The 144,179-nt window shown below is 39.4% G+C and overlaps 5 protein-coding genes and 2 long non-coding RNA genes across 17 annotated transcripts in view; 5 read left to right on the top strand and 2 right to left on the bottom strand.

The window, feature by feature from the left end:
- The window catches only part of LOC116171352 (28S ribosomal protein S31, mitochondrial), a 1,479-nt gene extending 760 nt beyond the window's left edge, over positions 1–719 (top strand). The window contains exons 5-7 of the mRNA XM_031488134.1: positions 1–90; positions 137–360; positions 407–719. The exon at positions 1–90 is cut by the window's left edge and continues 75 nt beyond it. Of these exons, the coding sequence (XP_031343994.1) occupies positions 1–90; positions 137–360; positions 407–684 (592 nt within the window). The 3' untranslated portion in view covers positions 685–719. The remainder of the gene's footprint in view (positions 91–136; positions 361–406) is intronic.
- Positions 720–13,127: 12,408 nt separating this feature from the next.
- Positions 13,128–14,306, top strand: LOC116170118 (neurogenic differentiation factor 6-A-like). The gene has a single exon (XM_031486310.1). It carries the CDS (start codon positions 13,540–13,542, stop codon positions 14,032–14,034), a length of 495 nt encoding a protein of 164 aa, XP_031342170.1. The 5' UTR covers positions 13,128–13,539; the 3' UTR covers positions 14,035–14,306.
- A 4,734-nt stretch (positions 14,307–19,040) lies between these two features.
- LOC116170120 lies at positions 19,041–19,432 on the top strand. Its single transcript, XR_004145170.1, has 3 exons — positions 19,041–19,211; positions 19,265–19,317; positions 19,364–19,432. It is a non-coding gene; the product is annotated as an uncharacterized LOC116170120 (long non-coding RNA).
- Positions 19,433–35,403: 15,971 nt separating this feature from the next.
- LOC116170119 (protein lin-32-like) lies at positions 35,404–36,270 on the top strand. Its single transcript, XM_031486311.1, has one exon. It carries the CDS (start codon positions 35,668–35,670, stop codon positions 36,133–36,135), a length of 468 nt encoding a protein of 155 aa, XP_031342171.1. The 5' UTR covers positions 35,404–35,667; the 3' UTR covers positions 36,136–36,270.
- A 4,061-nt stretch (positions 36,271–40,331) lies between these two features.
- Positions 40,332–42,026, bottom strand: LOC116170121. Its single transcript, XR_004145171.1, has 4 exons — positions 41,175–42,026; positions 40,661–41,090; positions 40,491–40,615; positions 40,332–40,438 (listed from the first exon to the last, which is right to left on the bottom strand). It is a non-coding gene; the product is annotated as an uncharacterized LOC116170121 (long non-coding RNA).
- Positions 42,027–46,088: 4,062 nt separating this feature from the next.
- On the bottom strand, positions 46,089–77,556 carry LOC116172086 (serine/threonine-protein kinase MARK2-like). Of its 9 annotated transcripts, XM_031489215.1 has the most exons (15): positions 77,419–77,556; positions 60,507–61,540; positions 60,057–60,317; positions 56,979–57,344; positions 56,668–56,930; positions 56,284–56,464; positions 56,063–56,231; positions 55,259–55,444; positions 55,186–55,200; positions 55,038–55,125; positions 52,948–53,058; positions 52,495–52,674; positions 48,765–48,818; positions 48,283–48,566; positions 46,089–47,472 (listed from the first exon to the last, which is right to left on the bottom strand). In XM_031489215.1, the coding sequence occupies exons 2-15, from the start codon at positions 61,533–61,535 to the stop codon at positions 47,414–47,416; spliced, it is 3,246 nt and encodes a 1,081-aa protein (XP_031345075.1). In that variant the 5' UTR covers positions 61,536–61,540; positions 77,419–77,556; the 3' UTR covers positions 46,089–47,413. The 9 variants fall into 9 exon arrangements, with proteins under 9 accessions (XP_031345075.1, XP_031345070.1, XP_031345078.1 ...); XM_031489210.1 differs by having other exon boundaries at positions 55,038–55,200; XM_031489218.1 differs by lacking the exon at positions 52,948–53,058.
- An 11,702-nt stretch (positions 77,557–89,258) lies between these two features.
- LOC116171686 (rab3 GTPase-activating protein catalytic subunit) lies at positions 89,259–142,017 on the top strand. 3 transcript variants are annotated; one of them, XM_031488653.1, is made up of 2 exons: positions 89,259–89,418; positions 140,577–142,017. In XM_031488653.1, the coding sequence occupies exon 2, from the start codon at positions 140,632–140,634 to the stop codon at positions 141,886–141,888; it is 1,257 nt and encodes a 418-aa protein (XP_031344513.1). In that variant the 5' UTR covers positions 89,259–89,418; positions 140,577–140,631; the 3' UTR covers positions 141,889–142,017. The 3 variants fall into 3 exon arrangements, with proteins under 3 accessions (XP_031344513.1, XP_031344514.1, XP_031344512.1); XM_031488654.1 differs by lacking the exon at positions 89,259–89,418 and adding an exon at positions 129,554–129,665; XM_031488652.1 differs by lacking the exon at positions 89,259–89,418 and adding an exon at positions 140,213–140,466.
- The last annotated feature ends 2,162 nt before the right edge of the window (positions 142,018–144,179 follow it).

Here is a 144,179-nt window from a genome sequence, read left to right as displayed (position 1 = left end):
ACAGCTGCTACAGATGGTCAAACCGCAACCCGCACAAACCCCGCAAACTGCCCCGAGGAGACGACCGCAGGTGTCTAGCAGTGTCGACATGTAACAGTTCGACCCGACTGTGCACGCAGTAATCGACTTATTACAGACCGCAAGAACCTGTCAATTTGCACGTAGAAGAATGCCTGGGAATATTCAACGGGGAGGAGGTTAAAAATTGGGAAGAACCCGAGCTGAACCCAACGTGGCGGGCACTGCATCGGCGCGAGCTCGAGCTCTCCGTGACGCATCCGCCCGAAAACTACTTCCAACAGATGATCCTCTGGACGAAGCAGGGCAAAGTTTGGAAGTTCCCAATCGACAACGAGCAAGGTGATTTGGTAAAGCGGAAGGGCGGTCTCTGAGCGGGTTTTTACAGATTTGGAAACGGAGAAGGACGTTTATTTCACCGAGCACATTTTCCTAGAGAAGCACTTGGAGGGGTGGTGCCCGCCGAGGGGTCCCATTCGACACTTCATGGAGTTGGTCTGCGTGGGTCTGTCGAAGAACGCGTATCAGACGGCGGAAATGAAGAGGGATCACATTTTGTGGTTTAGAGATTACTTCAAGGAGAAGAATCAGCTTCTGGTAGAAGTTGGGGCTTTTCCTCCGGGGTTTGAGATCGGAAAGGGTGGTTTAAAGGTAGAGGCTAAGTAAATGTAATTATACCAAATAAAAGTTAATGAGAAATAGTGGTTGTTTTATGTGTTGCCTATCTTCAGGTGCAAATGTTGCCTATGGTTGGAGGCAGTGGCGGCGGGTTTTAATTTTTTGCATGGGGGCAAGGGTAAATTTTCATGAATATAATTTGCATAGATCCCATTTCCCCCCAAAAGTCACCGCCCCTGGTTGGAAGAATGCCACTTAGAAGAGGACAACACGAAAATGATGAGAGCTATATATAGAATGATATGGGGATGGGGTGAGAAAGTAGCATTGAAGGGTCGAGGAGAAGGATGGAATTTTGATTAAAATTGTTCTTCAAACTTTAAATTTCAATGGTCTTACCAGAAGATGAAGTTAGCTCCTTTTCTTCTTGCCGTTTGTGCCCGCAGCCCTAGCTATGCTTGTGGATTGTCTGTTGATTTGCCCATCCTTACGGTGAAGGTTAGGAGGGGGTGGATTTTTTGCTTTTGGAGCGTATATTCAGTTTTCTTGTAGCACCCTCCTAGGCCACTTCTTTCGCTCCTGTGCTAGAGGTCGGAGTTGTCCATCCTGTGGTAGATTCTTTCGGCCAGCGATCGAATGTGCTCCTGCTCTGTGAGCGTACGTTTATTTGCAACCGCCTGAGGGTAGCGTTAGAGACGAAGTGGGGGGCTCTGGTTATCGTGCCGAGCGCGATTGATTGTACTACTTTCATGACGGAGACGTATGTCAGCGATGGACGAACGTGGCTTTTGAATAAGTGTACCTTTGTTCTTGGCGCCGGCGCTGGGGATGACAGTAGAGGGTTAATATGATTAGAAGCATTGTCGAATGTTCCCGAACTGTTGGTTGCAGTTTCGCCAGCAGTATTCTTTCGAAAATCTCTGGTAGGAGAGATATGGGTCGATAGCTCTGGAGTTCTGCTAGAGCTTCGGTAGCATTATCACAATCGCCTTCCTCCAGCTTGTTTTGTTGGGGAGTGTCCTAACGCCATCGCGGCGTTAAACACCCCTCCCGACCTAGGGGAGGGTTGGACGTGTGATGTTCTGCAGCGCTCTGTAGGTTATGCTGTCGGCTCCGGGCGGTTTTCGAGGGAGTTCTGTCCACGTCGGTAGTCGGAAGATTGAACCGGTCCGAAGACGGTTCCTCGGTTGAAAGCCGATGCAGGTGTTCTGGTCTGAAAGAGGGCTCAGAGACAGGTGCCGTTTGTGGTTTTCGGTTGGCCTTATATTTCGAATGGTCTCTTCCTGATTGGTATGATAAGGGTTGTGGCCTGGTTTGTTCCCTGGCATGAAGTGGATGTCCGTCATCTTCCATTGCGTAAGGGCTGGGTGAGATTTCGTGTAGGATTCGATAAGGTCTATCTCTTTTTGGGGCGAGTTTGGGGCTGAATCCCCTCCTCTGCTCACCTAATGGGCGTAGGCCTGTAGGGTAAGCCACACTAGGGGTCCTGGTTGGTAAGCAGACTTGAATTTCTTCCGAATAACTGAAACCGTCTATATGTGACCGTCCTCGGATCGTTCTTACAGAAGGCGCACCAAGGTCGTCGTTTCATCGCCCATGTGACGATGAGGTTTTGAGTTACTGGGGTTTTACTTCGTCGACTTTGCGGAGGGCGTCCTGGAGTTCGATGAAGTCCATGGTTTGCTTAGCGCGATTTGTATCGGTGTTGGTTACGGTGCCGTTTGTTCTCTTGCTTCGTCTTCTTGTTCCGCTCTAGCTGACAGGTCAGGTTTCGCATGCTACTCCCCTGCTCACGCAAGCTCATATCTCAGGAGAGCGTGTTCGTAGCGTGTACAAGATGATCGGTAGCACGGCGTTCCACGTTTTGAGATCCTTATAGCCTGGTTCCTTCTCTCCATCGGGGTGGTCCAAGGGTGGAATATGGGGGTTGTCCAGTTGTAGCGGCCCAAGTGACACGAACTGCGAACCTTTGTCGGATATGTTTGAGGGAATCCGTGTGGTCCGAAAACTTCTCGCTCCAGCAGATTTACCATGTGCCTCGGGGACGATAAAGGTGGTCCTTCTGCCGCATATTCTTCGGTCGCGCTGGCGGAGGGGTTGCGAGAAAGGTGGTCGAGTTCGCGTACCTGGATCGGTAGCGGTGGACTGTTCGCATCCATTTCTCGCGTTCTTCGCCTTGAGCTGCCGGACGGTACAGATAAAGGGGTTGGCTGATGGCGTTTTTAGACGCTTCGGCGGTGCGGATGGCCTAGACGTGCCCTCGTAACGGTTTGTTGCCGTCTACTTCATTGGTGTGATCAAGGTACTCTGAGTGGATTGTACCCCAAAGCGGCATTTCTCCACGGATAGTCGTAACCGGTGGGGCTGCAATCGCTCTAGCACTAGGTGGGTGGCGGAGATGTTCTCCCAGGTCTGCGAGTACACAATGATCTCGTCTAGGTAGAATCCTGAGAGGATTTTTTGTGTCATTAGCTTTTGAAATGTTGCTGGTGCGTTCTTCAGACCAAAGGGCATCCACTCTGAGTTGGTAAGAGGCTCCGTCGGGTGTCGCGAGGGCGGTTAAGGGCTCGAACGCAATCCTCCAGCGGTACTTGCCAATATTCCGATTGTCCAGGGTGGAGAGATGTTCGCGGTCCCCAGGTCCCGTAAGCTCTCGTGGATAACGGGTAAGTTTGAGATTTCGTCCTTGGTGATGGCGTTCAGCCGTCGGTAGCATACAGAATCGTGGTTTGACGTTCATTTGTAGGCAGTAGCCCGGCGTACTGGGCTCTATGATTCGTGCGGCCAGCATGGTCTCTACCTCTTTCGCCCGGAGAGTCCCTCGTTTGCGGTTTGAATTAATTAGATGGCCGGATGCTCGGTACAACCACCGTTTCTCTGGTTCTGTTGTCGGTTGGCTAGAACGGGACAGTCCCGGTGGAGGTGGTACTGCTGGCAATAGCGGCGTTTAGGTACATTCGGTGGGCGTTGTAGGTTGGTGGTGGTTTCGACGACGGCTGGTCGACTGCGCCTCCTTGCGATGCGGACTTTTCGTTTCACGATTCCGTCCTCTGCTCCTGGGCGAAAAATTCAGCATGAAGGTTACCGCTCGTCGAGGAAGTGGTCCTTCAGCTCGGTGTAGCCGGTGATGAAGAGTTCGACGGTGGTCCACCATTTCGCCGCATCCCCGGTGAGACTTTTTGTAACTGAGCCTGTAGGAGGTTCTCGTCTCCTTGTGCGCTTGCTGCTTCCTGCTGAAGGAACAGCTTCGGGTCGTCCAGGAGGTCTCCACTGTTGCCAGGTCCTTTTGCTCGGGTAGTAGTTGTCGCAGTGCCGTTATGATCGGCGTGATGGCGTCGGCGGCAGTGCTTGGTTTGCTTTCCGGGGTGTCGCGAGCCCTGGTTTCCAACTTGGAAAAGTGATAAGTTTGGGAGACGGCCCTGGCGGTTTCCTCGATTCCAGGGCGCCCGGTGGTGGGAGCGTCGTAGTAGGCGTAGAGGACGTCCTCGTGGCTTTCTTGGAGACAACGAGCAGCCGGCTCTGGGGACTGCGCTTGTAAAGGTACCCCACGTGGACGGTGTACTCCTGCAGGAACTTCCTTTGGTTTTCGCTAGCGGGCCTTTAGTTGTGGAGGCGATCGGATCGATTGGTCTTCTGATTATCCCGGCCACGTTCCACGTGGGTCGATGGGCGAGTGAGGGCAGCTTTCTTCGTCTGCGTCGGCGACTCTCTGAGGAGGAGGGCCCAGCGGGTGAGTTTGCATAGCTGACTATGCGCCGTCGCTGGTCTTTGTCTTTCCGCTATGCCGCATCCGCCGGCGTCAGTTTGGAGCACGGACAGCAACCGGACGTCGGAACGATGGTGTTCGAGTGGCTGGCCGAGGGCTTCTTGCAGACTCTCGAACGTCTTGTTCGCGGCGGTCGTCCACGTGAATCGGTTGGAGTCTGCCGTTATAAGGTGACCCAGATACGCCAAGGATGTCACCCCAAAACGGCACTTGTCTTGTACCAGGCGCAGGTGGTGTTGCTGGAGCCGCAGGTGTTCCTCCCATGAGTTCGAATACACGACGATGTCTTCTGCGTCTTTAGCTTCCGAAAGGTAGCGTTCTTTAGTCCGAACGGCATCACCAGAAACTGGTAGCAGGCGCCGTCGGGAGTCAAAAAGGCGCTGAGCGCGCGAGCCTTGGGTGCGTGAGGAACCTGCTTGAGGTTCAGCGTGGAGAACACCTTCACCGTTCCCAGTTCTCTAAGTGTGCCATGGATAAGTGGTGGGGTGGAACTTTCGTCTCTAGTGCAGCCGTTCAACCTGCGGTAGTCCACGTAGAAGCGAGCGTTGCCGTCCTTCTTTTGGACAATGGAGCTCGGTTCAATGATGCGGTCGGCCAGCATTATTTCGACTTCCTGGACAACAATCGCCTTCTGGACCGTTCCCTTCGACAATGTGGTCCGAAACGTTTGGAGTAGTTCCCAGAACCGAGGAATCAGTGATGGACCTCTTCGATTTTCGGCGTGACGTTTTTGGTTGTTTTGGCGGAGCGGGCCCAGTGGGTGGTGGGACGGCGTTCTTTGGCACAGTGGACACATCGACGACCGTGGTCTGAGACGGCCTCGTTGCGAAGCAACTAGTTCTGACCCAAGATAATGGACGTGGCTAGATCGTTGCCCACCAGGAAGCTTCTCTGTTGTTTGGTCCTCTCTATGAGGAACATTAAGTAAGTGTTTTTTTGGTGGACAACAATTTCTTGTACAATTTCAGACTTGCGCAGTTCACATTTCGATTTTTTTAAAATTGTATAGAGTATAAATAAATAAATAAATAAATCATTGAGGCAAAAAGAGGGTTATTAACCGACGAGCAGCCGAGGCATATTAATATAATTACATAACAAGAACTACACCCAATTGGGTTAAACAGATGAAGTAGTGATCCAAGAGTTAAGTAGGGCAGTGGTGGACCCCCTTTCTTCTCAGTTTTTTGTGCGGTTTTCATGAGCCCTAGTTTAAAATAAAGGAGATCAAGTCGGCTCAAATCGGAAATTAATTGAGTTCAAATATTTATGGAAATTGAGAATCGTTTCGCTTTGTGCGTTTTTAGTAGGGAACAAAAGCGATTGAAATGAAACGCGATACCAAAAATTATTGTAAACTTAATGGCCATTAAAAGTTATTTATGGAAATACAACTGTCAGAAATGCTTTTTAACCGACATTATCCCTTGGCAACCATATGTTGCTCGCCGTTCCCTCAACAACCCCCATTTAAACGTCAACGCTAATTAATAATACCCTACAGCAGATACACACGTCTGCAACTTGTTGACAAAACAAGGTGTTTAGACCTGTTGGAAGAGTTGAGGAGCTTACTGTTAATGTCGCATTGGCGAATTTGTTTATTGCAATATTATTTATCGGGGAGATAACTAAAAACCCCGATCGACTTCTTATTTATGTAAAACGATAGCAAGTTCGGCGACAATCGTCGGTCGGAATATATATTTGGGGTAGGTATCCTCAGGTAACCTGAGGGATGCTTCAGAAAATTGCCAAACAATCTTTGGAGATTCTTCCAGTAATGTTTTTAAAGGGAATTTTTGGAAAATCATAAAAGAATCTTCGAAAAGGCCGGGGACAGACGGACAGAGTATTGCGATGGTAGTGTTTATTTATGACGTTTCTTCAGGACGCGAAGAACGTAATAAAACAATGGCAATGCTTTTAGACATCGCGTGTTAAAAGTTGCCCCTCTCTCTGTTACATAATTGTTTATTTAACCGCCAACAAAACCAACTCCGGCCCGGGGCGAATTAGCTACACCATCGCGAGCAGCGGATCAATGGGGAACCTTTTACATGTAATTTTTAATATCGACGAAGAATAGGAACGAGCGGTACATGCCGCGAGTTAATAATCTTGTAAATATTCGACATCAAATGTAACTGTTCGGGTACAGGTGCGAATTCCACCCTCTCGTTAGAACGAGATCCGACAGATGTTCGCAGTTTCTTATGCCCCCTGACGGGGCGGTGGCAACAAGGGGGGGTGGGGGTCAAATTTGTATTTCAATTAATTTTCACGGATGCCAACCTGTAATTATAGTTTTGGGTGTAATAATGATAATAATAGCGTTACATGCGAGTTAGCAAAACATCTTAATGGTAAAGTGGAATGGACGAGTTGTCAGCGCTAGCATAATACGCCGTCAATTATATTTTTACATTTTTGATAGTGTAATTACAGGTTAGGTGAAGTATTTTCAAACATATTAATTCAATTTTCGGATTTTTTACTCGCCGTATTAATTAATTGTATACCATAAGAGGAGACCATTAGAATCGAGTAGGAATTCAGTTGCAATTAGGCAATTTTTTTTTAATTGCTCACAAAGCGAGCTTGGTACCCATTCTTGCATTGTAATTTTCTAACGTGTCATTACTTTCACGGGCTTCTGTAATTGCGTCAATCGAATTTCCAAAATCCAGCGGGCGGCTTATTTTAATTACGCGGAGTTACTTGCCAAAATCGTTTAAATTGCTACATAATACGCTGAAAGTTGGGAGAAAATTTCTATTGAAGATTGAACGTATCGAGTGGGTGGGAACCACACAGAAATTCTTTTTCAATTTTGAAGGATAAGAACGAGGTTCAAACACCTTTTGAATATTTCAGTTTAGTTCGCTTCGAAATTTTAGATTCGCCACATTATAACGTTTCAAAATGATCGGGAACAGAAAAAGGCCCACATATACCTAAATGTTTACAGCCCTCAGGATCAACGAATCTTGTCTATGAGGTGTCCCTGGAAGGTATTACACACCTCCAGGTACCTACCTACTACGTTCTCGTTCAAAATGGATTAATAATCAGGAGCTTCCATGGTTTTTCCTAAGAAATAATCACGAACACTAAAGACTCTGAATAACTGGAGAATCGTATACATCACCGGGGGGTGTGGGGGTAAGGAATACCCCCCAGACAAATTAAACATTGATGGCTCTTCCTCGAGAATAACGACAACAGGTATTGATGACCGTTACTGTTTGGGGGGGGATGATCACTGGGGAACTATCAAAGTTTCTCTCGCTGGGGAGTATTAGACCCCCCGGTGGTGCGATTCCGTTTGAAAACGTACAGAAACAACAATTATTGTCGTGCTAAGGAGCTTCCATGGTTTTTCCTAAGAAATAATCACGAACACTAAAGACTCTGAATAACTGGAGAATCGTATACATTACTGGGGGGTGTGGGGGTATGGAATACCCCCCAGACAAATTAAACATTGATTGCTCTTCCTCGAGAATAACGACAACAGGTACTGATGACTGTCACTGTTTGAGTGGGGATGATCACCGGGGAACTATTAAAGTTTCTCTCGCTGGGGGGTATTTCATACCCCCCAGACCCCCCGGTGGTGCGATTCCGTTTGAAAACGTACAGAAACAACAATGATTGTCGTGCTCAGGAGCTTCCATGGTTTCTTCTAAGAAATAATCACGAACACTAAAGACTCTGAATAACTGGAGAAGTGTATACATCACCGGGGGGTGTGGGGGTAAGGAATACCCCCCAGACAAATTAAACATTGATGGCTCTTCCTCGAGAATAACGACAACAGGTATTGATGACCGTTATTGTTTGGGTGGGGATGATCACCGGGGAACTATCAAAGTTTCTCTCGCTGGGGGGTATTCCATACCCCCCAGACCCCCCGGTGGTGCGATCCTGTTTGAAAACGTACAGAAACAACAATGTTTGTCGTGCTCAGGAGCTTCCATGGTTTTTCCTAAGAAATAATCACGAACACTAAAGACTCTGAATCAATGGAGAAGTGTATACATCACCGGGGGTGTGAGGGATATGGAATACCCCCCAGGCAAAAGAAACATTGATGACTATTCTTCGAAACGAATGACAACAAGTATTAAGGACCGCCACTGTTTGGGTGGGGATAATCACCGGGGAACTGTCAAAGTCCCTTTCCCTGGGGGGTATTCCATACCCCCAGACCCCCCGGTGGTGCGATCTCGTTTCAAATCGTTCAGAAACAACAATGTTTGTGGTGATCAGGAGTTTCGGTGGTTTTGTCTAAGAAATGATCACATATACTAAGGTCTCTAAATAACTGGAGGAGTGTATACATCACCGGAAGGTCTGGGAGGGTGGGGGGTGGGTATGGAATACCGCCCAAGCAAAAGAAATTTCGCTGGCTCTTCCTCGAGAATGATGATGACAAATATTGAGGACCGTCACTGGGCGAGGATTATCACCGGGGAGCTACCAAAGCTTCCTTTTCTGGTGATGAAGTTTTTGAAGCTTTCAGCACTCAGTCTCAGTCTTTTCCAGCAATTTTTTTGTACAAATTTAAAATTACTAAAAAAACTTTTCACGACTGTAATTACTTAAATTCGTGCGTATACCGGGGACGTTCGGAAAGTTTGAGCAAAAAAGTGTATTAGTAGAGTATGCGCCTTTTTTTTCAGTCGCGAGGTTCTCGTTTGTACCAACGGTTTTATGTCGACACTTTAAATTTATCGACGGTATAAATTCGAATTGCAGCTTTTCCTAGAGAACTTCCGTATGCAAGGAATGCAACGCGACTGGAAGAGTCGGTTTACACATGTAGGTATCTCGTATAGAAAATTATGACATCATTTATTTAAATGCAGTTCGACTTCCACATTAATTTTCAACGGGTATGTTAAAATGTTGGTTTATGCCCGATTAGTGCATCAATTTGTAGCGGTGTTTTCTTTACTTTTATGCACTTCTCTTCTGCAGAACGCGACCGAAACCCGTTTTCGACTTTTTTAAAAACGATAGTGACACATTTTTACGTTTGCCATTTGCATAAAAATGCGCCGTTATCCACTTTCAGTCAGACCTACTTCCATTCAAAAAACGTCCCGTTTAAAGTGTCACCTGTCAAAAATGTCATTAATGATAAAGCGCGTGCTTTATATCCTATTAAAGTCGTACGATGTTTTATTGCATCGTTCAACTGAATCTCATTCAATTGTACTCTTTAATGGGCCTGAACGTTAAAATAAAAAACTCTTAATTGTTCCTTTAGTGGAGAAAACGGCTCGCGCATACAAAAATCCCGATTCCTAACGAAACTGGTGCTAAAAATGAAAGCTGTCTAAATTGTACGATGATCTGGTTTAATTAAGCGAAAAGCAACTGTTGCTAACGATTTGATTGCAGAATGCGAAATAATTACGGGGAAAATTATTTAATTATAACAATTACTTTAACTTTCCTAACGCGAATTATTAATTACCGCTTGAAACATTTTGAATTTCCCGCCGTCAATAAACGTTGGCAAAAATGGTGCCATCGACGTTTAAACCATCTGGTTTAATTGTAATTTAACTAATTAAAGGCATTTTCTGCAATTACGCTTGTACTGAAAAAATGGTGGGAAAGCTATTCGCGCGGTGATCCGCTACTAATTTTATTTGCGAAACGAACAATAGTCGCTAATTGTTATTATTAATCGGTATTTTAAACGGCGTCGCAAATTACTTCACTCTATATCGCTGTTAGATCAATTGTGCGAAAAGAATGCCCGCACCGAATTTTTCTGGAAATTATGCGCGTGTCCGTTAAATTACAGAGGTATTAATTATCGCTAATTAATTTAGCATATCCATTAAGAAAAGTCTCTCAATCGGATTAGTTTCCTCGTAAAAGACGGTTGAGGAACTGCATGCGCATAAACAGTATAACAGTACCCAATTCAATTCGATCATTCGCAATTGATTAATCGTTCTCATTCAAGTCGGAATCGATAAATTTTAATGCCAGAGTGGCATCAGAGCAGCGATTAAATTTAAAATCTATAAAAAGGCCCGTCAATTTCCGTCGTTGCTAATTAAAAATTGGGCTAAGTTTGTGGGGAACATAGCCCAATGGCCTCCCTAGAAAATCCTATGGGTATAGAATACCCCCCATCAAAACAGAATTCAATTACCCTTCTTTGAAAGTGATGACAAGGCTGCTGAACCGTGGAATAATTTTAGAGAGAGTTTTCGACCTCACCCGGTGCCCACTTCGTTTCCAAAATGAACCCTCAGAGCTCTCCTGGCCATTTTCGAGGGTGGATAATCGAATTCATATACACTCCAGACCCACCGCTGCTACGTGTTTCCTCAAAAACTAACACGAGAGTTATGGGGATAAAACGTCGTGGGAGAGAACGTAGCATCGGGAGTCTGGGGGGTATGGAATACCCCCCAGGAAATAAATATTCAACCACCCTCCCTACAATCACCATTATTACCATGAGACCATTCATATAAGTATACAGTCTTCGTATGCCCCCCAGAGCTACGTTACTGTGGTGTTTTACCGAAAACAGTATTAAAAGTACTGAGACAGACGGTTTTGGTGGAAAATGCAACACCGGGGGGTCTGGGGGGTATGGAATACCCCCCAAGAAATAAACATTCAATGACCCTCCCTACAATCACCATTATTACCATGAGACCATTTATATAAGTACAGTCTTCTTATGCTGGGGGGTATTCCATACCCCCTAGCCCCCCCCCCTCCCGGTGCTACGTTCTGTGGTGGTTTACCGAAAACAGTATCCAAGTGCTGAGGCAGACGGTTTTAGTGGAAAATGCAACACCGGGGGGTCTGGGGGGTATGGAATACCCCCCAGGAAACCATGAGACCATTCATATAAGTACAGTATTCGTATGATGGGGGGTATTCCATACTCCCCAGACCCCCCCGGTGCTACGTTACTGTGGTGTTTTACCGAAAACAGTATTAAAAGTACTAAGGCAGATGGTTTTGGTGGAAAATGCAACACCGGGGGGTCTGGGGGGTATGGAATACCCCCAAGAAATAAACATTCAATGACCCTCCCTACAATCACCATGAGACCATTCATATAAGTACAGTATTCGTATGATGGGGGGTATTCCATACTCCCCAGACCCCCCCGGTGCTACGTTACTGTGGTGTTTTACCGAAAACAGTATTAAAAGTACTAAGGCAGATGGTTTTGGTGGAAAATGCAACACCGGGGGGTCTGGGGGGTATGGAATACCCCCAAGAAATAAACATTCAATGACCCTCCCTACAATCACCATGAGACCATTCATATAAGTACAGTATTCGTATGCTGGGGGGTATTCCATCCCCCCCAGACCCCCCGGTGGTACGGTCTGTGGTGGTTTATCGGAAATAGTATCCAAAGTGCTGAGGCAGACGGTCTTGGTGGAAAATGCAATACCCCTCCTCCCCTCCAGTAATAAATACCCCCAGCATATGAAGACTCTATTTATACATGGTCTCAAGATTTAGGGAAGCTCATTGAACGTTTCTTCACTGGGAAAACTAACACAAGAGTTTTGTGAAGAGAACGTTGTATCGGGGGGGGGGGGGGGGGTCTGGAATACCTCAGAAGAAAAAAATTTAATTATCCTTCTTCGATGACGAGCCTTCTGAAGAATTTTAGAGCAAACGTCCAGAACCTGGAGGTCTGAGGCTATTGCTCAGCCAGTGCTCACTTCGCTTCCAAAATAAGCCCTAAGAGCTCTCCTGAGGAAAAGTAATCCGAACTGTTGCTTCATGGGGAGTATTCCCCAACTCCCCCAGAATCCTCGGTGCTGTTTTCTCACAAAATTATTACAGCCTTCAACACTCGCCGCTTGTGAGGAACGCCTTCCGATGAAGGGCCATCGATTCCTCTTTCTAAGGGTGTAATACATACGTAGCATACAAGTTCTGGGGGTATGGCCCTTAGCAAGAACTTGGATTATCTTGTTTCATTTTGAAAGAGAACGCGACCACTTTCAAGGTGGGGTAATCAAATTCCTCTTTCCTCAAGGGCATTCGATACTTAGCACCGGGGACCTATGCGACAGAATTGTTTGCACCTATTTTAAAAAGGAGTTTTTTTCCTGGTTCCAGTAGACAATTGGCTGCTTAATTTCAATAATTGCAGATAAACTTATATACATGGTGTTTCGAATGTATCCTTATAAGGTACATTTTGAGGCATTGTGTATCTATCGTTCTGTTGTAGGTAAATGAACTGTTTAATGGAATTATGTATAAACAAAAGCCAATTTCGACAAAATCCAGCTCGAACGTTTTTCATATGTTATTAATGATTATCTTCTTTTTTTCCCCGATACCATACTCATATTCAATTTAAAAGTAAGTGAACCAAAACCGTAATTTGCATGCTTTTATGATGGATAAATTCCACACGGCTTTGTACGTACAGTAAAAAGCAGTTATATCTTATACGTTCCATCTAAAACTGCCCCTAAGCCATCAACGGTAAAGTCGAGTAAAGGGTACGCGAACAGAAGCTAAGGGCGGCGTTCCGCCTTGCAGTTTAATTAAAGTGCAGTGCCCAGTGAATCACACGGCATCGCCTCGACGGTGGCAAAGAGTCCATCACCCATCATCGAAGGCCACGGCCACTACTTCCACTTCTTTAACAGTAAGCGCAAAACGTGGTCATCTTCAGTATATTACAGGCCGTCAAATCGCGGTGAACGCGTTCGATTTTTTTGACGCGCGCGATACACGCGGAGAAAATTTGAGAGACGCTCGCGCCGTCCTCATTCGCGAGGAAGAAGAAAGTCGACAACTCGTTTCGTAAAATGAAAAATCGCCGCGCGAGTGACGGTAAATATATAAATAAAACCGAAGAGGATGCGTATGAATTATTATTATCATAGAAAATAAAGCCTGCTTTGAACTCGTTTTATATGTAGGTTTATGACCGAATAATACTCAATTAATGACTAAATAAGGTTTTCAAACAAGTTGTCGCAATTTATGTACGTATTCGGAGGAAAATCGCTCGGCGCGAGCCAAATTTCCTGATTGCTCCCGGGGCGGCGATTATGAAGAAGTGGACGGCGAGGCCGTAACGAGAGACGGGTCGCGTGTGACAAAAAATGCCGACTCGTTACACATTTCTCAAACAGATCGATTACTTACCTATGCCGAACGAGGGTTCATCCGACTCCTGCAGCTCACCAAGTCCGGACTACACCCTCACGACCCTCCAGCCGGGAACGTCGCAGACCTACGCGAACGCGGAGTGGGTCCACTACGGCGAAAACAACAACCTATACGCCTACCCTCATCATCAGCCGCCACCCCCAGGCAACATGAACTACGGCCAGGACTGCTACAAGTCCGCCTACGACAACCGCTACAAACGGGACAAGGGCGGCGTCCCCCAGGCCGGCATGGACGTCATGAAGAAGCGACGGCTCGCGGCGAACGCGCGCGAGCGACGCCGCATGAACAGCCTAAACGACGCGTTCGATCGGCTCAGGGACGTCGTCCCGTCGCTCGGCAACGATCGAAAGCTCTCCAAATTCGAAACCCTCCAAATGGCACAAACTTACATCTCCGCCCTACGCGAACTCCTCCAAAGGGACTAGCTCAGCCCCGCGCTCCAAGTGTACCTTCCCTAGTTGAATAAGTGCAATAATGTCGTGCAATATTTTTTTTTTTGTAAAAAGAAGTGATATTTAGTTAGTGATATTGGCTTTGTTTTACGTGGTAAAGGATACAGTATTAAGAGGTTCATCCTTCGTGCAATATTTAAACATAATTATTTATTTTGTTCCTAATGTTGAACACTTCCAGTATCTCTCTTTAGGATTAGAAAATGTTCCTTTTTGTGCATTTTTAAATATTTTTTATACCAAATGTATATCAATATGTGCAATAATTAAATTAATAAAAATTGTTTTTATTAACCATACTTTCGTCATTCCGATTTTGAAATTTTCAAAAAAAAATTTCTTCCGCTTTTGCTGTGCAAAAAACGAGGCGTTCTATGTTTTTCCAAAAAGTTAACAATCACAACACTAATTTACTATAACACAGGGCCATAGAACACTTCTTTTTTCTGGGAGAGTTTGGTATGGAGTGTTCCCTCCGAACATAATCACGATAAATATTGTTGGTTCTACGATTTGAAACGCGCTAGGACTACCGGGAGGTCTGGGGAGTATGGAATACCCCCTAGGAAAAGCAGCTTTTATAGCTTCCCGGTGATGATCCCCACCTAAATACTTACGGTCGTCAATAAAATGTCACTAACATTCTCGAGGAAAAGCTATCGAAGTTTCTTATTCCTGGGGGGGTATTCCATACCCCCCAGTGAAGTATACTCCTCTCGAGATATTCACAGTACTTAATGCGTGTGATCATTTCTTAGGAAAAGCCATCGAAGCTCCTTTTCCTGGAAGAGTTTGGCATGGAAAAAACCCTCGAACGTGATCACGACAAATATTGATGGTTCTGTATGGTTTGAAACGAAAACGTATTACCGGGGGGTGTGGGGGGGTATGGAATACCCCCCAGGAAAATGAGATTTGATAGCCCCCGGGTGATAATCCCCATCAAAACACTTACGGTCGTCAATAAAATGTCACTAACATTCTCGAGGAACAGCTATCGAAGTTTCTTGTGCCTGGGGGGTATTCCATACCCCCCAGAGAAGTATACTCCCATCGAGATATTCACAGTACTTAGTGCGTGTGATCCTTTCTTAGGAAAAGCCATCGAAGCTCCTTTTCCTGGAAAAAACCCTCGAACGTGCTCAAGACAAATACTGATGGTTCTGTATGGTTTGAAACGAAAACGTACTACCAGGGGGTCTGGGGGGTATGGAATACCCCCCAGGAAAATGAGATTTGATAGCCCCCGGGTGATAATCCCCACCAAAACACTTACGGTCGTCAATGAAATGTCACTAACATTCTCGAGGAAAAGCTATCGAAGTTTCTTATGCCTGGGGGGTATTCCATACCCCCCAGACCCCCCGGGAAAGTATACGCCCCTCGAGATATTCTCAGTACTTAGCACGTGTGATCATTTCTTAGGAAAAGCCATCAAAGCTCCTTTTCCTGGGAGAGTTTGGTATGGAAAAAAGCTCTCGAATGTGATCACGACAAATATTGATGGTTCTGTATGGTTTGGAACAAAAACGTACTACCGGGGGTCTGGGGGGTATGGAATACCCCCCATGAAAATGAGATTTGATAGCTCCCAAGTGATAATCCCCACCAAAACACTTACGGTCGTCAATAAAATATCACTAACATTCTCGAGGAAAAACTATCGAAGTTTCTTATGCCTAGGGGGTATTCCATACCCCCCAGACCCCCCGGGAAAGTATACGCCCCTCGAGATATTCTCAGTACTTAGCATGTGTGATCATTTCTTAGGAAAAGCCGTCGAAGCTCCTTTTCCTGGAAGAGTTTGGCATGGAAAAAACCCTCGAACGTGATCACGACAAATATTGATGGTTCTGTATGGTTTGAAACGAAAACGTATTACCGGGGGGTGTGGGGGGGTATGGAATACCCCCCAGGAAAATGAGATTTGATAGCCCCCGGGCGATAATCCCCATCAAAACACTTACGGTCGTCAATAAAATATCACTAACATTCTCGAGGAAAAACTATCGAAGTTTCTTATGCCTAGGGGGTATTCCATACCCCCCAGACCCCCCGGGAAAGTATACGCCCCTCGAGATATTCTCAGTACTTAGCATGTGTGATCATTTCTTAGGAAAAGCCGTCGAAGCTCCTTTTCCTGGAAGAGTTTGGCATGGAAAAAACCCTCGAACGTGATCACGACAAATATTGATGGTTCTGTATGGTTTGAAACGAAAACGTATTACCGGGGGGTGTGGGGGGGTATGGAATACCCCCCAGGAAAATGAGATTTGATAGCCCCCGGGCGATAATCCCCATCAAAACACTTACGGTCGTCAATAAAATGTCACTAACATTCTCGAGGAACAGCTATCGAAGTTTCTTGTGCCTGGGGGGTATTCCATACCCCCCAGAGAAGTATACTCCCATCGAGATATTCACAGTACTTAGTGCGTGTGATCCTTTCTTAGGAAAAGCCATCGAAGCTCCTTTTCCTGGAAAAAACCCTCGAACGTGCTCAAGACAAATACTGATGGTTCTGTATGGTTTGAAACGAAAACGTACTACCAGGGGGTCTGGGGGGTATGGAATACCCCCCAGGAAAATGAGATTTGATAGCCCCCGGGTGATAATCCCCACCAAAACACTTACGGTCGTCAATGAAATGTCACTAACATTCTCGAGGAAAAGCTATCGAAGTTTCTTATGCCTGGGGGGTATTCCATACCCCCCAGACCCCCCGGGAAAGTATACGCCCCTCGAGATATTCTCAGTACTTAGCACGTGTGATCATTTCTTAGGAAAAGCCATCAAAGCTCCTTTTCCTGGGAGAGTTTGGTATGGAAAAAAGCTCTCGAATGTGATCACGACAAATATTGATGGTTCTGTATGGTTTGGAACAAAAACGTACTACCGGGGGTCTGGGGGGTATGGAATACCCCCCATGAAAATGAGATTTGATAGCTCCCAAGTGATAATCCCCACCAAAACACTTACGGTCGTCAATAAAAATACCCCCCATGAAAATGAGATTTGATAGCTCCCAAGTGATAATCCCCACCAAAACACTTACGGTCGTCACACTAACATTCTCGAGGAAAAACTATCGAAGTTTCTTATGCCTGGGGGGTATTCCATACCCCCCAGACCCCCCGGGAAAGTATACGCCCCTCGAGATATACTCAGTACTTAGCACGTGTGATCATTTCTTAGGAAAAGCCATCAAAGCTCCTTTTCCTGGGAGAGTTTGGTATGGAAAAAAGCTCTCGAATGTGATCACGACAAATATTGATGGTTCTGTATGGTTTGAAACGAAAACGTACTACCGGGGGGTCTGGGGGGGTATGGAATACCCCCCGGGAAAATGAGATTTGATAGCTCCCAGGTGATAATCCCCATCAAAACACTTACGGTGGTCAATAAAATGTCACTAACATTCTCGAGGAAAAGCTATCGAAGTTTCTTATGCCTGGGAGGTATTCCATACCCCCCAGACCCCCCGGTGAAGTATACTCCCCTCGAGATATTCACAGTACTTAGTACGTGTGATCATTTTTAGGAAAAACCATCGAAGCTCCTATTCCGGGGGGAATTTAGTATGAAATGCTCCCCCGATATATTGATGGTTATCCGGGAAAGGGAGCGTTGATAGCGGTGATCCTGCTCATTCCAACAGTACTTCCCGGGGGAGAGTCATAAAAGTTTTTGTTGGCGCGGGAAGGGGGAGGGGATTAATGATAATTGCCTAAGGGGTGTCATTGAATACTTCTTTACTTTACTTTAAGAGCTACTGAAGGCTATAGAATACTACCTCTTTTTTAGGTAGAATTCCATGCCCCAACTACAAATCCAATTTTTCTGTTTTAATTCAATTCATAAAACAGCACCTTCGGCTAAAATTTTGAGGATGGGAACGTAGCAATACCCCCCACGAGGAAATGTAACCAATTTTGAACGTACAGACGGACGGTGACCGCATCATACTCTCTTCTAGCGGTTCTCCAAATTACAAAGAACAATCGCTTAATAAAATTGTTTAAGTAACAATTAAACACAATACGGCAATCTCACCTTTTCTTTATCCTCGCATTAAACTCCCCATTGTCGCGCTTCTTTCGGGAGTCCGCTGTGCTGTATGTGGTAGGTAATTCTTACAATTCAAAAGTGTGAAACCGCTAAAAATTTATTGTTGGAAATTGAACAATCGACCGCCCCGCTGGGTACGAAATTGCGATGTTGACAAGAGGCGCCCGATCTTTAAATTAAAATATTCCCCATATACGCTCTAATCGTAATTACGAAATATCTTAATTAAGTTATACCACTGAGATAATTATTAATTTCTTTATAACTTAATTTCGGTGTAGCGAAATTTGTGTGTGTGTGAAAAGGCGCGATTGGAATTAATCTATCGCCAACAGTTACGATTTAATTCTCTTTTTTTTACCAGGTGAAAATCCACTCGCTTTTTTTCGCCTTTTTCTAATTAGAAAAGATCCTGATTGCAGTTGCCGTTAGACGAACAAATGCACTATTCGTTCATTAAACGTCATTACATCTCATTAAACACTTACACAGAAATAAACCGCTTGCTTTAGGTACGAAGAATCCTTTTCACAGATAATTTTATAATTAACCTTTCGTTCTTTGCGTCAAAGAAAAAATTGTAACAATGTAGGTAAATGTTACCTTTTTATACGAGGACGGCGAAAAGGTTTTAATCCCATCTAATCCTTATATAACCTCGTTTGATTAATTATACCTTACCGACTCTTCGAAATTGTCTTCAATCCGTGGCCGTTCCTATTGAAATGTCCGTCCAAATTTCTGTTTCCAACTCTTCCCAAAATGCCTACAGGCACGGGGATGTTTTTCCAACTTTCTTATCGTACTTGCGGATTGGCCTGTTTACTTCCCAGCAACGATTAGGTGACCGATTGCCACACAAACGACAAGATAACTTCAAAACTAAAGCAGTTCACTGGCGAGATTAGAACTAATTGTACACGCTAATTTCAATTATCACTAGGAAGTTCGTTAATCACGCGGAAGGCACCGCATTTTTAAAAACGAACACGAGAGCGGTTAATGGCAAACGTTGTCCAACATGAGGCACCTGTGGATCGTGGTCGTCTTAGTGGTACTTGCAGTTCTTTCCGGATGTTCAGGTAAGTTCGTGATTAATTCACTGGTGAGTTCTGTTCAAAAACTATTCTTTTAGAGGGTCTCAATAAAAACCAGGAGAATGCGTTGCGTGCGGCGAAAAAATATCTGGTAAGTTCACGCTGAAGTTAAAAAATTGCTAATTTGGGCACTTTAGGAGATGAGCCGAAAGAAGTCCATGATGAATTAGCTGCACTTTTTTATGAAGTTTAAATCGGAATGCTACAATTACATATTTGAAACAGTAAAATTGCATTATAACTTTGGAAAATACACAACAGGGGGTCTCGGACAAAAAAACTTCGATGGTTCTTCCTCGAGAATGGTGATGACAATTAATGTGGACCGTGATTGTTTGGGAGGGGATGATCACCTAGAAACTATCAATTCTCCTTTTACTGGAGCGTATTCCATACCCCCTCCCACCCCAGGTACTGCTTTCTCGTTTCAAAACGTAAACGGGTGAACATTCCATACCAAACTCTCACAGGAAAAGGAGCTTCGAAGGTGTTTCCCAAAAAAATGATCACACGTGCTGAATACCGTGAACATCTTTAGGGTAGTATACATCACCTGGGGGTCTGGAATACCCCCTAGGCAAAAGAAACTTCGATGACTCTTCCTCGAGAATGATGACTAGTATTGAGGACCTTAAGTGTTTGAATGGGGACAATCACCGGGGAGTTATCTAAGTTCCATCTCCTGGGGGGTATTCCATACCCCCCAGACCCCCCGGTAGTACGTTCTCGTTTCAAATTATACAGAACCATGAATATTTGCCGTGATCCCTTTCGAGGGACCATTCCATACCAAACTCTCCCAGGAAAAGGAGCTTCGAAGGTGTTTCCCCAAAAAAATGATCACACGTGCTGAATACCATGAACATCTTTAGGGTAGTATACATCACCGGGGGGTCTGGGGGGTATGGAATACCCCCCAGGTAAAAGAAACTTCGATGACTCTTCCTCGAGAATGATAATCACACGTCTTGAGGACCTGAAGTGTTTGAATGGGGACAATCACCGGGGAGTTATCTAAGTTCCATCGCCTGGGGGGTATTCCATACCCCCCACACCCCCCGGTAGTACGTTCTCGTTTCAAATTATACAGAACCATGAATATTTGCCGTGATCCCTTTCGAGGGACCATTCCATACCAAACTCTCCCAGGAAAAGGAGCTTCGAAGGTGTTTCCCCAAAAAAATGATCACACGTGCTGAATACCATGAACATCTTTAGGGTAGTATACATCACCGGGGGGTCTGGGGGGTATGGAATACCCCCCAGGTAAAAGAAACTTCGATGACTCTTCCTCGAGAATGATAATCACACGTCTTGAGGACCTGAAGTGTTTGAATGGGGACAATCACCGGGGAGTTATCTAAGTTCCATCTCCTGGGGGGGTATTCCATACCCCCCAGACCCCCCGGTAGTACGTTCTCGTTTCAAATTATACAGAACCATGAATATTTGCCGTGATCCCTTTCGAGGGACCATTCCATACCAAACTCCCCAGGAAAGGAGCTCCCCAAAAAAATGGATCACAAGGGGTAGCTTCTGATGGAGGTAAAAGTTCGATCCTCCAGATGATAATCACACGTCTTGACCTCAATCACCGGGGAGTGTTCTGATTCCATACCGTACGAACATCCGTGATTTTCGAGGGTTCCATACCAAACTCTCCCAGGAAAAGGAGCTTCGAAGGTGTTTCCCCAAAAAAATGATCACACGTGCTGAATACCATGAACATCTTTAGGGTAGTATACATCACCTGGGGGTCTGGAATACCCCCTAGGCAAAAGAAACTTCGATGACTCTTCCTCGAGAATGATGACTAGTATTGAGGACCTTAAGTGTTTGAATGGGGACAATCACCGGGGAGTTATCTAAGTTCCATCTCCTGGGGGGTATTCCATACCCCCCAGACCCCCCGGTAGTACGTTCTCGTTTCAAATTATACAGAACCATGAATATTTGCCGTGATCCCTTTCGAGGGACCATTCCATACCAAACTCTCCCAGGAAAAGGAGCTTCGAAGGTGTTTCCCCAAAAAAATGATCACACGTGCTGAATACCGTGAACATCTTTAGGGTAGTATACATCACCTGGGGGTCTGGAATACCCCCTAGGCAAAAGAAACTTCGATGACTCTTCCTCGAGAATGATGACTAGTATTGAGGACCTTAAGTGTTTGAATGGGGACAATCACCGGGGAGTTATCTAAGTTCCATCTCCTGGGGGGTATTCCATACCCCCCAGACCCCCCGGTAGTACGTTCTCGTTTCAAATTATACAGAACCATGAATATTTGCCGTGATCCCTTTCGAGGGACCATTCCATACCAAACTCCCCAGGAAAAGGAGCTTCGAAGGTGTTTCCCAAAAAAATGATCACACGTGCTGAATACCGTGAACATCTTTAGGGTAGTATACATCACCTGGGGGTCTGGAATACCCCCTAGGCAAAAGAAACTTCGATGACTCTTCCTCGAGAATGATGACTAGTATTGAGGACCTTAAGTGTTTGTTGGGTCGGGATAATTACTGGGGAGTTATCAAAGGAATCAAAGGAATTTTCCATACCGAAAGGAAAACTCGACTGTCCTACTCCGAAAATTATCATGCAGACTCTAAATGCTTAGTTCGGAAACGTACTACCGGGGGATCTGTGGGGAAAAAGTTAGTTTCGATTTTCGTTTTCCGATGGTTTTGGGCGAGAGGGCAGCACCGAGGGTTCTGGGGAAATTGAGTACCTACCTCTCTACGAAAAAAAATGTTAATGGTCCCACGGTGCTGAGAGTTCTAAGCTTTTGGGAGGAAAACGTGGCTCTCGAGGGAGGACTATCGACAGTTGCCAGTTTGGTCCCCTAGCTATTTTGTGCGGGTTTAGTTTTGAAAACAAACATTTTCGTGACTTCACGATGGACGCCGTCTTCGACGTATATGCAGCTGAATCCTGCAACTTATAACTTAAAGTCAAACGTTAGTGCGACCTTCACTCCACACTTGAAGATGGCAAAAATGCAAGAAGAAAGGAAGGCCGAACGCGTGAAGAAGTGAAAGAAATTCCAAAGTCCAGTTTCTGCCTTTTTTGAAAAGAAGAAGGCCCGTTAGGATTTATCGTGTCGGTTTTAATTGGCATTTAATTTTCGCACCGAAACAAGTTCATCGACGAGTGCCATTCATAAAAAAAGCCGAAAGGGAAAGAGTAAACAATGGCACGACGTTTAAATTGAAAGTATTTACAAGAGGTAATTATTAGCCGGCCGTAAAATTTATACCCTGGTAGGCGTTGGTGTATAAATTAGATACGTAAATACCCCAGTAAAGTTTTACGAAAGCCTTCGAGTTCTAACAGTGCTCGCTGCCCACGCCTCGTGCGTTTGGTATTTCGTAAAAATATCGCTAACGCAAATTAATCAATTAGCGGACCGAACACCCCGATCAAGCGGAGAAAGTAGGCGCGTGTGCGAAAGAGGCCTTCTGGTTTAACCGCGCGAAACGGAGTGCGCGCGTGCAACTGTAGTTTTTCACTTGGAAAAATCCTCCAGCGCCGAAGGCGAAACGTCCTCCAACACCTCAAATGTTAGTTTACTTTTTAAATGTCTGTCATAAAACCATCAATAAAGATGTAATTGTGGTATTTTACAGACTGATTTAGAGTTTCGGATCTGTCGAGATCAGCTAACGCCATAAAGATAATTAAAAGCAAATGTTTACTTTAATTGATTTACAAGTACACGCGCCCGTTTAGACGCCAGCAAATTCCTCCCTAGCAACCAACGAAGACGACGCCCACCGCGAAGGTAAGAATATGTTCTAAAACCCCTGATAAATCCGTTCAAAATAACTTAGAAATCTATAAAATATTGGTATAAGATGCGGGGAGGGGGTCGTAGGTCCTAGACCCTGCGAGACCACATTCTATTTCATACATTTTCCTAGGAGGTGTTCCAGACCCCCCGACGCTACGTTCACTCCTAGAACGTTTTCAATCCTCCGCGGCCCAACGATTCAAGAAAAGACATCAATTCATCCCCTGGATAGGTATGGACTACCACCCAGGAAAAAACGAACAAATTGATGCCTCTTTGTGTGATATTTGGGTATGGCATCCGTTTCTTCATTTACAGCGGGGTTTTGCACACTCACTAGCTTCCAGGTGCGCCTTTCGCCCTCAGAACGTTTAAGCTTTCCTCACAATTGTTTTCTTTCATGAAAAGCCATCAACTGTTTTTTTGGGGTTCTTCCATACCTCACCCCACCCCCACCCCGTCCGCTACGGTACCTGGGGTAAAGTATACCCCCCGGTAGTACGTTCCCCCAGACAAGGTAAGATTGAAGGGTCTGGACCCAGGAATGGGTGCAATTCTTGGAAGATGATTATTAGAACGCGGAGGACTTAACATTCTGATGAGGATGTAGCGCAGGGCGCTATGGGATGTAGGGGAGATCCCCAGGAATGAAGAAAGTTGAGTTGTTGAAAGATTTGATTCCTGGGGGGCATTTGATTCCTAGAGGCATAGACTCTACGGCGCCACATTCTACTTCATACAATTTTCTGGGAGGTGTTCCAGACCCCCCCCCCCCCGTTTACAGTCAACTCACCCCTTCTTAATAGGTATGGAATAACATTCAGGAAAAAAAATGAAGGAGCTAGAAGAAGAATTAGAACGTAGGGGTCTTAAACGTTGTAATTCTATACCATAGACGTTGCGTAGGGCGGGGGGGGGGGGGGGGCAAGAAACATGTATGTCTTTTCTTAAAAAAAACGAGTAGAACCTCGAGTAGAACTTGTATGTTCTGGGGGTGAAGAGCGCACCGGGAGGTTTGTGGGAAATCCAGGAAATGTTCAAGAAACGGTTGCATCTTTTTGAAAGCTAATAATTAGAGATCAAACGCCTTCAACGTTGTGAGGGAACGTAGAACCGGGGGTTTGGAGCGGGAGTGCCCCCTTTAGCGCAGACTCCGTAGCACAGGAGGGTTTGGGGAGTATGGTATACTCATCCCCACCCACACACGCCAAATGAAGAAATTGATGCTGGGAGGTGTGCAAAACTCCCAGAAAAAATTGATGTCTTCTCGTGAAAGAGAAGCGAGAAGAGCTTAAACGTTTTGGAGGTGAGAAACGCACCGGGCGGTCTGGGGGGTATGGAATACCCCCCAGGAAGTGAAGAAACTGATGCCTCTTTTTGAATGCTAATAATTATAACCCAGAGTTCGTAAACGTTGTGAGAGAGAACATAGAACTGGGGGGTCTGGTGGGCGTAGGGGAGTTGAAGGGTATGGAAAACACCTCAGGAATGAGGAAATGAAGAAACCGATGCGCCCTTTTTTTAAGTTAATAATTATAGCCTAGAGTTCTTAAACGTTGTGAGAAAGAACGTAGAACTGGGAGGGTGTGGGGGTGCAGGGTCTGAGGTGTCTGGAAAACGCCCAGAAAAACATTGATTTCTTCTTTTGAAAGAGGTTCATTGGACCGAGGAGAGCTTAAATGGTCTGGAGATGAAAAATCCGCCGGGGGGGTCTGGGGGAATAGCCCCCCAGAAAATGCCTTTTTTGAAAGATAGTAATCAGGGTCAGGATCATTGGACTAAGGAGAGCTTAAAAGTTCTGGGCGTGAACAGCGCACCAGGAGGCCTGGGAGTATCGAATACCTCCCCCCCCCCCTTTCCCGGAAATTGATGCCTCCTTTTGAAAGTTAATAATTATAACCGGGGGGCTTAAACGTTGTGAGAGAGAACGTAGAACCGGTGGGTCTGGTGGGCGCAGGGGGTTTAGGGGGGCACCAGAAAAGGATTGATTATTCCCTTGAAAGAGAATCGAGGAAAGCTTAAACGTCCTGGGGGTGAGAGGCGTACCAGAGGGTTGGGGGTGGGGGGGTATGGAATACCCCTTCAGGAAATAGAGAACTCTTTTTGAAAAAAGAATTAGAGCACGGAGAAGTTAAACGTTTCAAGAGGGAACGTAAACTCCGGGCGCAGGGAGGTGGCAGATATCGAAAACCTCCAGGAAAAAATTGATGTCTTCTCTTGAAAGATGATCATTGGACGTAGGAGAGCTTACACGTTCTGGAGGCGAAAGACACACCGGGGGGTCTGGAATACCCCCCAAAAAATGAATAAACTGACGTCTCCTTCTGAAAGAGTCCGAAGGGCTTAAACGTTGTGAGAGAGAACGTAAACCCGAGGGGTCTAGGAGGCGAAGGGGGGCTGGGAAGTATGGAAAACCCCCAAAAGAAATTGATGTCTTCTCTTGAAAGAGGACCATTGGACCGAGGAGAGTTTAAACGATTTGGAGGTGAAACACTCACCGGGGGGTCTGGGGGGTATGGAATACCCCCCAGGAAGTGAAGAAACTGATGCCTCTTTTTGAAAGTTAATAATTAGAGCCCGGAGGGCTTAAACGTCGTGAAAGAGAACGTAAACCCGGGGGGTCTAGGAGGCGGAGGGGGCCTGCGAAGTATAGGAAACCCCCAAAACAAATGGATGTCTTCTCTTGAAAAAGGATCATTGGACCGAGGAGAGTTTTGGAGGCGAAACACTCACCGGGGGGCCTGGAATACCCCCCAGGAGGTGAAGAAACTGATGCCTCCTTTTGAAAGTTAATAAATATAGCCGGGAGGGCTTAAGCGTTGTGAGAGAGAACGTAGAACCGGGATATCAGGCCCCCGCCGGGGGTTAAGGGGTATGGAAAAGTTCCAGAAAAAACATTGATTCTTCTCCTGAAAGAGAATCATTGAAACGAGGAAACCTTAAACGTCCTGGGGGTGAGAGGCGCACCAGAGGGTCGGGGGGATTATGGAATACCCCTTCAGGAAAAGAAGAAACTGAGGACGCTTTTTGAAAAAATAATTAGAGCCCGGAGAGCTTAAACGTCGTGAGAGAGAACGTAAACCCGGGTGGTCTAGGAGGCGTAGGGGGCAGGGAAGTATGGAAACTCCTAAAAGAAATTGATGTCTTCTCTTGAAAGAGGATCATTGAACCGAGGAGAGTTTAAACGTTCTGGAGGCGAATCACTCACCGGGTGGTCTGGGGGGTATGGAATACCCCCAGGAAGTGAAGAAACTGATGCCTCCTTTTGAAAGTTAATAATCACAGCCGGGAGGGCTTAAGCGTTGTGAGAGAGAACGTAGAACCGGGGTGTCTGGTGGGCGCAGGGGGTTAAGGGGTATGGAAGAGTCCTAGAAAAACATTGATTCTTCTCCTGAAAGAGAATCATGGAACCGAGGAAACCTTAAACGTCCTGGGGGTGGGAAGCGCACCAGGGGGTCGGGGGAGTATGGAATACCCCTTCAGGAAATGAAGAAATTGAGGACTCTTTTTGAAAAAATAATTAGAGCCCGGAGGGCTTAAACGTCGTGAGAGAGAACGTAAACCCGGGGGGTCTAGGAGGCGGAGGGGGCCTGCGAAGTATAGGAAACCCCCAAAACAAATGGATGTCTTCTCTTGAAAGAGGATCATTGAACCGAGGAAACCTTAAACGTCCTGGGGGTGAGAGGCGCACCAGAGGGTCGGGGGGATTATGGAATACCCCTTCAGGAAATGAAGAAATTGAGGACGCTTTTTGAAAAAATAATTAGAGCCCGGAGGGCTTAAACGTCGTGAGAGAGAACGTAAACCCGGGGGGTCTAGGAGGCGGAGGGGGCCTGCGAAGTATAGGAAACCCCCAAAACAGATGGATGTCTTCTCTTGAAAGAGGATCATTGAACCGAGGAGAGTTTAAACGTTTTGGAGGCGAACCACTCACCGGGGGGTCTGGGGAGGTATGGAATACCCCCCAGGAAGTGAAGAAACTGATGCCTCCTTTTGAAAGTTAATAATTATATCCGGGAAGGTGTAAGCGTTGTGAGAGAGAACGTAAAACCGGGGTGTCTGGCGGGTGCAGGGGATTAAGGGGTATGGAAGAGTCCTAGAAAAACATTGATTCTTCTCCTGAAAGAGAATCATTGAACCGAGGAAACCTTAAACGTCCTGGAGGTGAGAGGCGCACCAGGGGGTCAGGGGAATTATGGAATACCCCTTCAGGAAATGAAGAAATTGAGGACGCCTTTTGAAAAAATAATTAAAGGTCGTGAGAGAAAACGTAAACCCGGGGAGTCTAGGAGACGAAGGGGGGCAAGGAAGTATGGAAAACCCCCAAAACAAATTGATGTCTTCTCTTGAAAAAGGATCATTGAACCGAGGAGAGTTTAAACGTTTTGGAGGCGAAACACTCACCGGGGGGTATTCTATACCCCCCAGAAGGTGAAGAAACTGATGCCTCCCTTTGAACGTTAATAAATATAGCCGGGAGGGCTTAAACATTGTGAGAGAGAACGTAGAACCGGAAGGTCTGGCGGGCGCAGGGGGCTAAGGGGTATGAAAAAGTCCCAGAAAAACATTGATTCTTCTCTTGAAAGAGAACTGAGGAAAGCTTAAACGTCCTGGGGGCGAGAGGCGCACCAGGAGGTTGGGAGGGGGGAGGGGAGTACGATATACCCCTTCAGGAAATGGAGAACTCTATTTGGAAAAATAATTAGAGCACGGAGGGCTTAAACGTTTCAAGAGGGAACGTAAACTCCGGGTCGCAGAGGGGAGGGAGATATCGAAAACCTCCAGAAAAAAATTCATGTCTTCTCTTGAAAGAGGATCATTGGACCGAGGAGAATATAAACGTTTAGAAGGCGAAACACTCACCGGGGGGTCTGGGGGGTATGGAATACCCCCCAGGAGATGAAGAAACTGCTGCCTCTTTTTGAAAGCTAATAATTATAGGGAGAACGACGCAACGGGGGTTCTGGAAATACCCTCAAGGAATAGATGAAACTGATGCATTTATTTTAAAAGAGCGCGGTAGGGGCTGTAATGTTCTGCAGAGAAGATGCCAGACAGTAAGGAATACCCTCAGGAAATGAAGAAATTTATAACCACCTTGAAAGATAGCAACCTACTACGGTGATACGTTCTTCTAGGGCTCTAATTATTGACTTTCAAAAAGAGACTTCAGTTGCACCCCCTTTTTGACATCTCTTCTTGAAAGACAATTATTAGAACGTGCAAGACCGTCTGTGGGTGAACGTAGCACCTGAGGGTCATACCGCCCAAGAAATGAAGCAATCGGTTGCTCGTCCCCAAAATAAACACGAGAGCGATTTGGGGGAGGATGTAGCAATGGTGGACTTGACATCTTGCAACACTTGTCCACTTTTGTGGAATAGTAACAATCGGTGATCGATTTATTGTTTTCGATCGTTATAAGGAAGCAGTAAACGATACCCGTTAACAACATTTGGCACTACAATCGGACCTGCAATAACTGGCATATTCCAATTGTCCAAATGTCGTTTATTGAGCGCAGTAACGCGAAAACCTAACAGCACCCGCCGGAGACTTCAACGGGAGGTTCGCCGAGGAACCGCTCCGTAGGTAATTGATTCGGTAACAACAGACACAATATCGATGTCACAACAAAACTAATAACCCGTTAATAAAGCAGTCGATGCATGAAATGCCGAAAACGTGCGCCTCTTTTTAGCCCGTCACCCTCTCGAATCGTTTCGAGTAATCCAATATACCTAATTAGACAAGGATGGTATGGCGTGTGCCACGATCGTTATCAAATACGACATATGGCCGAGCCAGTATTATAATGACCCCATAATAAACGCAAATAAAAAAAAAGACCGAGGTAGGTATTTAAGGAACTCACTTTTTTCGGACGCCGTTTGAATTCGAAACTCGCAGAGTCATCTAAACTGAAACGGTGAATTTGATTGCTTATGATTTGATTAAAATGTAATTATCAGCGGATTGGCGCAACAGAATTGCTAATTGTTTAAATTTTTAAAATTACTTCTTTATATGCGTGAAATAAGTGTTGGCGTTCGCTGAAGAATTACATCAATCTTCGATAATTGTACTTCTGCAATTTAAAAGAGCCGATCCGTTAAGAGCCGAAGCGCAATTAAAGAATAAGGAAGAAGTTTCCAATTGGATGTCAATTGTTAACAACATTTTCACATATTATTATTAATACATCGCTCGCGTACGCATACGACTTTCTCGATTTATAATTACTAATTTTCTAACATTACTTTCCTACTTCGGGTTTCAATATATTTGGTAATTTTAGTAGTTTCAATCAATTGAGAAAGCGTTCGCGTATTGAAGTGCGGCCATGCGTAAAGAAATGTTTTCAGTACCGATTTTAAGCACTCATTTGAAAATAGTTATTTTCCTAACAAGTGCGTGAATTTGGTGATTCCGCCATACGCTCCTGCTTTGGTTTCGGAATCACCTTCGCGCGCATTTTTGCAATAGTTTAAGAATTAATCAAATCGCGTGCGAAAAGTCATCAATTCCCGCACTAGTGCATTTTGTAGGCAAAATTTTCCTTTTCCTGAGATCTCCCAAAATGCGCGTGGCTCTTAGCATCTCATAGTAATTTTTGAGAGAGGAAAGTCGAATTATTATATTTTCCTTGCGGTATTCCAATGGAAGTGGACCCTCCCCCCCCCCTCCAATCTCACAGCAATTGAAATATACGTGATTTTACTCCAAAACTCATCTGGAAGTCCCTCCAGCAATGGAAGTATACATATAGTTTTATCCTACTCAATAATTTTCGCGCGGTAGGACCATCACATTTTCTGTTGACGGGGTTATACCCCCCCCCCCCCCATTACGCACTCCCATAAAATGTTTATAGAACTCATAGCAACTTTCGAGAGAGAGAGAGACATTGAATAATTTTTTCCGGTGGAGTATTCCGCCCCCCGGAAGAATAGAATTGTTTTTGGAAAAAAGGAAATACATTTTGGGGACACTGTAGAACCAGGGGGCATGGCATACCCCCCCAAACGAAAGATGCAATGGTACTCACGCAAAAATGATCTTAGCTGTGAGTGAAAGTTGTAGGATAATTTATGAGTCTGGGGATTTGTAGTCCCCCCCCCCCACCTCACTAAAATGTTTACAACACTGTCATAGTCCTTTGAAGAAAGTGTGTAAAAGAGAGGGGGGGGGGCGGACATAGAATCATTTTCTGTCCCTAGGGGTTATTCTATACCCCCGAGACCTTTCGGCGCTACGTTTCCTCTCAAAAGATTCGTAAGCTCAGTAGCCTCGTCATCACTTTCGGAGAAGAACAATTGAATTCTTCTTTTTCCTGGGGTTGGGGGGATATCTCCCAATAACGGAAAATGAGACAATGACAGAGTTCTAATGGAATGGAATGGAATAAATACCCTCAAAACGGAAGATGCGATGGTCCTCCTGGGATAATGACCATAACTGTGAGTGGGAGCTCTAGGTCTAGGGTCTGGGGGTATGGAGTACAAGTACTCCCCGACACCGTTCAGCAGAAAAAGGAAGATTTGCTTATTCTTTTCCGGAAATTAACATTGAGAGACGTGACAGCTGTAACGGTTTTGGGAAAAGCAGCACGGGGGGAGTCTTCTTGTGTCTTTTACAAACGAGAAGAAGTTTTCAAAATCATAGATTTCAAGACCTTTAGAAGGAACTTACAGCCCCTTCTCGAAGTTTACCCTATTTCTTCCTTAGATCTATCTACGCTTCCACGCGAATACCAATAATACCTTAGCATTCGACGTGCCAATAACTCCATTCAAAAAGTGGCACAAATTTCCTGTACCAACTCCATGACGTAAAATGCAATTTCGTCGAATCCGTTAACAACATCAAACGCAACATTTGGCACGCGTCTTCCTCGCAGCACAGCTCATGATTAATCGATAATGAGCCGTTAAATTAAATCATCTGCGACACCTTCAATTCGGTTAAATCAATCGTAGAGACCGAGTGCCAAAAATGGCAACCGATTTGAAAAGAGACGTTAATCGCTTTCGAACCGAATGGAAATGCCCCCCTTAAGTGATTAATGGGTAACTGAATTTAAAATCAATCAAAACGCGCGTTTCTTTTATTAAACCAACTTATGCCTTGCAAACAAATTAAGCGACGAGCTAACAAATTGCGCGAAGCCTGACCTCTGACCGATGCCCAAACTTCGAGTAATTTAAATTTTCTCGTTACCCGTCAGAAGAGGTGTTGAATAATTAAACAAGAAGCGCGTCTCTCGCGGTAGCTTCAATTAAAGTATGCGCGCATGGTACAGATTCTGTGCTAACAATCAATCAAGATTAAAATGAGAATCGGCCTATTCCTAAACGGAAAATAATTATTCGACGACTCGAGCGACGTTACCGAGAAAATCCATCCGCTATTAACACTATCGATTGATTATTCGCCGAGTAACGGCCTTGATTTATGTAATAGATCCATTAATTGCTCATAAACTCTCGTTATTTACAACTAAGCCTTTAGTGCGCGCTTGCTAATTAATTGCAAACAGAATTCCTTCTGCCCGCATCATTTTCCACTTCTTTTTAATTATTTTCTCATGCCGGTCCCGACGCGGTCTTAATTACCTCCCAGTATCATTTCAAGAAGTAACGAATTCCGAACGTTCGGCTTTCGGGGGCGCACCGCAGGGATCTGATTTGGGCCCACAGTTATTGCGATCTCTCAAATCCTCTCATTTGTTCACAACCCACGAATGGAGGTCATGAAAATCAGTGAATGTGGGAAGAGGAGAGGTTCGCTAAGTTTCATTGCGTGTACTTTATGACTCAAATGTATTGAGAAGGGTGTAACTTTTGTAGCGCCCCAAATCTATCGGGTTTTTTGACTGATTTTGTTTAAGTAGTCTACAAACAACCCTCTAAGTGCACATACAAAAGTCACCCCTTGCTATTTTCAAATTAAGAATTTTTTTAGAAATTCGTTCTTACTAATTAACCCCGTTTGTATTGAGAAGGGTGTAACTTTTGTAGCGCCCCAAATCTATCCGGTTTTATGACTGATTTTGTTTACGTAGTCTACAAACAACCCTCCAAGTGCTCATACAAAAGTCACCCCTTGCTATTTTCAAATTAAGAATTTTTTTTAGAAATTCGGTCTTACTGATTAACCCCGTTTGTATTGAGAAGGGTGTAACTTTTGTAGTGCCCCAAATCTATCCGGTTTTATGACTGATTTTGTTTAAGTAGTCTACAAACAACCCTCCAAGTGCACATACAAAAGTCACCCCTTGCTATTTTCAAATTAAGAATTTTTTTAGAAATTCGTTCTTACTAATTAACCCCGTTTGTATTGAGAAGGGTGTAACTTTTGTAGCGCCCCAAATCTATCCGGTTTTATGACTGATTTTGTTTACGTAGTCTACAAACAACCCTCCAAGTGCTCATACAAAAGTCACCCTTGCTATTTTCAAATTAAGAATTTTTTTTAGAAATTCGGTCTTACTGATTAACCCCGATTTGTTTGAGAAAGGGTGTAACTTTTGTAGTGCCAAATCTATCGGTTTTATGACTGATTTTGTTTAAGTAGTCTACAAACAACCCTCCAAGTGGGGGTTTTTGACTGATTTTGTTTAAGTAGTCTACAAACAACCCTCCAAGTGCTCATACAAAAGTCACCCCTTACTATTTTCAAATTAAGAATTTTTTTTAGAAATTCGGTCTTACTGATTAACCCCGTTTGTATTGAGAAGGGTGTAACTTTTGTAGTGCCCCAAATCTATGGGGTTTTTTGACTAATTTTGTTTAAGTAGTCTACAAACAACCCTCCAAGTGCACATAGAAAAGTCACCCCCTGCTATTTTCAGATTAAGAATTTTTTTTAGAAATTCGTTCTTACTGATTAACCCCGTTTGTATTGAGAAGGGTGTAACTTTTGTAGTGCCCCAAATCTATCGGGTTTTTTGACTGATTTTGTTTAAGTAGTCTACAAACAACCCTCCAAGTGCACATACAAAAGTCACCCCTTGCTATTTTCGAATTAAGAATTTTTTTTATAAATTCGGTCTTACTGATTAATTCCGTTTGTATTGAGAAGGGTGTAACTTCTGTAATGCTGTCGGGGTTTTTGCCTGAATTTGTTTAAGTAGTCTACAAACAACCCTCCAAGTGCACATAAAAAAGTCACCCCTTGTTATTTTCAAATTGAGAATTATTTGGAAATTCGGTCTTTCCGACCAAGAAACCAAAGTCCTCGCAGGAAGACCAAAAACAATGTCCGAGGAAGTTGGGAACCTTCGAAGTGAGTGTAGTGGTCGCATATTAAGGGCGTAAGGTAATTAATTGCGGTCAATTTCTAAACGAGGAGCAATTTTTTTTCTCTCGCCGATGTCCGAAAGACGAGTTCGTTAGTGACTTGCACGTCGGCGCTTTTTTTTGACCCAAGAAATAATTACAACAACCTCTACAAAACGAATAACAACATAAACAAAATTACTGTTCTATTTTTCGACATGAATAGAAAAGAAAACTACCGTTCTAAGTAGACCTTTTGTGGCCGCAGAAAATTCTGACACGCATACATAAATCTGCTCCTAATATTCCGAATCCTTCAATAGACTCATTAAGTTCAAAGGCGTTCAACACCGGCAGCGAATTAATTCGCCTAATTAGATTAGAGTGCGTTTAGACAATGACATGCGAAAATTTTCGAAAATACCGTTACGAATTATCGATTCCTCGTAAACTGTTGATGGATCGTCATGGTTTCAGCTTCGACATTCAACAGCGAAGATCGATCAATACCCGTTCGATTTGAATAAAAAAAAAACGCGTCTTGTTTACATATTTATATTGGATTTCACCCCATTTTACTTTGATCGATGAATATTCGAAGGTGCGAAAACTCCCACTCGAATACGCGTTTATCCATAAAATTTACAGTGAAAGTCAATTGACATTTTTTCGTACGGTTATACCGTTTATAACCGGTAATAAAATTGTCAAATTAAGGTTTACGATTTACAACAACCAATCAGGTTTCTATATGTGCATCTCTATGGTAGAGAAATTAGGGCGATTTTATCTGGATCTTCACGAAGATAGATCCGTAGATGCTGTTACGCAGCGAATGTGGTAATAAGATCACTCCAATTTTCAGCGGAAATACCGATTAGTTTTGAGCAGAGGAAGTCAGTTCATTCCAAACTTGTAGGCCCTCGGCCTTTTCCATAGTACCTAAGGTTGATATTGAGGAGGATGGGAGGATTATTTATATCAAGCTCCTGTAGAAAACAGAAGGAGAAAGAGTTGACCCCCTAACCTTGCCTTGCCCGGCTTCACTACCTACTGCTCCTAGTTACTAGCTCCTGTTGTAGAAGAAAGAAGAACTGTACAACAAGTAAAGTTCCGGAGGGTATATTCCATAGCACCAGGAATACCCCCCAAAACTTTACTTGCTTTTCAGTTCTTCTGGAAAGCACCTACGCCCGGTGCTACGTTCTTCTCCAACTTGGAGCTGGTGTCGAGCCCTCCAATCCTCGGAAGTATTTTTTCTGGGGGATATTCCATGATGGGGGTAATAGGAAATTGGTTGTCGATTTCTCCTATCCCAGAGAGTAATTTGCTGGGGGGGGGGGGGGGGGTAAATACCACTAAGAGAAAGGTGAGGAGCAATCTTATTCTGAAGTATTTTCCTCTAGGGGGCATTCAATACCCCCCAAACCCTTCGGTACTACGTTCTACCATAAGTCTCTTTAATGCTTTGTAGAGATTACAGTACCGGGGGGAGACTGTGGAAAGATAAGCATATCTTTTCCGAATACCACAAGAAGATAGATGAAGGAGATAGGGAATTTTCACTGTGACGATGCTGTAAGGCTTGTAGAAAGTTGGCATTTTGGGCCAATTTTACTGAGATGTTTGGAAAAAGCTACAGTGACTTTAACGCTCGATAAAGCGCGAAACCTGTTGTTTGGCGTACGATTTTCCATTGAACTGAAACGTTCGACGCAAGTAATTTCGAATTCAGTGCCAACGGTCGTTTGTAAAGACATTAATTTATAAAATTAATCAAAAAGATAACGAATAAGAACAAGGCGGCAATAGGAATTAAATATACATATTCATGTAATCGAGCTGGCGATCTAATCACGTTGAACATCTCTCTGGTTAATTGCGGCATCTGTCACTCTCATTAACTTACCTGTAAAGGTAAAATGGACTTTATGCTACCTCTACACAGACATACAGATATTCCGCTTTTTATAACCCCCGGACTGCGGTGGCACGTGCGCGCAACAGAAGGTGTTTTTGTAAAAGAATGCCGAAAAGTATACAATCGTTCGCAGATGCTTAAACAGGGACGTAATTTGAGTTTGGGAACCGATTGCGTTTTCCTCAGTTCTGAAACGGGCAAGCGGCGTGACGGTTCGAAACTCGCCGGCGTTCTTCGCGTACGTGTAGGGGTTGCAAAACCGACGGGGGCCCGTTTGTCTTGTGTAAAATCGGCGCGGAGCCGTCCCTGGAGGTGCCGCACGCGACACTAACTGGTGCAGGTCAGGCCCATCCCTCGCGCTATCAGATACCTTCCGACTTCCGTGTAGGTCATTTAACCCTTCGAGCTGGTGGACAACATGTGAAAGTGAAACGGTGATTATGTGCCATGATGGAAGTGATGCAATCCTACTTCTTGTACACGGGCGAAGAGGCCTACGCGACGCCCCCACAGGTGAATCAAGCGCAACCCTATCTTCACTTTGACCATCACCCCCCAGACACCTACGACGTCAACACCTACGACAGCTTCATATCGACGAGCTCGCTCAGCGAGCCCTCCTACGAGAACCTCCACTTCGCCAAAGAAACGAGAAAAAGCGCGAGAGGACAACGGAAGAAAGGCATCGTGCGCGACAGAGCGGCATCGCCCACGATCCTCAAGAGAAGAAGACTGGCGGCGAACGCTCGCGAGAGACGAAGAATGAACGGCCTGAACGAGGCGTTCGATCGCCTCAGAAAAGTCATCCCCAGCCTCGACGCCGATCACAAACTGAGCAAATTCGAAACGCTCCAAATGGCCCAGACTTACATCTCGGCGCTGAGGAAGCTTCTCGACGACGAGGCGAACAGATGAGTCCTTTTTTTTTCTAAGTTCGTGTAATCTAGTCCCAATGAAAATTATGCAAATTTCATTCGCATTGTAAATAAGCTGACCAAAAAAAGTATGTTAATGCCAAAGACTATCAATAAAATATTTATTCTTTTATAAGTACTCATTTCTACTGCTATCGCGATCTCGAGGAACGAGGGGGACAAGGTGCGACACCTGCTTTTTATTCAATTTACGCTATCTGCAGATCTAAATGCGATTCCAACATAAGTAGGGTGCTAATTATTCTCGTGACAATTTTTATACTCAATTAAGCGGCGCGTGCCACAAGTTCGGTAAGTAAAAAGTGGCAATTGCGAATTCGACGAGCGCCACATAATTTTTGAATTTCTCAATTCTTTGCGAATAATAAATTAATTAATTAATAGTGGCCGTAAATTACGAGATTTAAATTAATAATCTTCGTTCGAAATAAAATTCATTGAAGATTTCCATAAATAAAGACTGGTTTCTGTAGTCGAATGCCGATTTACTAGTAATCCTCATCAACTAAAGAACTTAGAAAGCTGGTGCCCATATAATTATACAGATCAACTTATGGGCCATGTTGTTATTTAACAAAATAGAAAATCAAAGCCACATTTTAATAAATCATTGTTTTGTGCAGGGTCCAAAAAGTCTTGCTGGGGGTTATTCCATACCTCCCAGTTCTATGCTGACCCGTCAGTCATGATATTACTTAAGGGATTAACGCGCCCCATACAATCACAGAAAATTCGAAAGTCTCTCTTAAAACATTACCATGAAAGCAAAGTCGTAAATGTTTTGGAAAAAAATTAGCTCGGGGGGGGGGGGAGGTATGGAAGACTCACCCAACAAATGGAAACATAGATCCTTTTCACAAGGGAACCATCGCATCTTCCGTTACTGGGGGGTTTTCCAAACCCCCCCGGTTTTACATTGTCGCTAAAAATGCTTAGAACACGGGCCATTCATGGTATTGCCTGTGGTATGCGACACACCCACGCAGAAATAGAAGTGTCCATGGTCTCTCTTAGAAAAGTATCATGAAAGAAGTTAATGTTCTAGCATTTGGAATGCGACACACCCACGCAGAAATAGAAGTGTCCATGGTCTCTCTTAGAAAAGTATCATGAAAGAAGTTAATGTTCTAGCATTTGGAAAAAATTAGCTCCGGGGGGCCTGGAATACCCCCAACAAATGGAAACGTAGATGGTTTTACCTCAAAGATTATCCTAGAACTCTCACTCACAATTATGGTCATTTTCACGAGAGAACCATCGCATCTTCAGTTACTGGGGGGTATTCCATACCCCCCAGACCCCCCGGCTAAGTTGTCGCTAAAAATGCTTAGAAATAGAAATATCGATGGCCTCCCTTGGAAAAGTATCATGAAAGATGTTAAAGTTCTAGCATTTGAAGAAAAATTAGCCCCGGGGGGCCTGGGGGGGTATGAAATACCCCCCAGCAAATGGAAACGTACATGGTTTTACCTCAAACATTATCCTAGAACTCTCACTCACAGTTATGGTCATTTTCACGAGAGAACCATCGCATCTTTCGTTACTGGGGGGTATTCCATACCCCCCAGACCCCCCGGTTAAGTATACGTTGTCGCTAAAAATGCTTACAAATAGAAATATCGATGGCCTCCCTTGGAAAAGTAGCATGAAAGAAGTTAAAGTTCTAGCATTTGAAGAAAAATTAGCCCCGGGGGGCCTGGGGGGTATGAAATACCCCCCAGCAAATGGAAACGTAGATGGTTTTACCTCAAAGATTATCCTAGAACTCTCACTCACAATTATGGTCATTTTAACGAGAGAACCATCGCATCTTCCGTTACTGGGGGGTATTCCATACCCCCGAGACCCCCCGGTTAAGTATACATTGTCGCTAAAAATGCTTAGAACACGGGCCATTCATGGTATTGCCTGTGGTATGCGACACACCCACGCAGAAATAGAAATATCCATGGTCTCTCTTAGAAAAGTATCATGAAAGAAGTCAATGTTCTAGCTTTTGGAGAAAAATTAGCTCCGGGGGGCCTGGGGGGGTATGAAATACCGCTCAGCAAATGGAAACGTAGATGGTTTTACCTCAAAGATTATCCTAGAACTCTCACTCACAGTTATGGTCATTTTCACGAGAGAACCATCGCATCTTCCGTTACTGGGGGGTATGGAATACCCCCAATACCCCCCCCCCAGACCCCCCGGTGCTTACAGCACGCACCAGTCATGATATCGACTGGAGGACGTACAAGACCCCCCGCAAAACCGAAAATCTCCAGTAAAACAATATCACGAATTTGCTTCGGGAGGTCTAAGGGGGGAGGGAAAGTATAGAATACTCTCCAGTAAATGGAAACGTAGATGGTTTTACCCCAAAAATTATCCTAGAACTGTCACTCACAGGTATGGTCGTTTTTGCGGGAGGACCATCGAATCTGCCATTTGGAGGGGGAGGTGTAGCAAGGGACTCGAAAGATCTCTAAATGTTCTTTGGGAGCATCGTCTTGCATCTGATAAGAATCTGGCGCTCTCGTCCTCTCTCTGACTACGCCACTGGTTAGTATTTTTTAATCGAGACCCATTTAAAGTTTTTGAGAAAATTCTACTCGAGAAAAAGTTGAATCCACGTAATTAAACGTAAAAAAAATGTAATATTCATGCACGTACCTGGCGCGTTAAAAGACCCCAAAATTTAAATTTCGTGCAAATTTTCCACGCGTCTTCGATTTTCCTCCTCCGTCGTCGCCCGGCACTCGATTTACTTGAAATAATAATCGAATCTATCGTCGTATTCCGGCATTAATTAGAAAATATACTGCCGAATCATCCATAACTGTATATTGTAATTATACGGTTGGCAAAAGGAGGACGAAAAAAATGAGGAAGTTTCCATGTAAGCTACTTACGAGCCTAAATTAATAACAATAACAAGAAGAAGGTGGTCCAGAAATGAATATTTTATAAATTCATTTTTGGTGCCGGATTGTGCCGTAATCGGTTTTTCACTATCGAATTTCCAGGGAAGGATGGAAGCTTGCAGTACATTAACTTAAAACTGCGGAATAGTTTCAAGATGGCAAAGCGCAATTTTGCAGTTTGTGCGATAACTGATGATGATGAAAGAGAGAAAGTCGAAATGGCCGGATCTCTAAACGCCTGACGCACAGACAACTTTAAATACGTAGCCACCTACATCTTCATGGCCACCTTTTGTTACAGTGGGGGAATGGGGATCTTAAAGGACCCCCTGAGATTATTGATGTTCCAATACGACCTCCGTACCCTTTCTAAATTTAGTGGTTTCAAAAAGAAAATAGCCGCCTTGTCATTCTAATTTCACAATTTATGGTTCTACGTGACCATGCAAAAGGGGCACCTGCGTCCGCAGCCCTTTACCGCTGCGTTGCTGGCCATATGAACGTAATAAAGGAACTTCTTAGATTAGTGACTTGAGTTGCATCTTGATTATTGTCGAAGTCAGTCGAGTAAATAAGTATTGTAACCGAGAACTCAAATTGCAATACAATCACTGAATGAATTAACTTCATGGCATACATTGGAATAAACATAATATAAGGCAAACATGTGAGTTTGGTTGTACGTATGCTCAAGAGGGCACTTTACTGAGCAAGTATAATATAATAAAACATAGTCATTAAACCGTAGTGCTGCCAGTGTATACAGTAAACACATTAGCGTATACGTTTACCCACACAACAAATGTCACTATCGACTCAGTTTGAGTATTGTAACAGAAGTAACACGACAATGAAATATCATGTGTCATTTTTGTATCTTTCTTAAGTATATATCTCTGTCAGTTTTGGTGATCAACAAGGATGAAGATGAAAAATCGCTTTTATTTACGGCAAATCCTCATAGATTTTGCCATTAATTGTGTGCTTTTTCATCGTGATTTGCTACTTTGTAAACTCGCATTCGCCTCTACACGGGACGACGTAAATTATTTGAAACAATTGTCACGCATTGAGCACAGAGATAGCAAAAATGGTAATACACATCAATTACTACTCAAAAAATCGCCAGTAGTCTACAATACCCCGAACGAGGGAGCAGTCTCCCATCCTGGGGCTGGATTCTTTTAGTTTAAAATGTCGAATCTACATCTATTAAAGCATACAAGTTTTTTGCTAGGGTTTGATACGTGTATTAATTCTTCGTACTTACCGTAAGAATCCTACACCTACAAATACTTCACTTCCTTGCTCTTCCTGCTCCGTGCTTTCCACCGCCTTGTTTACCTTTGATTTAGGTAGTAAGAAGATGGTGTATTTCTAGAAACAGTAAATTAGTGAATTAAATCACAGATCGGGATTAAAATCCTACCACCATCGCTAGTACTTTCTATATAGGAATGTCATAGGCTCTCTATTTATTGTTTTTTTATGGGTTGTGCCACTGATGGTGAAAAGCTGTGATAGGTTAGAACGGCGCACAATTTTCTTCGGAATCTGCGACGAATTTATTGAATAACAAGGTTAGCGTCTTGCGCTTACCTCCGGTGCGAATGGTAGAAATTTCGCTTCGGTCCTCCACGGAATGGCATTTTTCGTGAAAAGGACGGCCGAGCTCTTCTCGGTGTTGACGGCGATCCTCCATCTGGTGTATCTCGTCCGCATAGAGAGCCAAGGTGGTGACCCGCGTCTTCGGCCCGAACGCACAGAGGGAACAGCAACGGCGAGAGCAGGGATCCCTGAGGTACTCCCACCTTTGCTTTGTGTTCGCGGCTGAAACCTTCTGTCGCGTGTTCTTAGCACTTGGTGCACCGTCGAGTGGCCCTTCCGGAATCCGAATTGCTCGTCTTGAATGCCGCGTCGTTTGGTCCCGCAGCCTCCTTAAGATCACTGCTTCCGCTACTTTGGCGATCGTCGACAGCAGGCTGATCGAGCGGTAGTTCTGTGGGAACGTCGTGGACTATAACTGTTTCTGTAACATAAATACGTCGGCACGTTTCCACCGAACGTGTCGCAGTCTTAGCATCGCGATCAGAATGAAAGCGAGAATTCTTACCGTGTTGAGGGATTTTTGATAGCGTCGGAAACTTAAGACGCATCGCTCTCCTGGCCCTTCGGTTGACGGCGCCGATTAAGTCCAGGTCCGCTTTAACGTAGTTGGGAGAAAACGTTGCAAAGGCGTCGACCTTCTCGGTGTCCGTATATACACCAGTCCTCTGACTCCGTGTAGCGGGAACGATATCATTGGGGAGCGACGCAGCACCCTTGTCATCTTCCACATGGAGCAATCCTCATCGCTCAAGGATCACAGGCGGTTTTTTCAGGACTCGTCGCGAATGGCGGTCTTCAGCCTTAATGTCTTGGAAACTCGGCTCGGTCTAACGGATCCTACGAACACTCCGGATCGGTTCTCCTCCAGGATTACGTCTCGTATCCAACCCGGAAGGCGGCTCTCGAAACGACTTCGTGACGTCTCGTACCGTGACCTGCAAACCCACCGGTCGCCGATTTGAGATTCTCGATTACCGGCGGGTCGTCCGTCATCGTTTCCTCAAGACAAAAGGGCCCAAGACGTACGCCTCGGCTTGACCTCGTCCCGCTCTGGCATCGTCGCAACACAATGCTGCAGTGACACATCTTTCAAGACAGCCTCTTCCTTCCGGGCTGTAATGTGTCTTTGTGGTCACTGACATTGAGAGACCATCGCATCTTCAGTTTCTCACACAGTTATGGTCATTTTCGCGGGAAGACTATCGAATCTTTCTTTGGCTTAAATTCTTCTCAATCTCGTATCAGGAAAATATGAATGGCGAGGAGGTGTACCTCTTCCTAATACGCAATGTCGCAGATGCAAAATTGGCTACCATCAGGAACACATAAACACCCTGCTTTATGGTTCAGTGGTAGAGCGTTGGTCTATAAATCCGGAGGTCGGGTGTTCGAACCTGGGTTGAGGTGAATTTTTCATCTGTGGCAGAGATGGAAATTACCTTAGACAAGTTCGAGCATTCTGCCGGCTACTCCGAATTAGATTTTCCTGCAGTTTTCTTAAAACGTTAAGTTAAATACCGGAGTAGTATAGAACAACTTAAGACCTTCTGCAGAGACACCTCTAAAAAGCATTATGCGGGTCACTCTGTAATTGGGCACAAGCCTGTTGAGGGCCCACAACAAGAGAGGGATAATAAATAAATAAATAAAATAAATAATGAACGAGAGGCGAAGCCGAGGTAGCTTCCATTCCCATAATTTTAGAACAGAATGCAATACAATTTCGACTCACTCAATTACATAAAATTGTAGACATGGCCCGCGTTTAGCCTCACCTCCTACAACAAACCTCAAAAACCATACAAATCTCAAATAATCTGCCTCTCATATAATCAATCGGGAATACCAAAATATCTTACATTAACAACCGAATTAACTTTCTAGCATAAATTGGTATAGGTACCTACACTTATAATGGAACCACATGAGAACCGTGTGGTCGGGAGGTATATAGAATGTCCCCCAGCAAGGGATGATTCGATGGGCCTTCCCCGATAATGACCACATTACTGTGAGTGAGAGTTCGAGGATAATGTATCTTTCCATTTTTTCTGTCCCCCCTCCCGCCCCCCCCGTGCTAACTTCGCCAGAAGACCAGCTATTTTACCGTATCTGCGGAGGTATATTGCATTCCCCAGCCTAATATCATGACCGTGAGGAGTGTGCAAAGCAGTTTGGGAGAGAGCATAGAACCGGGGAGTCTGTAGGCGTATGGTATACCCCCCAGCAACGGAAGATGCGATGGTCCTCACGTGAAAATGACCATAACTGTGAACAAGTCTTAAAGATAATCATTGGGGTAATACCAGGTGTTTCCATTACTGGGGGTAAACCCTCCGGTACTAATTTTTTCCCCAAAACGTTTAGAATACTGAGTTCCCTCATGATAATTTTTGAAGAAAGATTATGGATTTATGTATTAATTAATTGATTGTGGATTTCATTTTTAAGTGTGCGGGGTTTCAACCAATGCTGCTCTACCAACCCAACCCGGATTCGAACCAGGCCCCTTAGTACCGCACTCGAGCTTCAACTCAACTACGCCGCACGGCCCGGCAATTGGATTTTTCTATTCCTGCGAAGGTATATTACATCCCTTAACCAATATCATGACTGTGCAGGAAGGGGGAGGGGGGGGGTTGGAACCAACATCTGAAGGTGCAATGGTCCTCTTGTGAAAATAGTAGACTAAAACCCTACGTAAAAAAACGTAATTATACGGGGTGTCAATTTAAAAACTTGCGGTCGGTCATATTTTCCAAACTAAAGAGGATATTGAAAATCGCGCAAAACCGTTGCGGGGGTATCGAGGGGGAACCAGAATGAAGTTATGAGTGGCAACCCCCACCCCCCAGCTTCCGTTCTTCAAAAAACCCATACTTGTGACACATCGTTGGAAAGCTACTGAAAAATTGAAATTATTGGTACCACTGGAAAGCATTTTTCAGTAGCTTTCCAACGATGTGTCACAAGTAGGGGGTTGCCAATTAGGATTTTTGAAGAAGGGCAGCTGGGGGGTTAAGGGGGGTGGGGAGTTGTCACTCATAACGTCATTCTGGTTCCTCCTCGATACCCCCGAAAAGATTTTGGGCGATTTTCAATATCTTCTTTAGTTTGGAAAATATTGCCGACTGCTAGCTTTAAAATTGACACCCTGTATACTGGTATATGGTACACATAAATGTCAGGCATGTATTGCTATATTCTTGTAGAATATTATGCGTTTATTATTCCCCTTGATATACGATTTATATGCGTTTACTGAATACGTTTAAATTTCGCATGTGGAATATGTAGTAATATCCTTAGGAGATTGTATATTTAATGAAATTAAAAGGCCTGAATTATAAAGCACATAAGAATTGCAAAGTCCATCATGATTTTCTTCATTGCTTATTTGTAAACCTGGATATTCTTGCTGTCTTTGCATCGGTAAGTCGTGTTTTTAGGCGTCCTGAGCATCCATACGGGTAGGTACGCGCTGTAAGTTTGTAGACGTTACCAAGATGCGTCATTTTCTTGCCGTCTTTGCATACATATAAAGTGCCAGTTGAGGTCGAAGAAGCGTGCCCAAAAAAAAAACATGTTCAAAGTATTATTACAGTTACCTTGAGATTGTAGGCGTCTTCGCCTCCAAGAAGCGCCGTTTTCAATTCTTGCAGTCTTTGCATACATAAGAGGCGCCGGGTAGCGTTGAATAAGCGTCCCTCGGCAGGATAAAAAAAAGACAAGTTTAAACTATGATCTGTTGAAGTATGTAGCCAACTTTGCGCGGTCGATGCAGGTTCCCGTCCAGCGAATACTGCTTTACTGCGTCCTAATAAAGATGAATATCAGAATATATATACCTATTATTATTGTCAACTTACCCTATAAAAAGCGTTTCAAACCCTAAGTATATAATATGCATAAATGTCCGACGGATATTTCTACATTCTTGTATAGGAATATTATGCGTTTATTATTTCTCATTGATATACGAATTATATGCGTATATTAAAGTAGTATTATATACGTTTATCGAACGAATGCTAAAAAACGGTTTATTTATATACGCATTATTAACGTAGAACGTGAACTCTTTGGTTTATAAATATGAAAAAAATCGTATTTTAAACGTAGCTATAAAATTCGTTTATACAAAAACGTATAACATACCAATACCAAATTTATCCAATCAAAGCGCTTTAAAATCGTTTTTTACACGTTTGCTGCGTACTATCACACAACTCATATGCAAATGCATACGTGAGAATGTGCAAAATAAGCAGTTTTAAAATGTCATAGGTATACACATAAAACGGTTGTATATAACACGAGACAATATCATATAAAGTACGTATTCCTTGCACCAATTTCAGTAGAATTCGTCTCATGACATGTATATTAGTATTTGTAGAGCAAGTAAGCAAACCAATATTCCAGTATACGATAAATTAAAAACGTATTATTATATACGAAAACGCTTATTTATCTACTTATTTTCAACGTTTCTTTTAACATAGAAATATGACATAAACAATATGTACTATACTATACCTAATTTTTATTCGCATTTTGGAGATATTCTCGTATGGTAAACCTAAGTGGTGTTTATTGTTAATAGATTTATTGCCCAACAGAACAGAATATTCCAATTACAGGGCAATACATAATCAATAGGTAGATAACGCGCAATTATTTAGAAAAAAGAAAAAAAAAACAAAAAAAACTCAAAATCTTAAATAACAAAATAATGAAATTTATATCTAAAAAAACAAAATTAAAATGTAGACAAAATGTAAATTATATTGTTGCTAAAAGAACACTTATTTATAAACATATTATTAGCGTGGAGATAAACGCTGTGGTTTATATATATGAATAAAAATCGTATTTTAAACGTAGAGTATTGATCTATAAAAAAACGTATATCATACTACCAATACCGAATTTATCCTTTCAAAGTGCTTTAAAACGTTTTTTAAAGGTGTTTGTTGGGCCCTTCAGTAGGGCAATGGCTACCTTACAGTGGCGCAAAAGAATTATAATCAGTCAATCAGCAGCCAGGGTAAAAATTGAAAGATGCATTGGTAAGTTTTTGGCCCTGTTTCAACCGATCAATGTCAGACAATTAAATATCTGTCAAGCATGTAGGGTTCTTTTTTGTGAATTAGGTTTTCAACAAAATGCGGTGTTGTGGTTGGATGTGCCACAGCTAATGGATTAAAACGATTTTCAAGTGATACGTTATTTTGGTTCCCGAATGACGATAGTATTAAAAAGGATTGGTTTGTTGTGGCGTAGACGTTTTTGTTGGGATACCTTGTAGCGTGGGTTCTTAAATGAACCCTTTTATTAAGGATAGTTAAGACATCTGGTTAAAATACAAATTATTTGTAACATAGAAAGCGCAAAATGTACAAGTAAGAAATAAGACTGAGATTTATTTTTTTATTATAAATGATCAGTAGCTTTAACTAACATAAAAGTGCCCATCCCCTGTGAAATTATTGTAGTAGTATTAAGGAAAGCAACATGTTCTTATTTTACAGTGTATTTTCTCTAATCTATACTGTCATTCTAACAATTAAATATACTTTAACTACGTATTGTGACTGTTTTCTCTTTTTTTTTCATCAAATAATGCGTTGTCCTCTCGTCCACGGTTGCATGGAGCTAAATAATAAAAAAAAAGGTCGCTAAAAATTAAACATCATCTTGTTAAGTGTTCATTAAAAAAAAAATAAAAACATTATCACATATTAAAGCATATTGAGCACTTTGTCGCAAGAAATATGCACAAACGTGCAACGTGGAAAAGCAGAGAGACGCATAGGGATAGCCAATAATCTAAGTACACGCATAACAGATCTGACATTTTTAAATGAACCTGCATTATCAATATGTAAACCTAAGCCGCATTTAAATTTGCTAGTTTAATTATTATATAATATGTATACATTTATATATATATATATAAAACAAATATCTTTTTCGACCTAACGAAAACCTTTTTTAATCGTAATTATTCGAACCATTTAAATATGTACAATTCACATTAAATTTAACGCTATGTAAGTACCACCAAATTTAAAAGCGGCACTATACGTAATAACAACCAACATACGAAATGCACACACAAGGAACCATTCACTCATGTAAAACTCAGTTTTTTTATATACACATACAACACATGCCTTAATAAAGCACGAAATAACAAACAGGAAAAGTAAACTTGTTTGTACAAGCCGATAAATAAATAGACAAGTTTACCAAACCCGCTTATATTGACAATACTCGTCGCCAAACATTATGCATATAAATAACAAACACGATTTTGGCAAAATTCTGTCCTCTTCTATAATGAAATAGTAATTGCGGTGTTCATTCGGGAAGATTTACAGTTGGTGAGATGAGACGAACTTCTAAAAGGAACAAAAGTCCGCACTTTCAGTTTGAAGACATAATATCTTAGTAGGCAGACGTTAATAACACCCACATATCACATGATTCAGCTGTGCCGAATATATAAATTAATACGCGAGCTTAAAACAATTGAAAATACTTGCAAAACCCTCACACTTTTGGTCCGTACAAAAAAGAAAGGTTGATGACCCGTCTGGTAATTTATTCTAGTAGTACCAAAAGACAGCAGCAAAGCGGTAGTGGTTGTTTTGTTTTGTCGACACTCTTCTTCACCGACGATGATGGTCTTCTCAGTTACATTGGCTCGGTAGAAACGTCCGGCCCGCTGACGGGCAGTCACAGCTTTAGTTCGTTTGCTACCTTGCTAGCAATATTTTTAAATCCGATACTTGTACCTGCAATAAGACAAATTTAGTTTATTTTCTTAATCAGTCACCCTCATGTACCGAGTGACCCAATAGGACTGTTCCTCGGCCATATCTTGAGAACCTTTCGTCATATGACTTAGGGGTAAAAAAAAATTATTGGATGAACCGGTCATGAAGAATCGATGGAAAATATTTTCAAGTTCTAAAAATGACCAATAGAGGGCGTAACTGACATCTTAAATTTTAAAATTGCATTTTATTTAAATTTGGATAGTAAACTAAAAAATTATTTTTCACATTTTCAAAGAGAACCAGTCTATCATTTTCGTAAAAGTAAGAACTCAGTTATTTCAAAAACAAAGATGGCGTGGGGCGTTCAATTGTTTTTGCAATAACCTGCTTTAACTTATTAACCATTTGACCGATTTTAACAAATTTGGTATGGTTGAAAAGAGCATTCCTTGGGCAATGAGAGTCTTCTTGTTGCCCAAGGAATGCTCTTTTCAACGATACCAAATTTGTTACAATCGGTCAAACTGTTAAGAAGTCAATATAGTTAATTTAGTTGAAACCTTTTCCGCCAGGGGGCTAGTTTTGACACTATGACCCGAAATCCTAAAAAAATCAAATGGAATATGACTTTTTCTTTATGAAAAAGTAGCCAAATAACATCCAAAGAGGCCAGTGAAAACCGTTCTTCAAAATCTCGTTCCTAACCTCAAATATTGGGAAAATGAAATCTTATGCAGATTACACGGTAACGCCATATGGATTTATTAGACCAGAACTAATTTCCCCATTCAAGCACAAGCATCAAACTTAAAACTAAATACTCGCCTGAAATTCGTTTAAATCTGACACCATTAAGTGAAAGTCGAGGTAACTTGCACACTTCAATCTCCCACTGAACGAGACTATCCGTATTGGGATCGCCGTGCACGCAAAGCAACAAGAAACGCTCCCTCTGCTCGTAGTCGCAGTTATTCGCGTCGAGTACCTTGCGTATTTCCGCCATAATTTCGGAGGGGTCTCTACTGGACGTCGTCTTCATCGACCACGTGAATCGCAGCGAGCGCGGCTTCACGTGCTCGTCGTTCTGCGCGCCTCCACCAACGCCGACCCTGCAAGCACACAAAGGGCACGCGATCAGGCGACGCGAGCTACGATAATATGCGCAAGAGGCAAACGAAAAACAAAAGTTAGTGACAACATGGCTCCGACCCACACCTTTCGGGGGTAAGACGGGCGTTGGAAGCGATTTTTCTAACTCAAAAAATGAATAAATCTACGGACGCCCTTGCGCATTTCTATCAACTTACCCTACGACAGGTGAGGCGCCATGTTTACTGGCGGTTTGACCGGGTTCTAAACCTCTGAAAATAAAACGTTCATTGATGAAATAAAAAAATATCCTGGAGAGAAAAAAAGACGGTAATTACTTAAAACTGTTATGCGACACGATTCACAGATCGCACTTGAAGCTCACCTGCAATTTTTAACAAACTCAACGGGGCTCCATTAACTTGGCCCATCAGTTATGCATGTTTATTCGCGATTCAGATTAACAGTGAGACCTCTGGTGGCAGCATATTGTAATTACTATTGGTGGGATAAGTAGGATATACGACTCTAAAAGTGACTACACTTGCAAAAATTGCATTGCAGTTTAAAGCATCACATTTACGTTCAAGAATTTTAAAAGTGATCAGTGCAATTAAGTAACCAAGAATAAGGATAAGTTAAAGAATCATCGTCTAACACATGACATTTCCAAAGTTTTTAATTGTGAAGAGTGCAATTACACAATAGCAAAAAATAGGAGATACATAAATCATTCTTTGACACACTCACACTCCGCTTTGACTAACTTTCTATCAGTGTAACTACGCTCAGAACACACAACCTTCTCAAACATATAATTTGTGGTCAGTGTAATTGTGCCACGAGTAGTAAGGCCGTTTTAAAACAAAATCGACGTAAAGGAACGTCGGCGATTTGTTGTAACTGTACAAGCGCAATAGAAATTGGGATTTTTATTTGTAGTTAGAAACCATTTTTCTTAGCAGTCGCCGGTTGCTATTGTTTTTTGTTTGTCAATTTTTTTGCTTCATTGTTGTGAAAATGTAATTAGGGTTGGGTTAAGCGTCGTTGGAATATTCTTAAAGGCAAAAAAATTGATTCGGCTCAAAGAAGCACCAATATATTTTAACTAAACTAACTCGCTTGCCCCCCTAGACGGAAGGATCCCGCGACACTTTGACGATGCGGGATCGATGTCTCACCGAACAGTAAACGCTCCGCAAAAATGTTGACTCCCTCGCTCGATCCGGCCGCGAATTTTGTTGGGAACACCTTGATCCCCCAAAAAGCGCAATTTTTGTACGCGCTCCGCTTCGCGTCAGTAGGATTCGTACGCATTACGGACCGGGCTAATCGCGCGCAACGTAAAATTTTTTCATATCGCCCCCCTTCGCCCCTTACAAATCTTTAAAGTTGGAATTTTACCTAAAAACGACCTTCCAAGTGCACTTTGCACCCTCCCGCTACCTCCTCGGACGGTAGCGCCGTACCGAAAAAAATTCGAAATGTGCGCACCCCTAACGGCCACATATTCCGGAAGTACCGACCCCCGTACATGGACCCTCCAAATCCGGAAAACCACAATTTCACCATAATGGTAACAACCCCTCGCAACAGGTTAATTCCAATTCGATTTCCTTTGACTCAGATGCCTTAAATGAAGAAGTAATTATGGTAAATTTTTCCCATTAATACATATACCTAGGTACCAAATTTGCTGTGGCCAGCACAGATACCACCCACACACCTCTGCGCATGCGTGATTCTGCCCTTTAATGTCTAAGAATATGTTAAGCTGTTGAGCCATAAATAACAGTACAGACAGACAGAGTTCGATTGATTCAAGTTTCCGGTACTCCAAAACGTGTATTTCCGTCAAAAAAGTAGGGGGGGAGGGAGGGTCGTCGTTCTTCTTAATTAAAATAATTAATGCAAAAAAATTTTAGCGTAAATGAATTGATAGAAAAGAAAAAAAAGCGCGCACTTGGGTTCGAACACGCGACTTTTGCAGGATCTCGCATCACAATCGCGCAATTTTTTAGTTTAGGTTGTAGAAGGCGTCAAAATGGAAAAACGCCCATTTTGAGAGGGGCGGTCGGGGTCGCGCAGTTCCCAAATTTGAGTTTTCCCGCGCATTCCACCGCCGCACAAATACGCTCCTTCACGTTCCACGTGATCTCGAAAAAAACGGAATTGGATACTGCGCATCGTTTTCGACGTACGGATTTTTTTCAAAAATTTTCGGTTTTTTTCCTTCTTACGGCAGCTACCCTAACAGACGCCGTAGGAATTTTTTCAACCTCGCCAAACTTGCGGTTAACTATCGCCCTACTTCCCCTAGCCGGCGCCGCAACGCCCCAAGTTCGACCACGTGGAAGCGAAGCGGCGAATGTCATCCAAATAGGGTCATTTTTAATGAAATTAAAAATCAAAATCGAATTAACAATTTGCGTTTGCTATTTGAGGAGCGGAAAACCGAAGCTTCACTTCGACTTTCCACTCCTGTAAATTAAGTTAATTGCTTGTTTAAGCTAATTCAAGTCAGCTTCAGAGTTCTTAAAAAATAGGATCAAGTCTCAAAAACGGCAGGGTACATTAATTTTTTTTTAAATAATACACCACCACCTATATACGCCATTTGTAATTACACCAGCGCCTCTAGTGTTAATCTGAATCGCGAATAGCAGGTCGTTAATGAAGTCTGTTCGGTGAGGGACTAATAAACACTCTCCACCTTGTACAAAAAACAATTTGAAATATTAAAAGTGTTTTATTTACATTAAAGTAACAGCTTAGTACGCGATCAAAACTGCAATCTTTGTACAATCAATTACTATCGATATAAAAAATTCATTTATTTATGTACAACGAAGTCCCTAAGAAATACAAACCTAAACTTTTTAAAAAGTAGGAAGAAAAGTGTTATATATTGCACTAATTCGGATGAAGACAAAATGGAAGCTGAATACAATTATTGATAAAGGCTCTTTTTTGTACACCCTCTGATAGTCTAAGAATTAACTACATTTTTTCAGTCTTTTTTCACAAACTTTCAAATACTGAAAACTTAGGATTTAAATGCAAAAAAAAAGTTAGTGGACAATCACGGCATGCGCATTTAAAATTAATAATAATAATAATACGATTTGAACGTCATCAAATCTTACGCTGCTCCCTCTCTAATCGGCCGTTGATGCGGTCTCGTCGGGTCTTGCGGTCGGCAACGCGCTGTGGTACGCCCCCTCGGCCTCAGTGGTCGGCCCTGAACCAGAAATAATCTTGAGCAATTAGCATGGCCGATTGGGACGTACCACGCGCACACACACTACACTCAGACACAAGCCCCATACAAAAAAGATAGTACAACACGATACCTTCCTTTTAATATTATCGCGTAGCGAGTGACGTACATTAAAAGCAAGGGATGGTGGTTCAACACAGAAAGCGATAGTTTACAAGAGTACACCTCATTTGTTTTTTCAACCCTAATACAGTGTACATTGAAGATAATTAATCCGTATATCAACCCAGTAGAGCAAAAGACACACTTTACAGAGTAGGCCAAAGTAGGGTCCCTTCTTATGGGAACTCATGGTCAAACCGTTAGAGGGCGTTGTTTAGTTTTTTTACTTTATAGGTTATGGGTCACTAAAGAACTCGACAAGTTCGAGAAACGCCCCCTAGCGGCCAGATTTTCTTATAAAATTTGGTCACCATTTAAGACAAACTAGAAGGGTCCACTTCGGCTCACTCTCTTAAAATGATTAGACAATACAATAAGCACACGGTTTCCGACATTATTTACGTTCGACAGAAAATCATGCTCAGTTTCTTATACAAGGTGCAAAGTTCGTCTCAATTTTAATACTCCAAGCGGAACACGCCCCTTACTCAGAGACGTTTGTTAAAACACAAAAACAAGCGCCGGTATTAGTCGAAAGCTTTTAAGTCGGTGCGAATTGTACGTACCTTTTCGAAAATTTCGAACTGAGCTTCGAGAAGAACGACGTCCTGGCCGAGTGCGGCGAGTCCACCGGGGAGGCGTACGTCGCTCTCGTTCTCGTCTGTCCGGAGTGGAAGGTGCTTCGGGACGACGTATTGCGAGGGAATGCCGGTAGTCTCGTCGACGCTGGCGAGGCACTAGTTCGACTGTCGAAATAACCTAGCGTTAGCGGTTCGTCGACGCGCATTCGTCATAATCACGGCAATTGACCTTGAAGAGTAGCTTTATTGTACATGTGGCAACACTGCTAAAAGAGAACCAAAGCTACGAGGTCACTGCCATGATTTTGACGGCACAGTCAATTGTGTGATGGGTGCGTGTAAAGCGTAAAACGTAAGTCACAAGAACTATCCGTTTGATTGGTCTAAAAAGCATGCGGTTAATACTGTCGAAAACCTGCGTAATCGCTACACACCTACCTAGAGCGTAAGGGATCGGCGGTAGGCTCACCGGTGCTACTGCTAACCGAGGCGGATTTCACGTGACCCTTGTTAGGCCTCAACGTGTCCGTCGTGCCCCCCATCACCCCCCTATTACGCATGCCGATAGCGGATGAAAGAATTAGTTTCAAATTAGGTAAAGCAAAGTAGAATATTTCTACAGTGTGATGCGCTTAAAGCAAGACAGTATAAAGCAAAGTGGGAGAACTCGAATGTTACATCACACTTAGTAATGTTGATCTGGTTCATACACACATGCCCCCCCTCCCCCTCCTCCCACATACGTGCAATGTTCCTTTGTACAAACGAAAATGATGAGAATATTATCACATACGTGTTTTATATTTAACTAGTCAACATTAAATGTACTATCGCGGTTATTAAGTACGTGGGGGGGGGGGGGGGGGCAGATAAAGGACGAGATTGGGGACAAAAATTTAAGATGCATTGAGCCATCCCCTCCACTCATTCGCAAAGTTGGAGGCCTTATGAATGATTTTTGGTAACCAAAGAAATGCAAAACATAAAATATTCTAGGACCCAAAAAAAAGGGGTGGGGGGGGGGCACTGATCATCTCACGACAACATACTGTCATGGCGTGGTATGCCACATGAATATTTTCTAAGGAGATTTGTCATGCATGAAAGTTGGAAGTACTGAAGGTTTTGGAGAAAACATTGTAGGGGGAGGGGGGGGGGCAGATAAAGGACGAGATTGGGGACAAAAATTTAAGATGCATTGAGCCATCCCTCCACTCATTCGCAAAGTTGGAGGCCTTATGAAAGATTTTTGGTAACCAAAGAAATACAAAATATTCTAGGACCCAAAAAAAAGGGGTGGGGGGAGAGGGGCACTGATCATCTCACGACAACATACTGTCATGGTGTGGTATGCCACATGAATATTTTCTAAGGAGATTTGTCAGGCATGAAAGTTGGAAGTACTGAAGGTTTTGGAGAAAACATTGGGGGGGGGGGGGGCAGATAAAGGACGAGATTGGGGACAAAAATTTAAGATGCATTGAGCCATCCCCTCCACTCATTCGCAAAGTTGGAGGCCTTATGAAAGATTTTTGGTAACCAAAGAAATGCAAAACATAAAATATTCTAGGACCCAAAAAAAAGGGGAGGGGGGCACTGATCATCTCACGACAACATACTGTCATGGTGTGGTATGCCACATGAATATTTTCTAAGGAGATTTGTCATGCATGAAAGTTGGAAGTACTGAAGGTTTTGGAGAAAACATTGTAGGGGGAAGGGGGGGGGGGAGTATGCATACCCCCCAAGAAAAAAGATTTGATAAACCTTTTCCGAAAGAAACTGTAGTGAATTTTTGAGAAAAGGTAATCGATCCTTTCTGTGCTGGGAGGTATTCGATACCCCCAGACCCCTCCACCCTGCTATGGTCAGCCCCACGATTTTTCGAACATGAAAATTGTACTTAAAAAGGGAAAGTTTTGGGGGAAACATAATACTGGGGGGGTCTTGAATAATACCCTGCAGCACAAAGCCCCCCCCCCCTAACGGAAAAAGATTTCATAAATCTTGTTCGAAAGTAAGTAGTTTTTGACAAAAGAAATTGATCGTTCATGTGCTGTACTCCCACTGGTGTTCCCCACCCCCCAAAACGTTTACAACAGTCACTATGCAAATGATTTTTGTTCTAGGAAGAGTGTCCATACAATACAGTTCTAGGAAGTGAACGTTTTGGAGGAGCACATAATACTGAGGGTCTGCGAGGAGTATGGAATACTTTCCTCCACCAAAAGCAAGGTACAATCAACCCCTGATGCTGTATCCCCCCCCCCCCATATTTACAGCATAATTTATTTTAGAGATTTTCCATACATAAAAACCAACTGTCATGAAAGGTTTCCAGCCATTGACAAAAAATTATTTTTAAATGCCCCCCCCCCCTTCCCCGCGGCTTTTGGGGAAATTATGAAGTAGAACTCTGTGATCAACACTACTAGTGGCAATACCGAAAAAATTGTCTAAAATCCACTTCCCCAAAGTTATCACACTGCAGTACCAGTACTACGACAGCGCGCGCACTCTTAACTTACCCAGGTATCTCGGCAACCATGTTGGTTTTCTCATTGCTGGCGGTCTTCGCGTCGTAACTAATCGTCGACCGTCGACCAACCGAACCTCCTGAAGTCAGAGGTTGTTTCGACGTTACGGCATTATTCTTAGCAACGGTGCGAGGCTTACCTGGACTCTGTATACCTAAAAAATTCGAAAAACAATCAGTAAATAACCGACGCGCGCGCGACAATCCCTTAACTGTTTTCAGTCGCGGGTTTCGGCTGCGCGCTGGCGGGCCGCGCGTTTATTCGGGCGCTATTCTCTTTGATGGTCGCGCTGTCGACGGTGTTCTGCCGCTTAAATCCGGAGCCCTGGTGATTGTTCGTTTGCGGTACGGGAACCTGAGGTTGGGGACCTTGACGCAAGGTTTCACCTAAAATAGGACCTGTCAAAATTTTAAAATTTACTTTCACACTTTCGGATCAATCGCCGATCTATAAATTTGTGCTGGTCAAACCCCAAAATTTAGGTGGCCTACAGAACTCTACTAGCTACCTAAGAATGTAAAGTGCTTTTCAGAGATCCCCAGGCCTAAAGTCACTAGATATAGAAAGTACTGTAATCATCCGCCATTTTTGGGCAAATTTGCTGCCAACTTAAAACAATTGACAAATAAAATCTGAATAGCTGTCATTTTTTATAACCTAACTTCATAGTACTGTCATGTTTTATAAAAATATATACAGATATCTCCAAACAGGTGGAACAATCCCTAACATTAAAGTTACCAGAATCTGGTAACTTCCGCCATTTTTGGTCAAAAATCATGCGTTTTCTCTCTAACACACGAGCCCAATGGATTGCGGTACTTTCTATATTTAGTGACTTTACACAGGCCTATTGTAGAGCTGTCCAGAGCTTTCTGTACAGCCTCTAGAAAGAACCTTGAACAGTCTGGAAAACCTTTCCCGAGTTTTCTAGTGGATTATCAGTTGTCTAATCAGACCCACCCTTCACGACCAGCACAGCTATAAATCTAAGGGCCATATTTTTATGTCCATACCTCCACTAGATGCTCTCCTATTGGGCTTGGCGTTCGTCGCCGATATCGAACGATGGACGCCGCGGTGCGACGGACTCTGCGCCGTCGGCTGAGGAGCGCCGATCGCCTGCTGAGCGGAAATATTTCTCAGGGATAAACTGCTGCCGCTGCGGCTGCCATCGCTCTCAGGCTAAAATAATGGGATAAATGAGTAAATACTGGCGACACCAGGTGGCACTCACGTCTGTACTCTTTCTTCCCAAAAGCAGGTACGTGGCGAATACGTCGTCGTACTTGGCAGAATCCAAAGAGTTCTCAATGTCCGTCCTATTGTAACCGAGACACACTAAAGCTTCAATTCTTTTATGGTCGTTCATGTCCGGCTCAGGTTCGACGTAAGGCTTCAGTTCGTCATTCTCAAACCTTAAAAAGTTCAAGGTTAATGAAGGTACACGGAGTAGGGTTTTAAATCAGATCTGTCAATTTTGATTGACTAAAAAAATTGACAGATGAGTTGACACAAATGTCGATTATGTGAAACATCAACATGCTCTAATATCACGTACAAAAGAGATGCAACATCGACGACAGAACGACATCAATAGTAAGAAAATTAGCGAACTGACCCCACATACCCCATATTCATCCACTTGTCCTTCATAATGGTCTCGAGGCTGGCCCGCTTGGCCGGATTCAGCACGAGGAACTTTTTGAGTAGATTCTCACAATCCGTACTCATATAAAATGGAATCCGATATTTTCCGCGTAACACGCGCTCTCTCAGTTCCCTTAACGTTGAACCGTCGAACGGTAAGCTACCGGATACTAACGTATATAAAATTACACCTAACGACCATACGTCCACCTCTGGACCGTCATATTTTTTACCCTACAAAATTAATAATAATCTACCGACGAAACTAAACAACCGCCTTACCTGGAAAAGCTCAGGGGCGGCGTACGGCGGACTGCCGCAAAACGTGTCCAATTTATTGCCGGGCGTGAACTCGTTGGAGAAGCCGAAATCGGCGATTTTAATGTTCATTTCGCTGTCGAGTAGCAAATTTTCAGCCTTTAAGTCTCTGTGTATAATTTTCTTTTGATGGCAGTACTGGACCGCGGAAACGATCTGTCGAAATTTTGCCCTCGCCTCCTTCTCCTTCATCCTGCCGTGAAGGACGAGATAGTCGAACACCTCGCCGCCGGACGCGTATTCCATCACCAGGTACAACGTTTTGTCGGTCTCGATTACTTGAAATAGTTTTACTATGTTTGGATGATCCAACATTTTCATTATCCTTACCTACAAATTTTATTTGAGGTTAAGGATTTGCTTTGGTATTCGATTTCAATAGGTATATTAAAGAAAAGTAACAATTGCCAACTAAAAAAAGTAGGCGGGGACTTCTCTCAGCGCAAAAAGTATCTAGTGGTCCTCAATTTTAAAATTTGAGTCATGGAGAGGCTGGACCTCCCATATATAGTTTGCACCGTTAAGTAGAACACCGCACATGCGCAATAGCATCCGAATGTAAACAGCTGAAAACCATAGGCGGCGCAAGAGGTCCCTTTATATTAAATTACGAAGTACATATTTTGTCACTTACCACAAATTAAACAGCATTCTAATCATTACTTTCGGAAAGACCACTAGTATTTTATACTGTACTAACACTGTAAACCCCCCTACAGAAAACACGCCACTGAAATGCCAGGAGGGTCAATTGTACTGACAACTCAGTGCGCATGATCCGTGTTCTACTGTAGGCTATCTCTCTCACATATGTTGCGCCAGATTTAGTGGCTGTAGGCTGTATATTTCAAGATGAGGCCTTGATATGAATTGCATAATTTGAAGCTCCACATTTCAAATTTGAAGCTTGGTAGCCATTTAAGCTCCATATTTCAAAGTGAAACCCTTTATTTTTAAATGTGAAACATAAAAAAATAATTTCTTGAGAGATAATATCAAATTTGAAGTTTGACAGCCATTTTTAACTGCAAATTTAAATCTGAAACTCTTTATTTGAAAATGCGAACCATACAAAAATTAAAGGAAAATTATTTCAAGCTGAAATTTTGACAGAAAATTTCAAAATTGAAGCTTAATAGCCATTTTTACCTCCAAATTTGAATGTGAAAACCTTTACTTCCAAATGTGCACCATGAATACCTACAGGAGACTTACAAGAAAATAATTTCAAATTCTAATCTTGAAAGAAAATTTCAAATTTCAAGCTTGACACACATTTTTACCTGTAAATTTCAATGTGAACCTTAAAAAAACAATTTCAACCTTAAACCTTGACAGAAAAATTCATATTTGGAGCTCGACAGCCATTTTGAGCTCCAAATTTCAATGTGAAACTCTTTATTTGAAAATGTAAACCACCGACTTACAAAAAAATAGATTCAACTTCAAATCTTGAAAGAAAATTTCAAATTTGAAGCTCGACTGACATTTTTAGCTCCAAATTTCAATGTGAAACTCTTTATTTTAAAATGTGAACCGCAGAGACTTACAAAAGAATAGTTTCAACTTCAAATCTTGAAAGAAAATTTCAAATTTGAAGCTCGACTGACATTTTTGGCTCCAAATTTCAATGTGAAACTCGTTATTTTAAAATGTGAACCACAGACGTACAAAAAATAGTTTCAACTTCAAATCTTGAAGGAAAATTTTAAATTTGTAGCTCGACTGACATTTTTAGCTCCAGATTTCAATGTGAAACTCTTTATTTGAAAATGTGAACCACAGAGACTTACAAAAAATTGATTTCAACCTCAAATCTTGAACGAAAATTTTAAATTTGTAGCTCGACTGACATTTTTAGCTCCAGATTTCAATGTGAAATTCTTTACTTTAAAATGTGAACCACAGAGACTTACAAAAAATAGTTTCAACTTCAAATCTTGAACGAAAATTTTAAATTTGAAGCTCGACGGACATTTTTAGCTCCAAATTTCAATGTGAAATTCTTTACTTTAAAATGTGAACCACAGAGACTTACAAAAAATAGTTTCAACTTCAAATCTTGAACGAAAATTTTAAATTTGAAGCTCGACGGACATTTTTAGCTCCAAATTTCAATGTGAAATTCTTTACTTTAAAATGTGAACCACAGAGACTTACAAAAAATAGTTTCAACTTCAAATCTTGAACGAAAATTTTAAATTTGAAGCTCGACGGACATTTTTAGCTCCAAATTTCAATGTGAAATTCTTTACTTTAAAATGTGAACCACAGAGACTTACAAAAAATAGTTTCAACTTCAAATCTTGAACGAAAATTTTAAATTTGAAGCTCGACGGACATTTTTAGCTCCAAATTTCAATGTGAAATTCTTTACTTTAAAATGTGAACCACAGAGACTTACAAAAAATAGTTTCAACTTCAAATCTTGAACGAAAATTTTAAATTTGAAGCTCGACGGACATTTTTAGCTCCAAATTTCAATGTGAAATTCTTTACTTTAAAATGTGAACCACAGAGACTTACAAAAAATAGTTTCAACTTCAAATCTTGAACGAAAATTTTAAATTTGAAGCTCGACGGACATTTTTAGCTCCAAATTTCAATGTGAAATTCTTTACTTTAAAATGTGAACCACAGAGACTTACAAAAAATAGTTTCAACCTCAAATCTTGAAAGAAAATTTCAAATTTGAAGCTCGACGGACATTTTAAGCTCCACATTCCAATGTAAAAACTTTTATTATAATATGAGAACTACTCAAAAAATTATTTCAAGCTGAAAATTTCAATGTGAAACTGTTCCTTTTGAAATGTGAATCGTGAAGAACTACAAAAAATAATTTCAGTCTTAAAATTGGGACCAGAAAACCGTACAACAGGCAAACGTTAAAAATAAATCAGTCTAGACACTTTTTGAGCTGACAGTAGATGTCACCACTTAACTATCGTAACACAATTTTACAGATTGCAAATCTTGCATGCAAGACGCCATTTCGTTGGCAACTTGCAGCAAGTATTGCAGCCACGTGTCAATACTTACTTCTCTAAAGAGTTTTTGTAACGATCCAGGATTGAGTTGAGTCTTATCTATAATTTTAATAGCTACCTCCTTCCCCGTCGGTACATGTTTGGCTAATTTGACCTTGGCAAAGTTGCCTTTGCCAATGGTCTTAAGTAGCTTATACTTTCCTATGGTTGGTTCTTCTCCGACCCGCGTTCTATTACGTGTAGACGACGGAATCGAGACGGGCCCGACTCGTTGAACCGTGCGCGAATCCGACACCCAATTGTCGACACCCTCCTGCAAAAACGTTAAAAAAAAGTTTGATCATTTTGGCGGTCGAATTATGGAAGAGAGAGCGAGTAAGGTGATGGTTATATTTTATATCGACTTCCTTTAGAAACCTACAAGTACGTTTTGCGGGTAGAACCTAATATCTAATGACTAATTGTGGTTGTTACTTAATCAAGCGTAAATAATCCCCTCTACCTGAGAATCCTGCGAGATATTTCGATTGGGCTTAACCTTAACGACCGCACTTTTTCGCTGAATTTGCACGCGATCCTGCGCGTCCGAGGCGGCCCTACTTAGAATTTTGCCGGCGCCGTTCGGCTTGACCTGCACGCCGCTCGTGCTGTTCCTGGTTTTATTTCCCCGATCGAAGGTGTCGACGTTATCGGCGCGCATGTCGCTCAATCCGGGCCTGAGAAGGTTCTCGACTTCGTTGTAGCTTTTCAACGGCTCGACGACCGCGCGATGCTGAAACTGCTTCAGATCGATCTCCTGGGACTGCTCGACTTTTTTCTCGACGCGAGGCGGCGCCGTGTTCTTCCTCTTGATCAGCTCGTCGAATTTCTGCAGGTTTTTCTTCGATTTCGCTTCGGCCTCGCACGCAGAAATGTAGTCTTGGACTTGCTGCAGCGGGTTTAGGGTGTCCATGATGTTGTGGGTGGGCGGCTCGTCCGGTTGGGAGGGCTGTATCGCGTAGATGTTTAAATCGTTTCTTTTCGCTCTCGGACTGGCCACCAGGTTCCTAGCCTTGGTCCTAGTGTCGCCGACTAGCTTGTAGCTCGTGAGCTGAGACAGGTTGTCCTCTTTGTTCAGGTCGTGAGTGGCGTTGTTGGTACGATTTGATAAAATCGGGCTTCCCACGGGACTGTTGAGCGTTATTTTCCTGCTTTCGCCCGTCGGGCTGCTCAGAATCTCGCGCAGCTTGACGTTGCGACCGGGCGATTCGAGCCCGGGATCTGCGTCTTTCTGCTCGGTCGGTTGCAGAATGTTCCCGTGAATGTCTCGGTATCTCGCGCTTAGGGACTCTTTTCGGACGGGCGCGGATGGCTTTTTCGCGAATTCGTCCTTGTAGCGATCCATGTATTTGCCGGCGTACGTAATTCGATCGCGTTCGTGTTTTAGGCGCTGTAAGCCAATGTCGTGGTTCCGAGCGCTGTTTGTACTTTGAGTTGAACAGATGGAAATAGTATCTTCGTCGGATGGTTTCGATAAAATATCTTCGCTCATTGTTTCTGTCGCATAAAATCAAAAGACACAGTTTAGCTCGATCATTAAAAACATCACAATTAACCCGCAACAAAAGCCGCAAGCCTATCACAATCAAAATTACGAACTTAGCCACATCACAAAAAAAGTATTACAGACTTGATTGACAAACAAGCAGGTGCGGTAGGTACCTATCTTATCACAGATAAGCTATCACTGTTGAAACAGTCCAATTCCTCGTTGAAATTATTTAAAAAAACCCGCCGCACGATCCACACGTAACGAGGATAAAATTGCACTGCAGGTTGTCATTTGTTTAAATAATCGAGTTTGTTGTGTAACTACGATCGGCACACGACGCGATGGTGGGAAATGAGATGATTAACCATGATTCAGAATGATAAAAATTAACCGAACGCCCGAAACAACCAGTGGATATGCACTCGAATGCTACTGAAGCAATTACAAACATAAAATCACATGGTACGAACAATATAATGTTACCAAGGTCGCAATGAGAAAAACAGACATGGGATTTTAACCCTATTTAAAACTAAGTAAATTTGTTAATGATATCATTTCGAATACTAATTAGAGGTAATTATGCGAGCAGTAGATAATCGCTATCGTTGTGCAAGGTGTAGTTGCAAAGTGTGCCACCAGGTTACGCAGGGTACCGTCAGCAGTAACGCCCTCTACTGACTCGACCATTAGGTGTAAGTGGCACAATTTCGTCACGGTTACATTCAATGCACGCGCTCGTAAAATTATTAATTAACTTCCTTAAAGGTCGAACATTAAAAACGCATAGCGGGCGCCATTAAGATTTAAATTTTAGAGAGTTAAAACGAAGTGAGGCGTTACTTCCTTGTTCGGCGAATTAAATCAAACCACATTGCACCGGCTCTTCCGATCAAAATAATTGCCAAAACTATTGTACTTTGCTCAGGCGTCGAAGGTGAAGTTGCACACACTTTAGTGGGACTGCTTGATTTTAGAGTACAAGGAACATAGGGCAATGCAATCTTTATGGTAGTTTCTAGCGCGGCGATGCCGGAGAAATCAACATCAACTTTATTTTTTATGTGGCCCCTAAAAAAGTGCACACTCGGTACTCAGTAGGAGTTTTTATTACATATACAACAATATACAGCAGGATGGTGCCCTAATCCTCCAAGAAATTGGCCCGATAAGTATCCTCACACGATTAGAATGTCGTATGCAGGTGCACCATCCTGTTGCAACAAACAGACTTGCCAACTTTTGTTTTTTTTTGTGCCGTAGGTCATTGTATTCGTAAGAAAAAATGTTAATATATTTTTTACGAATATTTCATATGTAGTAAAGTACTCTACGCGTTTTGGATAAAAAAATTAAAGTGGGGGTGGGGGTTTGGGGGGGTACAGAATCAATATAGAGAAATGCAATGAACCTACAATCATCTTGAACATCATGAAAACATTTGTATACCCATATGAACCCACTCTTTGTGCTATGTTCTCCCTCAAAACTTTTAGCATTAAGGACACTTACTACTAGGAACAGTTTTAAAAAAAGACCACTAAATTTCCCTTTCTTTATGTATAGGGGGAAAATCTCAGATGTTCATCTCGTCGAATATCCTTGGATTTCTTGGATATAGTCGGATCTTCATAGTTATTGTACAGGGTGGCCAACTAAGAATGCGAGGTACTGTATCTGAGAATCTATCCATCACAGAGGCTTGCGCTAAAAAAATTTATTACTAAAATGGCCTCGAGAAAAACCTGGAAAATATTGGGTTAAGTGGAAGAGCAGAAGTAGGAGCTTGGGCAACTACTATCTGAAATTCGCCCTTTTAGTTACTATTGCTCTCGCAATGTACTCACTTGTTTTGTATACTGAAGTGATAATATGGGTGCAATATGTAACCAAATAAAGGTATTATTATTGTTATTATTAATATTTTTAAGTTTCTGAAATGACCGCTAGGGGGCGTAACTGCAATCTGGAATCTAAAAAACTGATGTTTCTGTGGATTCCGCTATATTAACCTAACAAAAAAATGTCCGGTCTTTTAAGTTGACGATAATCTGAATAATTTTTGTTTGACAATTTTTCCTGTATCTCTAAAAATGAAGTGGTGGGGGGTATTCAAAGGTTTCCGTAAAGAACACCTGTATCTTCGAAACGGCTGAGCCGATTTAAACAAACTCGGTTAGTTCAAAAGAGCTATTCTTCAGCTACAAATATTATACTATTTGAAGTTTTGTTAGTTTCACATATCACCGCTTGAGGGCTTTTTTCGACATTCCGACAAAAATGGTTAATTTTCTCAAAAAATTAAATGTGTTGGTTCGATTTTTTTTTCATGAAAAAGTAGCTAAATGATGCCTAAACAAACTCACGAAAACAGCATCTCGAAATCTTGATTTTTATATTTATTATATTTATTATTTTTTATATCGTGGTGGCCAGCATTTCGGGCATTTACGGCGGCATTAAAAGCTTCCTTTTTTAAATCGATCCACCTTAGGGGCACAAATTATATAATAAGAATAATTCCGAAAAAATTCGCTTAAAAAAATAAAATTTTGAGGATATAAAATTTTCTTTGGCCTAAAATTTAGGTTAGGAGCAAGATATCGAGATGGGGTTTTCGCAAGGTTGTTTAGGCATCATTTAGCTACTTTTTCATGAAAAAAAAATCAAACCAACGCATTTAATTTTTTTGAGAAAATTAACCATTTCGGTCGGAATGTCGAAAAAAGCCCTCAAGCGGCGATATGTGAAACTAACAAAACTTCAAATATTATAATATTTATAGCCGAAGAATAACTCTTTTCAATTAACCCGAGTTTGTTAAAATCGGCTGAGTCGTTTCGAAGATACAGGGTGTTCTTTGCGGAAACCTTTGAATACCCCCCACCACTTCATTTTTAGAGATACAGGAAAAATTGTCAAACAAAAAAGGTTCAGATTATCGTCAACTTCAAAGACCGGACATTTTTTTGTTAGGTTAATATAGCGGAATTCACAGAAAAATCATTTTTTTAGATTCCAGATTGCAGTTACGCCCCCTAGCGGCCATTGCAGAAACTTCAAAATATTTTCCAGGTTTTTCTCGTTGCCGTTTTAGTAATAAATTTTTTTACCGCAAGCCTCTACGATGGATAGGTTCCCAGATACAGTACCTCGCATTCTTATTTGGCCACCCTGTACATCCACCAGATCCATGACATTTTTTTGCGAATTCCGCCCAGATATATCTGTATGTGGTTTATAAAAATTGTTGTGTCTGATACAGCACCCCTGAATGGGGGTGCGAAAAATCGAAACGACAAAATTCGAAAATTGGAAAAAATTCAGGTGCAATTCTTGGTCGGGCCACAAAAATTGTTAGAAAAACTATCAGACTATTTAAAAAAAAAGGTATTCTTATCTTACAGTCCGAAAAGTGGCCGCGCATGCGTAAAAATGCAGACTAAAGGAATTTTTTTAAATTTTCAAAAAACCAAATTGACTCAAATCGGGAATTCTTTCTCGCAGCAGTGGGGGCTCACGGATGAACGTTTTTCAAAATCTGAAAGAGCATTCGAAGCCGAGCCCAATTGCTTAATTAAATTGGTTGATGGAAAGAAAATTGATCAAGCAATGCACATTTGGTCCTTTAGGCTTTGAACCTTCCATTGATTTGGAAAAAATATTTGTTTTGGGCCCTCCACCTTCCACTTTTTATGCATATTTAATTATGACACTGTGTATTAAGTAATAATACAATAATGCCAGCTAGATTGACGGATATCCTCCTGCTCACATCTGCTACTGTATACATTGGATGGATATCTACTGCAATTTCCCCATCCCTCCAACATGCTAAAAAGCAATACTACTTAGTTAAAAAAAAATACAGCGGCGGGGACTATTGTACAGGGTGGCCAAATAAGAATGCGAGATACTGTATCTGGGAACCTGTCCATCGTAGAGGCTTGCGGTAAAAAAATTTACTAAAACGGCCACGAGAAAAACCTGGAAAATATTTTTAGGTTTCTGCAATGGCCGCTAGGGGGCGTAACTGCAATCTGGAATCTAAAAAGTGATGTTTCTATGAATTCCGCTATATTAACCTAACAAAGAAATGTCCGGTCTTTGAAGTTGACAATAATCTGAACCTTTTTTGTTTGAAAATTTTTCTTGTATCTCTAAAAATGAAGTGGTGGGGGGTATTCAAAGGTTTCCGCAAAGAACACCCTGTATCTTCGAAACGGCTGAGCCGATTTAAACAAACTCGGGTTAGTTCAAAAGATCTATTCTTCAGATACAAATATTTTAGTATTTGAAGTATTAGTTTCACATATCACCGCTTGAGGGCTTTTTTCGACATTCCGACAGAAATTGTTAATTTTCTCCAAAAAATTAAATGCGTTGGTTTGATTTTTTTTTCATGAAAAGGTAGCTAAATGATGCCTAAACAAGCTCGCGAAAACAGCATCTCGATATCTGATTTCTAACCTAAAATTTAGATCAAAGAAAATTTTATACCCTCAAAATTTTATTTAAGCTAATTTTTCCGAATTTATTTTTATATATATATAATTTGTACCCCTAAGGTGGGTCGATTTAAAAAGGAAGCTTTTAATGCCGCCGTAAATGCTCGAAATGCTGGCCATCACGATAAAAAATATGTAGGAATGTCGAAAAAAATCCCTCAAGCGGTAATATGTGAAACTAACAAAACTTCAAATATGTAGTATAATATTTGTAGCTGAAGAATAGATGTTTTGAACTAACCCGAGTTTGTTTAAATCGGCTCAGCCGTTTCGAAGATACAGGGTGTTCTTTACGGAAACCTTTGAATACCCCCCACCACTTCATTTTTAGAGATACAAGAAAAATTTTCAAACAAAAAAGGTTCAGATTATTGTCAACTTCAAAGACCGGACATTTTTTGTTAGGTTAATGTAGCGGAATTCATAGAAATATCACTTTTTTAGATTCCAGATTGCAGTTACGCCCCCTAGCGGCCATTGCACAAACTTAAAAATATTTTCCAGGTTTTTCTCGTGGCCATTTTAGTAATAAATTTTTTTACCGCAAGCCTCTACGATGGACAGGCTCCCAGATACAGTACCTCGCATTCTTAGTTGGCCACCCTGTACATGGTTGAGGGCCCCCAAACCCCAGTTGTACATTTTTAAAGAAGAATACTGTCTGATTAAAAATATACAATCGGGGGAGTCCGGACCCCCCCCCCCCTCCAGTATACGCATATTTCCTACCTTCTAGACCCCCCAGTTGTACATTTTTAACCAAAGAGCAATACTGTCTGATTAAAAATATACAACCGGGAGGTCTAGAACACCCCCCAGTATACGCATATATCCTGGATAAGTGTGGGTATACAAATGATTTCATGATGATAATGATTGTGGAGAGGAGGATCATCAAATTTCTTTTTACTGGATAGCACTGTTGACTGGGGGGATCCATGCCCCCCAGTTGTACACTTTTAACGCAAGAGCTAAAAATATACAACCGGGGAGGGTCTGGGAGATATAAAATCAATAACCCCTGCAAAGAGAAATTCATCATCATGAAATCATTTGTACGAGTATACGAATGATATCATGATGATGATTGTAGAGAAAGAGAAAACGAATACCCCCCCCCCCCCCCCTCCAACAGTTTTGCAATGTGAAGAGCCAAGGCTGTCTGCAATGACCGATCGTGTGACGGCGCGAGCAAAGTAGTGTGGAGGCTTGTCTCGCTATCCTTGTTTGTCACTGCAATGATGCCAAACTGACATATGATGGGATACATTCCTTGCGCTGTCATTGTCACGCTGATTAATAAGTTTGGCAAGCATGTACTGTAATTTTTGGCATAAACAGGGGCGCGGAAATGTTCTCTTTTTGCCCTTATTTTTTTAAATTGACAAAATCTGTCAGTTTGCCTTACCAAAGCTTTTTTCTACAAATATTATTATTATCATTCACGTGTCTTCATTTGTCCGTACCGGATCAATACCTATTTTTAACGCTTTATGTAATCGGCGGAGGAAATTAGACCGGAAGGTGGTACCTTTAAGGAAGTAGCCGATACGTTTATAGGCAACCGTAAGAGCACGTAAACAGTGATTGTCGAAAGACTCAATTTGGGATTGAAGGTTAACGTCGAAAAGGAAAAACGTGCCGATTGATGTACTATGCATGTATAATAAAGACAAAGGAATGCAGGTCGAGCCTACTGGAAAATGGAAAACTCACCTGTCACTCTGGGACATGCACAGACAAGATTTGACTTAAGAAGCCTCAGTAATTCGTAATTGCATTACAGCTCACACTCGAATAAGCTCGAAGGTACTGAGGCGGGTCGAGTACAGGTAATGAATTTTTGATCAAATTGGTCAATAAAACAAACAGAAGTATGTCTGACGCATGTACTTGTGAGTAATTCACGCATCATTAATTAGTACTAATGTAAAACTCGCCTACGCGAAAATTACCTTTTTATTCTTCGCGCCCACGACGTATGGAAGACCATCGACTATGGCAACAACGACACCGTTTCTTGTAACGTGCACTTTTTGCGTATCACTCTGCCGATTCTTCTGCTTTTCGGCGGGCTGCTGAGACGACCTGACCATCGACTTTGACCGCCGAAGGAAACGCAGCACTTGCTGCTTGACCGATAGACGCTGCCCACGCATTTGCACGTACTTTTGGGCCTCGCCAACGGGGGCCTTTTCGGCGCGCGTCACTTCGTGCATTCTAACTTCCAAAACAATGCTCGCTGTGTGCTTATCAAGAAACAAAGGAGGTGGGCTGGCGTTATCGCAAGTCAACACCAACGAATGCGATATCAAGCGGCGCTCAAATACTCTCTTCTAATGGTGAAACGACCCTGGTGCCATTTACGTTTCCATTGCGGCGTATCCTCTTACAGTTGTTACCTTCATTTTCCGCATCGTTTGGAACAGAAAGTCTAAAGAAACCGATCCGAACGAAACAAAAAAAAAAGTTGGCCAAATACGGACCTACCACTTGTTGATTCATACAAATGACGCAACTTGCACGAATTTCTGGTTACATCAGACGGGCGATTATCATAAAATGACACACGCGCGAAACTTTCTCAAAAAACACGCGAAATTGCGACGCTATAAATACCGACGATCGATTTGTTATGAGCTTTATCCGGCGCTAATTAAATTAAAACTACCCCGTTAAAGAGCGCTTCGGCGACGTCTAGCACGCACAACGACGCTTCCTCGCTCGTCGCCAATAACGATTTGAACGTAAACAGACACCAAAAAAAGCTAAACGCACATTCCATCTCCGTTTGTCAAAGTAGGAGTGGATTTGCGAGACGAGCGGCATTATTATAAATTAATGTAGATTAATTCGAGGCCACTTTGTGCTCATTATTTTAATTGAGATGCGGGAATCGATGATGGTTGTTGCATGTTTAAACAAAGGAATTGCGCGATTTCGAGGTCGCCACTTACAAAGTGGCCCAAAAACCAAGGGAATAATATACGTGTCCTTGGTATCCTGGTCGCAGCACTGGGACAATTCCCATAAAAATTGTTCAAAATCGAAGAGTAAAGCGATAAACAACCGACGAACGAATAAAATCCAACCAATAGGGCAGTGTTCAATAAGGATTCCGTACAAAACATTTTTTATATATACAGGGTGGCTCATGAACAAAAGAATTTGTTCCCTTCGCTGAGTTTAACAGTCACCCAGTCAGTATGTCCCCAGTACACAGATATTGTAGAACAAGGTCGTCAAGACTAGGCATGGGAATTTTTTTTGATATATCGATAGGTATTGATAGAGCTAAAAAAATCGATATATCGATAACTATCAATATATCGATACTAATCGATAAGTATCGATAGTTATCGACATATTGTTATATCAAGGTTATCAATATATCAATAGTTATCGATATATCAATAGTTATCGACATATCGATAACTATTGATATATTGATAACCTTGATATAACAATATGTCGATAACTATTGATATATCGATATGTCGATAACTATTGGTACATGAATATCATGATGATGATGATTGCAAAGAAATACAGTCATCAAGTTTACATTCACTGGGGAGTATTGTTTGGCCGGGGGGTATTCCAGACCCCCCAAAACTGCCTTTTACCTTAAATTGACTCAAATCCGGAATTCTTTCTCGCAGCAGTGGGGACTCACGGATGAACGTTTTTCAAAATCTGAAAGAGCATACGAAGCCGAGCCCAATTGCTTAATTACATTGGTTGATGGAAAGAAAATTGATCAAGCAATGCACATTTTGGTCCTTTAAGCTTTGAACCTTCCATTGATTTGGAAAAAATAGTTGTTTTGGGCCCTCCACCTTCCACTTTTTATGCATATTTAATTATGACACCGTGTATAGCGGCCCACTAAGACCGATAAGTAATAATACAATAATGCCAGCTACATTGACGGATATCCTCCTGCTCACATCTGCTACTGTATACACTGGATGGATATCTACTGCAATTTCCCCATCCCTCCAACATGCTAAAAAGCAATACTACTTAGTTAAAAAATACAACCGGCGGGGACTATTGTATAGGATGGCCAAATAAGAATGCGAGGTACTGTATCTGGGAACCTGTCCATCGTAGATGCTTGCGGTAAAAAAATTTATTACTAAAACGGCCACGAGAAAAACCTGGAAAATATTTTTAAGTTTGTGCAATGGCCGCTAGGGGGCGTAACTGCAATCTGGAATCTAAAAAAGTGATGTTTCTATGAATTCCGCTATATTAACCTAACAAAGAAATGTCCGGTCTTTGAAGTTGACAATAATCTGAACCTTTTTTGTTTGAAAATTTTTCTTGTATCTCTAAAAATGAAGTGGTGGGGGGTATTCAAAGGTTTCCGTAAAGAACACCCTGTATCTTCGAAACGGCTGAGCCGATTTAAACAAACTCGGGTTAGTTCAAAAGATCTATTCTTCAGCTACAAATATTTTACTATTTAAAGTATTGTTAGTTTCACATATCACCGCTTGAGGACTTTTTTCGACATTCCGACAGAAATTGTTAATTTTCTCCAAAAAATTAAATGCATTGGTTTGATTTTTTTTTCATGAAAAGGTAGCTAAATGATGCCTAAACAAGCTCGCGAAAACAGCATCTCGATATCTTGTTCCTAACCTAAAATTTAGGTCAAAGAAAATTTTATACCCTCAAAATTTTATTTTTTTAAGCTAATTTTTCCGAAATTATTTTTATATATATAATTTGTGCCCCTAAGGTGGGTCGATTTAAAAAATGAAGCTTTTAATGCCGCCGTAAATGCTCGAAATGCTGGCCATCACGATAAAAAACAATATATATATATATATCTCAAGATATCGAGATGCTGTTTTCGCGAGCTTGTTTAGGCATCATTTAGCTACCTTTTCATGAAAAAAAATCGAACCAATGCATTTAATTTTTTTGAGAAAATTAACCATTTCTGTAGGAATGTCGAAAAAATCCCTCAAGCGGTAATATGTGAAACTAACAAAACTTCATATAGTATAATATTTGTAGCTGAAGAATAGATGTTTTGAACTAACCCAAGTTTGTTTAAATCGGCTCAGCCGTTTCGAAGATACAGGGTGTTCTTTACGGAAACCTTTGAATACCCCCCACCACTTCATTTTTAGAGATAACACCGGACATTTTTTTGTTAGGTTAATGTAGCGGAATTCCAAACACTATGAAAGAAACGATAGTTTCCGAATTTCGCAAATATGAAATAAAATACTTATCGATAAATAAGTAAAATATATCGATAGGTAAGTACTCGATACTTATCGATAGGTGAAAACAGTTATCGCCCATCCTTAGCGATAACTATCGACATATCGATACCTATCGATAGTATTCATATATCGATAACTATCGATATATCGACAGTTATCGATATTTCGATAATTATCGATAGGTATCGATAACCATCGATATTTCGATAATTATCGTCATATCGATAAGTAAAATATATCGATAGGTAAGTACCCGATACTTATCGATAGGTGAAAACAGTTATCGCCCATCCCTAGTCAAGACTGGGGGAGTATTGTGTTTGGGCGGGGTTGTAGTCATCAAATTTATCTTTATTTGGGGAGTATTGTGGTTGGATTGCGGTTGAAAACATATCCCCCCCCCCCACCCCTCCGTGCATAATGATTGTAGAGAAATGCAGTCATTGTCATTGTGCCGGCTATGTGTCTGGTAGAGCGTTAGACTACATAGCCGGAAGTTCGGGTGTTCGAATCTGGGCAGAGGTAAGAATTTTTCATCTGTGGCAGAAATGGGAATTTCCTTGGATCAGTTTCGAGCATTCCGCCGGATACTTCGAATTAGGTTTTCCTGCAGTTTTCGTAAGGTAAATACCGGAGTAGTGTAGAACAACTTACGACCTTTTACGGGGGCATCTCTAAAAAGCATTACCTATGCGGGTCACTCTCCACTCGATACGACGCTTTATTGTTATAGAATTAATTTGATAAACAAAACGTATTGATTATGCAAGAATTTCCTGGGATTTAAATAAACAAGGTAACTTGAATATTACGATTAGTAGCAACCTTTGTACAATAAAAAGCGACAACGAAGTTGTTAGCTCATGATTAAAGCACGAATCTGGTAATCCACGCTTAAGGAGCTTAATTCGAACTTAGGTGTTGAACACCACGTACACTCACTGATAAAATTTATGGTCCTCTTTCAATTTCACAATTTTTCAAATACGTTTAGGGTCCGAGAACCATTAATTTTATCAGTGGCTGTACAATGAAAAGGTACATCGCCTTAAGATATTACTTCTTGGCGCCACATTGCAGTAAATCCGATTAATTAGTGAATAGAACGTGAGAGAGGATCGGTTTCTTAAGCCATCGATCAATGCACGACACATTCGGTTAGCCATGTGAACTAGGCCCTAGGAAACAAAACAAAAGCGACGTAATGAGAGAAAGTGGGCGGATCCTTCCATTGTTTTTAATTGCGGACCGTGATCAATTTTTTTTTCTGGATAAACTGAAATCGCCTTGGGATGTCACATTGACATTGATCAATCATTTTCTCCGATAAAAATTTGGGGAGGCTGCTTCTATAAAAGTTTCACATTTCGGCAATAAAGATATCTAAATTTAACGAGGCAGCCTTGAACGACGAAAGCGGCAATTCATTGTTTATTTAATTATATTGTTAATAAGAGTCGCGCATTTGTTGCTTAATAAAGAAAGAATACTTTGATAAATATGGCGCTTGACGTCACCGAATACCGCGTTTGATAATGAATATTTTTGAGTCGTGTCACGGTGGATTATTAAAACGGATATTAGATATTTGTTTGTGTTTTCTTTCGCCCCCCTTTTCGCCCATTTCCATACACTTTTTTCGGAGAAGGGAGGAATCGATAAATTTCTACACGCTAATGCGAGAGTACTTTCTTCTCCGCGGATATTGGAATTTATTGAGCCTTCGAAATAGGTACAGTGTCCCATGTTCGACACTTTTTAGCGTATATCTGTAATTGTTAGTGCTATCAAAAAAGTAATATAAGCGTCATGCACAGGGTGGTTCAGATTCGTGGCTCTCCGTAACGGTAAGATACAGTGTAGGTTAAATGGGGACAAAGTTGTCCCTTTTTGTGACTAAATATTTGAAAAAATTTTTGGTTTCTCAGGTTCTCTGAAAAAAGTGCCCATAGAACGTATTAACGGGAACCCTCCATTAAAGCTATTGAAAATGAAATATGACATGTTCAGTTTTTCGGCGATTCCTTTTTTTGAAAAAAAAGAGGCAGTTGTGCCTCCATTTAGCCCACACTGCATCTGTCACCGTTACAGAGCCACGAATTTGAACCACCCTGTACACTTTTTAACTTAAACTTGAAATGGTAAAATCATAATGTCAAATTTTTTTCTAAATATACAGGGTGAGCTAAAAGTTATCGAACCTAACCTCATTTTTTAAATGGAACACCCCGTAGATTTTATGCTAAAAAAAATAGTATTTTCATTCCCTTTTCCAAAACATAACACTAAACTTTCAAAAAAATTCAATATTGGTTCAAAAAGATTGTAAAAAAAATTCGGATTTTTTGAATCATTTTTTCAATTTTTTTTTTAAATTCCTGTTTTGAATATTATCCCTAGTATGTTGTATTTTTAAAAAGAATTTAATATGCTATCTTTTTAAATTACAATATACAGGGTGTGCCAAATAATGGGACTAGATCCGAGAACTTTTTTTGCTAACCCCGTATATTATTGAACAATCATTATCACTTTAAAGAGACTTTTGTAATATTGTAATATTTTTCTGGTCATGCTGACCTTGGCAATACTTTTATATTTTCCCCCGTTTCTCTTAAGCGAGCGAAAATTTTCAAATTTTGATTTTACCATTTTAAGCAAGACCAACAAAGCACATGAGCGCATATATTATTTTTTGATAGCATTACGGAGATATCTTATTTAAGTTTATCATACTGAAACTATTTTGCTACAATTACGGCTGTATAATATTCCAAAAATATTCGCAAAAATTACCTCATTTGTTAAATTATTTTGAAGTATTTATATTATGGTTCTAGAATATTCTACAATGTACAGGGTGTTACGAAATTCGCGCCCACGGATAATGAGAGCTTAATCCTGAGACAAAACTAAATACAAACCCAAACACGTTTGAGATCAGACAAATACTTTTCAACATGTCCAAACACATGCAGTGACAGAAGCACATGGTGGACATTTTGACAGCTATTAATTAATTATTAAAATTTTTCATTTCTTTCCAATTCTCTTTGTGAAAAGTATTTGTCTAATTGCAGTGTAATAGGGTTTTCTACTCAGTTGTCTCAGAATTAAAGAACCATTGTTCGTGGACGCGAATTTGGTAACACCCTGTATCACCACTGCCATCATTCGTGTATCTAAACGGAAGATCTTTTCGTATACTGGACCCGCCAGTACCAACGTTCTACCGCAAAAAGGTAAGTCCTGAGAACTTTCGTGTACAAACGATTTCATGAGAATCAACAATTTTCCTTTACTAGGGGGAGGGAGGATTACCCTCTCTTCTACTACGATGTTACCCCAAACCCTTAGTGTCTCTTAGTAGTCACCCTATACATATCGAGGGGGGGGATGCAAGTATACAATATGATGATTGTAGGTAAATGATCAACGAATGTTCCTTTACTGTGGAGAAGAGGGTATTACCTCCCCCATTTACATACTCATATACATGAAGTCTTTATAATTTACCCTACAGACCCCCCCATTTGAGACCATTGAACAGAATACTTTTTGAAATGACCACTAAAGAGCAGTATTCATATAGAGTAACATTATGGAACAGGGGGTAAAGGGGGGAATACCACCTTCCACTAATAAAGGAAAATTCATTCATTCTTTCCCTACAGTCATAATTATACTGAAGTGACTTCATGAGAATCAACAAATTTTCCTTTACTAGGGGGAGGGGGATACTACTCCCTTTTCTATTACGTTTCCCCAAACCATTAGTGTCCCATAATAGTCACCCTATAAGTATAAAGAACACATTCGTGTAAGTATACAAATGGGAGGTAAAACCCTCCTCTCCATATTACCATGTGGTGATTGCAGGGAAATTATCAACGAATTTTTCTATACGAAATATTCATTTGTATGGAGTATGAAATCATGATAATAGAGAAATGATCTCAACAAATTTTCTCTTACTGGGAGAGGGAGAAGGGGGGGGGGGGTTATTACCTCCATTTGTATGAATGAAGTCTTCGTAATACTGAGCGGTATTACAGAATACTTTTTGAAATGACTACTACAGGACAGTAATAGTATGGTACCAGGGGGGAGGGGGCGTCAAGGTGGTAATACTCCCTCCCTCTAAAGAACAAATTGATTGATGCCATCACTATTATACTAAGTCTATGGTATGAGTATACAAATGACTTTATAAGGGTGATGATTGTTGGAAAAGAATCAACAAATTACCAGGAGAGGGTATCGCCCCCCCCCTCCCCACCCTTTTGTATACCTACTCATATCAATTAAGCCGGCTCGTGTGGCGCAGTTCAGTTAAAGCTGGACTCTGGTGCTAAGGGCCCCGGTTCGAATCCGGGTTCGGGCATTTGTAAATGGTATAGTGGGTTGGGTTGGTAGAGCAGCCTTGGCTGAAACCCCGCCCACTCAAAAATGAAGTCAAAAATAAAAAATCTTTGTCATTACTAGCGGTGGGGGATGTATCAGTATTCAAATGATTTTATGATCATGCTGATTGTCGAGAATCAACAAATTTTCCTTTACTAGAGGGGGGAGGGGGGTATTACCTCCCATTTGTATATTCCGATGAATGAAGTCTTTGTAATACTGGGGAGAATGGCGTGGTGGGGACTATTGATCAGAATACTTTTTGAAATGACCACACGACAGTAACCATATAGGGTAACATTATAGAACAGGGGGGTAATTATACCCCTCCCACCATGCGGTAATGATAATTGTAGGGAAAAGATTAACGAATTTTCTTTTACTGCAGGAGAGGAAGTATTCTCCTTTTGATGGTGGATTTTTAAATTTTTTTTAAAAAATCAATCAAAAATTAAAAAACAAAGACTCAGACTTTAAATGCGAGGTCGAATAGATTCTAGCAAGTGCAGAGAGGGGATTCACACACCTTTGATATGCGTAAAAATTAAAAATTGAAGATCTAGTAAAAAAAAGAGTATTGCTTAGAATTGGATATATAAATTGAGGGGGGGGGGGGGCAGTTTTTCTTTGAGAATGTGAATTTCACCCAAAGAAATTACAGAGCAATTTGATACGCTGCACCCTGCATCACCCTGTACATTACAAGAAACAGTAAAAGAGAGCTACCTCAACTTTAAGTGTCTAAATTCGGTAAAGATACTTACAGTAGAAAACCGGGCAGTAGAGTGGATCCACACAGACTGGGGGATGCGTTCGTACTTCCGTCACAAGCGGATAATTAGGCTATAGTCGATCAATAACACTAAATAATGCGTGAGGAATGTAATTATTTTTATCTACCTTCCGTCTCAATTACATGCGGTACTTACAATTACATTTAAGCAAGCGTACGACAGAAAGAACTGTCACACTAGGACTCAATTTTCCTTTACAAGGGGGATTACCCACCCCCCTATTCTATGTTTGGTTACCCTATATGAATAGTGTTTTAGTCCTCGCCGCATACATTTCAGAAAATCTGCCGTTCAGTGGTCTTCACCGGGGGGTACGGAATGCCCGACCAATATACAAAGACTAACAAAAGAAATTCTTGACTCGATGAAATTTGGTTTCTAGTGTCCGTTGGGTCCTTTACTTTCGTTTTATTTTCAAAATCAAGATATCTTTGTTTAACGGTGAAAAGAATAAAAAAGAAATTCAAAATGGGGCATTCTTTTGCGAACAGCCCCCAAATGAAGTATTTCAGTTTGAAAAGAAAATCCTACTTACCCGTCTCGTTCATATATCAACAATTTCGCGTACAAGAATTTGTTCGACAGTTCAGAAATTACAGAGCACCTTGTATATTATAAGAAAGCAGAGCCACCTCTCAACTTGAAGTGTCTAAATTGGCTACTTACAGTTGAAAAGCCGGCGTTACGGCGGGTCATCACAGACTGGGGGATGTGTTCGTGTTTCCGTCACAGATCGATCAATAACACTAAATAATGAGTGAGGAAAGTAGTTATTTATATCTACGTTTCATCTCAATTACCTGCGGTACAACTACTCTTAATTTAGTCGAATTATCAGTGTTTTCTACCGACACAAAAATAGAAATCGTTTAAGCACGTGTGCGACATAAAGAACCATCACCCTTGGACTGATTAGACTAAGGTGCCTTACCTTCGGTGTAGCAGACGGCGTGTGATGAATGAACGTAGTGCGAGCTTTAGTCGTATCGGAACTAAGTTTGGCAGGCGTTTTAGCACCAGTTGTGGGGTCAGTACCGCGCGTCACTTCCAGACTTTCGGGCACCGTCTGTAGAGTGGATCGCATGGCAGTCGACATGGTCCCCACCCGTCACTCTCGGCCCTCTTCACATTACCTACATTTCGGGAAAACGTGTAAGCACTTCGTTTGCCCAATTAACGATTAAATGCACACTTCCTTTCTCGAGAAGGTACCTCGCCCCTTGCCATCCTGTCCCCCCTTATCAATCAAAATTGACGTTAAAGTCGGCGTTTGGGCTAGCAAAACTGAACAGGTGGAAATAAGGCGAGTGACCCCCATTTGATGACTCACACAGACACACACACAAAAGTTGTAAGTTTCCAATAAAAGAGCCGCTAATTACCTTGGCGATTGAATACACGGAAGTCAAAGGTTAAGCCAGATAAGGGGAAATTGTCAAATACACCACCACCCCTAAACTGAAAGGTTGAATGTACGATTACTTAAAAATAATCAATTTTAAACCGCACTTCCTTGTTTGTTAATAATTAATTATGAGCAGCCTCTATTTTTATTTAGGCCCGAGAACAAATGACCTTTTTTTTTATTCATGGCAAGCGGTAAGGAGAAAGCGATCTCCAGTTTTGGGGTGCTATTCTCGTCTTGATTCGCGTCGAGCGGGTTTACTTACGCGGACGGGGGCCACTTTTATAAATAATCGCATTGGGCACTTACCAAATTATAACACTCTCGCCACTTTATAATCCACCAAAATAAAACACACACCTCATATGAGCATAGTTTTACGTTTAACAAAATGGCCGAAATCCCGTACTTTAACGCGCGCGTCAATCAACGACCGATCTCCTTGCGGTTTTCGTGTGGAAAGCTAACGGGGAACTCCGCGAAGCATGTCGTAGACGTGCACGGTACGAATGACGTCATTGACAAGGTTGTTTGGGACGGCGCAAGCGTGACATTTTTTGTCGAAAATTAATAATTTGGGACTAGCAAAGCTCGGGTCGCATTCTTTTGGGCCGATTAATCTTAAAGACCCATTCAGGGAATTGGGAAACGCTTCCAAGTAAAATGGAAAAATAGCATAATCTCATTTGGGGGGCACTAAGCGCCATCTCTTTTTCTGAAGTGGTACCACTCTTTGTTACGTAAGCAATTGGTGACGCAAATTTTGCCGTGTCGTCTGGGAATTATGAAATATCTCCCAGCAAAGGAAAACTAGATAATCCTTTCCCTTAAACCCTCAGTTAAATATGGCGGCTTTCTCAAAATTATAATGGAAGTGTTGTTGGTAGCACAAGGGCGGTATTCCAGACCACCCTGTATCACTCTCGCCCACAGAACATACTTTCAGGACACTTCTTGGGAAAGGATTATTAGTCCAGGAAATAGAGACTCAAAATGGACCATTTCCTGCAAAACGAGAAGTAGTTCCAATTGTTTTTGCATGTCATGAAAAAATATCTGGTGGTTAAGAATCCAAGTTTTCGACCTCTCACCCCCTGTGCTTCCCCCCGTACCACCCTTAAAACCAAAGAAATTTGGTTGGTTTTTTAGTTTTTCAATCATATCTTTTTATAGATCCATTTTACAAAAAAATATTGTTATCAGAAATTGTAGACTATAAAATTCTACACAACGTTCATATACACTACTTTTTTGTGAAATGTTTATTAAAAACGGTATAGAGCTTCAGAGTTGCTTATATTTTTAAGAAGTCTGAAATTTCTATGTAGATGTTTTAACCAAATTTTATACTTTATCTCTATAATTAAGAGTTTTATGAGAAAATATCTTGAACTTATCGTGGTATAAATCCCCTACGCTGCACCCTTACCAAAGGGGATGCATAATAATTCAACTTTCAACCCTTGCTAGTGGGGATATTTGAATCACTGTGAGATTGTAGGGCTTTCTAATATACGTTTGAAACAAAAAAATTATCTTACTTCAGTTCAGCTTCATCCTTAAAAGCCTTCATCCCCCCCCCCTCCCCAACCGCGGGAGGAATAGATATTTAAAGAGGAATAGAACACAGGGGCACTGAACTGAATTGAGACAATTTTTTTAGTTTCAAAAGTATATTAGAAAGCGCTACAATCTCACAGTGATTCAAATATCCCCAGCAAGGGTTGAAAGTTGAATTATTATGCATCACCTTTGGTGAAGGTGCAGGGTAGGGGGGTTTATACCACGATAAATTCAAGTTTTATCTCATAAAACTCTTAATTATAGTGTAAAAGTATGAAATTTAATTAAAACACCTACATAGAAATTTCAGAATTCTTAAAAATATAACCAACTCTCAAGCTCTATATCTTTTTTAATAAACATTTCAAAAAAAAGTAGTGTATATCAAAGTTGTGTAGAATTTTATGGTCTACAATTTCTGATAACAATATTTTTTTCTAAAGTGAACTATTAAAAAGATACGATTGAAAAACTAAGAAACCAACCAAATTTCAGGGGTTTTGGGGGTGGTACGGGGGAAGCACAAGGGGTGGGAGGTCGAAAACTTAGATTCTTAACCACCAGATGACTGTCTATGACATGCAAAAGAAATTGGAACTACTTCTCATTTTGCAAGTTAAAACCCTCTATTCCCTGGACTATATCAGATCCCCCTTCTCCTAAAAAGCGCCGCAGAGAATATGTACTCGTAGATCTGGGAGTCTGGAGGGTACGTAATGCTCCCCTGCAAAGAAAGACTTGCTAACCTGTTCCCTAAACCTTTTGTACTATCATATATGGTAGTTTTCTGGAAGTGGGAATAGAAGTGTCGTGTGCTGGGGGTTATTCCGTACCCCCAAACCCACGGTATCACTTTCCCCTGCAAAACGTTATAGCACTCTCATGGCGATTTTTGGGAAAGCTCTTTTCCTACAATGACCGTACACACCTGGGGTTTTAGAATACCCCCAGGTAGATTTCCCAGTCAATGAGGTCTCGGCAACTCTTTTCCTGCAATCCTCAGTACTTTTATCATAGTTTTCTGGAAATGGAAATGGATGAGCTGTGATACTGTCCCCCATAGAACGTTTAGCCCACATGACTCTTATGACAGTTACAAGATAATCACACCTTCTTCCCCAATTATAAATTATGCAGAGAACATAGATCCAGGAGGTCTATATAGTAATACCTACTCCTCAACAAAGAAGGACTCGACAATCCTTTGCTCGCATTACCGTCAGTACTTTCATGGTGGTTTTGTGGAAATGATAGAAGTGTCTTGTGATGGACTTTATTTCATATACCCCCTGACGCAAACAGAAAACGTAAGACCCCCTTTCCTTGGTTTCTTTGGTACACAGTCAATCCCCCCCCCCCCCCGGCGTTCTAAATTGTTGTCTCTGATCAAGGTGTCTCAGTGCCGTAGAACCTGCATGTGAGCTCCCCTTCAAGCCCAATGTTGTGACAGTTGACCATCCACCATCCCATAAGAACCTCGATGATCTTCCTAATCTCGACTCTATTCAGATTTAGATACTTAAAAGAATCAGTGATTAGCCCAGAGGCCCCGATAAAAAGACCATCGACTATCTGAGTCACCCGGTCTTTAATCCTGGATCTCAAAACTGAAAGAAAAATTCCTAGGATAGGCTCAGGTCCTCAGGGATCACGCCACGTGGCTGTCACGTATACAGGGAAGGGAATTTTTCTCAAATTTAAACCATGTCAATGCATTCCTATAGGCAACAAACATTACACGTAGCAAATGAGTGTTGCTTTTAAAACCCTGTCTCCTTCAAGAATTATATTAAATCTCCCGAAACACGTTTTAAAACTCTTCTCGAATTTTGAGACCCCCTATCGACGCTTTCAGTTTTGTAATAAGCACAAAATTAATCAAATACGCGCTCGGCAGTACGTGTAAAGTTGGTTGCCTATTATCATCTGTTTGATGTATTGACATGGTTTTTTTACCACCCGCACGTTAGTGACGGAGTAAAAATAACCACCCGCTTTTTTTACGGTTTTGAAGCACCAGGAAACCGAATCAAACAAAATCTGGATGATGTCAGTGTGTCTGTCGGTCTGTCTGTCTGTCTGTTGGTCTGTCTATCGGCTTGTCTGTCGGTCCGTCTGTCGGTCCGTCTGTCGCCCTGTCTGTCAGTCTGTCGGTCTGTCTGTCGGTCGGTCGGTCTGTCGGTCGGCCTGTCGGTCGGTCTGTCTTTTTGTCTTCTGTCTGTCTGTCTGCCTGTCGGTCTGTCTGTCGATCTGTCTGTCGATCTGTCTGTCTGTCTGTACGGAATATCTTTTAGTAATACTTCCCGCAAAAAAGACTTGATGTCTCCGTGTAACCCTCGCAACTTTCATGGTGGTTTTATGGAAATGGCAGTAGAAGTGCCGTCTGCTGGGGAGTATTGTCCCCAGATTCTCCGGTATCACTTTCAGTTACACCACGATTTTGCCTCAATCATGACAGTTTTCGTAAAAGGATTATAAGATATTAATAAGTATAGTGCAGAGAACGCAGATCCCAGTGGTGTGAAGGGTACGGAACACTCTCCCTCCCCCCTCCCTCCCCAACGTTTAGCCCATAGGGCTCGCTCCTGGAAAAAGATTATCAGATCTTGTACTCCTAATAAGTACTGCAAAGGATGTAGATTCGGGGGTGGTTTCTGGAAATGGAAGTGATGTGTGCTATAACTTTCCCCCTCAAAATGTTTCTCCCTCAAAACTCTTATGACAATTCTTGGACAATGATTATTAAATTCTCTTCGAGCGTAGGGGTGGGGGTATCAGTTGCTACGCAACACTTTCCGGCCTTGTGATGTAATAGATCACTTTCCGGACTCAAATGAATGATGTAATATGTACCTACTGTATAGCGGACAGTATGAAATAATAGTTATTTATATAAAAGTCAGAAAAATGACGCATTACTGGCGAGGAAATATCGAAGTACAGGGCCCCTTTGGGGTCGAGTACTTTAATTTCCGAGTTTTGTATTAAATTTTACCCGAAATCGTATTTTAATATAAAATTTCAATTTTTATATAGAACTTTTGATTGATGTCAATCTGTTAGTGATGACAAGAGTCATTATAGACATTTGGAAGTATCCCAGATGCGGCCGGTAAAGTGACAAGCGGCAGGAAACTGCCTCTGTCATGGAAACTCAAATTTGTTGACAGAAAGTAGGCATGAAAATGATGGTTTCAGGACGATTTTGGGTAAAAATGATAAAGGATAATAAAAGTTGTTTTCGTGGTCAATATTGAATAGGAAGCGCCTTACGAACAAGTCTTAAATGCATCGATTGTGTGGTAATTACCATCCTAAAGTAGTGGGGTCCACAATCCCACTATCTTGATTCGCGAAAATTTAGATCGTTGCGGCGTCTCAACCGTATAACAAATGAAGGAAATGAACTGAATTTATAACTACCTACATCTGAATACAAAAGGTGTTGACTGTTCAGTCGTTGAACACCGACTCACCGTATTTTTGCGGGTTATAGGTGACTTTTACATGATAAAAAAACCTCCTGAAAGACGCCTAATTTTATGCAACCAAAGTAACTACCTACAACAAATGAGGATCTGCCTGTCTAATTAATTATGCTTTGACTTCCCTATTTTAATTTCGGTTGGTGTGCGATGTATTCAACTAAAGAAAAAGTTGATACTTCCAATTGGTATAGTGCCGATACCAGTTAAAGAAGCTTAAGAGATTTATTTTCTGTGAAGCTAAAGCAACAATATTCAAATTAATAATTAATATGACAGCCAGATCTTTATTTGTTTCAAGAAGTTATTTTGGTTGCATGAAATTAGGCGTCTTTCAGGAGACTTTATCATGTAAAAGTAGACATAGGAAATCCCTGTCTACTTCTACATGAATATCACTGTATAAATAACTATTGTAAATAAGAAAGTTAGCATTGCTCATGCGCAAAATAATATTTTGACGATGTCGTAATAGTTTTACTTCTATTCGTAGTGTATACATACAAAGTTTCATTTAATTACCTTCGTAAATAAAACCGTTTACAATTCGATTCAAAAATGGTCGAGGATGCAAACATGGGAATTTTGAATCGATTAGAGTCAACTTTTGCTATCGCGTATTATACGGCTGGAGCTATGTCCATTTTGAATTTTATGAAATTCGGTTCATATCTAACGGAGATGTCAAAAGGTTTTTTTTGGTTCTGCATTGCCAGTTCACGAATTCCGATCTACAAATTTGATAAAGAATCCACCTGCAAAATTTCTTCGTAATCCGTTCACTGGTTTTCGAGATATCGGACCTTTTAATATTCGTGTAGCGTTTCATATATTTCGTGTTACACTAACTGGCATCGTGTAAATGTTTTCAAAACTGAAACTGAGTCACAAATCGTAGAGAATAAGGGAGGTTATTGTTTAGAGGTTCCAACTTATCGCTACGATTTGCAGAAATCAAATTCCAATCAATCGCTATAGACACGCGACGATAAATTGTCACAATTCGATCCTTTCGATAAATTGTGACAATATATCGTAGCGTGTAAACCACGCTTTATTAGGTACTACCCATTTTATAACCACATATAACGTCAGAATAAAAATTGAAATTCAAACATAGGTACAGGGTGGCCAATTATTACCCTAGGTGCTGAAGCCAAATAAAACGTCCGCATGACTTTGTATGCCTAACAATACCTATCAAGGACTTACTTGCTATCAATTTGCAGCGAACTACATTAGCTTTTTATTGAGGTTTCATAATTTCGCGAATTTGGTGCAGGAAGTGTGTACCTAATTAATTGTTTTAATAATGAAAGAACTCTAAAAACTCCAAACGTTATTGAATAAAAGTACGATTGTTGGAATGGAGACCTTCTACTTTTTTATCGATCGCATTACTAATGCAATGTCCATTAACTTCATAAAAAAGCACTTTACTGAACAAATGTGTTATACTAAAAGGTAGTGATTACGCCGTAAAGTTCTTCCAATGTACACACAAAATACATTAGCGTACATGTTTACTTACTCAACAAATAAGTATGTATGTCGCTCAGCACCTAACGATTCAGTTTAAGTGTTGTAATAGAAGTAACACGACAATGAAAGTGTTTGCGCCGTGTGTCATTTTTCTATCTTTCTTAAGTACCACAATTAGTATTTCGCTCAAAAATAATCAGACGTCCTCGAAGGTATGTACAGAAAAAGTGATCACATCGATTTTTGGAGCCGAAACACTTTACTATGTATTCAATGGAAGTAGTGATCTGTTACCGTTCAATTTAAGAAATCCAAGGATTGTTATTAACACTAGTCGTCCTATACGTTCCTTAAAGAGGAAGATTTCGAATAGTTTCATATTTGAAGTCAGAAATTTGAATTTTCTTAAAAAATTTATTTTTTATCTGCAATATACAGGCACATGGAAAATGTATGATCATGTCATTGCAAGATCACTTGTTGTTACCGATCAGGTATGGCGAGTGGAAATGATTTTCAGTGTACTATGGAATCACGGCTTTACATATGTGAAGGTTTTGGTGATCAACAAGGATGAAGATGCAAGATCGCTGTTATTTACAGCTAATCCGTATGATGTTCAGAACTATTGCGGCAAAGTCCCGAACAGAATGCTTCTTCAAAGCTGCGATCAACCGATTGCCGACACCTTTCCACGTCGTATCACAAATTACCACGGATGTTACATAGCATTCTCTTCTGATGCCTTTACGAAGTATTTGGAGAAATTTAATCGCAGGACTTTTACAATCATTATCGCGGTTGAAATGTTGAATATGTCTTTACACGAAGTTCAAAAGAATCACGAAATTATTAGAGTAGATGGTGGACAAGTAGGCTCTAGGTCAGGAAGTTATCGTGTGACTCACATATATGCGCATGACGCAATGGTGTGGATAGTTCCACCAACAAATGCCATTTCGGCATTGGAAATTTTGGCAGTTAATTTTGAATTGGAAGTTTGGATATTAGTTTGGGTGGTTTTTGCATTATTTTCCTTAGCTTGGTATGTTTTGGACAAATTCAAAACAAGCGTGGGTGAAATTGTTCTGAAGACTTTTGGGATCACGCTATTTGGAAGCACCAGTCGCATTACCCAATCTTCAAAATTAAGATTCGTAATTCTGTGCTACATTATATACAGTGTGCACATACAAACAGCGTACATCTCAAACCTAATGCGCCTGATGACTTCACCTCCAACAAGGCAACCGATTCGCAATTTAAAGGAACTGCTAGAGGCGGATATTCCAATTTGTTTGTGTGATAGTGCCGCTTTCTTGATGTATGGATCCAGGTTGCCAGAACTTGAAGAAATATACGCCAAGATACAGTTGTCATGCCGATTCAACAAAACTCGCGATCCTCGTGTGTTGCTGGAGACTTGGTCTGTACGTCCCATTTTCTCGATCGCCCTCCCATCGAAAACACTACACAATCTGACACTGAGTTTACGAATGGGCACTCCAACATACTTTATTGATAATCACGTTCTACCTCCCGTGACGCACACGTTTGCAGCTGGAAAAAGTGGTTTCATTATCGATAGTTTAAACATAATCATCGAGAGATTGACCCAAAGCGGGTTGTACGGTAAATTAGACAGCGATCAGAAATTTTACGAAGACTGCAAAAGAAGGGAATTATCGCAAGAAAAAGACGCGGTGGCGCTATCTTTAGAGCACTTGAATGGAATTTTTATTGTATACTTATTTGGTATGGTATTATCTGTAATTGCGTTTATTGCAGAACTGATTGTCCATCGTTTTTAAATGTAGTTTAATCTGCAAATTGCACTTTACTCACTGAAAATGTATTAAAATGTTATTGTCATCAGGTTTGTAATCTTTAATAAAAGTTCTGCAATTTACTTTTATGCCAAGATACATTCTCCATTCCAAAACTATAGCACATAGCTCGGCTTCGACGCACTTGTAACGGGTAGTTAGACCAGGATTGTAATTCCCTCTCCTACTGATAAATCTGATTTACGAGCTGCTGTCAAAGATCGCTGCGCTTTTCATCTTTTAATCCTAATTTCAATGTTGAGCGGGCGGTTTTTTTTGCTGGTAATTTAAGAACGCCCAATGTCGGTGCAATCGTAACCGGAAATTCTGATAGCTGTGCCGTTTTTATAAAAATGACATTGACCTTGACTCGGAAATTAAAGTATCTCTGCCGCCCAATGGGGCCTCGTACTTCAATAGTTTCCTCGCCAGTAATATAGTTATTTACGTTATAAGGCCGGGAAGTGGCTTATTAAAGTACGAGTTTAGATGTTTACGGACGAGGCGACGAAGGAGCCGAGTTCGGAATTTCTAAACGAGTGCTTTAATAATCACTTCACGGCCGTGTCTCAATTTTGAGATTTCTTTTGATTCTTTTACATAACACATGCCATCTTTAGTCGCATCACCTTTGAATCCGGTACCGTTGCATAGTTACGCACGAATTGTTTTGCCTTGTTCATTTATTTGTAAAAAAAATTGACGCGGCATGTTCTTGTGGTGGTGAATTTGTAAGGGTGATTTGTTCAAAAAGTGAAGAAGCTGTAGAAAATCTCATCCCCAGAAATCAGTATCAGTTATATAGTTTGTGCTTGGCGAAAAAAGGTACAGGAGGATAATAATGTGAACGAAAACATCATGCTTTCTAACTTTTTGGATGCGGTAAGAAAATAATTAGCGCTAACAAGCCTTCTTTAAACTAATAGAATACCTTCTAGGCCAAAAAGTTCTCTAGTTCTACATTGTGGTCCAAATATTCAATGTGCAAAACCATTATAAATGAAAACGCGAACATTTGCAAATATGTCAAGTTGACAGCGCCTACAAAAGATTACCTTTTAGTAAAGGTTAGATGACACCTAATTGTACAACTTTTTAATTTCGGATTCATCAGGACACAAAAACTCACGGTAGACGTATTTCCAGTCATTAATAAGTGCGATGGAGTGAATTTTTTGAACTTGTACAGAAATTAGTGCAATTTTCGCCTCAAGAATATGGTTGAGAAGGTGGCAAGAGGTTTCCACCACCACAGTCCCCAGCGATGGGGGTGTGTCCTCTATTAAAATTATTGAGAATTCTAATTGTATAATTAATAGTCCTAAGCTTTCGGATGATAATGTAAATAGCTATCGTCTTAAATAAATTTGACGTTTCTTCTTGACAGAAAATTATCAGTTGCTACGCAACACTTTCCGGCCTTGTGATGTAATAGATCACTTTCCGGACTCAAATGAATGATGTAATGTACTGTATAGCGGACAGTATGAATAAAAATGGAAAATGGGCGAAAATTATACCGAGAATGACGAATGGGTAATTAAGAGTCTAGGCAATGGTGTAGGAATAAAAGATTTAAGATAGAGAAATAGAAGAGAATAAGGAATTGTTGTGAAAGAAACACAAATGGGCATTCAGTTAAATAGAGGCGAACGGTCTGCGGTGTTATATGTACTACACCGATTGCGTGGAAAAGGAAATTAGAAAAAAAGGATGCCAAGGTGGTTTGCGTTTTTCATGGACTTAAAGAGGTCGGCGTTTGACAGAGTGGAAAGGGAAAAAGTACTGGAAAATGATGGCAGATAAGACTAAAGCTAAATGGAGTGAATCAAAGGCGTATGTAAAAGACAAGATTTGGAGGGGCTAAGAGTAGAAGGGAAAGGAGTCTAAAGTGTTTATGGACAAAGGAACTTAAGTCATGGGTATAGCCCTTTTTTAGTCCAACCTTATTTAACCGCCGGGATCGTTTATGATGGAAGAAGGAAGATATGGTCCCTGCCGTTACGCGAACGACGCAGCGGTAATGGCCCAACAAAGGTAGAACAGGGGGGGGGGGGGGGTAGAGTTGGAACGCAAAGCGGTAAGATTCTAGGAAAGGAGTGAAAGAAAAAGTGAATAGTACAAGAATGGTCGCGACGAGAATGAACACAAAAGGAATGTGGGAAGAACAAAAGAAAAAAATGCTATGAAAGAAATGGACACGGTCAGGATGACGTCCAAAGGAGGAGAAAAATGTATTAGTGCCATAGAAACGCGAGAAGGTGCGCATTTTTTTGGGCAAGATCCAAATATATGTGGTGATGTTCTGATATATATTTAACCTTTAATCCATTAACTGTCTCTGGGGAAAATAGTGCATTAGCAAAGTTGTTCGAAAATGCCTTTCATAGTTTCATAGTGCATTAGCAAAGTTGTTCGAAAATGCCTTTCATAGCCACTTTGATTACTTAGTTTTTGTTGGGTCTGTCGAATCCTTGGTTTGGCTTCGTGTTATTCGGGTCTCAATGTACATGGTGTGCTCGCGTTCTTTTGGAGTGCTTGTAGTTCTTGCAATATCTGCAGCACATGGAATCGTATTTGGATCATTTGGAGTATTGGAATAGTTGTGATCCTTTTGGTCCTTGATTTTCAGATTTTTTGAATTCTTTGAGTTATTTGGTTTCTTTGATGTTCTTAGGGCCCGTATGATCTTTTGTAGGCTTTGGAGTCTTAAGGTTCAAATAGTAGAGATGGAACACTTTACATTTACTTGGTAAAAAAATCGATTTCGAATTTAGTCACATTCTGAGAGATTTCTGGGCATTTGCCATAGGAACTTTCCTGTAATCAGTAAATTTACATATACGGAGAAAAACAACTTTGAACAACAGTCTTAGAGGCGTTTTATTAGTGCGCTGTTTCATGGTTGGATGAATTTTACGAACAGTTGGTGTCGAAATATGTTATTCAATTTTTTAATGGCACTTTTACGACGTAGTATCGATTATGGATCTGGTAGTTGTGGCGTTTGTGTACGTTATGGACTATCATCTACCACATTAAACGTATGTCCATCGATTTTGGACATTATGTAGTTTACTGAATCATTTGGACAGGCTTATTTCATACATTATATTAATACTGGGTACTATTCGTCCGATCGTCTGATATCATTCAATAATAAAGCAAAGGTATGTACCACTTAAATCTAAGAGAGAAAAATAGCCCGGTTAATTGTTTTTGACATTCTTAACTGTTCTTAACTGTTCTTGTGTAAGCATAAAGTATCGAAAGTTGTTTAATGGCGACGGGTTTAGATGGCATGCGTTAGGATAAGATTGTAAATTGCCGCGATAAGAACAGACGCGAGTTGTCAATTTTGTGTTGGTTCCGTTTCGGTTTTCATGGCCGGCAATTTTTGCAGATAAGAATAATAGATTGCGATTGGTGGAGCAGGCAGTTTTGACTCTCGAGAAAGTTAAGGGTCGTTTTTGTTTTATCGACAAAGTAAATGCGCCCGAGATTTCGCGTCGCCGTCGGGCAGAAACAAAGTGAAATTAGTTTTTGTATTTGTATGTTCAACTCATTACCGTGCCTTTAAGGGCGTTTTTCTTGTCAAAAACAGAAAACCTTCTGCACCGTTCATCTTGTCAAATTGTACTTATAGTTTATGTACGGGCCCATTTAAAAGGGTTTAGAAGGAATTTTGCAGTGAAGTTTAAGGGGTGGGTATATGCACATATAGTAAATGCTCGACAATTTCTTAAATACGTAAAATTTAAAGGTTTTTGAATTTTTAAAAACTTAAGTTGAAATTGGTTACTTTCAGATTTGAATTTTTCCCATTCCTGTTTGATTTTGATTATTTAAGGGTATAGCATGGCAGAACTTTAATTTTAGGAAGATTCTCGTATACTCATTGGGCATGAAATTTGTTCAGCCTTAAAATTCTGTGGATGTGAGATAATAATAGTGACGGTTTATTAGTTGAACTTTAGTGATATAAATTCTCTTCCTGATTTGATATATCGTCGTAGAATCAGCTTATGTAGATCTGGCACCATTCTGCAGAGGTACAGTATTGTATTTTTCTCTCGAAACGAATATTTAACCAGAGATGAACTATTGCTATGATAGGACTTTCAATTTAACAATACGAAAATAAGAGACTTGCTGTTTTGCGATTTGATCAGGTTTGAATACAAATCAATCAATCAGATAAATAATAAAATTAATTTAGTATTGAAGATTTGGTGTCGAAACACAAATTGTTACTGTTGTGAAGTATTAAAAATATCCTCTTCCTAACATTAATAATGACATTTAAAGTCTGATTTTCAAATATAATCATTTCGAAAAAATATTGTTTGCATGAACATGACGGTAGAGACGTTGTAGATGCTCGCTATATTTTCAAAAAAATGTTTTCGCCTTCAGAGGAGACGTCTGCTGAAGTGCAATGACTTGCGGTATTACCGAGATTATGCGTTTAGATGATGAGGGTCCCATCCCATCGTGATCAAAATTATTTTTGAAAATATGTTATCAAAGTTAGAAAATGTACGGATCTAAAATCACAACGGCGTTGTGGGGAGATGAAAAATTGTGGTCAATAAGAATTTCATTTTTCAAAATCTGATGCAAATAGAGAACAGTTGTACCGAAGTGTGGTTAAGATGATCCATAGGAAGACGCCGGACTTTCTCATTACCATTCCATACTCTGCTGTAAAAGGCAGCACATGCAAACGCGGCTTACCTATCTTGAGAAAAATCTAATCCCTGGGAGATGCGATAAGCAACCCTTCCTTATTCCAATGTAAAAGGCGGTCGAAGTCAAATTGCACTACAGCACTATATGCGCTGGAAAAGTCGAAGCTACACTAAAAATTCAGTGTCTACCATGCCTATTATTACATTATCTGTTAATAAACACGTGGTTTTCGTACACGAAGATAACGTAACCTTTACAAAAGTTAAGTTGCCACTTCAGAAAGACTGCTCAAGTTCTGCATTCTTAGTTTCTTACCAACTTAAAAATAATCATGAATTACGAAACATGAAGTAGGTAACAACTTGACATTTCGACGAAATTAAGTAAACACGTAAATATGCTTAATCATTTTTGTTAATTGCATTGTCGTAAATGCAGGGCTTTGGTGCTGAAATTATACCCGCACACTTTTATATGAGATTTCCTTCAATGTATAGATTTGAAATACACGGCGCTGAAGATTTCCGTGGATACTTTTAATTGAGAAATGCGTTAACCCACAACTTTCAAAGGTTGCGCTGAAGATGTACATCATCCCCTCCCTAAAATGTTAATTCTTCATATGTACTGTTTATAACTGACATTTATTTTCAATTCAATATTCACATTTCTTGCTTGAATGCCAACAAAGGGATTTTGTATGTTAAACATGCAATGAATTTTAAGCGGATAAACATATTTATTGAATCACACATACGATTGTTACACCCTTCTGATATTTCCACGTGTCACACAATGTCTGATGTTATTTGTTAATTTTCGTGAACTTTGCTTTCACTGATTAACCAAAAAAATTCATTTCAATTTCAAATTGCTACAAAATTTGGTCCACTTTCTTTGGATGAAATACTTCGGTTTCGAATAATTTTTAATTCATTTTTTGGCGATAGTGAAACCGTGATCTTTAAAGTAAGTTAATTGTTTTAGAATTGTACCCTCCCCGCGAAAATGTACTTATACGGTGATTGAAATTCTTCGTAATTTCCGGAGCATGATTTCTTCTCATAGAAAAGTGCTCCAAATTACATACTTACAAATACACCAAGGTTTCCGTTAGGTAGGTGTTACATACACAAATTTCCTGTCGATTGAATTGGCATTAAACGATTTTGTTGATATTTTGAAATTTTAAACTGGGCTTTTTTAATAATCAAATGCGATTAAAATGCTTCGCGTGCACTATCCAAAGAATCTTAATTATGTAGATTAACTATATACAGAATGTTAATTAGGAGGTGGCATCTACCCTACATCTTAAATTTTGTGGTTTACTTACTTTTTGATGGATAATTATCCTCATTGTAGATGCATCATTCACCATCACAGAAATTTAACTGAGCGGAACGTCAATCATTCATACGTTAAGAATGAAATTTCCTCCTCCTCCTTTTGAGCCGGTGATCATATCAAAGAGCACCTCATTTGCAATTAATTTAACTGAATTGTTGTCGTTTACTGACAATAGACACTTCGTCTCACGATGCCGTTTAGCTACTGTACAAATTTGAATGGCTCGTTATTTGGCAAAAAAGGCAACAGTTCAGTTACGGTGTTATGATACCGTTTGAGTAATTGCTTGCACATATTGCAGTGTACGCTATTTCCAATTAACCGATTGATTTACTTGTCATTTAATGAGGCAGCTGGAATTTCCGTTTGAAAAAAGCAGGTAACTGCTTGTCGGTTCTTCTTTCGACATAATAGAACTGTTTATAATTTTTTTATATCGTCTAATTCTGTTCGGTAATGCAGTTAAAATTTTATAACTTCAATTATTACAATCAGCATGATATTTGATTGACCATTGTATGGTCCATTATTATTTTTATACGAATTGTTACGCTAATGACTTTAATTATATTTATATTCATTTACACGCAAATGCCATGATTAATTATTGTGTACTTACCGTGACTTTTTGGAGTGAACAAGCACATACTTTGATTTGATAAAACTGAAGTTTTTGGAGGATTTTTTTTGTGAACTTTTTATGGGTATGCGGCTGAATGTTTGTACTGGTCGCATCCGAAAATTTGCCCCAGAATACTTGCCCTCAGGAGGATTCGCCCCTAGGAGGATTTGCCCCCGGAATAATGGCCCCCGTAAGCTTCCGAAAGAGTTGCGCCCCTGGGATATTCATCCCCGCCTTGATGACACCTCGAAAATGTTGAAACGGTTAGTATTGTTAAAAGTTTTTTCGCTACTGGTTTTCAAAATGCGTAAAAATATCTTTGGTAATAAGTGGCGTTTTTTCAAATTGATGAATATAAAAAACAAAAATCAATTTGACAATTAGATGGATATTATTATATATATTGGATGGATAGTATTATTATAATATGTCTTTCCAACAGTTGCGAAAGACATATAAGACTATCCATTATTAAGGAGCTCTTATCGAGTAGGTAATTAATTTTTCGATGTCTGTCCGTTAGCACGATATCTAGAAAACGAATGGACCGATTACGATTATATTTTGCAGGTGGATTCTTTATCAAACTTCTATCGCCATTAGTTATAAACCCAATTGCACAACATTCAAAATGAGCATACCATTAGTCATAGGTATAGCCATTAGTTATAAACCCAATTGCACAAAATTCAAAATGAGCATACTCATAGGTATAATACGCAATGCCAAGCTATAGCCACACCTAGGAGCTCGTTTGCTATAGTTTGTAACGCATTTCTTTCCTGCAGGAACATTTTTTTCTTAATTTATGTAACTTTTGATTCTTGATTTAATGTATAGGTACTCAATATACTTACACCATCTAGGTATTTACGCTGTAATCCACTAGTTTAGATTGCTGATTGTTGAAATTGTTCCTGTAGTAAATTTGTTATTATCTTAGTATATTCTTTTTTTTTTATTTTTTTTATTTGAAATTAAGACGCTTCAACTACGTGGTCATTAGCGCCGTGTGATACATGTTGACACAGTATGTCATATTTCTAGTTTCGTTAGTTTGATAAATCTAATTATGTTTGCTATATTGGTATTTGTTGTTAGGTTGGTCGTCTGATCGTTCGTAATGTTACAATTCCTTCGTTCGTTTTCAAAAGCATTGCACTCGGTTATTAGGTGAATTATTGATATGGGGGCTTGGCATTGTTCACACATTTTTGGTGGCTCTTTCCTCATTAGGTGGCCGTGGGTAACTCGGGTATGTCCAATTCTCAGCCTTGTGATGTCCACCTGGTCTTTTCTTCGTGTCAATTTATTGTAACCGCCATCGAAGAATGTAGTGTCTCTAATTGATCGTAGTTTGTTCGTCAGTGGGTCGATAGCTTTCCATTGGATTTCCCATTTTTGTGGATACTTTTTTTGAGGTCGTAGGTTGTGAGCACTTTTTCGTCGATATTTGGTTTTCCAGTTGCTTCTTTGGTTAACTTATCTGCGGCTTCGTTTCCTGCGATACCTATGTGTGATGGGATCCAGATGTAGTCCACAGTCTTGCCGTTGTTGTGTACATCCTCATTTAAGTCGGAGATTTGTTTAATTAGGGGGTTTGGCGATAAAAAGTTTTTTATGGACTTCAGTACACTTGTCGAGTCGGAGAGAATCACATACTGTTTATTTTCACTTTGTTTTATGTATTTTAGGGCTTTTATTATAGCTACCGCTTCGGCTGTGTAATTTGAAGTGTCTTCCGCTAGGCGGTACATTTCATTATAGTCTTTGTGTATGAAAGCACATCCAGTTTTGTGATTTTTGACCGAACCTTCCGTGTATATGAGTTCGTGGTTTAGAAACTTGTCATTAATTATTTCATTTAGTTTGTTGGTATAAAATTTTGGGTTGGTTTCTGTTTTTATATAGACTGATAGATCGAGGTGGGTACTAGGGCATTTAGTTAACCAGAAAGGAGTGACGGAGGGATACTTATAGGTTGGGATAGGTAAAGGTTTGTTTAGGGAGGAAAGAATTTTTTGTGCCCTTATGTTGAGTGGTATGATTCGTGGGTGGTGTGATTTGAGTAGATTGAGTCGTTGTTTGCAGTCCTTTTTGAGTTGGTTTAGGTGTGGTATCCAAGAGAGTTGAGAGTCGAAGATCATCCCCAAATATTTTATACAATTTTGATAACCAATAGGTTGTCCGTTTAAAATTAAAAGAGGAGGTGTGAAGTTCATTTTTCGTCTAGTGAAGCAAATTGCTTTTGTTTTTTGAGGTGAGAATTTAAAGCCCGAGTTCTCTGTCCATTGTGTTAAGTTAGTTATTGTGTTTTGCAGCTGTGATGTTATGTCTACGAGCTTTCTTCCTTTGCAATATATTATAATGTCGTCTGCATATAGTTGAATTTATACTGGGCTGTTTACAGATTCTACGACGTCATTTATTGCTAAGAGAAAGAGTGTTACACTCAGTACAGACCCTTGCGGAACACCATTTTCCTGGGTGAACTGTTTTGATAAGCTGTTACCTATTTTTACAGTGAAATATCGTTCTTGCATAAATTGGCTAATAAAATCCAAGATGTTGCCTTCTAAGCCTATCTTTTTTGCTATTTCCATTACTCTTCTTCTCCAAACCAGGTCGTATGCTTTCTCGAGGTCGAAGACTACTGCTACAGTGTGTTGTTTATTTAGGAAACCGGTACGCACCTCTGTGTCCAGCTTAACAATAGGATCTATCGTTGAGCGATTTTTCCTAAAACCGCTTTGGTGTGTAGTGATTATGTTATTCGTTTCCAAATACCATATTAGACGTTTGTTAATCATTTTTTCAAAGAGTTTACCCATGCAGCATGTGAGGGAAATTGGCCTGTAGTTTTCTGGGTTAATGTTTGGCTTGCCAGGTTTTGGTATCGCCACGACGGTTGCGGTTTTCCACTTGTTTGTTGTATTGCCGTTAGAGGTTTCTTTTACTTAGTTCTTTGTTTTGTTGCTAGAATGCCCGCTTTGTACCTTTCTGCACCTAATGCTATCCCTTCTACTTTCAATTTGGTATTACGCATTCGCTGTGTTTCTTCCTCTTCAATGAAGTTTCTGCCGTCACATTGATTAGATGCAAATGTTCTTTGGTACGCCCTTACTTTTCTGGGATTAGTGTTATGGCTTTACCATACTTATCTTCGAAGGGGTTTCTCTTTCTCTTGATGTCTGCGGTGCGCTCCATTGAATCGTTTTTACAGATATGTATTTGCATGTAAACAATACGAGGTATGTTAAAGTATTATGCAGCATTTTTCACATTACGTATGATTTTTAGGCTTTTATCTTCGCAAACTTATTCTCATAGATTTTTCTTATCTACCTGGAAATTATCGACGCCGTAGGTGGATAAAAGTGATTTTTATTTGGACCCGCCACCTTATTAAGGATTGGTTTTCGCGTGTCAATTGATAGATGAGTTTCTACATTACCGGTAGATTTCCCCGACATTTTAGTGAAACCAAACATTTTGTTTGTGCATCGTAGAGTATTCTTGAATTTAACGTCAAGTTTATGCTTTTATATCCAGCGATTGTAAGGACAATCCGTGGTCAATGTAAATTGTGCCACCGTGTCAGAAGTTCGCATTGCTATTTCGCAATATTTTATGCGCAGCGCGATTCACTACCCCTTTAGTTGTTTGTTGTGTTATTGTCTGTTACAGATTTCCAGCAGAGCGCGCCCTTCTGAATTCTGACGGCCGCTGCGACCAGAATTCAAAGGTAATTTTTCTGTTTCGTCGACCCCTTAATTAACGTTTGATTACATACTGGTTTTCGATGCAATCGAACTGTAATTATTACATTTCCTTGATATTCGCTTAACGGTTATAGCTCCGTTGTTTTCTGCCGAAGCCTGTTTTGGTATTAATATTCTCTGTCTACGTGTTGATCCCAGTTTTATTCATTTAAATTGAGATAGCAGATCTATATATTACAGTGACCTGTTTGTAATATTTTTATCATTGATTAAATCACTCTCGATTTTGACGCCAATTGTTTATGTTCTATCCCCAAACCTTTACTATGAGGTGTTAGTATGAGAAATATTCAAAAAATAAAAATTACCCCCAGAGGTAAGTATAGGAAATTTTATACGTGTACCGCTTCATAGCGAAAAAGAACAGAATTAAAATGCAATAGAATGAAGTGCTTTCAGACAAGAAACGAGTGTGGAATCAGATAAGACTCAAAACTCCACAGTGTTGACGGTTCTAAAGATCGTTCTTACGGAGCATGAGGGATAAATAATCTGCTATACTGCTATAGCTTGGTTTTCGTTGGATATCTGTTTCGGGTTCTGGATTCGGCGATTATTGAGGAAAAATTGCGTGGGAGAAAGAGATTATTCGCTGAACTTTCAATGTGAACCTATGTAAATCAACTGCGCCGTTTTAGATCGCGTAATATTTATTTTCGTTTATATGTTTCAAGGTAAAAACCGCGTAATCATTCGTGATTCTTATTGCAAAAGTTGAAGTTTATTGCCGAATTTCAGGGGAGAACTGTGTCGCCAGTTAAACGAAATTATTGTTATGTGACTGTAAATACTTTGCGAGTTGCCATTACAAGTAAATGTATTTATACAAAAAGGGAACTTGGTTGTGTAGCGGAATATACTACCTGATGTATTTTCATCCGTGAATATAGTGCGAATGGGTTTCCTTCTTAATACGCGGGCGAACATTTTCGTTTTGGTTACATCATTTGATCAGTGCGATCATGCTTAAATGAATTTTACCACGAAAGCATTAAGGTCAAATGTACAGAACGTTCATTGCATTATTTTACTTGGGATTGTTTAGTTACGATAAAAACAAGTCTATTAACCAAATTTGCGCACCTCTTTTGTTTATATGGGGTGTTAATAAGATTATGGATTAAACGGCCAGCGGTAAAAAGTTTAAAGACGATTAATTAGTGCATTTGCTAACTATTAAAATCCTGAGTGTACTGGTATAAGGGCAAAAGTGACATTTGCATATTGCGGAGCATTAGTAAATTATTCCAATGAGTAAACCAAATTTCCACTACTAAATTTCGAGAACCCTTGACTCCAGTTTGTTCCTGATTCAATTTCGTCAACCATCTTTCGAGATTCACTTTTAACGAATAACCCAACTTACCTAGCGATACAAAAGGTCCAACTGTATTGTATAAGGCGTTCCACCATACAATTGTTCGAATTGGTGCTGCCTTTTAAAAGGAGAAAATCGAATGTAATCTGCGACTCGTCGATGAAGTTGTTTTTGCATTGTGTAAAAACAGGAGTCGATCGTTCTGGGGATTTTGTATAAAAATTTATGCTCAAAGTCAAACATTCCTGAAGAGATCGACCCACGGTAGTTTATGTTTTATGAATGATAAGCGGACCCAAACAAATGATTTTGGTAATTTTTTTCTCTATTGTTTTCAACATGATGGTGCACCCGCCCACAAAATATTTACGATAGATATTCTTACACGATCAGGGGCGGGCGCACCATTCTGTTGACACCAACAGTTTTCAACTCTTATTTTTTGTGCCGTACTTCGTTGTATTGGTAGTAAAAAAGTCTACACAATACAGTTTTACGGGCAAAAAATAAAGTTGATGATGATTTCTCCAAAACGAAACGGTGTTTTTAAAATCTCTCAACGGTATCTTGTATAGCTCAAAAAGTGGCAATAAGGAAGTGTTTTCGTTTTGTTTTGCATCTTGAAATAACATCAGAAACAACGAAATCGGCAGATTTCGGTCTCTCTGGAATGTCTTCGGAAGTAATCGGAATTTTGTGATTTTCTTTAAAGCGCGATAGTCATTCTTTAATTGCGCAACTTTCCCCTAGTTTGACCACCTTCTGACTACCTCGTATCTTCTATGGTCTCCGAGATCCCCATGATAGACATCCTTGGACACAGTGTATATACGGAGGGACCTCATAATTAGTTCTGGTGTCGACCGTTTGTCCGGGGTTTGGATTTTGTTATCGTAGTTAGGGCAACATAATTAAAACTGCTAATTACGCATTAGGTTTACAATTCAATGAATTTACATCCAGAAGTGAATTTATTCGAACGTGTGAGTTGTGCTAGTGCGTAAACACAAGGTTTACTGTATAAGGAAATGACGATAAAATACTTGAGCAGTTGGGTAGACGAATTACCCTCGCTAAAAAATTATTACCGTATCTAGTGAAGGACAAATCAATTAAACGTGCCAGTGCTATATTTTTCTCCGCTATAAAGGGACTACTGTTTACGTTCCTTGCCAAGTTATTCCGGCACAACAATAACAAAAAAGGAGGTTGAACTTAAGAAGGGATGGCCAACCCGTTGCATAATGACGCGAAACCCTGGGGCGTAAAACAAAGGTGCCGTTGCACATTTAGATTATACTCCAGTTCAATACATACAGAAAGTTTCTTTTAAAAGAATATAATTGAATGGACCACATGAAAGCATTACACATTTTCGACCAGTACTTAATATTACCCAAAATTTGGTACCTACTTTATTGTAACATCTAAATTAACACGAGTGCACATATCTACAAAAGATAAGACCAAGATTTGTTTCTTGCTCGGTATGAATTCTCCTAAACGCATTTCATACCTAAGATTATGCTCACTTTTGGATATGTACCAGATGTAAAACGCCTTATTCCCTCAGGCAGAACCTTATTACTTGTTGATGACTACAAACTTTTTTGGTTCACCCGTGGCATTGATGATCTCTAGGATGATCCTCTTCAAATCAAGATAATCGAAGTATTTTCCTCTTATCAATTTGATCTTGATGCTGTTCAGTGCAGATAGTAGTAGTAGCAGTAGTCTCATCGTTGCTATGAATATCTGAAATACATCCTTGAGGCAACACAGTATAATTTCATGGTCTGATGTTTCGATATCCCATATTCTCCTTATCTTCTTTACCTTCCATGTTTCTTCTCGTAATTTAACTACTTTCAATTGCTCTGAGGCCAATACAAATTTACAATGTTATTTTTACAATAGTGTTTGGGCTTTCTAAACGTTTTATACCGTTGTCCTCTAACTAATTATGTTAAGCAATAAATGGTATTTATTATTTCATAGTCAAAATGTTCTTGAGATGCAAATGTAAGATTGAATAGATTTGTAACACATGAATATAAATTAGTTAAACATTTCCTAATCTATTTCCGTCCTTTAGGTACACAAGTGCAGCCACTTCAATGGACTACATTTAAAATAGAAAGTCATTGTCAATTGCCAAATCATAACTTTTGAAGATCCATCTTCATCCGCATTGGTTTTTTTATCAAAATTTTATGAAAGTGACCCATTGTTCAAATATAAACCGCTTTTCTCACGAAATTAAGCCGCGGACCATATAATTGTTTACCGTTTTCTTTGTTTAACTGTAAAATTTTGAACAACACGCGAATCTGTTAGGAATTGCCAATTTTATAGAATTTTTTCCTCTAAACAATTACCTAATTCAATGGTAATGCGCGTACATGCCCGGTTTCTCTCATTACTCTCTTTTCTTCTCATACTAATTGTATGTATATTTCTCGCAGGAAAACACTCCCTAACGTTATATTTATGAGCTCTGGCCACCCTTTCACTTTTCACCAATTAAATTTGTGTGGTACCGAAACGGATTTAAATATTTTTATGAGAAATTCTAAAATATTGTAAATGACCTGTGGAGACGAATCTGACTGTACCACTTCATGAGTAATAAATTGCTCGGTTTAGGTTTGGCTAAAATTACTTGGCTAATAATAAATCACACTCATCTCTAAACTGATCACTGAGAAATTCGGTTTTCCTTCTACCGATGTAGGTTCTGCGGACATCGTTCTTTAAGGATGGTCGTTGGGTAACGAATTATGTCACGAACTTGACCACCGCACCATTCACCTTCACTACGAAGTTTAGCGCGTAGAAGTGCCAATCAATCTAGTCTTGCACTCACTTTACTTGACATCACAATTAATATTATTTTACCTTTCGTAATCAAATACTTCATTTTTAGATATGTTTGAACAGTATCAAACGTTAATTAGTTGCGTTATGTTGAAAATGATAATTGTGTCATGACAAAATTAGAAATGTCTGTTGAAGTTTCGTTTAGCAAGATTGGTAATCACGATATATATTCTAAGATGGTTTACCGAGACGATACTCATTTGCATTAAAGGAAATACGAATGAAAAATGGATACCGTTAATCGTTAATAATCCGTTCCGGATCTGGTAAGAATGTCTCATGAATACATAATCTCAGAGTTAAACAATTATCGTACACAATTCTAAATTGTTTGCCTAGCTTCCTTTGAAGAATATGAAAATTCAGTCGAAAATATTAATAAAGTTTATAATTTATGAGGCATTTCAATTTTTGTTTTACAGCATTTGCCAAAATTAAAAGCAACGAAAGTGAACATTGTGGGTATTTTTTAAATTTATGTGTGTAATTTAAATATTCGCATCTTGATCTCTCTCAATTTGAATGTGGTAAGGATAAACATCAATAGATTTGTACAGTTGACATAATGCATTTAGACATTTTTCCAACGAAATTTGTGCATACACAGAATACGCGTGGCAGTTAACTTTTAGACTGAGCGATGCAGGAATATACGAGTACGATGTTCTACTGGCTGGTTTCTCTTTTTATAGGTAATAAGCACTTGATCTGGGAATTATTGAAAATCAAGATTCGTTAAACTGTTGCAAACATATTGCTATGTAAACCAGATCGGTATGACCCTTTAGATTGAAATAATCCCGACAATAAGGGTATACCTTCATGGGTTGGTATAGAATACGTATAAGTAGTTTTGGAAATGGCAGGCGGGGCACCCTGTATTTAACATTATTCAAAGTTTGATAAGGAAATCTGGCGGAATTTTGTTACGAATGGAAACATAATTGATGCATTTTATTTAATTTTATTGGAAATTTACGTTAGCTGTAATTTTGTTCAAAAAATGTAGTCGGTTTTATTTTTTGTAATTTAAGACGTAGAAGATAAGAAACGTTTGGATAAAGGAATAATTGCGTCTATTTGAAAATGATTTAGCAGATGTTTGATAAGGGGACTTCTAAGTTAAATTACATTGATTTAGATAAAAATTGTGATGGAGATGGTCTAGATGGCGCGCCGATCTAACGCGTCGGTCTCTGTTCATTTGACTTAGCGTATGTAATAGTCCTTTGCGTGTAAATTCGAATACGCATTTTTCCGGTAGTCAGACGAAGCCTTGTTTGTCAGTTAAAGTCAGAAAAAGTGGTACAGGAATAGTTCCGATTGCTACCTAAAGTTTGTGTTTCCGCAATTAGTTTCAAGTTATAGAAGACAAGGTGATTTTTCAATTTTAAAGTTGTGTCTTCGTTACAATTAAAGTTTGTATCCGAGCCGCCAGTTCAACAATGTCAATCGTCTTGGAACCAGAGTCCAGGAACCAGAGTAGAATAGACACAATCTCCACACCTTTTTGTGAAGTCACAAGGTCGTGGCCTTGGTGCAGAGCATTTACCGGTGAGGAGTGACCTTGTTTTGCGATGCAAATTCGTGGCCTTTTTTGTCGCTGAATCCCAGGGCACGACCTTGCGCCCCAAAACACGGTCACTCATTAGTTGCGTCTTTGTTTTTCCTAATTGCATGCTGCAAATGTTTTTGTGAATTTAATTTTACACGAAAAAAATGAAACGCATTTCGTTCTAATAACTAAAATCTAGTTTATTAATTTCGCTGTGAAAATCTCACGAAACTCAAATTTTTTAATAACGCCCATGAATCGCTAAATAATTTTTAAAAAACTCATTTTTCTTATGCGATAAACTTAAACTCGAAAAATTTTACAAGCTCGGTCATGTATTGTAAAAATTATGCTCTTTCTGTAGCAAGATGTACAGTACAGCGCCCATTCCTGTCCTTTTATATACCACTTTAGTAAAGAAATGAACCAGCCCCTCTGGTGGTTTGAACAAAACTTCAGTTCATATACAAACCACTTCGTCTCTGACGCAAAACTCTTAACCTTGAAGGCCACGATCAAATTACCCTATCCCGGAACCAAACCACGATCAAATTGCTTTAAACGACCTTGAAACTTCAGCACAGCCTGACAGCAAACCTCCGACCAAATAGCTCGGACGCAAACCTCTCATAGTCCAGCGCAAACCTCAGAGACTCCCATCAGATTACTGTACCCCGGGCGCAAACCTCCGATGAAATTACATTAACTCTCACGCGCAAATCTCTTGACGCTAGCGCGGTAGCTCAGGCGCAAACCTCGCTAGCGCAGTTCACAACCACTCAATCCTAGTGACTTTTCTAGGGATTGTTATCTAGTATGATTTAGAATAGGCCGTACACTACCGAACCCATGACTCAGGCGCAAACCGAATTCCTTTAGCTCGGACGCAAACCTCCGATACCTTATCTCGAGCGCAAACCTCGACCCCTTGACCTTGACGTTAGCACAGGCGCAAACCTCGCTACCGCAGTTCAGAACCACTCAATTCTAGTGACTGTTCTAGGGATGTTCATCTAGTGTGATTTAGAATCGGCCATATATTACTACTAAAATATCTTCCTAAACTTAACACCTCACAAACAGTCAATATTTTCAAATACTAATATCTCGAGAGCGGAGTACCTACATGAATGAGATGTGTTTGTTGGTAGAGTTCAAACTTCAGTTTCCACCATATAGTACATCCACTCTAAATAACCTTTGCAAGTGTCCCTAATGTGACTTTTACGTGGACCAAATTTCCTGGATGCAGATTATCTGGGAGGGGCTTGGGTATTCGGCTTCGAATTATTCTCGTGCGAATTGTTTGGGTTAGAGTGCGAATTTTCCGGTGCGACTTTTCCGGAAATCCAGTGTGTGAAATATCCTGGAAACGAAATGTCCCGATGCTAATTATCGGGGTGCGATTTTTTCAGGCGCGAATTGTCCGCACACGGGTTTTCTTATGAGTAAAAATCGTAAATAATAACGATTTTGGCATTTTTAAAGTTATAATCAGGGATGAGGAAACTATGAGAGAAGCATGAGGGAACACTGAGAGCAGACAAAGCCCTCACACTAATTACTTGCAATTATAAGTCTGCTAAGCGTATATTGAATAAGAGCAGCCACAACACATCAGAGAGAAACACTCCAAAGAAATGTGGTGATATCCACTACCGACAGCCCTTATTCAGGTAGACAATAAGTCAAGTAAAAAGTAGTGCTGTATCGAAATCGAAAAATAATTTGCACGAAACCACTGTGAATGCAAGGCCTTCTCTGAAAAGAAACGGGCACAGCATGTACGCAAGACCAAATTAAAGAAGGGATAAGGGTGTAAGGTAATAACTAATTTACCGTAGAAATTACTTATTTCTTAGCTGAACAGGTTGACAAAGAAATACCTAGATGGCGTAAGACTATCACTTGAATTTGGAATTTAAATTGTGAAGAAAAAAAGAACGTTTCATGTCCCCACTTTTGCGACTATCTTCTTTGTCCGTTCGTCCATTGTAAACTACTTTTACAGTTTACAAAATACTTACTTATCTCATTTGTGTATAGGTGAGCACCTGCACCAAGAAAAGTCTAAGCAGATGCGCTTTTAAGAGTCCTTTAAAGGGTTTAAAACGAGCTTTAAAAGCCTTTATCGGTTTTTAAGCTATTTTGAGAACGTAAAATGGTGTGGGTGTTCGACTGTGAGAGGTTTCAAGGGTGTTCTAGAGTTTTTAAAAATATTTTGAAGAAATAAGGTTCCTCAAGAGTTTTCAAAAAATTGCAAGAAGTTGTAGAACTTTATGAAGGCCTTTAAAGCCATGCTTGTTTGTTAGTCATTAAGACTGTTCCCGAATTTTCTAAGGCTTTCTATAGGATTATTTATTAATCCTAAATGGTATTTCAAGAGTCCCCAAATATTTCTTCTTTGTTTTCTCTGGTTTCCACAGATTCAGAATCTAAGTTTTAAATAATCTTTAAAAGAAGTTAAAATCCGAATCTTGCATCTTTGACAGTTTTTTAATACCTTTATGAATCTTTAAGGCTATTAAGTAACCAAGTATTTAAAAGACTTGCTTTTAGTAGCCTTTAAGAGTTGCAAGCAGTCTCCAAGAGATCTTCCTTAAAGAGTTCCAGAAACTGTTGTAGTCTTTGAAATTCTTTCCTCTCTTAGTCAGCGGAATCTTCTTTATGGGAGCTTTAAGAACCTTCAAAAATATTTAAGAACCCATTTGTAGTGGCTGTAAGAGTCTGTAACATTTTTTCGAGGAAAATATGGGTTCAGTTCTTTTGTTGTCATTCATAATAATAAAGTTGATACCATTCAGAAATTCCAGACTCCGCATATAGGTCTCTGTGTAATATATTCAAAACGGTTATTACATACTAAAGGAATGTAAAAGTTCAAGCAAAACAAAGCGCGCACGTGAATAATCTTCACGTTACCTGATTAAACTGCCATAATTAAATCATATAATTTTACCTTGTTGCGTTCCTTTCACAATATTGAACATTTTGCCGTGAGAATAATTGTCTTTTTCTAACGACTGCAATTTTCCTCTTTTCACAATTTTGCCATGTGAAAGTCGGGGACGTTTTCCAGTAGTGTTCATCCATCAGTGTTGCAAACAATAACAATTAACATTTCCTTTTAATGTGATCGTAATCAATCGGACCATGCGAAGGACACTTTTGCACAATTCACTGAATTAAAGTACTTGTTAACAATAATGTTACGCAATATTTCCGAAATTCGAAAAATGTCAAGAGGTTAAAATTTTAATTGCCACTACCTGTTATTGCTTTGGATGATTTTATCTCTTGACATTTACAAATCAGGTGCGATGTGTAATTCGGTTTTAATTAATTGCGACGAGACTAGTTTCTATTTTTTCCACTTTCTCCGCCGGTCCTTTCGTAGCGTTGATATTATTAGATAATTTTATCAATATCTCGCGTTTTAATTGAGAGTTTGCTCCAGTTTTAGATCATCTAACAAATAGGTAATACGACTGTCTGCGGTCACGTTACAATAATCCCAAAGCATCAGAGCAATGAGATTCACCTTTAATGGGGCTAATGGGGATAGTTTCGCATATTTTTTTTAAATAAATAATTAAACTTTAATCGCGCCTTTGATTAGAATTGGGCACCGGAAGGTCACATTAATATCTTGAAGACCTCGTCAGATGTTTACGTTTAGAAAAATGCGGATTTTGGTTGTATAACCGATTTTAATATGCGCTGTAATTATTTAGTCATGTAAATTCAATTTTTGGTCATAATCGATACGTTGCTACTACCACAGTTTTTCCCCATTCTCATAGAAAGTTATTACCTCATCTTTTTTACAGTTATGAAATGTGAAAATTCGATGGAAACAAGTCTTTAAATCACTTACATTCAAGAGATGTTTAACACAAATATTTATGTAAATTTAAGTGTTGCCAAAGTATTTTAAGTGATTTTTAATTAATTAATGCCTCTTTTTTACATTTTACATTTATTTGCAGAAATGGGCATTTCCTTGCTGAGGCCTATGAAATCAAGTACTGTTCCTTTCCCTAAATGTAGTTATTCCTCCTTGTTGTTGGCAAACAAACTCAGACAAGCGGTGGCCTTCGTTTCTATTACGATTTGCATATTAAAATAAAAATAAAAAGGTACCTGTTTTGGGTCGTATAAATTTGACGTGCAGTTTCAGAATCATTAGGCCGAATGATCTCTCAATTTTTTTCAGAAATCGTTTAAACGCATTGCTTTGATATCTTTGCGCTTTATTATTTGTATGGTTAGTTAAGTCCAACTACAAATTTTTGCCCAGAAAAATAGAAATAATTGACACGATGCTCAAGAATGAAAATTTTTGACACAGTTTTTCTTTCAAAATGTACATATTATAACACGTTTACTATGCATTGATTAAAGGTCCATTTTATACATGCATATATGTCGCAGGTGAAGAGGTGAAAAGTTGCCGAGCGAGTCGCAAGCAAAATAGGCCTAATTCTTGACATTGAAGCTCGACGGCACGACACTAGTCTGATTTGTGCCGAACTCGCATTCAGTTAGCTCGGCATTAAATGGTTTAGTACGTATTTGACTTGATGCATTTCAAACGGAAAAAAAAGATGTCATTGGCGAGCGAGCCGTGGGCGAGTTCGGCACAAAATAGGCCCTGATTTTGAAACTAAAGGTCTACGGCACAATGCTAGTCAGAGTTGTGCCGAACTCACCTTCGACTCGTTCGACTATGATTGGTTTGGTACTCACTTAACTGGAATGTACCTCAAACCAAAAAAGTCCTCATTGGCGAGCGAGCCGCCGGCGAGTTCGGCAAAAAAGATGCCCTGTTTTTTGAAGCACGATTGTAGTCTATTTTGTGTCGAACTCGCTTTCGACTTGCTCGGTATTGACTTAACTGGAATGTACCTTATATAAAAAAAAAGGAGTAATTGAGGAGGGAACCGCGGGAAGTTCGGCACAAAATAGGCCCCGTTTTTAAAACTGAAGGCCGACGGCACGATAGTGGTCTGATTTGTGGCGACTCGCCTACGGCTCGCACGGCATTGATTGGTTTGGTACTCACTTAACTTGAATGTACTTCAAACCAAAAAAAAAGCCGAATTGGTGAGCGAGTCGCAGGCATTGAAATTACTTCTACGGACCGGAATACAAACAATAGGATATAAGTGCACCCTAATCCGCCGGAAGTGGTTGTCCTCAGCAACAAATTGTACTCCGGGATTACACATTGTAGTCTCTTGGTACATAAGGCGAAAGGGTGCCAAGGGTGTATAGAAAACAGTTTTGGTAGACTGACTTATGAAGAATAAACATTAATAGTTTGGAGGTTCATCGAAATTTTCTGAACCGCATTTTCGCAGGCAATAGAGGTTAGACAAGTCGAGCGGTCAGGTCGGCAGCCAGAGAAATTAAAAATATGATTTTATGATAAATTGGAAACTAATAGGGTACATTACCATTAATTTTAAGAAACGTGCCGGGCCCCATCGTGGATGGATGCTACAGACTGTGATAAACTTTGACAATTTTTTTACGTGGTATTGTTCTTTTGTTTCAAAGCCAACTTGAATGAGCATCAATATTGCAATTAAAATTTGTGAATGTTCGTATTTTCCCCATATCTCTGCTTAGGAAACGTTCCATTTGAAATAATTTTCAAAAAAACTGCAAAGTTTATGTTAAGCTCACATCGCGCCCTCTACCACTCATCACATTTACTAAAAAGACTCTATTCATGTAAAATGTGATTCCACGAAGAGAGCTCTTTCCAACAAGACCTATTATGTGAAAATCTGTTAACCTAATCTGAAGTTACATTCAATTTCTTAAAGAGATGTTCCTCTTCCCCAACCCCTCATATTGTATGAGCTAGAGCAATATGTATTGCATCAAAATGATGCAAAACAGATTGCTATGCATGTATTTTTTATGCATGTTTGTTTGGTACATTTTAGGAAAAAAATCATTATTCTACTTAACCATGAATCGTACGCCCTCTAGCGGCGAAGCTAGAAACTTGAAAATCTCTTGGCTCCTTTTGTTAACAAAATTTTTATCTCGAAGGTGTGCAATTAACGGTTTCATAGATATGGCCTGTGACCATTATTAATGGGACACCCTGTACATAAAACACCCCAGTATATACAAGCAAGAACATGTTAATATACGGAGCGATGCAAAAGCGTCTTTGCATTGTTCTCTATATTCAAGATTATTAATGATCCTAATGGCTCTCCTTTGTAGTCCGAAAATTCGATTCGCTATAATACTGTCCCCATATCAATATTCATCATATTATTTTGATCATGACGTTAAATAAAATATCATCTGTATATGGGCCATGGCTATATCCTAATCTATTCTAAAAATTTAATGCAGTATCTCGAATCACGCTCAAAATCCTATAGTTTTCAAGCTATTTCTTTCTTTTTGCATTCGGTAGCTTATAGCTTGGGAACCAAGAAAAATCGCGACGATTAAAGTGCGCATGCGCAGACTGCACAAAATCAACTTTCTTATCTATAGAAATTTTCTTGAAATTTTAAGCGCGGATTCTTCTACGAGTAGTAAAGACAACCATATCGCATATTCTAAAAATCAAATGTGTGCATGCGTACACTGCACAAGGCTAAGTTTTTTATTTATGAGAATACATATGCATTAACATTATTTTCCTTTGTATGTACAAATCAACTTCTACGTTAATACATACAGAGTGGCCCAACGAGAAGTATACACAGGGCTTTTAGGGTATTAAATTTAGAAATTTCGAAAAATCCTCGAACACGTCAATTTTGTATTCGAGGGGGACAACTTTTGGAATACAAATCACGAACCCAAGTCTTCACCCCTGTAAGCAGGGAGCTTAACCCCTAAAATTTTAAATGGAATCCTATGGCAAAGGGGTTAAGCTCCCTACGTAGAGGGGGAAGGGGGTTCTTGACTTGTATTCCAAAAGTTGTCCCCCTCGAATACAAAATTGACGTGTTCGAGGATTTTTCGAAATTTCTAAATTTAATACCCTAAAAGCCTTCTGTATACTTCTCGTTGGGCCACTCTGTATACAGAGAGGTATGTTAAAAAATTTGGTGGTAAAGGGCACAAACAACATTTTTTCAAATAATTCAAGAATATATCGTTTGGGAGCTACTCTCCAAAAGTCCCAAAATTTGTGATTCATTCCTGATTTTGTAAAAAAATTGTTAAATTTTTACCGCAAAATGGTGCACCCCTAAACGAGGAACATATTTGCCAACGGCAGGCGTGTCTGCATGCATGTAAAAAATGATCCTTCCCCACAACTATTTCGGTATGCGCACTCAGTTTAATCGCGATTGAATGTGTGCCATAATGGTCTAGTGGCAATTGTATGAAGTTATTTTTTTAATGCGTATTCCAATTCAGCGGAGTTGGACATTAGGTTATTTGTAGGTTTAAGATTTCATAAAGTTTGGTGTGCTGCACCGTGTGTCCTGTTTTGGTTGAGGAGAATGCGGTGTATCTCAACTGTTTTTAAAGATAGAGACTTGCGGTTTTCGTAACCCGAAATCGAAAAGTCTGACTTTTTGGGAAGTTATCAAATCTTACTACCCATGTAAAATAGAAAAAAAGGTTAAAAACTGTTTTTTATACAATTATTAATAATGTGATTATCATAATTAAGATATATGTGGTCTAGGACACTACACAAGCGAGCATATTTCTCTATCATTTTTAAATTGAATGTATTTAGCAAGTTTCCTAGCATTTCATACTCACAGGTCTCTTGTGGGATCCACATTAAAATCTCCATTAATTGTTATTCTAAGTCGAGGTTTGTGCAAAAGTCCAGCACATTATGTAGGTTTCGTAAAAATATAGCAAAGTCACCTACTGGACCGGGGGATCTATATAATGTCAGTAGCAGTACAGTGGCCGAGAGTGTGGGGTTGTTATATGTTAATCAAATGAAACTGAGGTGGCAACCGTAGAATTAATTAGACTTATTTATTGAATACAGCGTAAATTTCGTTTTCTTCAGAAGTAAGACCTGGGATTCGGAACAAAACTAATACAAATAGCGGGTTGTTATATACCTACAATACTTTTGATTTTTGAAGCTAGTATTTTTGCCGTATAAGATATCAGTTTCAGGTGATGATTTATTGGGGTATTGTACAATGTACATGCATAATCCAGACGAATTGGGGTGTAGCGGTTACTTTTTTGTGAGATTTTGAATTTTTTTCTTGATTAATTTTCATGTTTGCACAAATTTTCCACTATAACTTCATAATTTCACTCTGCTTTATTAGAGATATTTGCCTTTTTAAGTTTTGCTATCTTCAGTCGACTTGATTCTTTTTACCCGGCAATCCGCTACAAGGTGTCTACACCTAAAGATGGTGGCCTATTTATTCTTTTATTATGGAGAAATTAGAGCAAAATGGTGAACCTCGTATGAACATGACAATGCACAACACCACGTGAACCTGCCAATGCGCATCTTAATGAATTAGCCTTAACCGATTATTTAAAAAAAATCAACACACAATGAATTGATTTTTTGCCGTGCCTATTTACTACCACTTGCTGCTAATGAAATTGATTTACCATTGGCATACACGTTTTTTTATTCAAACTCGTGTATCCATTTAACCTCGCCTCGAGCGATCTCACCTTATTACAAGTTTAATTGGTAAAAAGCATCAGGAAGAAACACCATGGACGTTCTTTTATTATTGCACGCGCGAAAAGTATGGCAAAGCCGGAAGAAATACATATGATCCAATTACTCGCATGAATCGCCCACCTAACACAAGGAAGTTTACCCAATTAGCAAGATAATCAACAATAGGCATATTGTAGTAATTTTCTGCCATTTGCAGATTTAAACTATTGTTTCGTCTCTAGAATCATTGAAGGGATTTAGAAAACAGTCGACCTTTAACATGCTTTCTTGCCCGTACTAATTTTTTAATAGTTACATTGCGAATGCATTACCGAAACTAATTGACGTGTGGAGTGTACCTCGTCAAAAATCGGCAAATAATCACAATCATCTGTATGCATCGAATTACTAATTTTTACTTTAAATTATAGAGTAAAATTGATGACTACCTTCCAATATTGCAACATTACGAAACGGTTAGAAGCGAAAGTAATAAGTGCGAGGTGTGCAATTTTGGTATGATATTATTTATCCAGATTACATATAGAGCGCTACCATGAGGATTTATGAGTTACTCAACTTTTCTGGCAGGTACTATCCACGATACATCTCGATAAACTGTTACATAATTAAAAGTTGCGTAGGTATTTCAGATTGGGATGTACTGAAAGTAATTCAAAATGTCACTCCCATAAATTTGAATGTAATGATGTATGCAAGTGTAAAGGCAGAGATTACGCCTTGACCTAGAAATTGGCAGCGGCAGGAAAGTGTTATATAGCAGTTCAAGTAACTGTGTCAAAGTGCTTTTCTTTAAAAATGACAGTATCTCGGCAATGTCACGCGTTTTTTCCGCACCTGTCTATGACGGTAGGTACACATTAATTCCACACACGCGAGATGAAGCATTACCTACCAATTTTCATTTGAAGAAAAATTCTTCTAGTGAGAAAGATGTAACTTGTGAGTAAAATCCTAACCGATTATGTGAGAATCTGATATTCTTCATTTTCTTCACTATCAATTTCATATCAGTGATATTTATCTCTTTTAATGTGCAGGTTCAGGAAATTTTCTCCGATTTTATTTTTATTTTTTTTTTATTTATTGCGCGGCTATACCCTAATAACTATTTACCGTCGTATCTTCTATGGTTTCCGAGATCCTATTCAGAAAAATACATGCTAATTTCTGTTGTAATTTTTCTGTTTACCAGGCAAGGGTGGATGGGGAACCATAAACCAGTCCTAGAAATATACTGGACTATCGGCCCACTTAGCGGGTGGGGGAGGGGGTACTCAATGCGCCCTAATCTCAAACATTTATACTTTTTCTAACACTGATTGTTGATAATTATTTCCCAACAACATAATCCTTCTAGATTATTGTTACACAATCTGTTCCTTAGTCGGAATTATACATTTCAGAATTGCGAAAGAATAAGAATCAATTAATTAATGTATAAGTCTTAAAATGGATTAATTTATAACAGTAATTATAAGCGCGAACTGTTCATTACTACGGCGATGAAATTGGAACTGATTGAAACGCAATTCGATTTGCTTATATAGCAAACGCCGTTCTTTTTTGGAGGCTTCCGAGTATTCTAGAATGTTCTCTAACAAACACGTCGTATTTCCCGGAAAGATTGCATCACATCTGCCTTCGCGGTTATCGCCGATTCTTCTTCTTTCATGGCGCCTCGGAATTTCTGGAATATTCGCTATAATTTTCCTTGATCTAAATTCTACTGGTAATCCCAGTATAACAGCATCTAAAACAGTTTTGACAACTACCACAAAAGGCATTTTTAGAGAAATCATTTACATTTTGTTTTTTATCTGCATGGTTCGGAAGCAATGCGGTTGACAATTTGTATACATTTTTTTTCAAGAAATCTCAATTGTGATTGCCCCCGACAGGATCTTAAAATTTCTTCTCGTAATCGAACGGTCTGGCATTTTTTCCCAACCGTTTTCAAGTAGATTATTAGGCAATACTCCTTTATTAATATCAGGGAAATTATGTGAATTTAAAAAGGAAAGATCCATACAGAAATCTGTATACTTTGTGAAAATCTACCTTTAATTGATTCATAGCTTGATTTTAACAGCCTGAACCTAGAAATTCTCAATTTTCTTCCAATTTACTCATTTAAATATCCTTATTAGTTATTTCATTTTTAGGGCATCTTTGCAAATTTGTGTCAAAAGTAGCTTTTAATCTCACTCGAGCCAATGAACGCCCGGATCCCTCTAAGGCAGAATACCAGTGGCGAAGCTGTGGCCGTACCCGTTCGGGTCGGATAACACTCAGTTAGCCGCCCCCCCACAACCCCCCCAATCCACAAAATCCACCACATTGTTTGGCATATGTCGCGGCCCAGCGCGATGGCAACAAAGTAGTGGAGAAACGTCCCCGATAGTGTCTACCAGGGACGCATCCTCACGACAGTTGACTAAATCCTGAGAGAGGCGGCGACGCCAGGCATATGTCAAAGTTTCAAGTTTCAAGTAGCTTTTAATCTCACTCGATCCGGCTGGCTAGTTGGCTGGCAGCAAATGCGGGTCTGTAGAAAAACGCTTGGAGGAGGACACGGAGTGCTACCGGCGTTGTGTAATTAAGAAGTTACTACATGATGCGGTTGGCGACATCTGGGAGCCACCCCGAAGCGTGTTGCACTAACGTGGTGATTTTTCCTTCTTCTTCTACCGTTTTGGTCCGATTGTGCGCACCTAAAAGTTTGTTAAGTGTTCAAATCGCGATCTCCCTTTCTCGTGTCGCCAATAGAAGCTGGGGCTATGAGAAGTGCCCCTAAAATTGAGTACTATTTTGTGGAGGGTTTTTTAGCAAAATCCACCAAATTACGAATTGCGGGTGAACGGGACGTCGGAGGTGGGTACCGACAAGGGGAATGTGGTATGCTTCAACAAGATCTTATTGATGGACTCGAGGACTTTGATAGTTTTTTTATTTGCAACGTCACCTTCGAATATTAACTAAATTAATTCCTTGCAAGTGGCGGCGTAGCCTGGCTCTATCTTTGTTTTGTGTTTTCCTTTGAGTGATGCTGCCAGCCGCAAAGCGCTCGTGGATCCTACCGCACCACCGAGAACCGGCCCCATCCACCCCTGTTTACCAGGTATCATGTCTTTTACCAGGCCCGAGTAGATGTGTGACAAACATTTTCTTTTGTCGTGTAATACCAAACTGAATTAATCACATAAATTATAGCTGTTTTGTAGTCCCAATGAAACGCAATTTTAACAAAAAAATTCTTTAATAAAATCACTACAACATCAACAGAACCTAAAATGTGAACCAACATTTTTTCTTCGTATTCCTTCCCTATCCTGCCTAAATTTTTGTTGCAACATTTGTCCATAATTAATAAACAACAATTTTTTGTTTTTCTCTTTTTGTAACTCTTGTAATTATCTTTTATTCGATTTCTTTTGAGTTAATTTCGAGGTTAATTCTTCCTTTACACAATTTTGTTTCACTGCTGAACTCTTTCGTATTATCTCTTAACAACTTTTCTTTTATTTGCTTAAGTTTTTCTTTCATACGTGTATTGTTCCGATTCATTCTCTTGGTATTTTCTGATCAATTTATGTAAGCATCTCTTTAATGTCCCCATTAGATTTTCAAAGTACAGCAGTGCGCGCTCTTTAGCTAAGCGCGGTAGTTAGTAAAAATTAACTCTTTTGATCAATTTAATTTGAGCATTACACAACACTGGTATGCTTCATTCAAGATCCTGAAAATAATTTCAAAAAAAATCGCGTGCAACAAAATCCCAGACATCGGGGCGCCATCAAGTCGATAAAAGATTAGTCACAGGCGATAAGGATTTTTTCTGGAAATAGTCCGTTTGCTACATAGGCGTGTTTAAAAGCAGTTTAACGTCAATGCCGAAGTGATTATTAGTGAAGGCGGCACTCGTGCGTGACAAATTTACATGTTATAAATTTGTGTACAAGATTGTTATAAATCAATATGTAATAATTAATTGTAAAATCACGACGATTCTAGAAAACCCCAATGTTGCGTAGTGCCCATCAAGCCATGAATTTTGGTGAAGAAGAATGGGTTCGGAATTCATTAATCTAATTGGAAGCGTTGATGTTTTTCGTTAAAGAAGATTTTTCGTTTTCTTGTGACCTAGAAAGTGAAAAGGTTAACTATTTTTTGGGTAATATTATTTTCTTTAATTTCAATCTCTAGTTTCTATAGTTCTCCAAAAACTATTTAGAGTACAAAAAACAAGATGGTGGCAATGTGACTAAAAAATCAACATTTGAGGAGTATATTAGGGCGATTTACTATCTTTTTTAGACTCGGCTAATGGGAAAATAGTATACAAGCTAGATATACAGTGATATTTATTAATTACTAAAATTACTAAAAATACAGAAACCAACGCAACCACATTCTATTTAATTAATGACAGCGAATATTTTTAAGGATGTTTTAAGAAGCGCCCTTCAGAAGCGATTTTGTCATGTTAGACATAGGAATCAGCAATACACGTAAATCCCTATGTCTACTTCTTATTAAATATCACTGTTTATTATCCCAGATTTAAATATCGGTGATAATATATAACAAGGGACTAAACTGTGTGTTTTAATCCGGAGGGTAAATTGTGTTGTCCGGAACGTAGTAAAGAATTTCCAAATTAAGGTTCGTTCAATGCACTCCAATTCAAGTATTACGTTCGTAAAGAAGCTAAATGCAGTACAATGCATTATGCAGTGCATGTGCTGTACTCCTTTTAGTTTGATCTGAAAGTATTGTTGTCATACCTCAACGATTCTGACATACAAACCTGCCTGCTGATGGCCAGCACCCATGTTACTAAATCTATGCAGAATTAGGTTAGATTATACAAACACGAAATACTCCTTCACGGTCTTTTGTCGGTCCTCATCCTTGGTTCGTTCCCGCAATTGTAATACAAACAGCTCGTTTAATTAACATGTTATCGTCCTAATTATCATCTCGTAGCGTTTTGTTAACAAATTCGAAAACATAATAATCAAAACATTAGCGACACGGAAATGAGCGTCCAAACCGGAAAAGTTTGCAGTCGTTTAGGCAAGACCACAATGTAACTGCTTTTTAAATATTTTAAAATTGCCATGTCGCTTGACATGATAACCAGAAATTAGGATTAAACGCTATTGTTTATATGCATTCGGAATTAAGTAATAATAATTATTTTAATTGCTCCGGCCCTGTAGAGGCTTACGTAATGAACCGACACCCGCCTATACATTGGCAAAGATTTCACTAAGGTATGCGTTTGGAAATAGTAAAGCGAAGAGGATTCTTCATGCAAATTTCATTGCGAAAGGCGTGCATAATTATTGTCAATACTTTTTTAATCTAACTATTGTGTTTTTGGGTAATTTAAAGATGAGGATCGCGTGCCATGAAGCAAATAAACTCGCCTAAGTGTAGAGTTTTACACGCCAAATGAGGACAATGGAAAGTGAATAGGATTAAGATAAACAAACTATTAAGTGGCTACTTTTTGCTCAAATAATTTAGATGTTGCGCTCTGTTAACGGACTCTATAATGGAGCGGAGAAGGGAATTGTGCAAAAAATCTTTCTTTTCGAACAAACCGCAAAGAAAATTATTCATCTTAACCGGTATTTAAGATAGCATGAGGCACAAATAGAACATTATACAACAACAACTTAACTTTTCTGCATTTTGTTGAGACCCAGTACTTTCCTTTATTATATTTACTTCTCACGCATCGCTTCGCTTTTAATGGAGCGAAGTACCTAATCCATAAATTTAAAAAAAATCACATAGGCGCACGCTGCTGCTTACGTGTTTAATATAACCAATCCATTTGCATTTATTACGAGGCGCTTGTGTTAAAATTTCAGTAAGATCGGTCCATGAATATGAAAGTTGCCTCTGCGCATGCGCAGAATGATATAACCTACTGGTTTGAAAATTAATAGGCCCATTCAGCAAGCAATACATCTGCAAAAATTGGCACAATTTGCGAGAGTATTCACTTTAGAATGCACAATAAAGCTTTAATTTGGGTTTTTGATTACCAGGGTAATCGATAAATTTGAGTTAATTAATTCGCGCCTTGATCGCAGTCGAGCCAATAGAATCGCGTGCTTTCTGGTAGAATTTGGAAAAGATTCGCGTTTGGAAAGCCATTGCCACTAGTGCGGGACTTCAGAACCAGATTCGATTTTTGGACAACCGTCACGACCAGTATTTGTGTTTGAAACGTAAAATCTTAAGTTCCTGGTGTTATCGTTAAACACGTACCTAAAGAAGAAAGAGTAGTAAAGTAAAGAAGTAAATAAATTCTAACGTGTCAGTCTTATAGACGGAGCCAAAACAGGAATTAATCCCAAATATTTCTATTAATAAAAATGGCGGTTAGCAAGTAACTTTTAACATATAAGGATACACTAGAAAAGTCACCGTTGCGAAACTGAAGAAGTCACTGAAAAAGGATTGTACCCAACCAAATTCCGTATCAACATTGTTACTTGAAAATAAGGCTGTCGTATATGAGGTACCACTTGTTTTCAATTATGTAAAATTAATCAATTAATTCAATTTTTAAGAAAAAAAATCCGCGTAATTTGGAATTTGATTGAGGTAATACGTTACTAAGAAATTTGATGATTTGTAAATTCTTAAAGAGTTCATCCTATAGGCAGTTAAAGCCGTTGTGTCTTGCATGTATTTTTTGTTTGTTTATGAACCCACAAGAATTTAAAATAATTTAAGGGGTGCCCACTCTGCTTAAAGGGTTGACACCGTTGGTGTACATTTTTAAATAAATGATGTACCTCTATCAAGCAAAATCGACATCTTTTTCCTCATTTTTTTCAGAAACGAATTCCTTACGAGTTATTCTTTATCTGTTTCCTTTTCGTTGTGCCACCCTGTATAAAAATGTGTAATTTCGGTTATTAAATTCGATATTAACTCCAGATTAGTTCCAAAAAGGTGTGACCAGAACATTGATTTTTAGGATTTGTATTTATAATGATAGCAACACTTGTAAAGGGTAGTGTAAATTGGAATCGAGGGATAAACCGCATAAAAAATGTGTTCATCAATTTCCAGGTTTCTTACTAATTCCTCTAATTTTCTAATTTCTCTAAGTCATCACTAATTCCTCTAATTCCTAACTAATTCCTCATTAATTTCCCTTATACTTTATTAACTTTAAAATATGTAGTTATCCCGTCATTTTACTAGTTTTCCGTTTCCGCAGCTAATTCCCTAATAGGTACTTCCCTAAACCCACGTATTTATGTATGTATTTATTTATTGAAAAAATTATGTAAAATAGTGTCTGCAGTAAGTATTATAATGAAAAGCTGGGGAAAAGAAATTGTGTATTTTTACATCAAAAAACTTTTTTAGCACTACCCGCAAAAGTGGAGCGCTATGCCTCACTTTTCAGTCCTCAGACCTCGTATGGACTTTGGGTTTTCGTTATATGCATTTGCATTTGCGGTAACCAAAATATTAATAGCGAGAAAAATATTTTTGCTGTCAAAATCGTGATTTATGCATCAATTTTCTTGGGAAAAAGAAGAAATGATACACGTGTATTTTTTCCAAACAAAATATTTTTACCCAAAACATGTCAAAATCGTTATTTATCCATCAAGTTTAATGGGAAAAAGGTCAAAATTGTTATTTATGCATAAATTTTGTTGGGAAAAAGATCAAACTCGGTGAGACCAAGAAATGAAACATGGGTATTTTGGCCACCATAATATTTTTACGCATTTTTACTCAAAAGATGAAATCGTTATTATATAACTAGGTAATTAATGTCCGTTTACCAATCAGATTCACTCTTTCAGCCATTTTCTCTTTTTCGTCGGCGATAACACTACGATTTGAGCGGCAGCAACACGTTTCCGTGACTTTCTACTGAAAATTTTTTGTACAAGAAAACAAGCTGAAATGTCGAAAAATGACTTGGCGGGAAACATTTACATTCAACGTTTTTTTTATTCGTGTGTAGGGTGGAAGTTCCTTTCAGTTAAGGAATGACAGTTCACTTGACAGTTACGGCGCTTGCTGAAACTGATGTAGTAGGGCGGGTTCAATTCCTAAAGATTATACACTAACATTCCCCTGCGAAATATCCCTCGGAGACTCTTTCATCATTTGATTTTTTTCATTAACATATTCAAAACGTTGTGGTAATTTTGTGGTTTTTACGAGCAAACCCATAGAAAAATCAAGAGTCTATTAATTGAAGTCCAATTTCCGAAATCTGGTAAGAGCCGGTGGTCAGTAGGTAATAATTTTTCCTAAAGAATTTGCGAATTTCTTTAGAAATTCAAAATTTTGATTTCGAAAAGAAAAAGAACCCCTTTTTATTGCAAAAGCATGTTCGTAATAGTCGCGCTATTAATTAATTAATGTTTAAAGGTAACGTAAACTTCTTATGCTACCGTTAATAGTGCGAAAGTGACTTCTTTCAATATCTATGGATTGAGATCTTAGTGTGGGGAAGCGATTCGTCGTATTCCGCCGGTACTTCTTCTACGACGTTGGTAAGTCTTGATAATAAGTATTAACACAATACCTACAGAATAGTGCGTCAACATACATATTGCTGTGTACACTGATCCGTAGGCTAGAAAGACCGTACACAAAACACCAAAACAAAAACCTAGCTATCTCTTTCCCTTTTATTCATTATCACGGCGCAAAACTTAGCACAGAGGAGAGATTAGACTCTGCTCTCAGTTAACCTGTTAACTTCTAACAGAGTGGGTCAGAACAACTCTAAACTGAACTTCAAAATGTTGAATAATTAAAATGGACCTTGGGCAAGCATCCGATAAAAACAACAGGTAAATTAGAAAAGACGTCGTTCACAAACGAAACTTCTTCAATCTTCAAGCTCACATTAGACGAAACTTTCAATGCTGGTTGTGACTTCAAAACATATAATCATCGAAGGAACTCGCAAGAAGCGAAATAAATTGTTCAACGAAGCCCAGCAAAACAAACTGATTTACATTGTCAAAGAAACGTAGTTCTGCGTTGATTGAGGCAAAAAGCGACGCTTTTCTTGTCAACGTCCTATTTTCGGCGAAACCCTTCTTCTGCAAATCAAAATTATAACAACCAATCATACACAGTTGACAAGGACTCAACGTATGTTAATAGACCAAAAAATAGAGGTCGAATAATTTTCATAAATCAGTTTGTTATCAGACATTAAGAGATATATCCAAACTTAAATTCTAGGAAAAATAAAATTTCATCCGCTTTTTAATTGAATTAAGCATTTACATTTGATAACAGATAAAAAAACTAAACAACATTTCCGGAAATTCTACGTTTAATAAAATAAAAATGTAAACACAATCAACCTTGACCGCTATCTCGTATGACACAATAATCCCCATGCCGTTACATAATAGATCAACGACAAATTAATAAAATTTAATTACAAATGTTAATTACATAAGAAGGAGACCGCCCTTGTCCATCTTAATTAAAATGTCCGAAAATTTCATCCTGCCAGACGAAATATACAGCAATATGTACAATGTCTGTTAAATTTCATCCCCCGACCGATATTTATGTCACAGTGCATCTTGCATTGCAATATACTATTTTGTACGAAGTTTCACAACAAACGTAACACAAACAGTGATAAATGGTCGCTAGCAGTATACAATTTGTTGCTCGATTTTTGACAAAAAATTGACTGTATCCGCCAAGCGAGCTAGACACATTCCATTTAAATTCACACTCGCTCGCTAATTTTGTAATTCGGGAACGATATCGAATACCAACTGTCTTTTACAATCTTTCAGCTCCATTATTCTGCATATGGCTGAACAAAATAAAACAGTTACGTTTACCCGATATGCGGATGGATTAATAGAATTTAAACTGTAACTATTACGGTTCTTAATACACCTGAACGTTACTACCTCTCTGTATATGGCATGTGTTAGAGTTAGGTCTCTAGCCGTTTGACATTGAGAGATACTTACCGGAGGTCTCGTACACGTTATAATAATGGCACGTTCAGGTGTAATAACCCGTAGACCTGACGTGAAAGTATTTTCGGAAAATTTTGCTGAAAAGTGAAATAATGGCCTAAATAATGCTTTACATATGATTTAGTTCAGTCGTTCACCTTAGCGCCCCCGTTTTGTTGTCATTCCCATGACCCAAAGAGTTTCTTCTCATAAACCATAAGAATAGCGTTAAGTGATAAATAAAATAATTGAAAACTTAATGGACTTTTTCTCCGGGCTGAATTAAATATTCCGAGGCTCTACAACAACGTGGTCTGAGCACTTAATTTAAAATTTCAACGCTTTGTTATGCACTATATAAATTTTGCGTTTGCACCGGCAACTTTAATGAGTAAATTAGGTATGCAAGTGAACACGCTTCTGCTTATTACCGTTAATGAGCTAATAAAGCACGTAAGTGTTGGGATTGCCGAAGGAAGAATTATGGCTCACCGACAAACACAATTTCGAATTGTGGGTGATGGAATTTAGTGGTGTGTGGGTATCAATTCCTAGGAACAAGTTTTTTATTACTCGACATTTTGAGGACAATCACCTAAAGACGCTTCCAACAATTTTTCATGATTTACACGAGCTTGCAACCAAAATTAATTACCTAAATTAACATGGGCATGTTAGTTTCATCTCGTATCGTAACTGGTTTTCTGTTTTCACCTTGTAAATCGTTGATCCGTAAAATTTCCATTATTTACCTTCAATTAAGATGTGTCTTCAGGTTAGTAAATGTCAAATCTAGAAAACATTTGTCATTAAACATTCCGATGAGATTTTTGTTTCGCAATGCTATTTTTCATATGAATAAGGAAAAACGCTCTGAGTTTGAGAAATAAAGGTTTGTCCTCGACATTTATCCGACTTTACACGGGTCCTTGTGCATCTTTACACGCCAGGTGAAGTTATGAAATCTGCATGATTAGCGAGAAATGATACAAACTGAGTAAATCGATCATGTTATCTGTACCGAAATTTTTTTGGAAATTATGTTATGGTTTTTATGTGGACAGCTAGTGGGCCCTAAACGGACCACGTATAGTCCGCAGACCACCAGGTGAAAACCACTGAGTTGAACCAGACGTATTGAGATTTCTTTTTTTTAACCATCCTCATTGTGTTATTTAGGTTGAAGAGAAGAATATTATTTTGCGTATTCCCACATCATTGTTGCACGTCCATAGGTACGTTATCATTGTGTATTGTATTAATTTACTCACACAGTTTAAACATCGCTTGTGTCATAAGAGCGGAACAGCCACCATCTGGGATTTTATCTCTAAGATCGATTAATTTAAATTTAACATGTTACATTTACAGTTATTCTTGTCCGGATTCGAACCGGGGACCCTCAGTACCGCAGTCGAACTGCCACTCCATTGCGCCGCACGGTATAGTCTATGTAGGAATAACATTTTTTGGGGTATACAGCTACATAGGAGAAGTAATTGAATGTGTGATTTATTTCTTGAAATTATGACTCTTAATTAAGTAAATTCCTTGCTTAATCAATTAAATTCGCGACTATATCCATTTGCCATTCCAACTGCTTAAGTCGCGAATTTAATCCCAAGTCAAGTCAATAATTAAACTAATTGCTGCAATTAATTACGCCCATTATGCCAAATTCCAAGAAATGTCATCAATTAAATTCATTCTTCGATCCAAATTAGGTAAATGCCCCCCCACCCACCCCATTTAAGCAATTCCGCGAATTTAATCAAGAGCCTCGGTTATATCAAAGATGGCGGTTTAGTGCCGCTGTTCTACTCACGAGACTGTGAGTGTATAGAATTTTTTACAGACATGTGCGCTAGAAGTCTACTGTCTGGCACGTCATGTAGCGGGCTCATATATTTTGCTTTTTTGTCCATAAAAAATAAGAAAGTAATCTCAAATTTTAAAAGAAATTAAATGATGGAAAATCAAGCCATTCTCAAGCTACGAGGAGTCTGCCTTTTGGAAAGAGGTGTTTGATATTGAAAATTTGGAAATGTTAGAATGATTTTTGTAGGTTTTAAGTAGATTTAATACAACCCTGTTCTTTATTCTTATGGAATATACCAGATTTTATTAATTCATTTAATAGATCATAAAATTTCCTTTCAAATGATGTATCATACTTCCTCATTTTTGCATAGTGTACCATGATCTTGGAATTTGGGTCTCGCAAATAAGGGTGAGTTCTGTTCTATCTCGTCCGGACGTACTCTAAACCCCTATAAAGATTCCCAATTGGGGCACCAGTTTTATAATAATTAGTGTTACGGTACGTTTGAATCACATTCGGTTCTTGAGAAATAAAAAAAGCGACGCAGCTTGTGAAAAACTGTAGATTTTGCGAGAAAGAAAGGAATTCATTGGTCTCGAGTCGTCGTAGAGATCACGTTAAAATAATAGTGGCTTTTGTTGGACTTGCGTTGAGGCATCTTCAAGCTGAAGTCAAAGACTCGTAACGAAAAAATCATTCCGAACTATTCGTTAGTCCAAGTTGGAATAATTATCAATAATCTAATTCGGAAAATCAAAAATAGTGGAGTTAGCCATTCCGCGTACATTGCGCAAATACAGCGGCCTTTTCCCACGCACAATTCAAGTTTGGAGTGGTAGGGGATAAATTAAATCGATTTCGGGTCAAAACAACCTTATATGCAAGTTAATATGCGTCGACAGAAAATTAACCCGGTCATTTCGATAACGTATTTTCGGTTGAATTTTGTGGACGATCACACTACGAACCAGGGTCTAATTTTTAACCGACGAAATCTACTAACCCCTACAGTAGATGTTACCCGATCCAGGACTGCTCGAAGGGTAGACCTAGAAGCCATAGAAATAAGGTAAACTGCAATTTTTGCTATTTGTATTAACTCCGGACCGTTTAGCTTGAGGATTTTAATCATTTGTTTGTTGTAAATAAATCTTTTATTGACATATATTCGTGCAATAGCTAGTTATTTTAATTAGTCAATTACTGGGCGTTTCAACAAATGTAAAAGTCAATTTTCATAGGCCTGTTATGGAAGGTGGAAATTAATTGATTCAGATTTTAATATAATTCATTGTCGTTTTGTGTTTTGCCATCATGGTGCACGATGGTGGAGAAGAATTTTCAGGTAAAAAATAAAACAGTCGAAAGTAGACTTTATTGACCTTCGGAGCACCCTATACTTCAAGTACCTTTTGTTCTGGAAGAAATGCAGGTGGGGAGTCATATGTCAGTGCAAAAATCGGTTATGGCTTTTGCTTGAAACTTTTGAAATTTATTTAAAACCGTTAAACCGCCACAAAAATGGATGTTTATTGCCTTCTTAAACACCTTATACAAACGCTAAACGATTTCTGATCAGGCTTCTGTTGGGTCTGGTTTCGGCGGATCTAAAAATGTATATCTCAACCGCCTTAGGTCAGCTTTTTACACCAAAATTGCATTTTTTAAATCGAACATCCTGTATATTATTCGATATTGCAATTCCTCTTTTAATGTTAAGCAAAATTTGTACCTCAATTCAATCCTTGATTCAATCGTTAACGGGTTATCGAGTTTTTAAAATAAACGCTGATAAGTTTTGAAACGGTCGATTTATAGGCGAAAATATACAAGACATCAAAAAACGTATTATACAGAAGTGTCGGGGTTCTTTAATATGTACTCGGCAGTAATAATTTTAATTATACAGGGTGGATCATAAAGGCACGGTACACCATTCTTTTAAAGGAACTCGATAAATTTTAAAATAATAGCGTTTATTTTCAAAACTCGATAATCTGGAAACAATTGAATTTGGATACATTATGCTTCTTGCAAATTTTGCTAAAAATTAAGAAAAGAATTGAAATAAGGGTGTTCCATTAAACATTTTGGTGTGCTACGCCTTTATGACCAACCCTGTATAATTAAAATTATTACTACTTAGTAGGCATTAAGGAACCCCAAAACTTTTGTATATAATTTTTTCCATATCTTGTATATTTTCCCCGATAATCGACCGTTTCCAGACTTATCGGCGGCCATGTATATCGCAAATTATCAATGAAATACTAATAATTTTAAATGGTAATCCATTCTTAAGACTTTATTCTGCACGTAATCATCATTTACCCTAGACGGAAATTGAGGCTCCAATGTATGGCATAATCAACTTTTCCATGGAATACGTGCATGGATTTTAGCTTCTACTCTGTTATAGGTACTCTCTGATCCCATATTTCTACACTGATCATAAATATCCCAGCCAACACACTTGCGTTTAGTAAACGGCAGGGTAAACGGCTTTAAAGCGTTTTGAAAGGATAAATTCGGTATTGGTACCTAGTATGGTACTACGTTTTTTTGTAGACCAATTTTATACCGTTTAAAATAGGATTTTTGTTCGTATATATACTCGTAAGCCATAGAGTTCACGTTCTACGTTGATAATATGTATATAAATAAACGTTCTTTTATCAATAATTTGATAAACGTATAAAATACCACTTTGATATACCATGCTGGAATATTGCTATATTTACTTCCTCCAAAATACGAATAAAAATTTGGGATATTCTACGTATCAAGATTACGTATTATTTATGTCATAATCTAACGAAACTGGTATAAGAAACGTTGAAAATAAGTAGATAAATACACGTTTTTTTAGTGTTACGTGTTACAAACGTATATATAATAGGTACGTTTTTATTTTACCATATACCTACTGGAACTTTGAGATTAGTATAAGGAATACGTATTTTGTACGATCGCATTCGTTCGTATTATATACGACCGATTTATGCCTAAATTTATTTCTATAGACATTATTATAAAACTGCTCATTTTGCACATTCCTTTGCACTTACGTACGCATTTTGGTTACAGCTACTTTCAATAGATAGTAGCTGAAGCTTGTATTTTTTTGATCCTGCAGATTGACGCTTCTTCGACGTCAACAGGCGCCTCTTATATGTATGCAAACATGGAGAGAATTGGAAACGAAGCTTCTTGGACGTTACAGAGCTTGCAAACTTTGCATTGCCTCCGTATAGATACTGAGGACCGTTAGCGGTGCCAATTGCCTATGCGAAGGCATGAAGAATACCCAGGTTTACACATAGGCAAAAAAGATAGTGGACCCTGCATGTTTATGATGGACTTTGCAATTATCATGTGCTTTAATTTTAGACCTTTGATTTGATTAAAAATATCAAGCACATTTATTGCATTTATTATATACGTTTATTAGCAGTACATTATCGACGAATTTCATACGAATAATGCGTAAGGATATTACTACGTATTCTGGATGCGAAATTTAAACGTATTCAGTAAACGCATATAAATCGTATATAAATGGGAATAATAAACGCATAATATTCTACAAGAATATAACAATATCCGCTGGGCAATTATGCGTCCTATATACTAGTTTTTTAAACGTAGGGTTTTAGTCTACTATAAAGCGTTATATACGGAACTGTCTTGCTTGGATGATCTTGATCAAAATCTTGAGTCACTTTCAGAAGACCATAAAGTACCTGTTCAATCGTTTTCGATGTTGAGAAAAAATTCCTCTTTTGTGATGTTTTTGTCCGTCTGTCCGTCTGATATTGAATATGAGTCTGGTTTCCGAATACGAACGAGTGGCAAAAAATTCCCCTACTGAAAATCGTATGCAATTCTTCGTGTCTTGTTGAGTTTTGATCAAGTCCCACAATGCCTTCTAATTCCTTCAATTTTCTATCCCGTTTCCTTTTTGCCTTAACCTCTTGCATCTTTCTCAGACGCTCGCCTCACATGTCTTTCAGTTTCTGATTGGATATTTATCACTTTGGTTCAATAGTTCACATTGTTAGTTTTTGTGCAAGTTACAATTTCTTCTTTTGTGCAGTGGTAACTTAGAGATTTCTTTTCTTCATTAAAATACGTTTTGTTGTATTTTTCCAATTAGGTATACCTTCATGGACTTAAGCTCGGTTGCACCAGCCTGCACCACAATCGATAAGCTGTAGCTGGACTAAGATTGAAGTTAGCATGGCAAGGCTGCTTGCACTACGACGTGACGTGATGGTTATGATGACAATTAAAGACGTATTTTGAACGTTTACTTAGGTAAGCCTGACTGAAGTCGGGGATTTTGGCGTCTTACAATTAAGGCGAGCCTGAGAAATGCGCAACAATTTAAGACCGACTATTGGAGCTCAAGCGGCGTCTTCAGCTGTCCAATGTATACCACTATTGTGAATAATATATACCTCGGTTGTTATAGATATAGATCGAACCATATTAAAATTTGGACCAAAAATCACTTTGGCAAATTTCCCATTACCGAAACAAGCGCTAAAGACACCTTGAGTCCTCAAGAAAAAACTTGATGTGTATGCTCGACTGAATCTAATAAATAGACATGGAAATTCGCCGAATGCCGAATTATGCGTGTGTTTCCTGTCAAGCACGTAATTACCATTGCGGACATGAAGGATAATGGGCGATACTTTTACTTCAAGGAAATTAACACGCCAAAACGTATTGTACTGCCACTTTCATCTAGAGATGAACTAAATACCTGACGATGTAGCGTTAACTGGGTCGGAAATGGTCGAAACGCGTAAACCCCGATCGCACGAATATGTTAATGTGCGTAATCCTCGCGATGTCTGCGTGAAGCGATGTTCCAGAGGTCCGTTAGAGTCAACGAACGCGTACGCCCATGGCACGCTAATTATGACCATTTTAGTTGTACGCCGACAAAAATAATGGCAAATGAATGAATCAGTCAACCACATTCTTCTGCTCCTTAACCTCGATCTCGCGAAGGTTCCAAAAAGTAAGTCATTGTGTCTCGGGATTCGAGCATTTAACCCATTTATTCAAAAATCGGCAAACCTGTTTTGAATGTAATCGACGACACGATTCCGGAAGCTATTAGCGGACGCTCTATTGAACCATGAAATTTGTCGCCGTTTTCCGATTCGAGTTTTTTATAGAAAGCGATGATGAAAGTTAATTGTGAGTGAAACAATTTAGATCGCCGTTTATCTAATACCACAGATGACATTGTGTCTTAATAAGTAGATGATATTAAAGCCAGAATTGCTCATCTTTGTTAATGCTAAAAAGATGAGAATTTAACTAAGCAGTTGCCAAAACGTGCAGCTACTTATGAAAGGATTATTATTATTATATAATTACCTCTTGGTGTCACAAGGATTTCGACATTGCCTATTTAAACCGGGTGTACATTTTGCAAGAATGCTATAGTGTAATTTTTCTAAGACGGATGCTTGGTGCACACTGTGCAATTTTTAGTTAAGCGTCAAGGATTTTTGGAAAATGGAACCAGGTTAATAACCAAGGGTGACAATTTTGGTTTAGTGTTCTGCTATAGGTACATCTTGGAATTGCTGCTAGTTCCTAAATTTATTGAAGAAGAGTATATCAAGATCATCTTTGACCCATTAAGCTCTTACTGCACGGGATATGTCCAAACATAGTTTACTTATGCGAAAAAATAAATCTACATGTGTTATTACAAACCCTCTAATTAGCTGCACTTCAGGGTCGTTACACTCGAGTGGTGCATTTTTTAACTGGCCACTACGTTCAATAACCGTTAACTTTACCAATAATTCGTACTGGTGTCTCAAGAAAACGGGGTCATAATCACGAAAATCGTGCTTGATTTCCATAACTAAATAAAATGATGTCAAATTGTACTCACTTAATCAAGTCCAATTTCCAAAATTATCACTAATTTCACTATCACGTTATTTCCATAAGAAAACTCCAAAACGCCGGTCCTCTTTAACTAAATGCCACGATAAATCACACGAAACTAGTCCAACTAAAATTACTTAAGCTGTTGTATGCAACATCGGCAAGCATTAGCCACCTTCCACTTCTTGTCCTAGACTGGCTCGAGTACTTCTTAGCACACCTGTAAAAGACATTCACCGGCTCTGGCGCCCATCCTCGCCGTGTAATTCAATAGGATTCCTTAAGTTACTTAACCAAACCTACTGTTGATTTCATAAACATAAACAACAGTAATATTCGAAGTTTTCTGTTGTGCGTTTACCATGGACGTGCAGAAGAAGCCACCATTTCTCACCTTGATCTTTTCAATTACTCTTTTTCATTCAAGAACATTCCTTTCTATCCCTTTGTATTGGCCTGTTCACATATTTCAATCACGGTTGACATTAACCGTGTGAATCTTAACTATTATCCATTATTTTGTTAGAAACAAAACGGAAACAAGCACTTTTGAACGGCGCGTGCCATTTTCCCCAACGACCCAAAAACTTTATTCAATCAAAATGTTGGCGTCAGGCATTGTTCACGAAAAAAATTTATTGCGCCCAGTGCTAATAAAATTTTTATTATAGCAATCTTAGCGACAAGGAAAATAAAATATTTGGCTTCATTTTGTCAAAAGTGGATATTACGTGTATATGCTTTAGGAAATCGTCAATTAGTATTGTTATAACGTGTTTGTACAGTTACTTCACATGTAAGTATTATAGAAATATTTAATTAATTATAAAAAATCTTCGTCATGGAATTGAATTTTGTATTTCCGGCTTGCTTGAACTGCTTAGGTACATGCTTCGTACTTATTCTACCAAAATTGCACTTTATTTCGGTTGTAAACGCGTAACCTACTACCACTTTTGCGAATTCTGGAAAAGGTAAGTGAATTAGTTGCCTAGTCTAGACTATGGCCAAAACTTCTTACCCGAGATGGAATAATTAAACAATAGTAGTAGGTATAAAAATTACACTATGGTACCTATTAGTAAACCACTCTCTGTAACAGTAACAAATGTTAACGGTTTTATAATTAAAACTCATAATAAAACCATCAGTAAGATCGTCCTCGTATTTATTAAGGGGATTATTCTTAAAGTAGATCAGTGTGACTCCTTAAAGCTTCTGTTACAGTTGCATGTGTGTGTGACATACATCAAATCATACAAAAACCAATGTAACAAGATATCCAAATTTGTGTAAAACTAGAGGATACCAATTGATACTATCGATTGTAGTATACAAATAGTTGATTTTTTACTTATCGGATAATTTAAAAAAAATTACAGATTTCGCCCAGGATTTCGTAATACATGCAATCATCGGAAACATTGGAAATGACAACCGTATAGCGACATATGTAAAACACAAATAAGCCTTATTCACCCGGGATCACTTGCTCCACTCGCTCGCGAGCTCGCTCGTGTCGCAAACGTAAACTTTATGAATGATAAGCCTCATCATAACATGCTCGTAATCCTTTCTTATTAAAACTGGTAACTTCATACCCATATACAAAACATAAGCATTTAAAATGCTAAAAATTATTGCAAGGCTGCCTGGAACCTGGTTCCTGCTCTCATCTGACAGATCATCTCCCTTGTGGTTTCCCGAAAAGGATAACAAAATCAACCATTAGCTGATTTTTTTCAAAAACGTAATTAGCGGCTTATTTAATAATCACTAATTAAACAATCAAAACAATTTATTACGTAACGAGCGTTGGAAGCGATACATTTCCCGCGAGTGTTTATATGATACAAGTTGATATGAAGGGTAGTCTTCAGGAATGTTATGTACACTATTTTTTCTTTTAAGTAATTACGTCTTATTGCTGTGAAATTGGCCTGTGATTTTTTTGAATAAGCCACACGAACAAAAAAAACATCCCTAAACATGCATAATTCCGAAGGAAGCAAATAAAATTGTCATCCTATTATGCAACTCGGAAATGAAACAATCACAACATTTACTTGATTTACTTCACATAATTGTATTAGACTGCCAGCTTCGCCCAAACAAACGTAAAACTGCAATTGGTTAAAAAAATTAATGAATTAATAAGTAAGTTAATTTCATTATTTTTTTGAGATTTTAATATATTTGCATCAACTAAATAAAATTGGCGGATTTATTTGCGGTTTTGTTACAAGGCTTTGTACAAAATCCGAATATTCGCAAAAACTACAATAAAATGACACTGTTAGGTAATTTTACACAAGCAAACATTAAACAAAACATCGGATAAATACTAAATATACGTCAAATTGCAGCTTTTTTATCGATTTGATGTAAGAATATTTTTATAACATTTGGACTGATAGAAATATCTACGCGAAACAGAAAGATTTTAATTAGTTAGAAATTGGATCCATTTCTTCCGAATTTGTAAAAATTTTCAAGTTTAATTTTATCGCATAAGAGAGCTGAGTTTTTAGAGAAATTATTTAACCATTCGTGGGCGGTCTTAAATCTGCAATAACAATTTGAATTGACACATTATTCAAAGTATTGTCCATCGCTGGTTACTACTTTCCCCCACCTTTGTGGCCATAATCGGTAATCGGATTATGATGCGATCTACGAATCTAACCAGTTTTTCACTTCTTCGAAAAAACAGAAGCATTGCTAAGCTAAGCCGTGTACCATCGACAAGAAAAAGTGGCAGTCGGAAGGACTAAGACTATACGGCGGCAAGACCTCCCATTTGAGCGTTTCCAAATAGGTTTTAAATACTGATTTTTATACCAACTTTGGAAATGTTCTATCGGGCACTATACATTATTTTTTTCAGTTACGTTTAAACCTGTCGTACTCCTGATAAGTGCAGAGGTTTTTTATTGAACACTTTGCGTTATTTTATTCGCACTCGTCCATACTAATATTCACATAAGAATCTTTTTTTTAATGAATAATTCATTTTTTAAGAGTAGCATAAGTTTAAAATATTGCATCTCTTGTTCTCTCCCCCTCTCTTTTCACTCGGATTATTGCACTTACTTATATCATGTGTATTCAAACGATCACACTATTGGGTTATTCTATATAGGTTTTTAATGGTTGCTAATGCAAAATTACTGAATATTGGTATTTATATGGTATTATACTGCTTAGTTAAACATACAAATAAAAGGTTAATATGTCTGACAACGTTATAGTTCTTTAAAAATTCGCCGGATAAAAACAATTAAGATAAATCCAATAAATCGTAATTTTTCCCTTATATTAATTACAATAATTATAATTACATTAACGTTATACGCGTTTAATTATGACGTTCATAAACGAACTTTTATCATTAATAACTATTATTATACAGGGAGTTCCTAAATATGATTTACATGCTTAATTCTTTGGCTTATTTAATGACTAAAAGTTCATATAAACATGGGACTCCAAACGCTTCGTTACCGATCTACAGGGTGTTACAATTTTACACCATAGATTTACAATTTAAATCTTTAATTTATAAACATCGACACAAATAAAAAGGAGAGAGTATACAAATAAAGGCAGACCTACAAACAGGCAAACAGACCGATATCGTCGAGATTTTGTTTGATTTGAATTCGTGGTGTTTCAAAACGTGTATTTCCGTAAAAAGAAATGGGAGGTAACTTTTTACCCTAAGGTGCAGGCGGTAAAAAGGCTGTAAAGGTGAACACTTGGGTTTTTGCGATTTCGTACGCTGAAGTTGTTCAAGAGAGTGTAAACAATTTCAAAAAATGTTATTTTTAACATGCGATAGATGGAAAATGTAGTGGGGTTTTTCAAAATTAGAACTGTTAACGTATCCTGATAAATGAACTTATGATCCTTCGTCACTTATAAAGTTAGATTTAAAACTTCGTTGTTGGGTAAATGATGTATAATAATTGCGTGTACTTTCGTTGCACAGTTCGAATAGACGGGCTACCTGTTGATTTACCCGTGCAAATACAATTCTTATATTAATTACCAGACCGAACGCGTTGCAACAGCAAAGCTGTTATCATTAGCCAAGAAAAACAGTTTATATTGGTTGCTACATGTTTCGTTTGAGATAAAATATGAGACCGAATTTACATTAAATGTAAGTTGTATGGTCCCGTTGTTTCGTTGAATGTACTCTTGGATTGAGTGATTGACTGAATGCGCTCTTAGTGTGTTGGGAGTAGTTGGTACCATTAGGAATGAGAAAAGATCATCGTTCAAATGACAGGTTCTGATTTTTGCCAAAGATGTTGATATATGAATTGGAAAATACCAGAGTAATCACGCTTAAATTGTGTAAATTAATTATGTAAGCGTCTTGACGTGAATGGAGTAGGGCTGTATCCTCTTGAGGTAAATTTATTTTCATAGGTTCCTTCTTTACTAACACGTTTATTTTTAGGCTATGCCATATGGTTTAATTCAAATGCCTACGTTTCTTTTGCTTACATTTGTCGCAATCCGAAACCCACTTATGAACGGGGTACGTAAGTTTGAATTAATTGGATTTGGGTCTGATTTTTGCATTGTAGTTTTTGGTTATATTTTTTCTCTGTATCTTGAATATAAAAGTTGCGGATGTATACCTAAATACAGTATCTACAGTATTTACTAATTTGCATTTTGTTCTGAGATTTGTTACAAAACGTTAACACAAGTTCCTTCCCAAATATTAGAGAATGAATTGCGATCTATAACTAATAATTAGAAATTTAATCATAAGACTTCTATCGCCTATAGTTCCTTTTTTCAAATTTTTGGTTCGGTGAAAAAAACAACCACAACATTCTAGCTTATGCCACAGATATACGTTTGTGTTTATGCTAAGGATTATCATTGGATACAGTTCTACATGAATGTTATTTTGCCAATCAACATGGTTAGGAAAATCAGTTCGACAATAATTAGGTAATGCAATCAAACTTGATTTGATGAATTAGTTAGGTATATATATGGCTACTGCGTTACCGCTTTTGGGAATTAGAAATACATTTTGTTGCAAGCGATTTGGATAGGTGCTGTGTACAAGAATTCGCTTATCAGAATACATCTTTGGCAGTCGACATTTTGATTGAATTTTCAATTTACGCATAGAGATCTAAATAACATCACGTAATCCACCCACGGTTTTCAGGCCGTATCCGCATCTTCAATTTAAAACCCACTTCCACACCTTCATCAATATCTTGCGAAATATTTTGTACGTATATTTTATGCAAATTTTGTCTTTGGCATAAATATTATGGGAAAAATAGCTATCCAGACGAAAAAAAACTTGACCTTTAGCTTTTCAAATCGTTTAATTAATGACTAATTTTTATGCGTTCGATTTAATTTGGTGTTAACTTTCATTTATTAAACAACCATATCAATTTACTTCACATAAAACTAAAGTAAGCTTTACAAATAAATAAAAATTAGAACGTTACTTTCAGATCCGCTAATTCAAGATAATTTGATAAATTACAGTGATTAACTACTTAGAATTAATATTTATGAGCCTCTGATTTTATTTTTATTTCCACATAAATTATACCCTTGTAAAGAAAATTTCAAACGCATGTCAATGTTCTCGGGTTGTTATATTTTTTTAAGTACCAGTTACAGTAGCTAAATTACGTAGGAGGAGATGTTCTTCATATTACTTTTGAGTAGTAACAATTATCTCTATATTGCAACACCGCAAGCTACCCGCAGTACAGATATTTGGGAATGTATTGGAATGAACATTGAAATAGTCCTCCGAATTAAGGTAAGGCCATGGTTTGATTTGTAGTCTAAATTTGGATCAGATTAATACTACGAGGACATGTCATTATATCAATAACTTCTTGAAAGTAAAGCATTGCCATGAGAAATGTATGGTCTTTAAAACTGATGTGTCACTTGCTGGTTGTGTGCATGTTATAATGTAAAGGTGGGCGTAACTGGGGGTGCGGGTTAAATCCAGGCTCTGTCGGTTTCTCTAAAACAAAATTTAATTGCCTTTATTTTCACAAACAACTTCGAAATCACACTCTCGGCTTGCCCAAATTACGCAAGAGTTTAAATTTACTGGGTTCGTAAACACACGTGAGAAAATTTTTAAGCAACATTACAATCATCGTCTCTTTAATTAAATTTAATTTCGTTTGCTGCTTTTGTACTGTACTTTTATATTTTAATTTTATCACCCCAGGAACATAAATTGGAGGAATTCACAGATGCTTGTACTGGTCTGGAGTGGTTCAGAACTTTTACTGTTGGTTGCTTCCTTTGCTTACTCGCAAAGAAAAGAGGTTTCGGCAGTTGTCAGAATTCGGTCTAAAATTTCGGTTCTGTACATAGCAAACCATTCCATGCTTTGACTATTGCCACTAATACCTTCCCATTTTCCGTAAACAATACCAGTAGTCAATAAAAAAGATGCCAGTTGGATAATATCGACATTATTCGGGGATACACTTCAGGGGTCACACACATTTCTAATCTATCTGCAATTTCTTCACCTTCGCCTGTCAATATTAAAGAAAACAATACCAAATTAAGTTATAATTAACACAAAGAGTAATTTTTGCAAAGTGTAATCTTGCATCTATTAATTTGACTTGCTAATCAGATAGTGTAATTTAAATATCTCTTTAGCCTTCTGAGGTGTGACCAAATTATACCTCACAATTAACGTTGTGGTTTTTCTACAATTCAAATATTACGCTTGATCAACTCTCCGTTTTTATTTATTGTGAAATTTTGGAGATTACGAAAAAAAACTAAAACGTAATCGGTTCCACTTTTACGTACAGAACATGAAGTTCTATCTCAATCTACATTTAACTGAAGCATATCGTGGAAAATGATCAGAAAAACTTGATTAAGTAACACAAATTTTAATTGTTCGCATATATACACATAACAAAAAGCTACCACATTTTTCTCACCATTGAACTACAATTCAAAACTCAAACATTACATAAATACCTTAAGCAACCAATCTCACATTATTCGATATTAAAAAAACTATAACAACATTTACAATGGGATTTTCATTTTTTACACGCAATTGTATGCGTGTTGCTACAGTTCCGACAGCACCGGCGTTAATTGTGTAGGGCATTTCCGAACAAATTGGTGAAAGCAGCAAATATTGTAATGCGCTAAAACGATTGATTTTAATTAGTTTTAAACAAGAACGGATACGGTTCGCAATATTAAGCATTTTGACACAATTTCAACTTTCTTATAAAATTATTTTGTGATCACGCAGTGTTTCCTTTTTTTTTAATTACACTTACCTTAATTAATAAATCTTGTATAATGCCTTCAGACGCCAATTTATATTATAGTATTACTTTCTTTTCGGTTGAAATTCTTTCACGCCTTTCGTATGTTTAGAGTTTAGAATACGGATCACTCAAGCAGGTGATCTAGAACTTTTTTCATGTAAATGGTAATAAAGTCCTCTTTTTAACGAAAAGTTGAACAGAAAATACAGTAAAATCAATAAATTCGCACCACTACCCATACCACAGTAAACTGTTCAAGACTCCCTTTTATTAGAGCTTATCTGCGAACAGTCATAACCTGATTAGGCAGATAATTGAGATTTTTTTAATTAGATATAAGACGACAAATTTTTTTAATTTCATAAGCTCTTTAGGTGCTGTGGAATGTTCCGTTTCTCGAATTCTGCATGGTTCATAAGGTTCACTAGATTATTAAGATTCCTTGAGTTTTTTTTCCGTTTCTTCGAATTAGTTCTACAGATTCTTCAGATTTAGACTTCACAGAATGAGATTTTGTTTCTTCGGATCTTCTCCATTCTCCAAATTCTTCGGATGTTGCGTGTCCGGAATTGTTCAGTTTCTTTAGTGTTTCAATTTCTTCCGATTCTTCAAATTCTTCATATTCATAACACTTTAGATTCTTTCGTTTCTTCGCATTCTTTCCACTTTTCAGATCCAGAACGTTTTTAAAAATTTCATCTCGTTCAACGGAGTAGTTCGGTGTTCATCTAGAACAGATTTAACGCTACATTTTTTCGTTTGAGCCTTTAAACGAATTCTGATGCCGCATTACCACAAGTGGTCCGCCCCAGTAAGCGCTACATTTGGTCCTTCGAGCCGGTGACCTTTTACCGTTGTGGGATCGATGGTCCAACGGGCCGCGCACTTTCGCTCAAACCGTGCGTAAATTTTAAAAAATCATCGCCTATCGCTACCCCCGATTGAATCTTTTAAGGTTTTCAAAAAACGCACGACGTATTCTTTGCTGTACATGAGATAAAAAAATGTTGAAATAGTTTATCTTACTCGAAAAAGTTCTCTTAATGTCTGTAGCGTTTGAGCGTCGTGCCGTTCCGCGTTCCGTTCGGTACCTCGGCCGTCCCAAAACCCCATTTCCTATTTTTGGCCCAAGGAAATCCGTGTCACCCCCGAAATCCACATTTTTACTCGAAAGTTTCCTCCGTACCGCACGATCCGTAGTGACCGCGGATGCGACTGATCACATTTAATGTTAAGTTTTTTGTATCAAGCTTCTTGCTGACTTTCAGTGGAAGGAAGAAATTACGAAAGAGGAAATTAGTTCTGACTAGGCGATAAATGAAATTATTGTTACCGATAGGTCTGTTTAGTCCGATAATCATCGATAATTATCTATAACTTTAGATAATTATCGATAACTTTCGATAATAATCGACAACTATCGATAATAATCGATAAATCGTAACGATAATTTTCGATAATTATCGATAACGTTTGATAATTTTCGATAACTTTTTATAATTGTCGATAACTTATGAAAATAATCAATAATGATTGTTAGCTGTCGATAATAATCGATTATTATTAACACTTGTCGAACATTGACCATCTCTGATAATTATCGATTAATTGATGAGTAGCGGTAATTATCAAGAGAAAACTATCGATACTTTTTCATAAATCTTATCGATATAAATATATTCTATTGCGAGAGATAATAAATAAAAACAGGATCTTTTGAAAGATATTAAAAGAACTGTAGGTAGGTATGCTGAAGTTTTCGAAATCAAAGGTGATCAAGTGGACGATAATCCTCAAAAATTAGTAGACAAGTAGGTTGTGATTTGTGATAATGGCAACTCGACAATGCTCTTACTTGTCGCTTTTGTTTCATGTAAACTGGTACATATAAACTTGGAAATTAACTTCTCAAGTTTATCTCGTTAAAAATTCTCTCGATAATTATCTTCTTAGTTTAGTTGTGTGATTAATTGATAGATTAACGGTAATTATACATTTATCGACCAATCCTTTAAACTTTTCGATAAATTATCGATTAGTCGACCATTTTCTTTAATTTATCTACTATGTATTGATAAGTTATCGGTTAATCGTTTTTTGCAAAGCGCTACTTTTAAATGATTACATATCGATTAATGGATAATTATCGGAATTATGGATTAATCGATAATTTTTTTAATTTATCGGCCGCCGATTAATCGATAATTATCGATAAGTTATCGATTAATCGTTTTTTTGCACAGCACTAGTTCTGACCCTGAAAACTAGAACAGTGAACCAAAAATGAACTGCACCGCGCCGCTATTTGTGCGCCGATATAATCTTTCTCAATTTTTCACTCACCAGCGGATTGCGCAATTTTGTGTAATCACGTGGGAATTTTAAAATCTGAGACGCACTCATTTACGAGATCCAGGATTTTCCATCAAATTCGTCGACAACCCTTTTGGGATTTACAAAGCGGACAAGCGAGTAGTTCTAGTTGGACGAACCCGAATCATCTCCGTTAGCTTACTTTAAAAACTAAGGTAACCATACCATAGAAAATAAACCCAATGTCATAATTCGGGCGTGAAACCCATAACCATTTCGGCTCAATGGAGAACTGTTCGCCGTGTAAGACGAAACTGTCATTGGCAATAATAATTAATAGTGTAAGGTGCCTAACACGAAATAAATTCGTTGAATATTAAGTCAAAGTTCATCATTATTATGATGGCTCTTCTCCACGACTCTCTTCTCCCTACTTTAGGTCATCAACCTTCTTCTTCTTTTTTTCCTTTCTCCCTGAATCTTTCCCTCGATTACTTCATTCAACAAACAATTCTTTCTTAGTATATGCGTTTTAAAAGAACAATATTGAGCGACATTGACTATCGAGAAAAATCTAACACGGTAATCTAAATCCAGCTCCAGTTACCCAATAAAAACTAAAGATTTTGTTCATGAGTTTACGCAATTAAAAACATCCGCTTAGATCACTGCTGTGTATTAAAAATTTTCCATTATTTCGGTCATCGTATTATGAATTTGCAAACAGAAGAGACGTCCTTCTGTTACGATCCAGTAATTAAAGTGTGCAATTTTTTCGATTTCTAAATTACGTGAAATAGGGGGTATTCCAAGCTGTTTAATATTGAGCTGCTCCAAGGGTAATTTTTAATTTTTGCTATTTGTATTCAGTACGGACCGCTTTGCTTTAATGATTTTGATCAGAAAATAATAAGTAGAAACATCCTTAAAGATTCGGTCCAATGATTTTTGGGAACGTGTCTGTTTTGTTGTGAAAAAAATGTTGTATTGTAACCTATATTCGTGCACGAACTCTGTTAGAAGAGGTAAAAAAAGTTTCCATGTTCAATATTAAGTGCCGAGTGTCTTCTAATTGAGTTAAATTGAGTAAAACAGAACGTATATGGTAGACATTTTAGACATTGGATATATCAGTGAACATGAAATTGACTATTTTTAAAGAGATGTGGAGGAAGGTGGAATTTGATTGGTTTAAATTTCAATTTACGTCGATATTTTTCATTTTGTGGATTTATTTGCTAAGAAAGGCAAAGAGCATTCCATTTATACTAGGGGAATTGGATCAAAAAATAGTGAGACACGAATTTGAACCACCTTGTACTAAATACCATAAACTGTTTGAATTTTGTGGTAGCATCTTTTCGAATGATATTTGCGATTGTAGTAAAACCCAAATAATCCAAGGGTGGGTTCATTATTCATTATTAATGAATTATTTTGATGTTCGTTTGCTGTATAGAATTAAGCGTAAGCTGACCTTCGTAGTTTTTCAATTATAATGTGAGCGTCGTGACCAATACTCACTTTTTATTGTGTTTATCGCATGGTCATAATTTAGATTGGGAAGTAGTAGGATTTTTTTTAAATTTTCCAGTCCATTTATATTTATGGAATGTTTTGATGATTGTAAACTTGGATTAATCGCGTTTATTGACTATAAAAAAATTACAGTTAGACAGTGACCACACGTTAACGGTAAAATACTATTCTTACTATCATGGTCATCTTACGCTGTATGCCCTACAGACCTAATACCAAAGATGTATACACGATTTTGAGTAAATGCTAATAAAAACATTTGTATCTCGTTGTCCGTTATTGTATAAAAATGATCATGTTTTAAATCACTAACCCATCAAGGTCTATGATTATTATGTTAGTAAAAGTCTTCAAGAGATTGTTAATATAGATGGGCGAGTTCAAAAGCACGCATTCTTTACGCTCCAGTTGCCTAAGGTAAATCTCCATAACACACGACGTTTATTAATTTTAATTGTTTGTATAAATTAATTGTATCACGTGTATGGTGACAGTCACGTTTGACCACATTCCATTTCTGTTTGCAGCATCCCGGCTGGATTTCCCGATTCACGAACTTGCCTTTTCAACCAGAAACTTCAAATGTTGAATTGCTGCATCGAGCGAAAGCGCTCGCGAGAGATGCGCGAAACTGAGCCAAGTGTTAGCAAATACGTTGACGCAAACTCGTCCACCGACGACGAGGAGTTTTACGATTGCACTTCCGATAAGGTCGAGGAGGAGGATACGAGGAGGAAAACGAAGCATGCCCTATGGAATCAACCGGTGGGTCGGCTGGGGAAGTTTGAGAATTTGAAACTGATAAAGTTGGGCGATCCCTTGTATATTCCCATAACGCAAGATCCCGTTCCAAAAACCGAGGATCAACTGCAAGAGGACACCGATATCCTTCTGCAGCTAGGATCGGACGCCCAAGGGTCGGAATTGCGCGCGAAAATGATGAGCGCCTCTTTGCTGTCGGATATGGAATCATTTAAGGCGGCGAATCCAGGTTCTATCTTGGAGGACTTCATTCGTTGGTACTCACCGCGCGACTGGATTGAGAAAGATGGGTTAGATCAATGGGGGCAGAAAATGGGCCATTTAAGCGCGCGCATGTTAATAGCCGATAACCCTTGGGTGCAAATGTGGCAATCGGCAAAACCTGTACCGGCCAACCGCCAAAAACGCTTATTCGACGACACGCGCGAGGCCGAGAAAGTTCTACACTTCCTAGACTCACGCACTTTCGCCCAAATTATCGAGATGCTATTTCCCATCTTAGCGCACGCCGCCATCTGCCGGCTGTACGACGAATGCGAACAAGTATCTCCCGTCCTGCCGTCCGCTCACAAATCCCTGCAGCAAGCAATACGTCTAGTTCAGAAGATCTCGCGCGATGATCAAATAACCGAACGTTTATGTGGCGCTCTAATTCAACAGATAGCGGCACTCGAACTTGCCATATCGCAAGCAAATTCATTACTTTACAAATTTAACCCCGCGGGAGGCTGCGACGAAACCGTTTATGTATTCACCGAGAAGCTATTGAACGGTTGCGAAGTCGAAATTGAAGACGCTAGCAAATCGAATATTGGCAGTAGGTTAACTTCGATGTTCACAGAGGCCCAGAGGCTCGCCAATATGATACTAACCGAACATAGTGGCGGTTCAGCCGAAAATAACTCAACAGGAAACATTATTTTCCCCCAAGCTAACGAACGCGAATTCGTAATGAGAGTTGCGGCAGTTCGACCCGCATCCTATTCCAAAAAATCTCCGCAATTTTTAAGAGCGATTCTATCAAAGAGCGAATTTAGATTGGCTGGTGCTTTTTCTGAGGATATTGTTTATTTCTAATTTTGTTTGTTTTTGATACTTTTATAAGATTGTTATTTACATTTTGAAGTTTAATTTCAACTGCGGCGCTTTTTAATGTACAACTTGTTGCTTTACATCGATTTCCACATAATAAAGTTGGCAATTTTAGTCTGTTTCCCCTTAAACTTGGACTGGAAATTTAATGTGTCTTTGGGTATCGGGGGATCTCTTATCTCTGCGGGTAAATAAACTCTTACAAGCAACCCTTCCTAGAGGCATAGCAATTTCAGGCAGCTGTTGACTTCAATCTTTATTAAATTAATGAGAACATCGAACGACCAAACAATTTTCTGTGGAAATAAAGGGTAGTTTTGTCAATTTAAATATATATGTAGAAAAGTGTAGTGAAATACACTCCAAAGTTCGGTCCCGCAAATTGAGCCCTATATAATACAATTGAAAATGCAAAGCTGCAGTCTCCATTTTCCAATTTGTGAGTGACACGCCACAACCAGAAAAAGAAACACAATGAGGTTCGATGTATTTCTGCGTGGGTAAAAAATAATGATTTTAATTTAAATATGTATACATAAAGGTATCGATTCGCATTTTACGGAACGACAACGTCACATCACGGACCTCGGCAACGTCACGTAAATCTTGCTGCCAATTTACACTTTACGTCAATAGTTTCTTGGGATGGTTGCAATTGGATTTTTTATTCTGCACCATCTGTTCTTATCGTGCTCGGATTATATCATTAGCGTCACGTCAAAGAAATGTTTGAAACTTATCTCGATGGTTCGTGACGTTGACGGTGCGTTCCGTTACGTCTATATGTGGATGTCATCATAAGAAATCTATAATACAATATTTTGACGTGCCGTTGCCGGTCCGTGTAGTGACGTTGACGTTCCGTAAAATGTGAATCGACCTTTATAGGTCTCTTGTGATAACATTCACATAGGGACGTAACGGAACGCACCGTCAACGTCACGAACCGTCGTATAGTGTAAATACAATATTTTGACGTGACGTTGCCGGTCGGTGACTGACGTTTGACGTTCCGTAAAATGCGAATCGACCTTAAATGACTAATGACAATCAGCCCTGTGATGTATCAGAAACGTCAAACTTAACGTGCAGGTTATCTGCCGAAAAACGTTATTTTGCGACATTTTTGGCAGACAACCTGCCGATAGTGATACATCACAGGGTTGTTTGTTATCATTGCGAGTTTTCTTTAGGGCGATTATTCCGGTTTTTTTGTTGTTGAGGGAATTTATATTGGGCGAGTTACTTAATTTATATATAAATTACGAAGATTTCTCGATTCTAGACTTATTTTGAGAGCGTGTCTTCCTGAGAGGAATATTTAAGAGGCAAATTCACCTGCAGGCGGACTGAATTTTGCCAAGAAAACAGAACGCAATTTTTGTATATTAGCTTTCCTGAACGTGAATCTTTGACCAGATAGGTACTATTCCAACCTATTTATCACTCTTCAACTAGTGGATGTTTAATGAAGATTTCTTACTAAGATCATGATCGCGCGCATTTATTTCAAAACGGAAGGCAAACCGAAATTGGCAGAAATGTTTAGAAGATAAATAGAGTAGTGGAATAAATTTCTCATAAAAGACTCTGTGGCGGCATGTGTGTCTTACCCGTTTACGTGTACATACAATAGGTATTGCAGACGTCGACACGGAAATAGACCCACTTATTTCATTAATTATTATTCACAAACTGTTGAGTTCATATGCCACATTGAGCTTTTTTGTGGGAATTTGAGCCTTTACAATTTATTTTCCATACATTTCTCGTATCTGTCTAAATAGATGCACCAAGAGGTAAGAAAGCTCAATAAGATTCCCCTAGTGAAAGTGTGGTAGACCGATCCCAGGCTTTCTGTCTTTTCTCCTTTGCGTCAACCACGATATTCGCACACCTCTCGTTATTTTACACCATAGTTAAATCATTGAATAAATAATTAATATTCAATGGTTAAAAATAAAAAATACATAAATTACGGTCAGCCGATCATCTAAGGCTTGAATTCTGTTTAGAGAAATTTGCTATTAGCGCATACAGCCTTGAACCTTCTCTTATATATATGCCTTGAACACTCTTTTTGACTGCGTGTCGCATCTGGAATGGATCGTACTTTTCCCCTGTGCATCCTGTGGCGACATATCCCTCGGTTAGACAACACACCTTTCCGTTCTGCACAAATCCGAAGAACGGGGAATTTTCGCAACGAAGCTTGGCAGAAAAGTTTACTCACAAGTTCCAGTGGTGGGGTAGCGTGCTGGTATGTCGGTCTCTCA

The sequence above is a fragment of the Photinus pyralis genome, unplaced genomic scaffold, assembly GCF_008802855.1.
Source record: "Photinus pyralis isolate 1611_PpyrPB1 unplaced genomic scaffold, Ppyr1.3 Ppyr1.4_LG5, whole genome shotgun sequence".
Lineage (NCBI taxonomy): Eukaryota > Metazoa > Arthropoda > Insecta > Coleoptera > Lampyridae > Photinus > Photinus pyralis.
This window is presented reverse-complemented; position numbering and strand designations above follow the sequence as displayed.

What these genes read in the sequence shown, in the direction of transcription:
- LOC116170119 (XM_031486311.1), top strand. Translation starts at nt 35,668, where the DNA reads ATGATGGAAGTGATGCAATCCTACTTCTTGTACACGGGCGAAGAGGCC.
- LOC116172086 (XM_031489210.1), bottom strand. Translation starts at nt 61,535, where the DNA reads ATGAGCGAAGATATTTTATCGAAACCATCCGACGAAGATACTATTTCC. An exon ending in ATATCTCGCAGGATTCTCAG is followed by an intron (nt 60,318 to 60,506) that starts GTAGAGGGGATT and finishes ACGTTTTTGCAG; the next exon opens with GAGGGTGTCGACAATTGGGT. An exon ending in GCCGATCCCTTACGCTCTAG is followed by an intron (nt 52,675 to 52,947) that starts GTAGGTGTGTAG and finishes TTATTTCGACAG; the next exon opens with TCGAACTAGTGCCTCGCCAG.
- LOC116170118 (XM_031486310.1), top strand. Translation starts at nt 13,540, where the DNA reads ATGCCGACTCGTTACACATTTCTCAAACAGATCGATTACTTACCTATG.
- LOC116171686 (XM_031488652.1), top strand. Translation starts at nt 140,420, where the DNA reads ATGGGCGAGTTCAAAAGCACGCATTCTTTACGCTCCAGTTGCCTAAG. An exon ending in TTACGCTCCAGTTGCCTAAG is followed by an intron (nt 140,467 to 140,576) that starts GTAAATCTCCAT and finishes TTCTGTTTGCAG; the next exon opens with CATCCCGGCTGGATTTCCCG.